Source organism: Athene noctua, chromosome 21 (genome assembly GCF_965140245.1).
Source record: "Athene noctua chromosome 21, bAthNoc1.hap1.1, whole genome shotgun sequence".
Lineage (NCBI taxonomy): Eukaryota > Metazoa > Chordata > Aves > Strigiformes > Strigidae > Athene > Athene noctua.
Window position 1 is genome coordinate 9298449 of NC_134057.1, and position 144179 is coordinate 9442627.

Below are 144179 nucleotides of genomic sequence, written 5' to 3' on the forward strand. Positions count from 1 at the left end.
CCTTAAACCTTCTAAAGCAAAACGACAAGTGTTACAATGAAATGGATGATGAGGTAATGCAGGAATTTGATTTTAAAAGGGTTTTGATGGAACATCATATAATCAAATTATTGTTAGGACTGGTTAAAATTATTGGCAGTCCCAGCAGAGGGGATAACACTGAATTTGCCTTGATTCAAACCGGTGTGCTTCAGCTGTCTCGTCAGTTCAACGTACAGGCTTCTCAGTGGGGGCATGAATGAACAACAACTGCACTCTGTATTGCGTTTATTTGTGTGCTAACAGCACGTAGAAATCACCACACAATCCAGGTGTCTTGTCATTTTTTGAACAAGGCTCAAAAGGATCACGTTTAGTTCTTTGTTTCTAACTGCTGAGTGATGCCGACAGTCTTCCCTGTGGATGAATGTTAACATGAATGCCACACGTTGAGCACTCAAAATGAAAACAAACACATAAATGTGAGATGCTCTTCCTGTGTGCATTCTTTTCCTAGATGCTTTCTTTCCTTTTACATTTTATTTCTTAATACGTGTAGCTCTGATGCTACATTACCCACTGCATTCTTTGCTGACTATAAATAGATTACTACTTCTGCAAAGTTTGGGATTAAAAACTGTCATGATATTGTAAAATGGAGGACACTAGCAACACAAACAAAAAAAGTTTCGTATCATCTTTGTGAAACATTTTAAGGATCGAAGTATTTGAAATTTTATTAAAAAATGAAATTATCAAAAAATACAAATTATCCACATCAGTCAGTTTAGGATTAGCATTCATTTAAAACAGGATCCTCTGTAACAATGTTTACATAAAGATAAGACATATGATGCCAAATATATTTTAATGTTTTTACTTAATTCTACTGAGATTTCATTGAATTCCAGTCAATTTTTTCTAATTCTGTTAAATTTGGAGGCCATTTGGAGGCCATTATTAGAAACGTAAATTTGTTAATTTTTCTGTTGTGTAACTGATCACAGATTACATTAAAAAAATCCCAAACACACTAGATAAATTGCTGTAACAATGTCAGGAGCAGAAGGCTATTTTTTGAGTTCTGAGATTATCAGTCAACCATTCAGTCATAAACACAATAAAAATGTTTATCTGGCCTGATTTAGAATAATTTATAATGATACAAAAGGAAGTCATTTCCATACCTGTAAATCAAGGTGAAATAAGAGGATTTATTTATGTTTCAGAATCCTCAAAAATCCCACTGACTTACTGGAAATGTTAGGCATTTGTACTCCTTTGGATATCCAACCTCTGTGAATACAAATTAAGTTGCAGTGAAAAATAAAGAAACTGTATCATACTCACATGAAATATAGTATACGCTAACTCACTTTAATGGTTAGATACTGAGGAGCACATGTTTAAAAAGAAATGAAAGAGCATTTCAATTTTAGAAATGCGTAATATGATTTTAATCACTGTCTGGAAATGCTCTTCTGTGTAAAAATGCTACGTATTGTAGGAACATGGCTACTGAAAACAGAAAAAAAATGACAGTATTTTACAAAGTAGCTTTAACTAGACTGCTTAAATAGTTTAACTAGTTTGTTTAAATAATTTAGACCTGGGTGGATCTAAATTATTTAGGCTAATGTAGTGTTTTGAAGCATCACCCGTGGTCAGCCCTTAGAAGAAAGGGCAACAGCAGCAGCAAGGTGTAAAGATTGCCCGAGGCGGGTTTTAATGGCAGATTTTACTGAACTGGTCTAGAGTAAAGACAGGATAACATCAAGCATGTGATCTGCATCTATGGGAGTTTAACTTACATTTGGTACACCTGCCTTGAGAGAGAGGGACAGAGACGAAAGCTTTCTGCCCACTGGTTCATTCACATGAGAAATACTAAAAATAAGAGAGCTGTTTAGGCCTGTGTAACTTCACTGTTTTTTCACAGCACGAATAGACAGCTCTAATGCATTCTGAGCATCTCTGAACATCGGCAGTGCTAGCCACAGAGTAACACATTATCGAATTTTAAAAACAGACATCCCAGACTGATATTTAAATATACTTAAAGCAATGTTCAGAAGAAAAAATTGACTTAAGACCAAAAAAAACCTTTGCTGAAAGGAGAAGGGTGAGAAGGGCCAGTTCATTTGTCAAAACCATAAATATAGCAACATTGTCTTTGCATGTCCAAGCTAGACATCTGAAGCAATTACATAAATAAGGAAGCAGCTGCCAACGGGTAATGAACATTCTGCGCTCCCAGTCTGCAGAAATACATGAAACGGAAACCAATGCAAAGTTAAAAGAATGAACAGGGTTTCCCTTCAAGCCAGCCTATGATATGGATACTGACTGGAAAAGATTTTTATTTACCATAATCCACAAGGTTCATGCTGTATGGCCAGGTGTTTACACCTGTCTTAGTAACTATCACCAAGTCAGCTGAAACTAAAGAAGCCAGCAAGGTTACGGCTGGAGACTCTCAAAATACCTGTTCAACAATTACTAGGAAAACTAGGCCTCCCTAACGCTCCCTGCAGTCAGCCTGCTCATACTTAGCAAATCTGTGGGAAAGTGTGTCCTTGACTCATAAAGTCCCTGGCCTGCAAACTGCTGAGGGCCGGGAGAGTATTTGTGTGAATATCACTATCTGTTCCTCCAGCTCTTCAACTCAACTCTGGGTGGCTGGTGATACCTACTGCTGTGTCCCTGCTTTTTGGAGGCAGCACAATGGCAGGTCAGTGAGTGAAGTGGATAAAACAACCTTCTAGTCCATCTCCTAGGGTAATATAAAGTCCATTTAAATCAATTTAGTATAAAATCAATGGAATGTAAAGTCCTCAAGCTGAAGATGTATCAAACATTAAACTGATGAGATATTGCACTTAATCATAGCTGGAGCTTAGCTAGATCTTACTCTGTCAGCACACGTATCAAGTCTGTCTTTTGAGTTAGAGAGTCAGAAGCTGGAGTTGTGTATGTAATGATTCCCTTTTTTTGAAGTGATTTTTCAAAACCTGTGAATTCTGCTTAAATACTGGATCTTAATCTTAAGGCTATATAAGCACTGTGGAAATCTGTTCAATATCTAACAGGTAGTGGAGGCTCTCAAATCTGTCCTAAAATATCGCCAGGTTGTTTTTTTTTTTTTCTTTTACATATACATTCTTCTTTTAGAGTTTTGTTTCATAATAATTTTCAGATAATAAATGTACAAGCTGGAGTTAAAAAAGGCACCACTTCCAGGTCAGTACGTAGAGGTTCTGTGCCTCCTTTGTGTTGGTTACGAGTCCTCCTAGTCTTCTGATCTAGCTGAAAAGTATGATGACAGGGTACGATTTGTTCCTTGATCTCGTTCACCGTGCATTTGGGTACCTGCCTAAGAACTGCACCATGGAAGCTCCACAACTGCTTTGTGAGCCGATGCTCAAACCGTTGGGGTTGAGTGAATACCTGCCGGTGCCCACAGAAAGGCAGTGGAAAACTTAAGACTCTCCCAGTGAGTCTGTAATACCATTTCACTCTCCCAGTGAGTCTGCAATATAATTTATTTTACTTTTGGGAATGAAGTGGAGAAGGTAGCTGGAGGAAATTTCAGTGGGAGCAGCGAAGTTGTTCTGATTAACAAAGTAGCAAAAAATCCAATCTATGCTAATGCAATTGATGTTTAATGCTCAGAAGCTGAGGATGACTGAAAGGAGGATTGTGTGGTTAAAGCAATGACGCCTGACTCAGGAAATCTGAGTTCATTTCCTGGCTTTGCTATCTCTTTAGCTTTGCGCAAGAGATTTAATCTCTCTGCTTGTTTTGTTTTGGTTTTTTTTTTTTTTTTTTTCCTTCTTCCTGTACCTCAGGGAATTATGCTTCAGATTGTTCTAAGAATAAATGCATTAATGTGGCTGGTACATTTTAAGTTCGGGCAAAGAGACATTCAAAAGCTTCAGTTCTTGTTCCTTGCTTTTTAAAAAAGGACCTTGTGCTTTCTGTGGGGCAGATGTCCTGGAGCCTTCACACCCTGTGTCTAGAAAGGATGAGGAGGCACTTGCAGTGCCTGGGCTGACATCTGTAAGCAGGTTTTACACCCTGGCAGCAAGCCCAACTGTTAGTGAAGAGGCTACGGCAAACGATGCTTATCAGTTACAGGTGGTTGTTCTTCTTCTACAGGAGCATATCTTGAAGCTACTGCAGAGTTTTGTTCCTCTAGGAGGCCTGGTGAAGCAGGCAGACAACAAATTTCTAAGTATTGGCAGTCAAAACTTTTGAAAAAGATGAAAGGTTGAACATGTGAAGTTGAAGCACAGCCACGGAGATGCTGAAATGGTACAACACATACACGAGGATCCCAAATCACGGGACATGCAGAAACACAAAGCCCAAAAAGCACACAGGCAGCTAGGAAAAGCCTTGGGGTATAAACGCTGAGTCAGTGAAAATGACCCTGAACCATCTCACATAACCACAGGCAAAGAGCTTCCTGACCTGGCAGGAATTTTTGATACTGTCAGTGCCTTGATTCCTGGTACAGGCAGGAAGTTTGAAGAAATCAAACTCGCCCATCCTCCCGCCAGCAGCGGCCCGGAGAAAGCCCCGTCTCCTCTGGGTCTGCACCTCACTGTGGACTCCAAGAGTCCTTCCAGGCTTTTCACGGGAGACCTGCGAGGCCTCTTTCCCGTTCTGACAACTTAATTTGTCATTTGATTCGCCCAACGCGCTCGCCAATTGTCAGGGCAGGCGGGAAAACGTGGCCAGCGGGCCCGCAGGCCTCACGACCTCGAGCGCGGGGGGACACCGCAGGGCGTACCCGCAGGCCTCACGGCAGCCCCGCCGTTACCGGAGAGCCGCGGGGGCTCGCTGGGGGCCGGGGGGTGTGTGTGAAGGGGCCGGGGGGGGTATGAAGGGGCCGGGGGGTGGGGGGTGAAGCGGCCGGGGGTGTGTGTGAAGGGGCCGGGGGGGGTGAAGCGGCCGGGCCGCCGCCCTGAGGAGCCGCCGCGCGCCAGCGGCGATGCCGGGCGGAGCGCGGGAGGGGCGGGTCCCGCCGAGGGGCCGCGCGCGCCCGGCGCGCTGACGTCACGGGGCATGCGCGGAGGGGCTGCCCGCGCCGGCCCCTCCCACCGCGGGCCGGGCCCGGGCCGGGCGGGGCGAGGCGGGGCCGGGCGCGGCGGCCGGTACCTGGGAGCGCAGAGCGCCGCGGCCCTGCCCGAGGAGGGGACAGCGCCGGCCTGCGCCCGGCCCGGCGGTGAGTGCGGGGCGGCGGCGGCGGGGGGGGAGCGCCGCCGCCATCCCCTCCCTTCCCGCCTTCTCCTCACGGTGTGGGCCCGCTGCTGGGTGGGGGTGTCTCCTTGGCGGCGGTGAGGGGGGAGCGGCCGGTGCCCCCTCCCTGTGCCGCTCCCGCCGCGGCTCGGGGGATGCTGCGGCGTTGCAGGCCGCGGGAGGCCGGGGCAGGGCGGGGCGGCCGCCTCCTGCGGGTCCCTCACCTCTGGGGCGGCCTGAATGTCAGCGGCGGGTCCCGCAGCGCCGCTGGCTGCCGGCCGGGCCGCCGGGCTGGCCCCGCGGCCGGCGCGGCGTTTGCGGCCGTGCCGGCTGGGCTGGCGGCGGCCGGGGCTTGCCCTCGGCTTAGTCAGCTGCGCGGCGCCCGGGGGTTAAAGGCAGTCTGGCACGGCAGGCCTGGCGCTCTCTGCCTCCTCAGCACCGGTTTATGCGTCTTTTAATGCTGCGTTTGTTGAGATGTACCTGCAGGTGTGTTAGGAAACAGCTCCTGAAGGCCCCGGTCGCAAAAAAGGGAAGAAGTACCCAGTATGTGATTGTTCAAAGACAACAGCTTTGAAAAAAAAAAAGATGTATGGTGGAATATCTACTTTAGCTATAATCAGCTTGTTTGTTTACAACAAGGGAATGTGGTGCAGGTTATGGCGATTTTGCTTTAATGACACTAGGACTTTGCTTTCCTCGTCCAGAGCCCGCTGTTCTGTCAAATGTACTTTGACACACAATGAAACGTAGGCAGCTTCAGGCTTTACCTTTGAGTTGGAGCAAGTCGAGGTGTTTATCTTTGGTTAAAGAAAGCAAATCTGAACGGGGACTTTATGCCGTAGCAGAGCATTAGTGTCTAGGCCAGACAACAAATTAAGGTAAGGATTGTAGATCTTGTAGCTGTCTGGTACGTCATATAAAGATATTTACCACTTTTCAGGGGAATTAGTTCACCTTGTGGGGTCTGATGCTTCCTATTTGTAGCAGGTTTGTGCCTGGTGTTTGTGGGCTTTGAGCCTTGACTTAATGCAGAATGGAATTTTTCCTTATGAAGATATTAAAAGCGAAATGAAGTTGGGTCTAAGGTCTTGTTATGCTCTTATAATTTGAGAACCACTTTACATATTCTCTAAAACTTTAAAAATATCTCTTCTGGAGTAGTCAGAAATACAGCTCTCTTTATCATATTAGTGTGAGGCAGTAAATATTTGCATCGCTTGATGATACTGAGTGAAATTGGGCAGATACTTTCTCATTTATATAATGATCACATAACTCCGAATTCTTTGGGCCCGCTTTGAATTTAATGCCTCCAAACTGAAGAGGTGAATAACTAACAAACAGAATATTAGTAATAAGCAGTTACCCAACTGTTAACCAAGGATCTACATAAATATCCAACTTGCAGTAGAAAAAATGTTTTTAAAGTCAAAGTTTAATCTTTTCTTGCAGTAAGTACTTTGATAAAAATGTCAATGTTTGGGCTCCAAAAACTGCTGAGTATTGTCTTCTAATTGTCAAGCTATTTAAACAGTAGAAATGTTTAGAAAGGTTTAGAAGATTTCTGTATTTGATATTTTTGACCACTCAAAACCTTGTGTTTGAACTGAAGTAATAATATGTATGAAATATAGAAAAAATTATTAGTAATGATCTCAACTAACAGTGATCTTATTTAATGAATTGTTACACTAATGAGTTAGCCCATTTAATGGAACTGTTCATTTAAAAGCTCGCTGGAGTAAAACCTATTACTTTTTGGATCTTACCTTTTAAGAGGGATTGGTTATTTGGAATAAACCACTTACAAAGAAGTGTTGGCACCCGCACCCCCTCTCTACATAAACCATCATGTCATCAGTCTTCAGATGAACATTGCTTGCCTGAAATTGTTAGAAAGTGCAGATCTCTGAAATTGGAAAAGATATGAAGAAATAAAAGGTAGCCACTTGCGGCAGTGGTTGTGGTTTTCCCTTCTAGCCACTCTTTGGAAGTGTAAACAGCAGCACCATCTTAATTAGAAGCTTCTAGGCAGGGTTAAATTCTCTGCCAACAGGGATGCTAAGAAGATCAAAATACTAATGGTGGTTTTGATAATTAGGTTTAAAATCCTATATTATATTTCAATTGAAGCAATTAAAAAAGCTTATGTAAATCTCTGGATACCTGAACACATGTATGTTAGAGTAAATTCCCAACAGCATTAAAATAATTACTCCGAAGTTGAAGTTTAGCTAGTCGGCGTAGGTCTTTGCATTTCTTTGTACCTCAGGGACACATAGTCCAGCTCACTTTGCAACTTCTATCAAATAGGTGCTTTTTGGAAGGCGTTCTGAGAATATTGTTTCCTCCCTGATCACAAGTAGATTGATTTGTAGAGATCTGGACTTTGCCCGCTAGCTATTCTGTATTCTAAAGGGAGGATTCAGCTGGAGCAAGTTCTGTGGGTAATACCCTACTGTAAGTGGAGCAAGAGAAGACTTTCTCAGGGTAGGGGATGCTTATCCCTGGTCACATGGGGAACTGGTGTCACAAGTTCTGAGTAAAATGTTTTTTTCACTGCAGATTGTTGGGATTTTCATGTGCACTCAGTCTGTGATAAGCTGAGGTAGTTTTCTGCAGAGTGCAGTCTAATGGCTTTGATTGAAGCAGAAGTGTGGTTAATGTTGGCAAGATTCTCACTGCAAGGAAGCTTGGCTTCTTAGCCAGAGGAAAATGGCTGATAAGATTTTGCTTTTATGCGGTGGTTGAATAAGTTATAGGTCTGGAATAACCCTTAAATTGCAACCGACTTCTGAATTTATTCCCTGAAGCAAAAGAACTCCTATGCTTTTAGCCTAATTAGCTCAGATGGCTTGTGACACACACAGCACAAGTTACGGGAAGTGCCAAGGAAGAACCAAATATCCTGGGTTCTCCTGACTCAGTAACATGATGTGTACTTTGAGCTGGAGATTCAAGAATCTCTTCTGGATGGATATAGAGATTCACTACAATGTGAATTTGCGTGATACTTCAACGCACGTTCTTTTTGTGAATCATATTCAAGATGGGTTTTATTTACGTGCATTTTTTCTCCTATCCTGAAATTATTATACAGACATGTTGATCAGTATTTGTGATGATTTGGGGGAAGCTATGGCTTTTAACTAACCCTAACAATAAGGCAAACTTGCATAGATGGAAACTTGGCAAGCCAAAGATACTGCTGTTAGTAGCAGGAGACTTGAGGATAGGACCAGAATCTTTCATCCTGCGTAGCCTTGTCCATCAGTAGAGAGTTTAAAAAAAAAAAAACCAAAACCAAAAAACCAATTCCTCTCTGTAATCTTTCAGTCTTTAAAGGTCTCTGAAATGCTAGTTTATAAAAATAACACTTTACCGTGACTAAATTTGAGATCTTGATTAAACAGAACAAATGATATCTATCAGCTTCCTTTATATTCAAGTAAAATACCAGCATAGATGACTGCCTCTGTGTAACTCTGTAAATAATGTGGGAGAAACTGCCCCTGTGGATAAACTGTCACTAGTAACTGAAGTGACACATTTCAGTTTCTTTGAGAATCTTTTTTTTTATTTTCCCCAGTTTCAAATATGTGAGATATAACAGATATCTGTGGAAAACTGACCTTGGTAGGTACATTCAGAGATAACTGTATTAGTGTATCACATCGGGACAAGTGGTATGGTAGCAAGGAGAGCAGAAATCAGCGGCTGGTTCTTGCAGTTCAGGGAGCTTACAAGTAGTTTTCCTCAGGAGTCTGTACAAGGTGATGAATTAACCTTTAAAACAGTTATTAGTAGGTCTCTGGAACTCCTTGCTTAAGGCAGTCATGGGTGGAAAAAGTTTGAAGGCTCAAGGACAGGTTGGACAAAATACTGGAGGAGTGATCTGTGGAGGGTTCCTGAACAAACTACATCAAATTCAAGAAATCCTATGGATTGAAAGTAGTTGAAAGTTGAGGAAGTCCCATTCTATGCTTGCCGTGTTCATCCTGTTCCTGGTGCATTTCTTTAAGGCTGTCACAGGAGAGAATGTGACTTTTTATTCTTCACATTTAAAATAGGATTGACTGCTGGAAATGTATGGCTGAGCTGGAGAATTGAATCTGGACGTTGAATGGCCGTGATCCAAACCCAGAGAAACATTATGATTTCCATAATATTTCAAGCTTACCTGGGGTTCGCTTGCTGTCTTTCATGAGATAAGTTTTAAAGATTTTCTTTGTCAGTCCTTTTCCTAGTCTGTTTTTTTAATCTGTCAGTGGCTGACTTAACAATATGTTTTTTTAAAACTCTAGCAATGGTTTGACATGTTCTTGTCTCAGGATTGTGATTTTTGTGGAAAAAAAACCCATGTTGAAACAGCATTGGCAACATGTAAAAAAGAAATTCCCAGAATTATTTTCTTCTATCTTCCTTCTGCTTCATCTTGTCTAGTCTTGCTCAGTTATCACCTGTGAACCTCTTCATGCTTACTGAAGATATCTCAGTACCTGTGAGTCGATGCATTATATGCAGTCTCCTTCGGTTATCTCTGCTTGTCATTCAGCTTAACCTATAACTAGAATTCTTAGGCAGCAGTTGGAAGAATGAGCATGTGTGGCTGGAAGGGAAAAAAAGATCTTAGGTATTGGTGGTAAGCACAGTCTTGTCGCAGATTTAAATTAATGGGAATTCTTAAGGTACCTATGTAGATAAACTGTTCAGCAGTGGTTTGGATGGGTAGTATTGTTCCTGTCATTAGTCATCATATAATGGATACAAAAATATACTGAGCAGTATCTGTTTCTATCACCATAAGAGGATTTTAGCTCAAGACCGCTCAGTGTTCTTGTATGGAGAAGATGCACCAGTTGAGTAAACAAACTAGAGGAGTAGGATGGACAAGGTGGCAGTCTAAAAAGGGGCATTTCCATTTATAATTAGTTGTATTCAAAGTTTCACTTAGCTTCCAGCCTGCCTGTTCTTATCAGCAAGAAAATCCTGCTCCAGGTAGCATGCATTACTGAATAAGTAGCAGAAGAAAGGAACTGGAAGCTGACTCCTTAGGTTGTTACTGGTAGAGGTTAGGTTGTTAATGGTAAATCTGTCCTAGTAGAGTTAGAGACGGGAGTGGTGGTATCAGTGGGTAGTTCTGAGGGCAAAGGGAGGCTCCTCTGTTTTTAAGTGAAATATGTGCCAAGCAACAGCAGGTAATTCCAACTGATTTGCAGAATGACATTGCTTTTGTGTCTGTTAAAATAAAATCCTGTTTTATTTTAACTTTTTAATAAGGTTTGAGGTAAAAATTCTGGGTTTAAAATGTGTAGTCTCTATTTTATTAATATGCAAAGCACAAGTGGGTCAAACTATTACACCCATTTCTGGGCAGATAGCACTTAGCCCTCTTTTTCCCCTTCCTTGAGGTGTCTGATACTCAATGTAAATAGCATTAATGGCAGAGTGGATTCAGAGTGTGGCCCTGAGGGATGTGAATAGAGGTTTTGATTCTGGAAGCATTCTGGTAGCTACAAAATAGAGCTGCATTTCTCTGTTTCTCTTTCTTTGGTAAGGGCTTGTGTCCACTCGCCTTAAAAAGCATTAAGAAACAGTTTTCTGGTGACTAACAAGAATGCTTTCAAAGCTTGCAAGGAATGTCGTATCTTTTTGCTGTATTGACTAAATATACTCTTCAGTGTTAGAGATACAGAAGCCCTGATCTCTTTGTGATATCCTTCTTCTGCTCTCCCTTTATTCGTTATCATGCTCTGCTTATATTCCTTGACCTAGTGCATTCTGACCAACAGTAAATAAAACTAATCACAACAGCAGCTTGGCTGATTTGCTTGGTGTTTGATAGATCAGACTTTTCAAGTGGGTAGAACATCAGCACACCTGACCATGAGGGAGGAAGACTACAAGAGGACTTAACTCTAAGCTGTCTGAGATCTGGGAACAGATTCTTACAACTTTGAACACAGAAGAACAAACTGATTTCAGAGAAATGGAACAACAAGCCTTAATTGTCTTGGAATTTCTTACCATACTTCATGACTCTGGTACCTTCAAAAGGCAGACTGTGAAGGATGCTTAGTATGAATCACTGTGCAGTTTGGACACAGGAAAGGGAGAGACAGTAAAATTCATGGGTGCCTTCATAAAGCATTGGGAACTGATTCAAGGACAGACGTTTTAGAAACACTGAAGATAAGGAAGGAAGGCTTGGAGGATTTTACTGCAGAGCTGATAAACCTTACTGGATCTTGGAGTTGAGAGAAGGTGGCTTTTTTGACTGAACTGGAGCCAGTCTGTGCAGGGTAAATAACACAAAAGAATATGCGACAGTTGTAAATAAATACTCAGAAGTTTCATCTTGCAGCCATCAGAATTTCTAGTTATGATTCAGTTCAATTTATACAACATGAATCCTTAGGATTCACCGCTGACTCCTCAGTCTTGTCCTGCCCAAAGCAGGTGTTTGCTAGCTACATCTCCTGCCTGTTTCTTTCATTCTGTTAAGCTCCCATGGTCCTCTTAAATCTGAAAATTGACTTGCAGCCGTGCTACCCATCATGGAGTGTTCTAAAGTACTTGCTGAAGAAGCCTTTTGCTGCATCTGTTGCAGGGGCCTCATGATTTTTTTCCCTTATGTCATTCAATACCTCCCTCCGCTGATGGAAATAAGATATTTTCACATAACTGCCCTAATGCATTTTTAATTACATTCTTAAGAAAAATGGTTCTTAAGTTATGCTCAAGTTTCACCACAGATCAGTGGTGAAAAGATCTGCGTACTGGGTGTCCTGAATAGAAAAATAACTGAACAGAAGTTGTAGTGTTAAAACAGAGATGTACAGAGGTTGTTTTTATAAGCTGTGGACAGAGTTGAAATACACATGCGCTTCACAAAGGCCATGCGGTGTATCTAGATTCAGCAGATAATTACAAGTAAACCACAATCTTGTTTCAAGTTGGCACGTTTTCTTTGTGTGGAGGGTTATCGTGAAAACCAGTGGGAAGTTAGGGGCAGCAACCTTGAGGCGTGTCCGTAGCACCTTGAAGAGCTGGTCTCGTGTCTCAGATTTCAGCGGGGCTCTCCTGTTAGAAGTGGGGTGCAGAAAACGGGATATAATTGTTGCTTAAGGTAGTAATTGTGCTTGCCTCAAACCATCTGCTCATTGCCTGCTGTTTGCTCTTCAGTTCCCTGGGGTGGGCTTCACTCATTTTCTGCGTTGCTTGGGCAGCGGTTAACAGTTCTTTTCTCTGCCCTAATGTAATGCTGCAGCCAAGTAAGCTTTTTGCTAGAGGAGATAATTTAGGTTACTATTGAAGAAATCTGCTCACCTTCCTATCCAAGCTGTTTGTATACTAGAAATGTGCTTCTGTTATCCAGGAAAAAGAATGAAGATCTCTAGAAATTCTAGCACCGTGGAGTTGCCAAGACAAATATACGTGAATATTGGTAAACTGCTGCTTCAGATCACCTGTCACTGAGATAAACAAGTAGATTAAACAGATTCTGAAGAAGGCAAATAATAGGAGTATAAGGTCTGGCTTGACAAACATCATCATTAAACTTCATTGGCTTCAGTAACATCCAGCACATGATGGCAGAAATACGATTAAGTCATTTATTCAGAGCTTCATAGCAGTTCTGTCAGTCTGCTCACACTAATTACCAAAAAAACCTGGCAGATTAATAATTGGTGTTTGTTGATATATGGACACTGAGGGACATAATGTTCTGGGTAGGTAAGGAAGCTTGTGTACCCCTATAGCTGCCAGCTTGTCACAGGCCCGCAGGAAAGTACCATTTTTGTTAGTCAGCACCTCCTGCTGCTTCTGGATGTTTTGGTTTTCTGCACAATCCCATTACACAAACTTGTGTGTGTTTCTGCCTCAAGAAAAAAGTTCTTCACGCTGGGAACGAAGTTGCTCTAAGAAAAGCATCTTAAGTTAGCTACTCAGTATTTCTGTTGAGGTGGTCTTCAAATTGAGAAGAATGAAACTTGGCATAACAATAGTTCTGCAGAATTGCTCTTGGCTGTGACCGGTCTGTCAGACATGTTTCATCCAGCAGCTGTTTATTCCACGCTGCTATGACAGTGGGAGGGGAACCTGGTCCCCTCATAGTAATCTGTTTGGAACTTGAAAATACTCTTAGCTCGATGATGGCATGGATCATAGGGCTTGCAGTATTTTAAGGTGCCCAGATGCTGATACGTATGAAGCTTAAACTGTCTTCCGCTGTAATAATCATTCCACAAGATGTAATGCAGAGTCTCAGATGCAAAACTGAACTTTTCTGAGAATCTAATATGTAGGAAACTGCCTTCTTGGTGCTGTTGAAACAGACTGGATGAAGTAAAAGTGGATGTTGTGTTTGCTAGTTGAAACTAACACTGGAGGATCTTGTTGAGGTGTAGATAATCCTATACAGAAAGCACAAAGGAGAGTGAGAATGAATACCCGTTTGCTTATCACCAGGATCTTGAATATCCTTGAAAGTAAGGATGTAGCAGTTTCTCGGTTAATTCAGATTATACTTCAGAGAGGGTCTGTATGTTTTAATTCCTTTTCCCTGGATCATTATGTATGACTAGGCTCTTTATAATGAGCTTAATTCACAATTAGGCTCGTGTGCAGTAGATAATGTATTTCCCAAGGCAAAGCATAGAAGACTTGTTTGCCCAAATGTCTGTGTTAAAAAAAAAGAAAAAATCCATAAATTGCCAAAGTCTAAAAATACTTTGACTCTCTTTATAATCCAGCAGAATACGACTTAAATTGTATTGAACCTGAGTTTTGTGGGATGCAGAAATCATACTATAGCTTGCAGGTACTGTTCTTCTTGATAAGGGAATTTAATTGTTAGGCTAATGTAATTTCTAGTAGTAAATATATGTCAGAATTTAAGGATGTTTAAGAAAACTAACAAGATTTTCTGGGAAAGTAACATCTGCCAGACAGGATACTGTTAAGTTTTGGGTGTTTTTTAGATGGCTTTGTTTTTCAGCTAAACAAATGCAACCTAGAACTGAAAAGGTGACACGGTAGTTAGTTATGTGGCTAATAAAACACAGGCAGGTATTGCTTGTCTTTTAATTATCTGAAGTGTTTTAAGCAATCAGTACAATTTTCTTGAAGATAATGTTTTGTCTTTCCCTAACTAAGGACAAATGAGCAAGCACCCTTCCTAGAGAACTGAAAGGTCTTCCTTTCAAGTTTAATTTGCAGCACTTGATGGAGGATTAAAGTAATCTAATTAAATGGCTTCATTTAAATTTTGCAGTCACCTAAGAGATGGAGGACAGATGTGAAAAGGGAATTATCCATAAAGCATGAAAGTTAAATTAGCAGGTTTCTAATTTAACTTATACTTTGTGAGATTTCTTTGAGATTTAAACCTTTTTTGTTATACTTGGGATATCTTTTGATGGATCTGCAGTATGATGCTTGCTGTGAATGAATTCATCACGATGTTAAAGGCTATTTTTTATGCGTGGAGTTATTTTTTAAGAAAAAGTGTACTTTATTGCCTTTATATATGTGACCTAAAGTAAATATCTTTGATGTTAACATTTGATATTAAAGCATAACGATCTTTTCTTTTGCAAGGTATACAGGTACACTGTAGGCAAGTTCCTTGTTTATGTGTACAGATACATGAATGACATGCTGTGGATGTTTTTCTTCATGATGTTGCTCAGTGTTTTGGAGAAGTCTAACGTTAGACACCCGAATCCACATACAGGCACATATTATATACATAATGAGTTAAATGTTTTGCTGTTGCTGGAGGGAAATACTTATGTGCTTCTTTACATGCCTAGGTGAGGGTTATGCCTCTGGTGTGCAGGAATTCACTTAGTGTTTGAAAACTCTGGATTTGTGTGTTTCTAAATGGCAATGCACCCTACCCGTTGTAGGATGTGGATTCTGATACTTTCACTATGTTGAGAGCCCCTAAAAAACCCATGTCTCTGAGTATATTTCTCTTTGTATCTTCTTAATGTTGATCTACTTCCAGAAGTACAGCTCTGGGGCGTCCTATTCATTTACAAAATCCTAAGGGTATTTTGGTTTGCATGTATTCAATGCTACTTTGATTTTTATCTTAAGTGTTTCTTAGTGAGGTCTTGTATCTTGGGGAGTGACTCACTTTAATGCTTGCTGTGGCTACACAAAATATTTTCTGTACCTTGGATAGGTATAATGTTACTGGCTGTGTGTTGATTCTCATGATTGCCATGGTTTAAAATTTTTCATGGGTTTTTCAGTCCTGCCAGCTGTGTGTAGGTCTGTGAAAAGAGAAAGGCAGGTAATAGTTTCAGGGAATAGCGTATGAGCGACTGCAATTCTGTGTCGTTACACCATTGTAAGGCCATTGGGTGGAACTGATGAAAACATAAAATCCAGGCTAGCAAAAGCAAGATAGCCTTTTACTACTGTCTTGGAAAAAAAGAGAAACCTACTACAGACTTTAACACAAGAGTAAAACTTGTCTTAAGGTGCAGCACTGAAAATCAGAGACTTCTCAAGGCTTACTGTCTGTATTGCAAGTCTTTAATAATAGCATTTAGATAAATTGTTCATATTGTATAGCCAGGCAAAACAACAAAGTGTGTACAAAAGGGTGATACAGATATAGTTAGTTGTCCAAATAGTAGGATGGATATGTAGATGAGTGTGGAAGAAACAGAAGGCAGTATATAAAAGCAAGAAGATTGGAATTCTCAAGGCAAAAACTTTTGAAGCAAAGATACATCTCTAATGCAGATACACCTTTATAAAATAAATGTGCTATAAAATAGACCAAAATGACCTGACTGTAAGTTGGAATCCAACAGGTCTTCATTAAAGACTGTAGTAGAGTGCCTGTATTCCAAATCGGGTGGATGGGAGCGAAATTCAATATACAAGGGAATGCATGAATGCTGTAATTATCTTTCTATCTCCTGCTTTTGTAGCTAGAGTGATGTGTTCGTGTATCGCTGCACAGAAGTAAAACTTCTGAATTCACTTACTAATACTAGCCTGTACCTCGAGTCTTGAACGTGAGTAAGAAGATGACAAAAATAGACTACAGTTTCCATAAAAAGAGGAAAAAGTGCCTCGGAATGTTCATCTTTAATTGGGGATATCAATAAGATCTGGAAAAAATGCAATGGTGAAGGTGGATGATGAGTGATTATTTTGTATGTCATAGCAGACATTGGGGAAACTGCAAAAATGTTTTTTGAAAAGTTAGCTTTTAGTCAGATTTTACGTTATGGTTTTTGCAGTTTTACATTGCTGACCAGAGGTGTGTGCTGTGTCCTATGTGTGGGATTTCTTAAATATAAGGTTTTAAGTATGTAATGTAATAATTGTAACACAGTTGAAAAATTAAGTTTGCTGCTTAAAATAGGTAAATGGAAAAAAAAACCCAACCCCTTTTTGAGCTTATTTTATAGATTTTGAAAGGAGGTTAAAAAAGGCAGTTTATCTAGAGAACAAAAATTGGTGGAGGGAGATATGACATGGATGACATATTACTGCCAAATAACTGCTGGTAACGGGTGTTCTGCGGAGTTCACAAAACTTGCACGGGTTACTTCCTATCACCACGCTATATTTAGGCACAGGAATGTAGTAAACATAGAGATTCAAATGTATATAAATTTGTTGTTTAAGGTGTGGTTGATCCAGGTCTAATTGTTTTTTCTTTTCCTTAGATTCAAGCACCATTTAAGGACCAATGTACCCAACAGCTCATGGAAGAAAAAAATCAAATCAGGACATCCTTGGTTTCCAGGCTACCGAAATATGGAACGAAAACTTTAGGAAGTGTTTTGCAACCTATGCCAAACGGGACAGCTGTTAGTTTAGCAGGGAATAACGGCGGCAAAAACTTCGGCAAGCACAATGGCACTGTTCGCATGTCTTCCTTTTCTTTCAACTGGAAAAAATCAAATCAGTATCAACTTCATGATCAAAATGGGAAAGAGACCAACTCTAAACATAACTCGAATGAAAAATTAATTGATTCGGAGAAGTATTCTCAAGGAGCATTGGGTAATGATGTGCTCAGGGTGGGTTTGAACAGTACTGCTTCAGTTGCATCAAAAGCAGCAAAGCAAACCAATATGTTTGTATCTTCTACTGAGGAATTAAACCCAAAGTCTTTGCCTGGACTTTCTAGTTCAGCAAAATTCGCCAAAGGTACCCTGTCAGGAAGGACCTCATACTCTGGACTCAGTGCTCCAAAATCACATTTAAATGGATTTTATGGAAATAGGCCAGTGGTAGGTTTGCAGAGACCTAGAGCTAATTCCAGTGCCACAAGGACAAGTTCAGGAGAAAGCCTGGCACAATCTACAGACAATAGCAAGGCTTTTTCCTGTGAAAAAATGGTAAGATCACAAAGTTTTTCACATTCCATTCAGAATTCTTTCCTTCCCACTGCATCTTTAACCAGGTCACATTCCTTTAATAAAGCTGTGGATCTTACAAGGCCTTACCATAGTCAAAACCTAGCTGCCAGGACATCTCAGAGGTCGACTTTGTTGTCAAGAAATGCTCGTCAGTTGGATGTACCCAATGGAAATGAACCTATGAAGTACGGATTTACCAGGCCCTACGCTGGTATGTCAGCTCCTTGTTCAAAGAAGCCCCCGCTGTCAAATGGATCTGGGTCAGCCCCTTCTTTTGGATACAGATTAAGTCGCCCGTCTCTGCTGAAGCCTGCCAGGCAGCGATTTGCTGGAAACATCATTGTGGATGGCAGCAAAAGTACAACTTCTGACACGTGCGTTGTGGAGAACTCTGAAATTTCAACAAATATTAATAGAGCAATTGAGAAAAACAGTATTATAGAGAGCAATGCTCAAAGAACAGAATCTGATGAGAGCCTACATGAAAGTGTGGGAAAACACGGGTCAAAAGTGATGTGTATGAGTGATGATGGAGATGAAATATCGATATCTTCTTTGTCATCCTCTGAAAAAAATGATTTGAGTGAAGACTTCAGTGATGATTTCATAGATATAGAAGACCCAAACAGAACTATACAAATACAGCAAAAGGAGAGCTGCCTTCAAGAATTAGAGCATGGGAGTATAACATCCATTGAGCCGTTCAGTTCTCTCAAGGGAAGCGAAGGATCTTGCTGTAATACTGACGACTGGCTTGATATAAATGTGTCTGGTAAATACTTTCTGTTTAAAATTTTAGCTACTAAATCAAGATTCTGTAACTGTAATTGAGTTGGTTTATATAATTGCCCATTACTTGTGAATTGTTTCATAATGGAACTTGGCTCTATGCTGGACCATTTGTTGTCTTACAGTGCTTTTGTTGCATGGTAGCTATCTTTCCTAAGCATGACTTTGAAGAGCTCTTTTTCTTTGGGATAAGAATAAATGATAGCTCATTTAACCATGCTTGCGGTATGGTTGTAGGTTTCCTCATATCCTTGCTTTTCCATGCATTTCTCTGAACTAGTCATCTTACAAAATTTTTTTTCCTACCCCCTTCCACCTCTGCAGGCAGAGAACAGCTTCTAAGCAGTGGGAATAGGTGTGGGGTGTCTAAATCAACTAAATTATAAATAGGAATACCATTGTTCTTTTTGCTTCTTGTTTCTCCTGATGCATGACACAAGTTCTTCTAAAATTATTTGATGGTACAGAAGGTGCTTTTAAAAGCCACGTTTTCAGGTCTCTGATGGGCTTCTCATATTACTTGTTTTGAGAGAAGATGCAGTTGAAAGATTGGATCCAAAGGATATACTTTTGGACTCACCTTCTAATAATGCGTGAAAAAAACCACAGAATTCTAGAAAGTAGCTTCATGCTGGGTGAATTAGTGCAGTATAAAAGTCTAGCAAAGATGAAGGTTGGAAGGGTACTTCAGTTGTAGCTACCAAACAAGCTTGAGCTTTTTTTCCCCTCTAGGATGAGTGAACAATACTGTAGAAGGCTTTCAGGTATTTCTGTTACAGTACGCTTTCAGAAAAGTTAACACACCGATAATACACATCTTAATATTTATTTTTGGAATATTGGATTGCTTTTGGAATCTTAACTATTCCTGTTTTCTTTAAGCAGTGGATGACAACAGTGAAAGCACAAAGCATACTGCCGAGAACGTGATTTCTCCGGAGATGAATTACAGAGCTGGGTCCTCTTTTGAGCTTTCCCCATCTGACAGCTCTGATGGCACATATATGTGGGATGAAGAAGGGTTGGAACCTATTGGAAGCGTCCATCCATGTGGAAGCTATGAATCTTCAGAAATGAACAGCATAGTATGTATTTATGTACATAACGTGCGTAATTTTAGTGTTTTGCATTTATTGCTTAATAAGTATATTTTTAAAAGAATTAATGTATTTTTTTTACTTGATAATTGTTTCTTTTTTCCTCTGTAGTTCATAGCTTTTTGAAACTTCATGTTTAGCAACTCCTGTTTCTGGACAGATGACCTTGATTAGACTGCTTACATACTTTTTTTAAAAATTATTATCAAGTTGGGACAGAACAGGTCTTTTCCTTATGCAGTCTCATGGTAGAGCTCACAAAGAATAAAGGAATGAATTTCTGCAAATGATAGGTTAAATATCTCCTACCAGTCTCTAAACCTGGGATCGCAAATAGCTGTCGCCTACCTGACATCTTCCATCATTTTGTTTCTCTAGTGTACACTTATAAGATCCTTTTGAACTGCAGTTTATTTTGATTTTTCAGTTTGTTCAAGCATAGAATCTTTAAGGGTAGATGCCTGACTGTAGCTCACTGTAGCAGGACTCTTTGTATGTCTCAAATCTGATACACAAGATGCATAACTACCTTTTTCTTGTTGCTAAACTTGTAACTGACGTGCAAGAAACATCGTGCAGTCTGAAGAGCGGGTGGAGAGTTGTTGCAGTGTGGTGACCCTCCCCTGAGGTCAGGGAGCCAACCTTGGGATTGTCCGTTCTTCATTGCTTTTCACTGTTCAGATTCTTTTATCCAAACAAACTTTTGAATTAAGCAACTGAGATTTAATTAATATGATGGTAGCAATCAGAACTTCTAACAAAAAGAATGTGGTCTAGTTGATGTGTCACGCTTCAGGTGTTTCAGGCGTATTGGGTATTGTCACCACTGACAATTTAGTAAGGTAGATAGCAGTTTTGGACTTGGGCAGGGTTTGTGGCACCTACTCAGACTTTGATTTGTAATTTTAGTAGGGTTGCGTGCTGAACCAAGAGAAGAACAGCAGAGATTTCTCCTGAAAATTAGGTATAGCTGCGTAATTAAACTTTTATATGTAACTCCACACAAATTCCTGATGTATTTTTCAGCTGCTTGCGGTGGTGTTTGCTTTCTGTCTTAAAACTATGATGTTGGGATGTAGTGTTCAAAAGTTTAGAAATGGTTATTAACTTTTCATGGTAATTGTGGCCAGCTCGGGAAAGCAGTTTGAGACTTTTCTGGTATTAACTTTGTAGCTTTATTGCTGTTTATAGGGGACAAAAAAGTTTAACAGAGGCCACTGCAAAAACAAACACTCTTTTCCCCAGGTACCTGCCAGGAAAAAAAAAGAAGTTACAGAACTTTGTCCCTGATCAATTTTACATACAGATATTTTTGATACATATACTATAATTAATCAAACAAATGAAAAACTACTTTCTCATGCTTTTGGGCTGTATATCTAGGTTTTCTCTAAGTGCGACTTCCATGCATGAATTAGTGCACGTGTATGAATTGATAGTCCCATCAGTGTTCTGACCGACAAGAAGCTGTTGTAAGCCTTGTGGAGCAGAGGTACATTAGAAGCTTTTGATATTTTTCTTCACTCTTTTGGTTTATTCCTTTATTGAAAGCAAATAGCTTTTAGAGAGGGCTTGAAAATGGCAGAATGTACTTCCTAGGTTTTGAGGATGTGGAGAAAGAGGAGATTGTAAGTAATACTTACTGCTGAATCTAGAAAATTGTATGTTTTTTCCACCATTTTGATTTTTATCCTGTTAGTGTTCTGAATTACAGTGCTTACTGTACTGTGGATTTTTCTCTTAAATGAGAGAAACTTCAATAATACATCTTATTTATACAAGGCAGAAATGTATTTTCAGTCAGCTTTGGTTTTGAAGGGAAATTGTAGCTCTCAAATGTTTGTTGAATTGCCTTTTAGTGGTGTTTTTTTCTCCCTGTGCTCGTTGGTTTTTTGTAGAAAACATGATATATTTGATTTCTTTAGCCTAAAGATTAAACACCAATTGTTTTTAATCCGAAGGTGCAGAAGAATTACTGATACAGTTTTTCATTATTTCTAAAGAATTATGTTCTTGGGTAGGTTAATGTAAGCTTTTGTTCCGTGTTATTCCTTTTCTCTGCAGGCAATGAGTATAAAGACAAGTTTAAGAAAAATAGAACTGAAGGCGTTGAGAATAATCATTGTGATTAGTCAGCACATCAGATGTTTTGATTGCTGGGAGATAGGTGATCAAATGATGTGGTTTCTATCCTCCAGTGTGGTGAGGGTAAAAGCAGTTAATATCTGTGTGTCAAAATCCAGTTGATAAAGAGTCAGATTTAAGAATTTTGAGTGCTTGAGCCAATGCCAGCATGAACAGCCCCTTGGAATTAATCTTTCCAGGGAAATCTCCAAAGCAGATAATCGGGTCTGGAGTTTCTGTGGCAGCAGGCTGGGGTGAGTAGAAGCAATGTAGCCAAATAACAATTCACATAATTAGATGGTGAGTAATTGGTAGTGTTTAGTGAAATTCATCTTTTTTTTTTAATTTCCATCCTGCTGTTGTACCGTTGATCTTTTAAGCTGTATCACCCTCAGCAAATTATTAAACGTTTTTCCTGAGTTTTTCTATAGATGGCAGCATAGCTCTTAATGGGTAATCTTAGATTAGAAGTGTTTTGACCATCTTTGAAAAGGTAATTTTTGCAGAGGGGATTTTAACTAGGCTTCTGAAATAGCGACCAGAATAGGAAGATAACGAAAGGTGATTGCTGGCTGCTCAATCTTACTGTTTCTTTTTTTTGGGAGAAGAAAAACAGATATCTTTGCTGCTCTTGGTAGAGTTTAGTTTTAAGCATATAGTGGGGAAAAAAAAAATAAATTTGGCCTCCTTCAGGACAGTCCTTCTGTTCCTCACTGAGCCAACAGCTATGGAAACAAATGTGCGATCCAGCATCCATCTCTCATAAGATGGTGCCGTGGGAGCTTACAGCTAAGTAGGACATGCATGGGGTTTTTGAGACGACGTCAGGATGAAAATGGGTTTATTCTTTAATTGTGTAACAGAAGATAACTGATTCCACTATCCCTGCTTTTGTTTCATTTCCAGTTTTGAAGGCAACAAATCAATTGGTTAACATTCTAAGAAAATTCTTTTAAAGCAATTTCATTTGGGCAAATAGGAAACTTTCATGAGCATTCTCTGTATTATCAGGTTGTATCAAGACTCTATTTTAAAGAGATGGAGTCCTCTGACCCCTTGTTACTGGAGGCTCTAGTAACAATATGAATGTTTGTGCTATGTTTAATTTTTACTGAAATAAATAAAGCCAGTATTTTGGGTGTATATATATAGGGTAGATATCAATGTAATTATAAGGATAAAGGATTATGGAATAATAATTGAGATCTGGCTTGAAGAGACAGATGGGTTTTAGCTGCTTTGCTGAAAATTTAATTGCTCTTGGGATGAGATCTGGTTCTCATTGTATGAATCCGTTTTGTCATTTATTGACATGTGGCCAGAATTTTAGTCAGAGTGTGAAATAGTTAAATTTTTCTCTTCTTCCTAGGCAATTAAAAAAACCTCATAATTTATTTTTTTCTTCTGTTTTTTTTTTCCCTTCATGATTGAAATTCGGGAAAAGGCAATTCTGAATTTGGCTTTGAGACTGGGCAGAATGCTTTCTGGTTTGAAAGGCATAGGTACTCACAGTGAAATATGCTCTCCTTAAAGAAAATAAGCTTGCTAAAATGCCATTGTTTAGTTAAATCACTATTTTCTTCCAGTAATTTAGGTATTTACAAGTAATTTAGTGTTAATTACATTATAATAATTCACTTCTCAAAATAACTTTATAATAAGTAAGCTTTAAATTGCCAGTTTGATTTCTCAGATGAGTAATTTATTACGTGAATTGTGACTTGTGTGTACTTCTAACACATTTCCTTCTCTAGAGTGAAGTGTTCTGGGTATTGTCTTCTACCCATCTTTCTTTAGCTGTACATTCTCTTCAGGAAGTTAATGCCAAAGCCGTAGCTCTTGTTCTGTGAGAGACTGGGCTTTTTAAATTTCAGGCTGTTTTGTTACAAGCTATAATAAAATTACAAGTGCAGATAAGTTTATGATAATGTGAAAGTAAAACGTGAAAATAAAACAGCTATTCCGAAATACAATAATTGTTTCTATAGTATTTTGAAGACTTCTGAAGTGTGAATCCCTTGGAGGTTACCATTTGAGATAAGCTGTCTCTTGCCCAGTGGGGTTTTTTGATGGAACTATGTTATACTATGATAGAAGCGTTGAAATGATTTTGGAAACAGTGTAGTGCTAATTCCAAACGGGTGAGTATTGAGTCTCCATACTGTGCTAGCAGTGCTTATATAACAGCCGTTGGAAGCATTTTCGGCACAAAATTTTTCTGAATTAAAAGCAGTGTTTACAGACTTGAACACTGTTTTAGTGTACTGAAAATGAGTTGTATACTCATGAAGTTTTTCGTAAGAAACTGGTTGATTTATTGAGGCATTCTGTACACAATATTCAGAAGGTCTTGTGCTTTGTTTTCATCCGTTTAACGGGATGTATTGAAACTATCACTTCTTGACATAGACATTTCCTTTTTTTTTCCTAAAAAGAGCAGCCTTGAAATGAGCCCTTGGTGCGAGCTAGGTACAAGAAACAGAAAAAAAAACAGTTTCCATCTAATGAGCTACTTGAAATTTTATTCCTTTTTCTGCTCTTCATGTGGCAAGTAAAGTGTCATAAGGCTTTAGGATGCTGAAGGTAAAGGTAAAAGAAAAGTTATAAATAACTGTTTTGATGTAAAATCTGCATTTTCATATGAAAAAAAATATACATATAATTTATTAATGAAAGAAAATCTCTTAAATTTATTTAGATTTTCATGGTATCTCTAAGCCATTACGGAAACCCTTAGATTTCCAACATCTAAGGCTTTTTTTCCTCCCCATTCTTGTGCTTGCTTATCTGCCTGCAAGTTAATATTAAAATCTTCCATTAGCGAAGATGTTCCAGTCAGGAAAGATTTTCACGCCATTCAGCGCTCTATTTTTTTTTTTTTTTTTTTTCCCAGTAAGAGAATCAACAGAATGTTTTTGGTTAGTAACTTTTAGTAACTGTATATCCAGAGTTACATTTTAATAGCTATTATTTTTTTTCTTTTCTTTATTCTACCAAGTAGCATAACTTTTTTCTTAGCATAGTTATGCTTTCTACCAAGTAGCATAATTTTTTTCTTTATTCTACCAAGTAGCATAACTTTTCAATAACAGAAGGACTGCAGTGTACTTCATCTAACTGTATTGCTGAATTTGTCTTGTTTTGCTTACTCCTCGGAATTTAAGTGTTTTCCTTACTCGTAGGAAATCTTCAAACCATAGTGAGCAGATAAACATGTGCCCAAAGAGATCAGAAGTCTTAAAGTTGGAGTATTTTTTCAAAGTTATCAGTATAAACAAGAAAAGAATTTTTTTAAAAAAATACAAACCAAATTGAGACAGATGTTGAACCCATCTAACTGGGTTTCTGAACGTTTTACAGGTATTTTGATTAAAAACACCTAGATTGGTGCATTTTCATTGTCCTTTTTACCTAAAATTGTGTCCTAATAAATTACAGGAACACTGGTGTTGCATCTTCTTCCAAATTACTTTCTGTTGTGAGGCATCAGAAATGTAGGGGAGAGGCAATTTCTTATACGTGTCGGGGTCAGTTGTTTTTGTAGTACATGGTGTGAAATGTGTACACCCAATTTCCAGTTTACTGTCCCCATAGTTCTAAATACGAGATGCACTTTAACTTCAAGAACACTTAATGTTGCATTCGGGCCATATTGATACCAACTGCAATCTGTTATCCTTCTTGAGACTGGAAATTTAACAACGTGTCGTATGAGGTGGTCCTGAGTAAACAGCATTTCAGTGGTTTTTGTGGTTTTGGTTCACACTGAAACGTATCAGGATCATGTAGTGAGAATACGCTTCTGTAGCAGCGCAAGTAAGTGACAGGATAATTCCTGTGTTAGCAGTTCATTTAGAGATTGGTCAAAATTACTTTAAAATAGTTAGGAGGTATTTGAGGGTTGTTTTGTTTTTAATTAGAAGCAAGCACATTAAGCTTACTATAAGAATAGAACGCATTAGTGCTGCATAACAAGTCATATTCAGATTACCCCCAAAATCTAGCTAGGGTATAATTAAAATTTGCTAAATAGAGGAAATTTAATTGATCTTCTGGTAGAAACCCTGCCCATGGTGTTCGTCTGAATTTTGAGGTTATGCTTTGGGTCCTTTCTCAGCTGGGAGTTAGTCGAAGCCTCCGTTTTCCTTCAAGATGAACCTTACACTAATGCAAGTGCAAGTCAGTGGAGTGAGAATCATTTACTATTATTTTTGCTAGTTAAGCAAAATTAATTTGTAATAATTAGATATTGCTTTATAGTGTAATATGCTCCATTATTTGTAGGTAAACTGTAAAATTTGTAATGCTGAACTGATATCGGTAGTCTTCTGAGAACAGACTGGAAGCAATGAGTGGAAAGGATTGCTTTTCCTCAACCTCTGCTACTTATATGTTACTATTTACACTTACTGCTGAGGGCTTTCCATTATTACGCTCAATAGTAAAATGGCAACTTTATACTTAAAAGCATCTGCCTATTTAAAAAAAAAAAATAAATTAGAGAACGTTCTTAATTTTTGCTGGAATTCTGCAGAAAGATGGTCAAAACGCTTCCCCCTTGTTCAGTTTTTTTTGTAGGTTCACTCCCGAAGGCTAGATGGCAGTCGAGGAGTGGGGTTTGTGGTTGTGGGATTGAACTTGTGCCACGCGTTTGGAAAGTGCTGTTGCCTGGGAATTGATGAAGCCTCAACGGAGTGGTTAATACTGCTGGTTTTCTTGTTTGGCTCCCTTCGTCATGCTATTGAATCTCAGATTCCTTGCAGTCCGACATGTGACTTTAGAATTAAAAAAGTAGCCAGCACAGCTGCTTCTTGAGGTATAGGGGGTAATAACCTAATCATTACTTCCTATCTACTTTTAGTAAACCTAGGTAGAACGTCGCCTCTGTAAAAATGTGTTCAAGAACAGTAACTCTTTAACTATTAGATACAACAGATATAAACATAAAATGTCTTGGTTTTTCTAAACAAAGTGCTTGTTGCATTTGTTGTCACGGCAGCCTTCCATTACAGAGCATGAACCAAATGATGGAATGCTAGTTTGGATGTTGGACTTAATTATTTTTAATGTGACTTGCAATGTTTAAATTTAAAATTAATTAATTTTTATTATTAAATTAATTTATATTATTAATAATTATAATTAAATAAATTATTTTTATTATTAATTTTTTTTAAAAAAATTTACAAATTAAACTAAGTCTCTTCCTCTCCCTGCTTTTTGGTATCCAGCAGAATTCTGTCTTTTCCCTGTGTGGTTTCTCTGTTCTTACAACTTTGTTTATGATGTTTTTTTCTCCTCAGTGCTATAGCACGGTATGTGCCTCCCCATGTCTGTACCTTCTGTCTCTGTTTTCTGCCTTCACTTAACAGTTCAGTTCTTATTTAACATTGCCTTTTTGGAGACTTGTATTGAAATCCTGTTTCTTTACTTTTTCTCTATCTGGGGTGTCGTCGCATGCTGAAAACAGCATTGAAAAAGACGCTGGAAGTCTCTCTCTGCTGTCAGCCTTAAGTTGTATTTGACTTTAGCAGTTATCCTTTAGCTGCCCTCCAGTTGACAGATTTACACAGTCTGTTTAGTGTTTGTTTTTAAAAGCTGCCTCCTTTTTTCCATTCTTCAAGTACCTCAAATGATATTTTGTTAGTTTCTGTACTACTACTCTTAAACTCTTAACTTCCTTGGAGTAATTTGGACAGATTCCTCAATAGTTATCTTGTTTTTCCAATGCTTACCTTCTGCTTGTTGAACTTCTTTCTGTGGTCTTTTTTCAGCCTTTTTTTTCTCCTTGATATATCTTTTTTTTTTTTTAATAGAAAATTCCAAATCTTTAATTTTTTATCTCACCAAAAGATGAGTGTGAAAATGTCTGTGGAATTTCATGCATCTAAAGCTGCTGGTTCAAAAGAATGAAAGAGAAAACAGTGCCTGTCTCTTAGTGTAGCATAAGACTTGCAATACACTTTGACACTATAGACACATGAATCACTTTCAGATGCAAAATAGTACAATTTCTTCTCATTTCAAATATTAAATGCAGATACATTGTCAGTAACCTGGGGAAGTATTAGGTGAATGCTAACATCAAAACTAGGCATGCCAGAAAGTTATTTATATACTGATCTTTTGCTGCCACATTTTGAGCTTGTTAACATGCTTTCAATAATTACATTTTTCTCCTCAAAGCAGTGATATCTATCCTTTAGTAGTTTTCTTGTTTGAAGTTTTTAAGGAGTTGTAATATTTTGAACTAAATGATCTATATGCTCTGCTCTTACAGTCTTTTTTGAGCAAGAATGCAAAAGATCAAAGAAATTGTGCATATAGGCTTAAAATCAGGATGTAAAGCAAGTCAAACTGAAGAAATTTGTACATGTATTCGATTTAAGTATAATCACTGTGGAATACTTACTTCCATTTTCTGCAGACTTCAGAAGTACGCGATATTGGAAGCAAGTCGTAACACGTTAAATCAGTAACAAAAATAAGTATTTTCCTTTAACAGCCTACTTTCTAAAGGCAGAACAAATAAATGAGGTCTGAGACTTCGAATTGTGGAAAAAGGTATGACATCGGTCCTAATATTCACCAACACTTTGGCTACCTCAGTGCAATTGCTTTTCAAAGAAGGTAACATACCTTGGCATGAAGAGAAGGGCACTGAATTTGTATTGTGACCTCAGGCTTTTCTCAATCCTGTGTGTGCTCTCTAAAATGATTTGTTTGAGGGTTGCTTCTCTGGAGTTGCTTTGTTTTTTCTGCACTAAGCCCACTAGTTCCTTTTTTCTTTTTTTTTGTTTCCATTGTATTATACATTCTGTCATAAACATTCACTGGTCCACATCTTTTATATTCAATAGGGAGAAAATGTAGACATCGATCCTTCTAATCTGGGCACATTGTAATTTATTTTTAGTTGCATACTTAGCTCAAGAAATGAGAAAGCTGAGAGTCAGGCCTCTTGCCTAGGTCTAATGGTTAAGCTAAACTGAACTTAAGTTGGTGGACTGGAAAATACTACTGTTCAGTGGAAGAGAGCTTATGTAGCATGAAGAATTTTTAGAAACTGAACTTTGTAAAAAGAGTATTTTGCTACTCCAGATCAGTATAAATTCACATCCATTATAATGAACTTTAAACTTGTTCACCATCAGCAAAAGTAGTTGCTCTACAGTACCCCAGTCTTCACAGCGTTGGTCTCAAGAACTTAATATTGTTACGCCTCTTGAAATTCTGAACTTTGCACATCCAAGAAATTAAGAAAAAAAAAAAACCCTGAGCTGTTGGTGTATGCTTGATGAACCTTTGGTAAGCCACAGCACCCCCGAGGGCAATCACTACGGAAAGAATTTGCAGCACATTGAGGTAACCCTGCTAGATGTGGTGCAAGTTGTTCTCTAGCCTTACCCTTGTCTCTCTCTTTGGTCTTTTCCCATCTCCTTGTGCAATGCGAGTGTTCCCTGCTGCTGGGGTTTCTCATCTTCCTCGGTTCTTATACCAGTAGTCATAGATTATCTGTGTCTCACCTAATGCTTTTCCTGTTTTATTGCAGCAAGAAAACAAAGCACTACTGCCTGTGTTCAGTCAAAAGCCTTTCTGGAGGGAGAGCATGGGGACAGCATTGTAGTTTGATTTGGGATTTTCTAGTCCCAAACTTAATCTCCTTCTAGGTTGTACCGTATTGAAAAATGTAGTGCTAAATCAGCCTTGTGAAGTTACATGCCCCTTTTAAAATGCATTATTCTTTTCAACTACACAAATAAAATAGGCTTCTTATCTTACTGTAACTTTTAATAATTGTTGAAACACATGCTGTGTTTCTTTTTGTGGTGGGATTTTTGGTAGCAGGGGAGGGGGCTACAGCAGCGGCCCCCTGTGAGAAGCTTCTCGAAGCTCCCCCATCTCCTAGTTGGATCTGCCTCTGGCCGTGGCTGAAACAATTAGCGACTGTGCCTCTGTGATAACATATTTAAGAAGAGGAATCTGAGAGGAGGAGTTGGAGTTGGGAGGAAGACACCTATGCAAACAGCGAGGTGGGTGGAAGAAAGGAGGAGAGGGGTAGATGTGCTGGAGCAGAGACCTCTGCAGCCCGTGATGAGAGAGTAGGGCCACCCACCTGCTCCCCACGGAGGTCGCTGGTGAAGCAGATGCCCAGCTGTGGCCCGTGGAGGACCCACACCAGAGGAGGTGACTGCCCGACGAGGACCAGGACTCTGTGGGGAGAAGCCCCAGCTGTTGGAGTTGGTGCTGGGAGGATTGCAGCATGCAGGAGGGGCCTGGACTGGAGCAGCTCAGGAAACACTGCGGCCCGTGGGAAGGACTCACGCTGGAGAAGGTTCCTGGAATACTGTCTCCTGTGAGAGGGGCACCACGCTGGAACAGGGGAGGAGTGTGAGGAGTCCTCTCCCTGAGGAGGAAGGGAAGTGGCAGGACTGACTGTCATCCCCCCCCATTCCCTGCCCACTGCACTGCCGGTGGGGAGGAGGTAGAGAAATCAGGGGCAAAGCTGAGTCTGGGAAGAAGGGAGGGGTGGGGGGAGAAGGTGTTTTTAAGATGTGGTGATACTTCTCACTGTCCAACTGTCCAGTGTTGCTGCTGTTAGTGTCTGATGTTCTTTTTCTTCTCCTAAGGAGTCTGTCTTTAGCCCCTGACTGTAATGGGTGAATCATCCCCCCATGTCCTTATCTCGATTTATTTTCTCCTTCCCATTCCTGAGAGGGAAGGGGTGAGTGAGCAGCTACATGGTGCTCAGTTGCCCTCTGAGCAAACCATGACAACATGTAATATCTGGAGCTGATCCACTTTCGAAGAATTTTATTTCCTGTTTTGTTGGAGCTGGTTGCCCAGAATCACTTTGGTAATTGCTGTTAAGCACACATTATTAACAGTAATAGCACCATGGAGTTAACTTCATTATACAGCAGTAAGAATAACAATGGAAGTCTGTAAATACAGGTTTTCTATGTACTAATGTGTTGATGAAACCTGCACTTTATCTTATAGCTATTTCAAGATGATGATGCTGACGTTTATATTACGTTTACCAAGTAGATGGCATTGGTAAATACTCAAAGTGAATTCACATATAGCCCTGCTATTACAAAACCTTCACATTCACACTTTTGTTTCCTAGCCTGGAGTTACCTCAGTGTGGTACAGGAATGTATAATTAGGGAACAGCAATGAAATGTGCTGTTGGTGGAAAAGTATGTTTGGCATCTCAAATGCTGGCCTTCTCCGACATCGTTAGACTTGTGCAGTTCTGATGCAAAGATAGTAAAATGGTTTATCTAGGTTTATTAGGTAGCATTGACATACTGTGTTTTTGTACCGTGCTTTTTTAAAATGTTTTTGCACAGCGATGGCAGATATCTTCAACTTTTTTATGTGTTTGTGACCACTCTTTGTAGTGTATTTGTCATCATCATTAAAGTTCCTGCAGCAGAGGAAAATAATGCTTGTCCGTACTAATTTGGAAGATCAAAGCATGGCATAGAAACAAATTATCAACTAACAAACCAACGCTACCTCTCTCACACACCTATGTTTTGCAGAATTGTTTAAAAAATACATGTTAATAATCTTCTAGTTCCTGGAAAAATGTAAATTAATGGAAACAAGAAGTAAACAGGCAGCTTGTTCTCCCAAATGTTAAATCCACATTTTATTTAAATGTCTTTCCTTTCTCTGTGAAGCTTTTCCATAGTTGGTTTTATTATTCTCAATGCCTTGATATGTATGTTTTTCTATTTTTTTTTTAACCTGCAAATACTTAGAATACTATATATAAACAAAATAATTCAGGCGGGACTTTGAAATATAACAAAATCAGACGCTGCTTCTGTCTCAAATATTCCATCTTTCCTTTATATTGCTCACATTTTACAAAGTGCATATTAACTATTTTCATCTTACATCCTCTCTCCTAAGTCAATAAATAACTTTCCCTGCAGAAATGTTGAATGTTTAATCTATGGGTCACAAAAAAACCCCCCCTTAAAATATATTTGGCTTTTTCTACCATTTGTAATAAAATTCAGTAGTCCTTTTGGAACACTATAGGAAGATTGCCGAAGGGCAGTTGGAACAGCAGTTTAGACAAATGCTTATTAATGTTCTTCCTTCTCACCTATGTATCTCTGACAAAGCAAATCTATGAAATGCTAGCCAGCAGAGGGATAGCTTTCCAAGTAAATATTGTTTTGCAGTATATAATGGTATTGATAGTCTGCATGCAAGTATTTCATGAAGTGTTTAGTGATAACTTTATTATCTAGTGAGAAATAATTAGTAAAACATTTAATATTTGGTAATTTTTTTAATATTGGCCCTATGAATCGTCATTAGGTGTAGCTGTTAGACCTAAGAAAAATCTGTATTTCTGCTCTTAGAAAAGAGCCAGATGTGAAGTGCCTGAGTCTGATCTTGGAGCTACGGCTTTTATTTGTGGGATATGGGAAAAGAGAGCTTGAAACTTAAACCTGTATAACCATTAACAGTTTCCTTAGACCTACTTCGTGTTACAGTCACTTGGTATTAATAAGTTTAGCTTTCTTTGAATAATGAAATAAAATTGAGCCTGGATTCTCTGATCAAGTACTGCACTGTGTTGCCTGATGTGGCTTTTCACCTGATGCTGAACATGCTATAGCCTTCATCTCTTGAGTTTTTCCTGCTGTGGGTATTCTTAAAGGAGGAGGGGTCAGTTTGTCTTTTTAATACTGAATACCTGAATACTTTTTAATACTGAATACTTGACTTGCCCATACTACAGTCCTTTTTCTTTAATATACCTGACTAACTATACAGAATATGTATAGTTCCATTTAGTACTAACTCTTTACTACGTTTTTTTTGTGCCGTTAGCACACCCATGCAACAGGACAGTGTTAGTCCCTTTAGAAACAGGTTCATATGAACCACAGTCTTAAAGACAAAAGGCAGCAGAGCTTAGTGCTGATATTAGCATAGTTTAAGTTTCATTGGCCTAAAAAGTCAAGATATGATAGATTTCCCCCCTGTTCCTTTTCAATGATATACAGTAGTATGATAGAGCTAAAATGAAGTGTTCCAACCTCTTCACAAAGTTGGTTTTGAATTCTAAGCAAGCAAAGTAATTTAGTTTTAAAAGGCTTCCAATTGTGTAGAAGGCAGGAGATTAATTGGTAGAAAAATCTTTGGAGTAGTTCATAGGCATCAGGGAGAAAATGTTTTAATCCATCTTTGTTTAATCTAGCACTGTTACTCTATCATCTTACTAGAGGTGTGATGATTGTTGTTTGTGATGGTCTCAAGTACGGTTGATCTTGGCCTCTGGGGAGGAGACTGCTGAGAACATGTATACAATACAGATGTAACAGAGCTTTGAAATAAGACTTTTTATGATGGTAAACGAAATATCATGAAAGCAGCTGTATCTGACATTGTCTTTCTTACAGGATATCTTGAATAACCTTGATTCATGTGATCTTGAAGATGATGATCTCATGCTTGATGTGGACCTGCCTGAGGACTCACCTCGTGACAAAGGTTGGTAAATCAGCCAACCAATCTTACTGTGAAACTGCATTATGAGCCTAAGAGATTTTTGAGTTGCTTTGTTTTGACTTCTGCTTTAATAAGCCGATGCGTTCCTCAAATTTGTTTTTTCAAGTAATAACTCTCTCTTTTTCCGAAATGCAGGAAATGGGATATTTATGTTTGCCCAAATAAAACCCTTGCGTTTGAAGAATTCTAAAGTTAGAAATTTACTGCCTCTTATAAAAATGCAACCTTGTTGCACGCTATTTCTTGAAATGATTTTAGTAGAATAAATTTCAACCTTTTAAATTAAGTCTTTCAGTCTCATGCTTCAGCTGTATTTGAAAACGTTGGAACAGCATTTTTTTTCAGCTTTGGTGAATGGCAGTGTAATTCTTTCTGAGAGGATGGTTTTTCTTCTATAAAATGACAGTATCTCCTAATATATTTTACACAATTCGGGGTAACAGAAGCCTTAAGATTTAAGATGTGTTTTTTCAAGATGTCTTTTATGCGCTCTTGTTGGTGAGGATGCTGGCACACCTTTCACAGGGAGGGTGGTGGTACCTAGATGTGACTAAAATAATACAAATCCAGACTAGAGTGAACTGGCTAAACAGATTATTGCCACACTTTCTCACATCCTGGCCTGGAAAAGTTTGAGGCATTGCTTTTGGCCGTAAGGATTGTTGCTGTCATTTGAATGTGAGTACTAGCTTTACCTCCAGGTTCAGTGGGGGCCAATAGATCTTCAAATGAACAGAAACTTTGAATGTGGAGCACTGTAATGCCCTAACCTGTACAAACAGGCACTGAAAGGAAAAAAGGCTTCCCTTATTTTGTGTATTCTTCACCTGCCTACTGAAGTGTGGGGAGATTCACTTTCTTTGAGTACCTTTGGGTTTAGACTCCGGTGTGGGTGTTTACATACGAAGCCATGTTAGCAGTAAATAAATGCATAGACTTCCATCTACTGCAGTGGGTGCACGTCATGTTGGAGCAGTGTGCATATGTGAAGTGCAGTACTTAATCTTGTATAAATGTCAGAATAAGTTTTCCACGGTACTTCTGTGAACAGGGTTTATTCACAGTAGTACTAGTATTCACATTTTCAGTCCAGTTAGGTGTACAATTTTTATTTTTTGCTTTTTCAGAATGGGTAACAATCCAAGCTTAGGGGATGTCCTTTCAATAAGGGTGATTCTAATTCTGGGAAAACCTAAGAAACATTTTTAAAGGGTAGATCAATTTCTCAAAAGCTTCCTTGTTTATAAAACATACACCACATCTGCATCAGTAATTCCATTTCAAATTATGAATTTAAAAACTGTTAAAAATACATTTTAAAGGTGAATGTTTGCCATAAAACCATAAAATAATGTTTGCCATTCAATCTAGACATGAAATACAATTTTTAATTCACTACTTTAATTGCATCAGTATAATAAACTTAAATCTACTTCCACTTCTACAGTTAATATCAGTAATGTTTGTGTAGCTGGAATGTGTTTTGTGACTGATAATCTGCTGCGTAAGCTGCTGATTCAGGAGGAGGAACTTACTGTTTGAGACAAATATTAATTAATTACTATTTATTGTTGGCATTCTGTAGAAGCTGGGTTTCCATACAAAATTAATGTGACATAAACTGGATATCTCTGTTTTATAATCACTTATCTGAAATCACTGAAAGAGGATCTGAAAAGAATTCAAAAGCTACTTCCAGACTTTCCCTTAAGTAAACATGAAAAAGCAAAATCTGTTCCTCAGCCTTCATGTGTCTTCACTCGGTGTCTCAAGTTCATTTTCCAGAGCTGAAAATCATAATGAAATTACTTATAAACTTTATTGAGAGCTTATTTTGAATAGACACACTTGAATTTTCCCGTGTTATGAGCTGTAGAAGGATGCTTCTAAAGAAAAGTCTTCTGTTACTTTAGGTGAACAAGTTTATTTTCTTACGGGTTTTTTTTGGTAACTGAACTGCAGATCTGAGGGTTTGTTATAGTAATATTTAACAGCACATTTGCCAACACATTTTTTCCTAATTATGTGTGACTCCACCGACGTCAGTCTCTTAAAGACTTTTCAGGTCCTCAGAAACTCTCCTTGTTTCACTTTGGAGACTGGGATGCCGCTCGGACGCTATTTATAGAAACAGTTCTTGCTCAACAAGTATGCAGGGAGTGAGGATGGCAGTTTTAAATCACAGGGTAAAACTGGGCTCACTTCCCAACAAGACGCAGGCTGGGAACTAAGCAGGAAGGAAGGCCTGTTTATGAGAGTCTTACGCTCAACTATGTCTGAGTAGGCAGCTGAATAAAGCAATGTTCTCTTGTGTAGAGTTACTCTCCTAGCAAAGGACTGAGAATGTGAGGAAAAACTCTTTTGGGTAAGTGAAGGATAAAGTGTAATGGCAGAAGAGCAGTTTACGACTTGTTTTTTTTTCTGTGTCTGCATGGGTAGCAGTTGTTTTGGCTTTGTTTCTAGTGGTTTACAAGCTGTTGCCAAATGCAGCTTTTGTTCCCTTAAGAAGTTTGTGGAATCTGCTTTGCTTTGCAGAACTTAGTGTTTTAAAAAGATTATTTTGTTTGCTTGTTTTAAATCATGCTGTTCTTCCAGGTAAATAAACATTAAACGTGTCTCAAATTGAAAAACAAACAAGATATGACTAGGATGAGATGTATCTGTATTTTAAATAATGAAACTGTTCTGGTTTGGAATTAAGTACTGGCCTTTTTCTAAAATGTCATCTTTCTGTGTTTGCGTGTTTGAACTTTTTAAAGGCCTGAGGATACTGTTGGTAAGAAAGACAGGAAAATGTTACTTTTGGATTTTTTTTTTTTTTCCCCCTCATAGCTCTACCCCCTTCAAAAGATTTTATACTTAAACCAGAAATACTATTAAGGCTGAATCCTGTAGTTTCTGATACAGGTTACTCTTATTCTTGTAATAAGTTTATATGCTAGTAACATCTGTTTAACAGTTCTAAAATGCATACTTTTTTGGATCTGTTCAAAAAGAAATAAAACCCCACAGATTTTACACTGCATCTGTTACCAGCACATAGTAAATATTTTATTTACAAGGTTTTAGGAATGAATTTTATAATTTTTTTTTTTTTTTACTTTATGCTCTCTGTAGAGGAATGTGAAAATATGAGCCGTTATGATAGACAAGACAGAAATGCTAGGCAACATCAGGAAGGATTCTGGAAAAGAGCACCACAGCAGCGATGGAATACACAGGATCACTATCATCTTGGCCATACTGATCACTATATCCATGGTAAAAATGATTTGAACAGGTAAAGAACTTGTCTTTTCTTTCCCAAACAATTATAACAGGGTGATAAGAAATCAGTTTTGGCACTAAAGGGTCTCGAGTGATACTGAGTGCAAGACATTTTCAGAATAGTTTTATGTCTGTAGTGTGTATGAGTGGAAGCATCCCTAAAATCTGTGACAATTTGTTTTCAAAACCTTTTTTTCTGTCAGGGTCTTTAATCCACGTATTTGTTACATTATAAATGCTTGACTACTGTATGTATTCTGTGGAAAAAACAGTACACCGTTGTCTTACTTGCATTTTGTAAGTTTGGACAGCTTTTTCCTTATTTGTTTTTAAATAAAATATAATCCTGTAGTTTTTATGGGCTAGCCTGAATTAGAGAGTTTATAGAAGTCCTGATGAGCAAACTGGTGTTAGGGTACTGTGCTGGTTAGCCTGAGAGATGCAAGTTGGAAGGAAAGCCTAGTATTTCAGTGAAGTAGCACTGAGGTTTTCTGATTTATTTATTTTCTGCTGTATGCCACAGTGTGTGACTATAGCCCATGTTACATGACACTTTCCTTCTTACTAAATGCTCTCTAGCTCTAGTTTGTCATGAATGTGTTTTTCTTAATTTTTTTTTTTTTTTTTTTTTTTAGGGGATCCAACTACCTAGAATCTCCTATTGGTCACTTTGAAAGCTATGGAGCACCAAATTTTTACCAGGCTCCTAGACAACTGGTGGGCTTACCAGAGAATACTGTGATGCTTGATGAAATGACACTTCGGCACATGGTCCAAGACTGCACGGCTGTAAAAACTCAGTTATTGAAACTGAAGAGATTACTGCACCAGGTGAGCTGTTTAAATGGAACAAGAACAGTAAAATATCTTGGAGAGTGAGCCTAGATGAGCTAATGTTCTGTTTGGCCTTATTAGACTATTGCCATTTCCTTTATACATTGAATTATGGTGTTCAAGAAACACTTTTTATTGCCATTTAAAATGATACCTTTTCTGCTTTTTCAGCACTTCAGTGACTGCAAAAAATCCTAAATATTGTTCTGCTTCTCTAAGACAGTAATGCTAAATTTAAAAAAAAAAAAAGACTGGATGTTAAGTTTTTATTTAATAACATCCTAAAAAACTGGAGTAAAAAAAACCCATACTAAAATCAATGTCATGGATTAAACTTGCATTCAGCAAGTCAATGCTAATAGCTTTTTCTTAAGTCTTTGTTTTCCTCATTCTTCTCTTTTTCGTATTTTGACAAAAAGCTGAAATCCTACAGGGTCATCTCTGTTGGAAGTGCTCAAATTTGACCTTTCTAGTGGATGAAATCATTGAATTGTCATAAGCTTTTAAGGAGTTTTTTCATTTTCACCTCAAAACTTGGCAAACTGTGGAAGTTGGTAAACTGCTGGATGACTCAGCAGAAGTATGGCATTCCAGGTACAAAAACTCCTTTGCTACCTTAAAAAAAAGTCCATGAGACTTTCTTTGGAGGCATGTACAAATCGGCATTGAAAAGTACCCATACGATGTTCTCTTTTTAATACTTGATTTACTGCTTTTCTAACAGATAATGTCATGGAAATAAGTTTGTGCACTAAGACACTAAAAAGCAGGAAAACAAAAAGCAAATCAACCCTGAGGCTAATTCAGGGCTATGACACTGCCTTTTAGAAATGTGAGCATTTGCTTCCTGTGGTAACTGAGAATACTGAAGATGTTTTTCCGCTGACAGAATTGGAAATACAATTATAACAAAAAGAACATAGTGTCAGAGAGGGAAGGTGTGTTCTGAGAACCTCATGTCTGAGTAGTGGAGTGCATAAACTGCCCCTCAACAGCCTCACGCCTGCAGTTAGTACATGAACTGGCACGGGATATTTTTTTATCCAGAGCTTTTAATCTGTTTAATACAAGGACAAATAAGGAACTAGATGGGTGATCTGTGTATGTGTAGTTCATTGTGTATAAAGCTGCGCATGTTATAGCCAGAGAGTGTGTGGCCTTGCAGAGTATTATTATATTTTAAATCTGGATCTAGTTTATAACAGCCAAACTTTCCTCAAGGTTACAGAACACAAACCTTGCCTCAAGTATTGCCAATTAACTTTTGATAAAAGAATTGAACTCACAGAAGAAACAACTCCTCCTAATATGTACATTCTTCAAAACTTGGCTGCTTCTCTTGCCAAAAGCTTGATCTTCTCCCCCTCCCTCCTGGTAATAGTGAGTTTTGTAATAACAAGTGTTACTCTTCCCTTCAAACACTGTCAGGTATGCTTCTCCATATTTCCCTGACTTAACCACCTTCTCTTTGGACTTGCTGCTTCCAAAACTCACTGGACTTTGAAATGTTTGTTCTATTCTCCTGTGTATTATCCAGCCTTTTAATCAAACTTGCTACAGAGGGGAAAACTTTAGACCTTTACTACCCTTATTTACTACATGATTAGAATAAAATCTGTATGAAATATTTTGTTGTTATTTTTAACTGTTAAACTTTCACTTCATATACTGAGCTTTATTTGTGGTTGAAACCTGGCTGGCTGGCTGCCAAGCATCATGCAGCTGCTCACGCATCCTCCCTCACCTTGGGGAGTGAGGGATAGGATTGGAGGGGTAAAGGTAAGGAGACTTGTAGGTGGAGAGAAAAACAATTTAATTGAAATAAAATAATATAATAAAGATAATAATAGAAAATACAAATGACTAACGCACAGTGCAGTTGTTGACCACCTGCTGACTGATGTCCAGCCTGCTCCCAACTAGTGATCCCAGAGCAGTGAGAATCCTGGAAGTGAGAGTGAGCTTCCCAATCAACCCTCCTCTATATACTGAGCATGGCATTGCATGGTTTGGAATATTCCATCGGCCAGTCTGAGTCCCAGGCTCTCTCCCAGTTTCTTGTGTACCTGTGCACTAGCAAGACGTGGGAAATTGAAACGTCTTTGATTTCTTAGCAACAGCTGAAAACAGCAGTGCATTGTCAGCATTCTTCTCATACCAAATCCCACACTGAATCCAAAACACAGCATTATTCTAGCTACTAAGAACAGGAAAAAAAAAATGTAGCTCTATCCCTGCCAAAAACCAGGACAATACTAGCAGAAATGAGTAAAAACATTGCTGTTCTTTTTACTTACTGTAAAGAACAGAAATATAATTTTGAAAACGAGTACATGAACTTCAGCACTCTGAACACTGAGTTAGAACTTGATCTCAGTCTGGGTCATATGAGAAGAAGCCTCTCATTGCAAAACACGAAAAAGTGAGATTCAAAATCAGCTCCTCTAGAAGATTAGCTTTAGTAATTCTCTAGATTAGTAATCTAGATTAGTAATCTTCTAGATACTTGAGGAAGCAGAAGTTCTTATATTTGCTTCACCTATATGATACATTTAAATGTGTGTTACCTTTTTCCAGTTTTGACTTTTAACAATATTATTGAATTTGGTTAGGTAGAAATAGAGCTGTATTAAGTCTTAGGCACGAGGTCTCCCAGGAACGGTTATAGGAAGATAGTAAGATACAGTAATTAAGTTCAATTTCATACGATGATCTAATCACCTGTGGTGTGCCTTACTGCAGAGCATAGCATGTAATGAATGGATACCTAGGGAGACCTGGTGTGCTCTCCTGGATTCATTGCTGTGATTGTAGCTCATATATGGTATATAAATTATCTTGAATATTGCTAGCAGCATAGCTGCAACAGCATGGGGTTGGCGCTGTGTTCCCAGTTCTGCTTGGAAAAATAAGTAGCTATTTGAGTAGCGTAGCCTTTTCTGACCTCTGTGTGACCAGGATAACAATGCCAGCAGGACACATGCTCTCTGCTTACTCCTCACATCCTGCCATCTTTCTGTATCCTCAAACAGTGAAATCAGGAATCCATCTCATGCAGTGTTTTTTAAAAGTTTCACTGTACAACCCTCTCTGATTTTGCAATAATGTGTACCTGTGACAGCCGTGATGCAGCAGTATTCCCATAACCTTTAGCTCATGGTTTTTCAGACGGATTAAAAATGACAGATGCAGATTTGAGAATATAATCAACTGCTTCAGTTATGGTGTAACATTTAGTAGTGCGTATGTAAAGATCTTTGACACGTGGAAAATTAATTGTCCAGCAAAATAAGGTGCATGATGGTGTTAACACTTGGGGAAGAAAGGCTTGTTACATATTGTACCTACATGTACACTTAGAAATTGTATCTGTGACTCTGAGCTTGTCCTAAAACAATAAAATCAGCTAGTTTGTGGAAAACTGAAAGGATATTCATCTTCTCAGCATATACCCTTTGCAAAGGAATATGAAGTTGAAATAATATTCAGCGTAAAATCAGGCTACTTAGTCACAGTTGTAAAGCTTTAGGCATTCTTCTGGATTTATTGTATAGGCACTGTGCTGATAATACTAAAATGTTGTTAGAGAGGTGGTGAATTATATCTCTTTACCACTTCAGAGTTTTTTTCAGAGCAACCTTTTAGTCTTTGAGTATTCTCAAAGTGTTTGACAGGAATTTGTGTGGATTTTTTTTTTCCCCACCACGGCCACCTTTATGTATTCAGTAAATTTATTATTTACTATTAGTAAATTCAGGATGATTTTCTAAGTCTTACTTGGGGTATTTTGTAATGATTTCTGACTCCAGGTTTGCTGTAATTTTATAAACCACTTTAAAACATATCTTAAGGCATGTGATTATCTCAGTTCATTAGGTAGGGATCACCCAAAACTGGCCAGAAGCTGCAGTGTACGCTGTTGACCAGCAAAAACTTTCCAGTAAATGTGATTGAGTTGGAAATCCCTGTAGACAGGTCGTGATTCAGATGGGTTGCTGATACTCAGAGCAACAAGGACTGGCATATTACTTGACTGTTTCTTAAATGAGCATATTCTTGATAAAACGTTGCATGCAAATATAGGGATATGAATTTATATCATGTTAATCTCTAGGTGAAAACGGTCCCTAATTAAATGTAAATGTGTGCAACATTAGTCCTCTGTCAGTTTACATACTGCAGGTTATTTTCATGCCTAAGCCGCCAGTAATGTTAAAAACAGGATTGCCAGAATGTAGGAAAGTTGTTTGTTGCAATGTTTTAAATTTAGGAAATAGTTACAAGTATTAACTATTTTTTTTTTTCTTTCTAATGCGGCTGTTTTTCAAAAGCAGTCTTCTAAGGACATCAGATTGCACTGTTTTGCTGCTGCTGTGTTTATAAGTAAAATTTATGTTTCAATGTATTTGTTTTTATATGGCTAACAAACTGCCCTGAGTTCTTGTTTTTGCAGACGTCTTTTATATTTGGCACAAATGAGGCTAGTGCATTGTGCTATGTGATTATACTAAAATAAATAATGTATTGTACTATTGTAAAAATATTAGATAAAAACCAAGAGGTAGTAGCTTTTTATATAGCCTATTGCAATGTGATGATATTTTTATGAAGTTTACCTAAAAGTTCAAAGTATATGTTCTTTCCAAGTTTCTGAAATCTATATGCTAAAATGGTATTTTAGCATATAATTTCTAGGATACCAAAAATAGCATGTGCATTTGTTTTGCTAATTCTTTTTTGCTTTTTTTTGTACATGAATAGCCTTATTCTGCTGGTTTTTCCCTTCTCTAATCTCAATCTAGCAATAGGATGAGCAAGAAAGCAAAAGCAAAACAAGTTTGATAGATTAATCCTAGCTTATGTTAACAACAGGATGCTTAAATTCCCACTGATAATGTTAGAACTCTTTAATTTTTTTTTTCCAGTTGCCCTGTGTTCATTATATGTATCAAGATAACTAAGGCACTGAACAGGGAATTGATGCAAATTAACTTAGTTCTTGCTTTGCTAGTGAATATTATTCAGGTATAACATAGTGCTAGAGTACTTGATTAAATCACCAGAGAGCGTGGACATAACTTTCTTTGCAATTAGGTTGTAATCTGCTGTTGTAGAATGTTTTATTGCTCCACTTATGTGCCTTTTAATGGGAATAAAAGGTATACCAGAGGTATCTGTGATATTTTCAAAGCCATGCAAGATATTTTTGCTTGGAATGGTTTATCTCCTGTTTCCCATCCCCATGATTAATCCTTCACAATTCTAACAGTGACTGTAGCTTTTCTTCTGAGCACACATATTTGAATAGTTAAAATAACAAATGTTGACAAAATGTTAATTGTAGACTATAAGACACATATAATATAAAATACACAAAATATAATCTGTAAATGACTATGATTCTAATTCATTTCCTCTAGTATTTTAGAGATGCTTTGGGTGAAGTAATGTTTGTTTCTTTAAGATATTATTGTGCAAATTCTTTCAAAACACTATTAGAACTTGTTCATGACAGACTCTAAACTGCTGCTTCATCAGCCTGTTGCTCACTGGCGATCTGCCCAGAAGGGACAAGCAGTGCCTTGTGAATTGGATACAACTGTGTTGGACAGTGTAAGTTGAAATATTTGCTAAGTTAAGGAGTCAGAAACCATGAAATTTGACTGTTCTCACAATTAATAATCACCTCTAAAAAAAAAAAAAAAAGCCAAGAAGTTTATGAAAAAGACCCCAACAAAACAACACCAAAAAAGTGCAAGACATGAAATTACATTTAAGTAATAGAAATGAAATGTAACTCTCTAGTATGATAAAATTTGGAATTGTATGGTAGTTGTTAGTGTTTCTGTCTGTTAAATCTGGTGATGGTTGTGCATGTTTTAGCTGCAAGTAGTTGGCGAGTATAGGAAAAATAAAAAAATAATTAAAAATTCATCAGTTTAAGTTTTTTGCTTTTTTGCATCTGGAGAATCTCCTGGATGTTTCTCTGCAGTTTAGTTAAAAACAACAAATATTTCTTATGGATTAAAAAGATACCTCATGGCCATAAAGAGCATAAATAGATCTATTGTGGGTTTTTCTCTTAATTGATCTTTATAGCATTTGAGCTGCAGTTTTACTCTTGTGCTTTTGGGGAGTTGCTGGCCTCAGGTTTTGAGACATGCTACTCTTATATTCTACTAATGCAATTTTAGGCAGTGAGGCCATTGGGTAAAGAAACTCCCCTCTAAGAACCCTAAAATATAAAGAAGGATACTGTAGAGTAGAAGATTTTTTATTTTTTTTTTAAATTTAAGAAAGTAGCAGATGGAAGAGATGAACAAAAAACCATGGAGGGAGTGGAGAATAAATCTTTTCACACCAAGGAGATGGGGGTTATGATCTTCCATGACCATAAAGTCACTGTGATTGTACTGCAGTCTTTTGTCACACTAAGATTGGATGCAACATCACTGCACAAACCTGGGAACATAGAACAAGACTAAACCATCAGTTCAGTCCCTGATTTTTTTAACCTAACTGAACTTTTTTGGGGTTGAGCACCAGGGGTTTAGAGTACTGCTCAAAATGGCTGCCTGTGGTTTTGTCACAAGAATGTGAGTGCTTCAGGACATGTCTAGGGCAATCATCTTTTGGCATCTTTGGTTATTTCCTTTTCTACCTGCTGTGCTTAATTTCAGAATTTGTGGCTGTTGTGGTGGGGGCAAAAATATTCTTGTGTGGTTCCGGTTTTTATAATTGATATTTAGTTCTGTGAATTATTTTTTTTATTAATCTACCCAGTAGAAAATGTTGGATTTTCAGTTAAGAATTCCTAGCTGAAATACTTTGGCTGTATATTTTGGTATTTCTCAGATACGTTTTTTTTTTTAATAGATATTGAAGGAAATGAAGTTTTTGAGATCATATAGCATCACCATTCCTTCCTGATACAACACCTTTGAACACAACAGCCAGTTTTTAACAGGTTTTTGTGCACTTTGACATAGCTGCAGCCGTTCTTACAGCTTTGAAGAGAGGGAGGCTGTTCATGGCCCTTATTTGGGTGCTGTACACGTGCTGCAGCAAGGGAGGCATCTCTATCAGGGAAAAAGGGAAGAATCACACTGAGATTGTAAGAGGTTCCACAGAGGGGTGATGTGTCTCCATCCTTGAAAGCGAGTTTGCAAGGGAGATGTTTCAGCAAATAATCTGAGCTTTTGTTCTTGTTCTCTGATAGAATGATGAAAATGTGTCGCTCCAGGACATCCCACTCTCGGTTCCATCAAGTCCAGAACCACAAGAACCTGAGTCAACTTTTAAGGTAAATGACACTGATTTACTCTACCTGTTGTTAAACTTGTTTGTGTTTTTTGAACACAAACCAAAAGCTTCTGTGTTGGTATGAAGTAGTTCTGCTTGCTCCTTCTATTTAAATGCAAACCTAGCAAATGTTTATATACTTTATTGTTTCAATTTTGGTAAAATAGAAGGGTTTATTTGACTTTTTAAAATACATACTTACAACTGCTACCACAGTTTAAATAATTAAAATAACTTTGCCTTTTTGGTACTCGTAGCAGTCGTATGGGAATTAACAGCTGTAGAGTAACTTCTTCCAAGAATTTTCTGCCTGCTTGATAAGTGTTAGAATTTGAAAAGACAATTTTTGCTTCGAAATGTAATCATACCATGCTTATTCAATTACTTGCTCTGTTTCATTACCTTTAGTGTTGACTTCAGTTTAAAATATCTTTCACCTAAAGTAAGCTTTCCTGAGATAATGCAGGTATTGCAGATGTAACTTAAAAACCAACGTGAACCCCACAAAGTCAAAGATGAGTTTGGTTTAGAATGGGTGTTAAAGGAAGAAGCAATCACAATGGATATTCCAAAAAGGATCATCTTTATGGTTTCAGACTTCTAACGTTGTACTTTCTACAGGGGTGAGGTTTTATAGCATTACTTGAGGCTTTTACTGTAAAACCAGTATAGAAAGATCACTAATTCTGCACTTACAGGAGGGGAAGAATACTTGCTGTTGATATATTGAAATTAGAAATACTTTGAAAGGGAAGAACACTTACAGTCGTATTTCTGTTTGAAGGTCATCTCTCCAAATCCTGGTTTAAGACGTTTGCCAAAGCTATACATCATCCTTTAGCAACCCTGTTTTCCACACTGTTAACTTCTAGCCTTTTTCTCTTTAATTGTTGTCTGATGTATTTGTTGTGCTTGTCCTTCTACGCTCTTCTCCCTTAGAATCTTAGTGTTAATTCCTAGAGGAAAAATGATTGCTTTTTCACTTAAAAAATTGCTAGGTTTAACTTACACTATGAATTGCCAATTCTTTAATGGATACTTTTGTATGGTTTGAAAAATTTCACAACAGATCTGTCTGGGTGTTGTCCTAAAGCAATAACTAAGAAAATCTTCAGTGAAACTGAAATAGTAGATGTCTGCTACTAAATGGAAGTATGGCCCCTAATTTATGGTCTAGCTATAATGACACATTTATAAAATACATTAAAATAACTTAGTGATGAAAAAGGATTTTAGAAAAAATTTACTCTTGCCCACTTACCATTTTTTTTTTTAGTCTGTGAACTTTGCATAATTATTTTGTCTTCAGTTTTGAATAGGATGTATTCAAATTGGTCATGCTGTTTGCATTCAGTATATGTAGTTATGTTTGTTTCTAAATTCTTTTTGTTTCTATCACTTTGTTAATGATTTTTAAATAGCAGTTTGCTTAACCTCAAGGCTTCAGTATTTTCTGATGTTGGTTAAGGAGAAGTATAGGTAGTGTTTGAATAAGGATGTTCATCTACATGATGTCAGTTGTTTGTATCACAGATGAATTGCTGCATCAAAAATAGAGCTGATTTACTTAGTTATTCTGAAAATTTAGTGAGTCACCTCAACTCAGCCTCTTAAAGAGACTTCTGGTCAAGTTTCTTCACTCTTCAGGTTATATGCCTACAGCCCATCTCACCATGTGAATAAGAGGAGGAAAGCATGTTGCAATGTTACTGCCAGCCCTCCGTGACCATCTGATGTCATACGTCCCATAGATGCATTGATTTAGATCGTGTTACCCTTACAAAAAACCTTGTATTGCTCACTGTTCTGTTGCAGATGGACGATCTCCTGAATGAGATCCAGCAGCTTAAAGATGAACTGAAGAAAAAGGATGAAACAATCAACCAATTAGAGCATCAACTTGTAAGTATAATGCTAAATGTTTAACAAAATCCAAAGTGTGCACTGCGGAGTGTAACTTCAATAGGTAGTTCTTAGGAAGGCTTTAAGAGGGTTAGACATCTGATTTTTCCCTAGACTTTCTTTCTAACAAGGGTAGATTTGGGTTCTGGTTTAGACCTATTGGACTCATGGGGCTGTAAAGATTCCATTAGCAGACTGATTCTACATGTTCCAGTGGGCTTGTAGCTGTACACCTGGGATCTTTTAATTCTGTAGGACAGTCATGGTTTGTATGTGACACACTAAGCAAGGATGTTTATATGACTGAAATATATTTCATTTCCAAAACAAATGTAAAATTCTAAACGCTGTTCAGAAATAACACTGAGCAAAGACAAGGCACTTAAAGCATAAAGTATTTTAAAAATTCTATCATTCTGCTTGAAGTTTGTTGTTTTTTTCCTCCTTTTCGTTTTCCCTACTGTCTTTGATAAAGAATTCCACCATAGAATTTAAAGATGAGCAAGGTAATATTCAAAGTTGATTTTTTTTTTTAAGGAAACAAAACAAAGCATGCTGAATAGTAAGATTAGATTAAATAAAAGTTATGGGAGCACTTCCATCATAAGTCAGGTTCAGGCAGACAAGAGTCCTTAAGCAAAAGTAACGTGTAACTTTTTGCTTTTTCCTCTTGTTCTAACTTAACTTTGGATTTTGCCGTGCATAGCTCTGCATTTAGTTCTGGGGAACATGCCTGCTGTGTCAGTTCTTGTAAAATAGTGCCATGTTTTCAAGCCATGGCAAGATCTTAAAGGTGGGGGAGATGAGATGCCAAGAGGTGCGCACCGTATGTATTTATTACGGCTGGAGACAGTCTTGTGTGACTAATCTCTAATTAAATGTTTAACGTGTGCTTTTGTACATACATGCACTGAAAACAGATCTGTGGTCTTCAGTCTCTCCCTTGTCTAGCATGTGATCGTTCCCTCTGAAACAAAAATGAAAGGTTAAGATTTGACTTTCTGTTCTGCTGCTTGAACAGAATTCCAGATCACGGGATGTCTTGTCTGTCAGTACTCTGCAATACGTGTTGATTATTTCAGTATGCTTAGTCTCACTCTTACCATCAGCCTTCAAAGATTTCATCAAGAAAATCTCCTTTCCTGCTAGTTTTGTATACCTAATTACTACAGTAACTGAAAACTTCGGTGCAGCTAAGGAACTCTGCCATAAAGATGGGTAAAACTTAGATCTGTAATTCCTGAAAGGTGACTTAAATAATGTGGTGCTTCAGAAATGTAAGTGAATCAAAAATCCTTTCCAGAAGTCAACGTTTATTCTAGATTTATAAATATACATTGGGAAAAAGATGTGGTTGCACAGCACTGCAAACACTGGTTTCTACAGTTTATTCATATTGTGCTTGTGCTGTGAAGTGATGGATAATATTTGAACACTGGACCTTGACTGTGCTTTTCAAGAGGCTTAGTTAGTCCTTTTCTAACAAATTCTCCTTTCTTTCTCTCTTTTTGGTGGTGATCAAGGCCACTAGATGTAACTGCCAGAAAGACAGTCAAAAACCTACAGGGGCAACGTGCGCATATGCTGATAAATTTACACAAACCTCCTGGAGGAGGAGTTCTGTGAGTAAAATGTGCCATGCCTTCTCAAGTTATGGCTTCCTGCATTTCATTTCCCAGTTCTATTACTTTTGCTGTCACACAAGTTAGCCTTGTTCAAGAGATTCTGTGCTGTGAGTGGTATGCTTCCTGCTGTGCATCATTGCATTCTTTTGCAACCCTTTTATTTAAACATGTATGACAAACATTTCTTTTAAAATAAGTAATTAAACTTTATAAGTCTCCTCTTAAAATAATCACCCTTCGCACTATTTAAGTGACAGTCACTCCAAGCTGTATATCTAACACATGAAATATCTTCCTATATCCTGACTTTAAAGACACAGGTATCTGGACTTGGTTATTTTCCTATTTGTTGAGGAAAAGCAACAGTGTATTTTAAGTTTCAGTCCATAAATGTAAAACAGAAGTTAATATTTATTTATTTTTAAAAATTAATTTTATCCTTGATTTGAGTAACTTGTCATTCAGACACTTACTGAGTGAAAATCACTTTGACAAAGGACATCTTCATTCACATATATTATTGCGTGGATCACATTGTCCATTATATAAACTTACATTCTTCATAGAACACTAATAGAATACTTAAGATGGAGGGAGAACAACGTATTTGATGTTATATAATAATAAGGAATTACATTTGAATGATAAACAAGATTTTTGTCAGTCACCAGGAAATAGTCTTTTGATCCTGAAGCTACTGCTTTAGCTAGAGAATAAAAGATTTCTTTGAAAAGTTAAAAATGGATTAGATTTTTTTGTTTCTATTTTTACTCTGCCTTGAGTTATTTGATGTAAGATTGTAGTAAAGATAGATCAACTGTCCTTCTCAAGGATAAATCCTGCTATCCTTCTCAAATTCCTGTTTTCATTCAAATTCCTCTTTTCACAGAATTATAGCATGGTTTGGGTTGGAAGGGACCTTAAAGATCATCTGGTTCCAACCCCCCTGCCCTGGGCAGGGACACCTTCCACTAGTCCAGGTTGCTCAAAGCCCCGTCCAGCTCGGTTTTATCTTCTAAATATATAGTGCTAGGGTAGTAATCCCACCATGCTGTATGTTCACCAGCTGCTACCTTCATCTTGTAGAGACCGTGCTTTCCAACTGTCTTCTGTCTGGTAAGAACCCAGTGGAAAAAGTTCATAACCTTAAGTAGCTTTCAGTTTCCTCCAGTACCTCTGTTCCAGAATGTACGTGTAATGTCTTTGTTTACCCAGTACACTTTTATTTTCCTGTTACTTTGGAGCTTTTGATCTCTTGTGTATGGTTTCTTTTTCCCACGTTTTAATTTCATATGTGATGTTCATTTGATGTTTTTCTGTGTCGATACTATTACTAGGTTAGTGGCTATTGTTGCTTCCATGTTCCTTTTTTTCCTATCTCATTTTCTACATAAATTCAGAAACAGATTAGTAACTGTTGAAAGTTAGTTGCTAATGACAGAAGCTTTAGTTCGAGCAACTGTGGCATTAATTGATAAGGCAAAGATGTTGGAGAAGATGGGAAATGTGAGTTGATATCTCCAGTGGACGGAGTCATTTAGCTCAACTGTCTGTTTGCATCAGGTCAGTCGGTATATTTCTTTTAAGAAGAAATTTTAATATTCAGTATCGGTGAATACTTAAAAGAATATACAATCGGTATATTTCTTTTAAGAAGAAATTTTAATATGCAGTATTATTACTGAATACTTTTATTCAGTAAAAGACACTTTTATCACAAAGGAGTTCAGGTTAAGGGAGTTTATCTTTTTTAAAAACAAAACAACAACAACAAAACAAGAAAAAAAGACAGAAAAAAGACCTCTACTGTATTCATGGTTGGGTGTGTGTATGTGTGGATAAATGTATACATATGTGTATGATACACAGGCGTATCATACTTAGATGCACGTTGATAAACATCTCAGTATTTTTATCTACATGTAAAATGTCTTATGAAAGTTGATAAAGAAATTAAGAAAATTCATCAAGTATTGACAAATTTTTGATATACTGCTTTTCAGGTGCTTTTTTCTTTTGGTAAATGATGGCTGAAAAGTTTTTAGTGGAATGTGTGAGGTTTGGGGTTTTTTATGTCTTCTCACTTGCATATTTGTAAGCTATAGACTTTCTGTAAGCAAACACAAATTGATAGGAACTCCTTAACGTGGCATTTCTTAAAGGAAAACGATAGTGTTGCTGTTGTAGCCAAGTTTCAGTTCTAATGATCAGACCTCAACTTTCTGCTTTAATAGTTCCACTGCTAACGTGCATTTGTATGCTTCCTTGCATGGCTTAATAGAAATAAAAATGTAGAAAAACCTTGGCATGAAATCATTGTTGGATTGGAACCCAGTGACACAAAATGTCTCTTCCAATAGAGAGACAATTACTATTTTCTTGAGGTAGGAATACAATAAATGGAAGCAGCAAGAGCGAAATGTATTCTCACTAAAAAAAAAAAAGTCTTAAAGTAATTGTTTTGTTTTATTACCATTCCTGTTTAGTTTAATATAATGGTCTTGAACTGAGTGTGCAGACTGGGAGAAATCAGGTTTATTGGTTCTAAACGTGGTGTGAACCATGAAATGTAGTTAATGTTTATGAAATTATGAAGTTTTTATATAGACTACATTTTTAAAAAAATATAATTAAAGTCTTGGCAATGAGAGAATAGTTCCTTTGAGGCATATAAGCTTTTTCTTCAAGCTTGGTAATAGTTATCAAACTTGATGACTACTTAACTATTTTTTTCCTATAAGTGTTGACCTGCCAGTCACATTAAATGATGGTGAATATCAGGAAGTTACTTTAGTTTGGTTATCATAACTTTCAAGATTATTCTGAGAGTTGACAAGTTCTAGCAGAACGGATAATTTCTGTTGATTCCTGAAGTATAAACAATGGTCTAAGAACACACAGTAATTTACTGTTCACGAAATACTTTCAAAGATCCCAGAAATGTGCTTAACAAACATTGTTCATGTAGTGTTTCGTAAAGAATAGGTGTTAGAATAAACTAGAAAACCGTGAAAGTGAAAATCAGCTATTAAAAGATTTCAGTTAGGAATTTAAGACCATACGAATTGCAGCAATTTATTGCAGTTCTACTGTCTGAAATAGCAAATATTTCTGATCACTTCATGGTTCTCCCAGTAAACAGACAAGTGAGTATCATCAAACGTAGTCTTTTTAAGAAGGCATATTCTAATCTTTATTACCAGGTATTTGTAGAAAATGGCCCATACTGATGTGATACACTTGTCTGAGGTTATTCTCTTTAGGGACTGCAGTTTTTGAAAGTACTTTTAGGGTTTTTTCCTATTTAAAGGTAAATATGTACATAAATGGAAGATATATAACTTCAGGTTAATCCTCAGAACTTCACGTAATAAAACATAGTGGCTGAAATGTTTTGAAAATTGGACCTATTAAGTATGAGTAGGTAGCTACCTACTGCCTAGCTACTGTCTGTTACATGGCATTTCTTGTAAGCAGTGTTCTGACAGTATGCTCAAAACTCTGGTGGTTTCTGCCTGTTTGTATAGACTTAGAGATACGCTATTTTTGGTTAGTCATCCTCAGGATAAAAGCTTGTATCACTGTTCACCTACAGGCTAGACCATGGTGTCTCTAGAAGGATTGCTTATAGATCTCTTACACGGAACTTGCTTCCAGGTAATTTATAACTTAACTATCATGGAAAAAAAAAAAAAACAACCTACAAAGCCCAAACCTGGAACATATTGAACATAAACATGGAAGAAATTAATGTCGATGGACAGAATTTACAAAGAAGAAAAAAATGTGAGCATCCATTGCCACAGTTGTTCTGCAGGCTTTGCAGCGTTGCTTCTGCACTACTACATATTGATATTATTTTTAAGATTTTGAGGGTAGAGGGGTTAGATGTCAAGTTTATGTTGACAAATTATTTGGCTTCTTGAAGTGGGAAAGGTTCTTTGCAGATGCTGAGAAGTAAAAGACAAAACAAGCAAGCCGCAAAGCCCTGAATTTGTTCGAAGCTGTCTGTAAAAGCTTCTGACCCCTGAGGTCTGCTTCCTTAGGATCACACACCTCCTCTTAGTTCCCATCCGCTCTCCCATGCCATGCAGCAATAGGTAGTGTACAGTAAAACCTGATTTTTCTCCTTGGGATCGGAGCAGTACGCAGTGAGGAGAATAAGCTTTGCTTCCTGAATGTGTATACAAGCTCACGCTTGTCCCTGGTGAAAGGACAACAAAGCCCCCCTCAGTTTGCATGGGAGCTTGTATGGTTTTGTTCTTCGCTACATCTCTTTTCTACTTCTGCACTGACATATTCTTTGCCTTGCATTTCAGTCTTGTTCCAGTTTGTCATTCCAAAGCCTCTCACGTCAACCGTTTTGATGAACCTTTGTAATACTTAGGCTGTCTCTGTGTACTGTTGTCTGTCTCGGTTTTAGTATTTCCTTCCACCTTAACCTTTGAACTTCCTAGATGCTTTGACTCTGCAACCATGAATTTAAAGTTGCAGGTGTTGAAGCCTAGTCACTATGTCAGTGTTCGTCTTCACCTTCAGCCTAGGTTTCTGTTGTTGCCCAGTGCTCTGCTGTTGGCTTGCTGATCCGTTACAACATACATTCTTGGTGAGACAGAACCATCTGAACTAACTAACTAAATAAATAGTCACGCTGTGCACGTTTCTTGAACTTTTACAGTGCAAGACAGTGTCTAGCATGTAGGCACATACACAGAAGAAAGGTCCTTTAAACTTTTCACACGCAATTTTTGTTGGTTTAGTGTAAACCAGCACATCAGACTGTTTTGACTTGGGTTGTTTTTTTGACAAGAATACTTCCAAAAGGACTGTTGCATGTCAGAACTGCGCATTCATCATCTCTCAGGGTGCTAGGCCAGCAAGAGGAGATTGCTGCAAAGACGTTTTGTTTGCATTGATACCTGAAGTATGTCGTTCTAGGTTTGCTCATGACGTTGAGCTCTGAGTTTGTATGAGACAACTGGCAAATGCTAGGTGAGATGCAGCAAAAATCGTCTTTTCCTGTAAGTGTTCAAAGTCTCCAGCTGTATGGATAAAAGTGGATTTTTCCTCTATTTGTGTTTCTGCAGCAGAAAAGAATTTTTAAACCAGTAGCAGCTTTGGTTATCTGTATATCCTTGGGAAAATAGCCAAAATACTTGGCTGTTGACCCAAAATTACTGTGCAGCAATAGCTTAAAAATATTTCTCATGTCCTTTTCTGGCAGAAGCAATTGCTTTTGTTCATGTGATTGCTTGTTCTAAGGTTGAGGTCTCTTCATAGCAATGGGAAACTCTGGCCTTGATATCTTCATAGTAGCCTTTAAAAAAACTCAACCAACCAACCAACCAGGTTTTCCAGTGCAGTTAGGGTCAGAACTTCATAAAGCCTTTAGCAGCGGTTGTGCGGTTCATCAGGATCTCCAAAGAACATTCATCATTTTCTTCTAGTTTGTAGGCTGCTTTATTTCAGCTGCTGTTATTTTTCCACTCCTGAGCCTCCTGTTTTGCCTGACGTTTAAAATTTTGAATCGCTTCTCTTTTGGGATCCTTTTGCTATTTCATAATTCCGGTATCAGGGAAACGAGAGAAATAGGATTTAAGTTTAGTGGCTGGATGCACAATAACGGCTGGGGGGAGGAGCTGTTCTGACTGCTGTCGAACGTTAAAGTGCAAGTGGAAAGACTTGCATCAGACTAGGCTTCAGACCCCAGAAGAACCCCGTCAAATGTATTTTGTTTATTTATAGAAGCTGAGGTAAGTCACGTTCTCATCTTTCAATTCTAGAATTGTTTGCCTATGTGTTTAATAGACTTTTTAATAAACATAAAAGAAATTGTGGTTCAGGTTTTACTTCTTCCCTATATTTAGTAGGAAACTACCACATTTTTCTTTGTGTTTTGAAGAGGTACCATCATCTGAGGAGGTGTGCTTATTAGTGTGTGTTTCTTTTTTCCTGTTTTTTGGATTTCTTGGGAACCTGAGCACACATGTGACTAATAGGAGGGGGTGGATGTGAGTTGTTTAAAGGAGAAAGCTTTGTAAATTTGCTGGAATTTTGTAAAATACTATTAAAAGAAGAGTCATCTTTTCATGAGCTGGGCTTATTTTCAATACTTATCTCTTAAATTCTATATCTACGGGATTGCTACAACCATTATAATCTGTAAAATCAGTGTAAGTCATAACACCCATCTTCATAAATTCCCAGGGCTGTATTTCCTGGTCCTTGGTTCAATTCATGTTGATTTTAATTACCTTACTTGATGTACAGCTAAACAATGCTTGTTACAATTTTTTTTTTTTTACAAATAAGAAATCTGGCATTTATTTGACGTTTGCCTCTATGGAGCAGTGTAAACTCTGAAGACTGCTGCCAGCGGAAGAGCTATTTCTTCTGCTTCTCAGACGATAGGATGTTCTCCAGCGTTTGGGAGGATTGAGCCATGCCTGGAGAGCAGTTCCACTTAGCAGGCAAAACACTGAAGGAAGTTACTGGCGCTTTCAGAGTAATGATTAAATACCATGAAGAATTATTGAGAAGACTCTGCTTAGTGCTGTGCTTTGAAGTGCTAATATGGATGCCTAAAAATTACTGGAATGTATCAAGGACATCTAAATATTTCTTTGCTTTTACAAAAGTATCATAAGTGTTATTTAGCTCAGCTGGTTTGTACTTAATCTTTTTAGAGAGAGGAAATAAAATTTTCACCTCCTTTCTTAATGCATTGATTTCAAAGAAGTCTGGAAAAAGCCCATTGCCAACTCAAAAGTCTCTGCAAGATGAGACTTATGCCTGACAATACTGTGCTATTTCCTAACTGGAGATTCAGTTACGTTTAGAGAATGGAAATAATTTGTTGCTGTTGTTCCACCACCCTGATGCAATCTAGTATAAAATGTGAACAAGCCTGAAAAATGAAGTGTTCTCATGTACAGCGCTGTGAAAATCCAAAGCTTTTGTTAATGTCTCATCAAGCATTGATTGATTCATCTTGTTCCCAGGAATATTTCTGTATTTAATGCCTACTCGGCTGATGCAACATATATTAATTTGTCATATTGTTTGACTGAAGCTAGTACTCTTGTTCTTTCATGCAGCAGTCTAAAAATTATGTTGATGTAAATGGCTACTGATGGAGGACTGTAAGAACGCGTTAGGTAATCAATATCTCTATCTAGAGATAATCAGATTAAAGAATTTGTTTCCATTTTTCTTTGGGTTTTTCTCCAGTAATTGTTTTATCTCCACTTCTGAAGAAGAATAAAGAAGTCTTGTCAGATTTTTTTTTTTTTATTTCCTTCTCTAGTTTAAGAGTGTTCTGGCTAGCAAATTCTAAGGCTTGTTTAAATAAATATTAAGTTACGTCTTGGCATGTAGATTAGGCTATCTGGAAGGTCAGGGAAGTTTTAAAATGCTGTTAGTATAAATAAAAGCAGAACATATTTTTCTAGGAATAATACCGTGTTTAACATTCTTTTATAAGGAGCATGGAAATAAAATGCTACTTTATTGTTTCTCCATCCGTGGCAGGATGATCTGTAGCAGCCAGCAGAGAAGTTAGAGTGAGTGGCAATCTGTGTTCATGTTTTCTTTGATGCAGATATTCATTCAGATATTTTATGCCTGCTGTCTGACAAAGTAGCTACAACTGGTTGCTGTTGATACCTGCTGGTTACTGGTAGCCAGGAGGCAATGGCAGACTTTGTTGTCAGCACCAGTATTCCAGAACTCAGGAAAACAGAAGTTTTCATTGCTAAATAGTGGCAGGGTTGTAAAGACATAAACCTGTCTTGCTGGAATAGGAAATCAAGATGATGTGATTTAAGGGGTTGGGCAGTTCCAGCTTGGATAGTTTTCTTTTAAAGGTAAGGGTATGGAGAAAATGATAGAACGCATAAAATTGTTTTGAACATGCAGCAACCGCAGTGTGTCGGTTCCGTGGTGATCTGAAACATTTGACATGGCATCAATGTGTGCAGGTCTCTGGTCCTGTAATGAAAGGATAATAAATAAGTAAATAATAAATAAATAAAGCTTTATTTATAATAATAAATAAAGCTCCAAGAGCAAAGTGCAAGGAAAAGAGTTTTATGTCACCTCTCCTGTTTCACATTCAGTAACACTATCAAAAAATGAGTGACGTGGACTCTAAAGCACCAGGATTTACTACAAAATCTTGTTGGTTTTTTTTTTCCTCCGCATTAGAAATTTTTTGTTGTAAACTCAAGCTGACTGGTTTTCCAGTAGGTTAGTGTTAAGCAACTTACTGCTTGGTGAGGCATTTTAAAAACATTTTTGGAATCTGTAAAAATACAACTTTTAGCATGTATTTTTAACGTGAAAAGCTCAGCTCCTATACTTTTCCCTTAGAAACATCTTTAACAGAAATGTGTGCATATGTATTGAATAAAAATAGAGGTATTTTGAAAGATTGCTGACTAGTTTAGGGCACCGTAATGTTGTTTTTCCTCTGTGCTTTATAGCAGCATGTAGCATTTGCTTTTTACTAAGTAGAACAACTGGGAAATATAATACCTTTCTGGGGAAAAAAAGAAAAAAGAATGGTGTGGCTTTTTTGGTGTCTTGTTGTTTTTTTTTTTTCTTTTTTTTTTCCCTGTTCTCTTTTTTTATTATACTTCTCCCCCTCTCTCTTTCTGCACAGGGTGGGTATTCTGCTCCCTCCTTCTCTCCCTGGCAGGGCTCATTCCAGGGCATCCCTCGGACTGTTCCACCGCACCGCAGACAGAGTGAGTCTGTACCTCTCACTCATCTCCCTCACCGTGTTCCAGTAGAAGCTTCCCCTTTGCACGCACTGTTCATCTCGTAGTATCCTCCTTTCTCAGGCAGATTTACAGGCATACACAATAGTCTGTGGCTAACCAAAATGCTTCCTTCAGCCAGCGTATAAGCAGCTACAACTTACAGCTTTATAACAGTTATTAAACGCTGATTTACTTCAGCAGTTCTTCAGGCAAACCTGAGCAGGCCCTTGTTTCCAGTCTTGTCTTAACATAAATCTTGCTTGCTGCATTTTCCCTTTCTTTTTCATGGCTGTGATATACTATCCTGTTCATGTGTGTGTTCTGTTTGCTCCTAAGTCTGCACGTGTTCATATGTGGGTGCATTTACATCAATATGTTTTGGATGTACATAAAAGTCTTGGTGAGGAAGTGTCGTTTTCATTGCCTCTCATGAGAAGTTTTCTTAACTTTTCAGAATGGCTTCCCTGAAACTAATATTATTTTTTTTTTTTCTCCTCTTGGTATTTGTTGTAAAAAGGCTTCTAATGCATTGAAGTGGCTGTTGCAAAACTTGCATGATTTATTAACATTCCTTATGTGCTAGCTACAATGTGGGCTGATATCAGATGCATTTGTTCTCTTGGCTTGGATCTGCAAAACAAAAGACAATTGATTTTAAAACTGTTTGCTTACGTAGACATAGAGAAATGGTAAGTCTTATTTTGTGCTTTGGTATTGCATTATAAACAGATAATTGTTCGAAGAAATATAACTGGTTCATAATGCTAAAGTTATATTTTTTAAAAAAAAAAAAGTACTGTAATTTGAGAATTACAGTGTGTTTGACTGCCTAGCAAAGCCCAAGAGTGTATTTGGACAGGAAAAAAAAAGGAAAAAATAAAATTATGGAAACAAAGATTTCCAGGGCTGGTGGAGATCTGAAGAGTAAGCTGCACCTTGAAAAACTAAGCTTACATGTATTTTAGGTTGCAATAATCCGAATTTATTTCCATTACAAGAAAGAAGTATCTTGTCGAATATTTTGTAAATTGTGTTTCAAATACTCTCTTGACGTTTCTGTGACAATGTTCATTTAAACAACTCATTGGGAATGCACAGCCTGTTCCATAGGCTTGTCTCTATGCACTGGAGGGATGTGCTTCACTCTCCTGTGGTGTTTGATGTGGGGCTCTGTGTGTGCGTGTGTGTGATGCACATAGAACCCCTAAAACTGATCATCACATCTTCTGTCTCTGGGTAGAGGGCCAGCAGGAGCACAGTCTGTTTTTGCTGTCCTGTCAGCAGAGAGTCTGAGTTCAGCAGGATCAGGTTTAGCCCTGAGGAAGAGAGAAATGTCATGAGTTTGGGGCTTAGAGATTGGAGAGTCAGAGTGGGAGGGGGGTGTCCGAGCTGCCAGCTCTGCCTCTGGTGTCACGTTGTTCATGTTGACTGTTTAACTGAAGAAGAAAACTTTGTAAGCTCTTACCAGCTCTCTGAGCCCTCACCTCATTCCTCCACTAACGGCAGCAACTTCTTATTCAGGGATTCTGTAGCATAAACTGCCGTTACTAAAGCAGGTTGGATTTTTTTAGTATACATCTTATATTAAATTCTATCAACTACTAGTAAAGGAGATAGATGAAAACTTACCCTTGACTAATTAACTTCAACTGTAATTAACCTATTGCTTAGGAAAATAAAGGCTCCCTATAACTGAGTGTTCCTAGCCTTTTTTTTTTTTTTTTTAAGTCTTAGCTTTAATCAAAAGATACCGAGAATAAAAATACAGTGTAAAATAGGAGGTGTCTTGGACATTTTTACTGACACTTGCAAAATTAATGATTTATTGCTGTGTGAAGAGTCCCATAAAGCAGAGCATTACTGGAATTATCAGTAGCATCCTTCTTTCCTCACGTGACCTCTTCCCTTGGTTCTGTTGGTTTTTGAGCCAGTACAGAATGCCAGATGTGGGGCTTTCAGACAAGGGACGAGCTGGGTGTCACCCCTGAGAACAAGAGAACAGCCTTAACGTCAGTGTTGGTGTTCTTTTGCAATACTACAGAGAAGGTGATGGGAACATGAAGTAGTTTCCATTTTTGTTTGGCTATGTTTTCCCTCTGGAGATCTCGGAATTCAAGCATTTATTTTCTGACGTCCAGATCCTGAACCCAAAATATCATCCGCGCTTGTGAATGCTGCAGGTTTCTTCACTGTGTCGTTGATAGCTGATGGATGTGTAGATCACTTAGATTGAGGGTATAAATCTGTAAACTGTTCGTATTTAGTTGCTTATATACTGTAATATAACTTTACTGCTCCTGTACAGGACAGGTAATATATCCTGGCTACGTAATGTTACAGTACTCTCCAGTGCTTCCAGTTCTTCTCTGTTAGCACCAGCTCCAGTGCTCGTCACCTCCTGCCGAACTTGCCCTGTGAACTAACGTTGCACTTTAACACACTTTAGGGTTGGATGTATGTTCTGCTCTTCTAACAATTAATTTTTAATACTTTCACATTTCTTAACGTCATATTGTTTCAACAGCCTTGGAAACAGTTTAGCATTTTGTATTTCATAAACACTTCCATAACAGTACACGATTTTGGTCATTTTTATGAACAAAATTACCTGGTTTTTATTCCTATAACTGCCATATGTGTCTTGAACTCAACTCTTACGTGGTCCTTTATTTTTCTCTCTCGGCTATGGGATAAAACTCGATGACATAGCAAACTTTTTGATATAATTTAAAACTTCTGCATTTGTGTTCCTGGAGCTTTAATGATGCAGCTCTAGAAACACAGCATTTAGAATACACATTGTCAACGAACCAGTTACCAACTCTTGTGTAATACAAGAATATTATACAACCTTCTCAAGGCTCCTAGCCCCAAGTTGTTCTCTACACAGAAACACTGATGAAAACTGGTTTGTTACTCAAGCGTTGCAGTTGTTCACATCTCTGCTTACTGTGCACTTCATGGAAAAAGTATTTAGACTTTTTGTGTGTAGGCATTACAGATAAAGATAATGTAAGCAATTCTAGCACTTGACGCATAGTTCTTTATCATCAGCAAGAAAGCTGCTGTATGCACATTGACTATAAATCAGGTCCAGGCTTTGATTTTTTTTTTTTCATACATTTTTTTTTAAACAAAGGTATGTTGCTTAACCCTATGAAATGTTTCCAAGCCTTTATTGACCAATTCAGGTTCTTTGTAGGGTGTACAAAGGGTTGGTGTTAGCAGAGCAAAGTTGCTTCAGAATATTATCTTGGAAGTTCTATGGCTCATGGTGAGGGTGACAAATTATTTAAAATGTCCTGGAATCATTACATTACTATCCTTTATATATATTTTTTTGCTTGAGAGTGTTCAGCTATATGAAAAATTCTGTTCTCCCAAGTTGGATAGTTGCTGATTGGACTACAGGAGAAATGTCTCTTGTACACAACAAATGAAGTATTTGTAGACGATGCTTAATTTTGCGTGTGGTCATTTTTGTCTGTTGCACATACCTGTATTTATGGATGAAATACCTGCCTTGATACAGTTATATATTACTTTCAGTAATTTTTAAGACAGTTTTTTTTGGGTTTCTATACAGACTACACAGAAAAAAAAATGTTATACCGTATTACCAATTATTTTACTACCCTCATGCTGTGGTGAATGTGTTTAAAAAAAAAAAAAAAGGATGTTTTTGGGATGTTTTTGATTCATTATTTTAAGTCATACTTCATACTATGGAATCCTATTTTACAGTGTTGAAATATGGGTATAATATAGCTAACTAAGGAAAAAAAAAAAAAAGAAAAAATCCAAAATGAAGGTGTTGGCTAATGCTACAGGTATAAGTTGTGAAATCTTGATGTTCTCCAGAGGTAGAAAATGAAAGGCTACACTGGAAAGCTCTCAGCAAGGCTGTGTCTTCAAATGAAGACCTGTGAAATGACCGCTTATCCTGTGCCAAGACAGTGAGATAAGAGATGTCAAACCTGATCAGAAAATGAAAAACTTACGTGGCAGGGTTTGTGTCCTTCACCTCCACTCCTCCTCTGAAAAGAAACCATGGGAGTTTGGAGTTACTTCAAGCTCAAGTGAGCTGTGCTAGAGAGATGGGTCATTCAACAGTGTGGGCAATATGGTCCAAATATGTAATGCAGTGTATTTTCTGACCTTCTTCATTGTTAGATATCTAACGTATGTGCATGGATGCAAATATTTTTGGTATATACAGTTTGAATCGTACGCAAATTCTAGTTACAGCTTTAAACAATGTTTGAAGTGTAAGAGATTTTCTGTTAAGGCTTTGTTGTAAGAGCAAAGGTATTCTGTGCAGGTCTTGTTATAAACCCTTGTTTCTGGAAGGTGGATTTAACATGGTAATTGCAATTTAAATGGTGAAAAGTTGCAGTTCTGTCATGGCAATTGCTCATTGTTTTGTCTTGGTCCTCTGACATCATTGTCCTTGTCTTTTTCTTGTCTCTGCTTTCCCATTATGCCATTGGCAAGGAGTTGAGAAGTTAGTCCATTACTTCTGTGATAAAGCGTGGTACAGTACAACTTCAGATTTCTTCCCATCTCCTCCTCATGCATTTTCACTGTTTTGTTTGGGTTTTTTTTTTTCCAATGCATGATGCATGTCTATCGGAGATGTGCATGTAGTGGTCGGATTTCTCATTGCTTCACTTCCCTCGTTCCTCAAAATACTGCAGGGAGAAAATGCCTTTATTTCATTCTGCAGAGGTGTTATATAAATAATGGAGATGGGGACTGAGGTTAGAGATGCAGAATAACCAAAACAAAACTGAAGGGAATTTTACAATAGTGATAGTGCAATGAGTATTGCTGTCATGACCACATTGATTTAACTTCTTGATCAATAGAACATACTTGTCTCAGTTTTCCAATACAAAGCTAAGAATGTCTCAGGGGTTTGATAGCCATGTAGTCCTGGTAATCCTCTTTGTGGATATGTTGTCATTTTTCTCTGGATGATGTAACAGCCAGTTTTACCTGAGAGAAATACGAGAAAAATCTCTTAAGCTAACGTGGCAGGGTAACTTTGATTGGTGCATCAACACGTGCAAGTCTCTGATGCTGTTGCTGGTACAGAAAAGTCCGTTTCTTTGTTGTGCAAAAAGGAGCATACGCACAAAGCGTTTTGTCTAACATGCTTTCAATTTGGGGAGAACCAATTTTCTTCAGTTACACTGTGCTCAAAATGCTTTAGAGTCCATCTTAAAGTTTCTTCTATCCCAAAAGAATGCAGGTGTTTGGCCACCTGAATATTTTCCTTGAGACGAACCCAGAAGTCTGTTTTTAGCATGATGACAGTCTACACCAAGTTATGGTCTGTCTCACCCTGAAATACTATCAGAAGTGCACTCAAAGCGATGCAGATGGCAAACTTTTTTTTTAAAAAAAAAGATTTCCGTTAAATAAAATACTATGCCTAGAGGGTGGAATGCTTCTTTATCTTTCTATTCCCCCTTCCTTCTTGTGATGGAATTCACCAAGTACTAGTCCTTCTGCTGGTTGTGGGGGTTTTTTTGACTAATAACATGGTCATAATTTATTAAGCCTTTCCTAACACAAGCAAAACTTGTGTCTAAGACAAAGATGTAGGCTGTGGGTGAAGATAATCCAGTTTTCAGTGTTAGATACCTTGTGAACTGCTACGTTGATATTTTGGAAGTGGTCAGCTTTCAGTGTCATCTTGAATGTTAATGCATATAGCAGTTTGAATAGATTAAAATCGATAATCGTGATAATTGGACAAACGTTGACTAAGTAGAAACACAAAATTAGAAAATAGTACAGTATTTAAAACAACTTAGCAAAGATCATAACAGCTTTAGTGTCCTCATAATTCTGAGCATGTAGCTGTCTCCCACCTTTGAATTGTTAACTTTCTGGATATTAACCTGCGTAGACATTTTTAGGTCATGAAGGATAATGAGGGAGATACATATTTGGCTCCTTTTATATGTAAAAATACAAAATTGTCCAAATGGAAAAGCTCAAATATTGCCTAGTTTTTGTCAAAAGAACTCCAGATAGCGTTATCTAAAAAGCTTGCTGCTTTGCTATATTGCAGGTGGTTTTGTGTTTAACTCAACTTTCCATACAAATGTAGTTTCTTCTGTAATTTACAGATTTTTTTGTTTTGTTTTGTTTTGCTGATCAGCACGATGAGGACTTTTTGATTTAGAGTTAGGATTTGTAGTGCTCGGATATCTATCTGCATTCCTGAAGGCTGGCATTTAGAAACCCTTTCTAAGTGAGGGGAAGTTCTCTGACAATGATTTTTACATACTAGAATTTGATACAGTTCTGTTTGCTATAAATGTACTAATTTTTGACTTCAAGTAGGATTAGGAAATTTGAATTATTTGTTGGAAGCATTTGGGAATTGGGTATGTATTGCTTTGGATTCTGCACTCGTTTTTAGCAGTTTTGTTTTTGCAGGTGAGGTCTCAAATCAATTTTGGCTAACATCTGTCTGTTAGCTCCTAAGCTGGAAGGATAGTAACTTCTGTAACCCATTACATAAACACTGAAAAATGACAAAAATATCTGGAGGATTGATTTTTTTTTTTTTAAAGCTGTAACTCTTACCATATTATTAATTGTGTTTAATACTTCATGTAAGATTACTCAGCTAAGAAGGATTCACAAAGTTAAGCTAGTTTTGGTCACGTAATGAATAACGTTTTGATACTTATTTGACTCCATTTCGAAGGCTTTTTTTTTTCTTTTTTTCCTCCTTCTCCCTTTTTCTAAAATAATCGTATTCAGACTGCTCAACATATTTGCACTTACCTGTCTATCACTTTCTGATGTCACTGGTCCAGCTTAGTTTGCTTTTGTTTACCGGTAGAACTGGTATATTCTAAAGGGAAGAACTGCTAGGAAGTTCTCAATTAGATTGAGAAATCTTGATATTTCTCTCAGTCTTAAATTTTTTTCTTGAGGAGGAATTCTGAGGAATCAGTTTTCAGTAGTAATCCTACCAGGGAAAAGATGAATACCTTAAAGAATCCCTAGATGTGCTGCTGTCCTAGAAATGTTAGAGGACTATGGCATGCACAGCTATCAATACTTTCTTCCTGATGATTCTAAGAGCTAAAAAGACCAGACAAATAATTAGCTTCAATTTGAATTCACAACTTCAACTTAGAGGTTGTCAATAATAAAAGAGTGACCTGAAGTGACATTTTTAGTCAAATCTCTTAAAGAAAAATATTAGTACTTTTTTACTATGACTATTTCATTAGTAAACAAATATTGTAAGCCTGTTTACTATGTACGTGCAATCTATCAGTTGGCAAGAACTCAAGTAGTTTAGGGATGAGACTAGCTTGTAGTAGTTCAGTTCCTCTCCTTTATAAAGAAAATGAGAAAATCATCCAAACCTGAACCTTGCGAAAACTATAGTTTAAGTTTAAATAGGCTTTGCGTTTTGTCGTGACTTGCAGAATTTTTAATATTTCTTCCAAGATCTGTATGCAAGTTGCAGGTCTAGGATGTGTTTGTAAAGCTAGTGTACAGATTCATCTTTAAAGAATTTTACAGGGAAGAGCAAAGAGGAAAATAGAAATGACCCAGATGATGTACTGGCAGTTCTCTCGTATGATACGTGTCTGATTAGAGTGTATTTTCTGTTAAAATGAAAAATCTTCATTAAGTTAATTTTATCCCTTGGTTATCAGTGTAGTGATCTCTAGCTTGATATGTGCTCTGTTCTGCTGCTTCGCTGAAGATTTTCTTTGTCAGTCCATTTGAAATCCATTCAAGATAAAACAATTACTTAAGTCTAGTCAGTAGGATTACAACCTGCCTGCATCACCTTTTCTAACCTCAGTAGGGCGAGGAAAATGCACTGTAGATTCACGTGGTCCATTAAACTCCTTTCCTGCCTGTACAGTATAGAACATTGGTAAGAGGGTTGGGATAGTTAACTTGAGTATGAAGTGATAAAAATTAAAAGATGGATACAGTCGGATAGCTGTTGCATTTGTTTATTAAGCACTTGAATCAGAATTGATCAGTACTTCTGTGCCATTTTTATGCCGTCCTGCAGATTTAGGTGAAACCATCAACCATGCCTTTCTCATGGTTTTTTTTAAGGTAATTGGTTTCTTTTTTTGTCTTTGTGTTGTTGTGTATTTCAGTGCTGGTATAATTTTTTCCACCTAAGTTACAAGTCACATTTGTACACGTCCCATGACCCATCCTGTTTTGCCGAAGTCAAAGTTTTGATTTTTAACAACCAGATATACAGCCGTTATCAAGCATCCAGTCAGCACACCTTGGATTCAGAATGCTACCTGGCCTTTTCTTTGCCTAATATATTATTGTATTCTTCTCTCTTCAACAGCCTCAAGTACTACAGCCTTCCAGCAGCCTTCCCAGTTCCACAGACCTCGCCCAGGGAAAACTAATAAAAATGCCACATATCGAGGCCCACAGTGAATATCCTAAACATGGTCTGCATGAATATAGCAATCATCAAAATCAAAATGCTGCAAATGTCTCTCTCACAAATAGCCTGAATGATGTAAACTCTTTAAGGAGCATACGATTAAACATAAAAGATGAGAATACATCATATTTGGAAAATGTGAAAAATAAAAATACTGAAGGCCCTGCAGAGGTGGCTAGTATTAAAGAAGGTACGTTACCATCTCGATCCTGTGTTCAGATCTCTACACGAGCTGATGCTAGAGAGGTGCAGACTGAATTAGCTGTGAAAAGTCAACCCTCATTCACAAACCAGGCTTCTCGGCCAAAGACTCTCAGAATTGCAAAGCCCCCAAATGCTTTAGTGCCTCCTACAACGGCCGTTCTCGCACGATCTGCAAATCATTCCGCTGCTTCCAAGGAAGGTGAGCTGCTGCCATTAAGTAGTTCAACTCAACTACAGCCAACATCTGGTCAGGATAACCTAAAGGCTAAACAGAATCAGAAAGTGTCTAAACTTCGCCCACCAACTATGTCCTTTGTTAAATCTAAGCAAACGAGCAGTCAGAAAGCCACAGCAGTATCTCCAGAGCCTCAAAACACCTGTCTGAAGACTAACATCCCAAAGCCACTGGTACAGAGAAAAGAAAACGTGCAGACACAGAATGCTGCTGTGCATTCTGCGGATAGTTTGCCCTCTAATCGGTATTCCCGCCTCCCGAAGCCAAAGACACACTGAGAACCTACCTACATCTCGCTGAATGATGCCATACATCAATCTTCTTCCTATGTTTTGACTGCCTTTGAGGCTGCTTTATCTACAGCCTGCAAATCCTGAATAAATATTAAAAATAGCATCTTTCTGTAGTGTTCACATACTCCATCCCGTTATGTTCCGAGCTGTGCAGCTTCTCTTGAGAGTGTTTTATTACAGCGTAGGTTTGTATTTAAAAATCGTGTTGCCCAGTGATCTTAGTAATTAAGCAAATACTGAAGTCTCTGGTGACCAGGAATCCCAGAGTGCTGCACTGTGCATTTCAGGATGGCAGAAATAATTTCTTGCCTCTATTTGAGTTATTAGACAATGAAATTATTATTCATTTTAACTTCTTGGTTCTGAATACCCAGTAGGTTAGAGTGGTGGAAAATTAGGCTTACTAGCAAATGTTTTATTTGCCATAATCCTGACTCTGTATTCCAGAGGCCTATGCAAAATTCCTTGTATTTATCATTCTCTCAAGACTGACATATTTAATGTTATTTAATCTGACGGGTTGGGTGGGTTGTGTTGTTTTGTTTTGCTGTAATCTGAGGTTGCCCTGTTCTTTATTTATCCCGTTTTCACTGTTCACAGACAACAGGCAGATTTCACAGGGTGAAACAAACCTTTTCTCTTAAACATCATCATTTGTTAAAAGATTGTGGTATGTTTTTATTGTGTTGAATAGACACGTTACTGGGTAGAATCTTGAAACGCGAAGGATACTTGTGCAAAACTTTCCAATGCAGGCTTTTATGAATTGGTAAGTAGGGAGCCTGTGGGCATAAGGGGTCCGTAACACCGATGTCGAGGTTGCACAACATGCATTTTAATTCATATTTTTTTTAACTTTTATTGTACTATTTGTATTTATTGATTTGTTTAATATTGAAAGACTCTGAAGTACCCGACTTGAAATTTTGCACAAACTTTTGACCTATGTGTAAGGATTTGAAACTATTTTACAGAATAAAACTTGTATTAAAAAAGGAACTATTTAAAAAAAAAAATAAATTAACCCCACTTATTTGCTTTGAGCAATCCTGTTATCTCCTAATTCAGAGCTGGTACTCTTTAAGAGTTTTTCAGAGATGTTTATTGGTTTTGGGTTTTTTGTAATTTTTTTTTTTTTTTTTTGTAATTTCTGAAGTAGTGCATGATAACTGGGAAGGAGCTTTTTGGGGAAATAAACCAAAAATAATAAATAATTCCTGCTCTCTAGGAGAAGTATTTTTTTCTGAAAGTAGTCTGGAAATATATGCCCATCATGGTGCAACTATGGGACCATGACACATGTGCTGGGAGTTAATTATATGCACATACAGTGAAGCTTTCCAGAAACTTAATGTTATGTCCCATCTCCTGTTCTTCCCTTCTTTCCCATCACTGTCTCTTGGATATTTCCCGTTGGGGTTTTTTTTTTCTGTTCTTGAGGTGGTTTTAAAAATCAGCAGCAGAAGGCTGTTACAGTACCTCTGCTCAAAATCTGTTCCTGAACAGCATTAAAACGGAGCACAGTAGTGGTTTGTTCTAGGCTTTGGCTGTAGGAACTTGGCATATTACAGTATTTTCTTTGAGAGAATTAAAGTGAATAAATATAGACATTTCATAAATAAGTTCAGTAATTAACTTCTCTAATATAAGCCCCTTGACTAGGGGTATCCTGATGGATACCTTAGTTGGATGGGAGAAGGGAAAAAGCGTCACCTGCATTTCTCAGTACGTAATTCATATCCAAGAAAGTTTTTGTCACACTAAATTCTTTTAACTGACAATGAAGTGGAAAAATGAAAAGCTTGGGGGGAAAATGGGCAGGGGCGAGGTTCTATTTCAGAATTGCTTCTCAGTCTGAAATAAGAGACCTGCAGGAATTCCTCTTAACTGGGGTGAAGACAGCCTAAGCAAGAAGTAACAGGGGTGACATTAATTGTTGCAGTTGATGTAGGATCAAAATAACCACAAGATTGCTGTAACAATTATTCTCCAGGAAAAACTCCTCCTTTCCTTGAAAAGCATTGAATTAGATGGCCTTCAGTGTAAGTGTTTACTTTCGAAAATAAAACTGACTTTGTATTCCCCAAAACTAGCTCCTGGCAGCTAACTGTGTTTCTCAGGAGTTTAAAAACTGCTGAGGGAACGATCAGATTCCTGGTTTGTTTTCCGGTCCGTATAGATTTCTATGGAAGGTGGGTTTTTTAAGTTCACCTTCCATGAATAGAAGCTGGTTTTGTTCATGGTTGTATATGATTTTATGTAAAAAGATGACTTTCACTTAATGCTATTGACGGATATTTCACCACGAGTTCTTTTGCTTCATATTCTGGAGGTATCACCAGCTTGATTTAGTGATGTTAAAATTTTTATGTTTACATTTAAAAGTATAGATTATCTATCTGTCTGCACCTTTACTGAAAACTAAGGAATGAAGCAAAGAGATAATCAGGGTTTTCATTAAAAAAAAAAAAAATCATTATTTTTTTTCTAGAAGAACAAAAATATATTTATTGTGGGGTGTTTTTCTGTGTTAATGGAGCAGAAGTAAATTATATTCTTTGTTATAGCATTTCCCCATTTTGTGCTGACGGATTAGTGAGACACTGACCTGGGAACAGCAGGATTCGATCATGGATGAGACAGATGCTAGCCTGAATTTTATTTGTATTCAGCTGCGGACCTCGCATCTCTCTCAAGACAACTACATGTTTTGGCTTTTCAGACTTTACCAGGAAAGGCTCTGTTGCAAGTATAGTAAGTCCAGAGTATGAGCAAAGCCTGTCAGCAGATGGGCAACTGGAAGGAAAGTAGAGAAGTTTGAAGCTTCACTTTAGCGAAGGACAGGGGTCAGGGTGTGATGGACAAGAGGGTGCTGGGTCGGGTTTGTCAGGTGGGGTTAAGTAAGTATTTTCAGGTAACATATCTAATTTATGGAAGGTGCTGATTATATCATTGGTATTGGTGCAGATTATCCTATATATGTAAATTTAAGGATTTGATATCTTCAGGGTTTTGTTTTTTGTTTTTTTTTTTTTAGGTTTCTAAAACTGGTTTATTGCAATTTTTTTGGTTTTGATTTCTCATTCTTTTGTGCAATATTCACAAAAGTATTAAACTACTGTTCAGTATGTGTGTACAGAGGCAATTACGCATTTTAACGAGTGAATAAACACAAAAGAAAAAAACAAAAACCACGCAGAATTGCACTTTAAATGAGCTTTATTGCTTGGAGTTGTGCCTAAAATAATCTAGATGCCTCCTGCTGTGTGTGGCTTTTGTTTGAAACAAATTTCCCTGCTAGTGTTGCTGTTTCCAAGGTATCTTCACATCACTTTCACAGAATCAATATGCACTCTAGCATGTTTAAAAATATTCTTATAGCGTACTGACTTTTTGTTGTGCAATGACTTTTTAATTTAAGCGTGGAATTTTAACACTGAACGATGCAGCCAGATTATTGCCTTCCCCTTCCTACTGCCAGTCAAGGCCAATGGCAGAACGTCCCTAGGACTAGCGTAGCCCTTGAAGAATAACGTGCCCAGCGTATGTTTTTGTTTGAGAAAAGAAGTGCAATATTATCTCTGACACTTTCTCAAAATAATTACAAAGGCCCTGAAAAATCCAAAACAGCACTGAATTTTTCATACAGTTCCAAAAAAAAAAAAAAAAGTGGGTTCCTCAACTTGACATTTCATAGCAGTGAGACTAGACGTAGCAACTAGACTGCATCATAGGTCAGTAAAATCCATTTCATCCTTGATCTGAATGCTGCTTTGTTGTAACAACGCTAGAAACCCGAGAACCATTTGCGTGATTTACTTTGTTTGCATGTCATGACCACATGCACATTCTGAAGCGTCATACTCGTGTAGGTGGCATGTTGGGGGGGGAAGTATTTCTGGGTTTGCACAGCGCATAATCCTCTCGATACGGACGTGGTTCTTGCCGTACAAATAGAAATCTGTTCATGGATTGGGCTTCCGTAGCTATTCCTTATCTCGTTATAGTGGCTTTTTCCGAGCAGAGTGGATTTAATACATGATCCTGGTGGTAGGACTCTGTGCAGTCATCTTACAGCTGTGCTGTCGAGGAGATTGACTGTCGTGGTAAAGCTGCTCACTGCCTACTTAATTGTAAAAGCACCACAATAAAACCAATATAATTCCAGTGTCGGTGAAATCTTAAATTCAATACTAGCTGAAACAAGAGGTACCCTTACTATCTGCTTTATCGTTTTTGTTTTTTAACCCAGGCCGGAGTAAATACTGTATATTGGAATTTGCTTGTAAAGTTGATTAAAAAAAAAAAAATAAACAAACAACCTGTATGTAAAAATTCTTTCCTTAATGTTGCTCTAGTGAATAAAAGTCATAATTCTAATAAGTATCTATTTCTCCTGACTGTTCACTCGTATGTTTACGTCATGGTGCAGTATTATAGGACTGTAGATAGGACATTTTGGGGAAGGGGGTGACTATGCTCATGCTTACAGTGTTTTCTCTTGGAATTGTCTTTCTCCAACAGACCTACAGGTTTTTAGCAAGAGGCTTTTTTATTAAAGAAAAAAAGACATAGAGCTAAACACTTCAATGTATTGTTTCCAGAGGAACGAGTACTTATGTGGCTAGTCTTCAAATGTATATTATTTCACTTACAGTGCCCAGCTGAGAATAGTATTTCATAGCATTTTCTTATATAATTAACTAGTTAGAATTATTATCAGAAGAGATTATGTTGAGAAAGCTATTTCCCCACAGGAGTCCACGTTAATACAATCTGTACATACATGTAAACTTTCATAAATGGCTCTGAATTGTATAACTCTATTTTGCCTGATTTGAATGGTTTATTAGTCTTGAGAGAAAAGGAACTCGGCTCCACTACTTGCATCTGGCTGGTTTCAGTGGATGGAAGTTCAAGTTTGACATTTCAGTCAAAATTTGAGGATTAGTAAAGGGAGAATCCTGTAGTTTGAAGGAAGAACATTTTTTAAATGCTGCAGGCAGACTTGTCATCCTTAAGGTTTTATTTTGAGCTTCAATATGATCTTTAAAGACTTTCATGGGTGAGGGGCAACTCCTGTGTAGGGTTTCGGAGTCCAAACACATTTTTTTAGGTCCCTTCCTCAACTGAGGCCCGAAAATGTAGTTACATACCGTGGATCCTCCTGCCTTGTCCTTCTGCTGGGTGAGTTGCTCTTTGTTACTTGGTGGACATGGGTTACAGGGGGGTCTGATCCTGTCAGTGTGATCAGCTGATGCGATGGCTGTGTAAATAACGTTTCTAAAAGCTGTAATTCACTGCTTTACCTTCCCTGCTGGTCCTATCCAGAGGCCTTGTGGCAGTGCTGAGTTCTGACTGCACTGAGGGCAATGGTCTGACACTGCTTTATTGTCACCGAGCAGAACATGACACGTGAGGGGAAAGTGTTAGGTGATGAGAAACTCTTGCGACCCAGAATCAACACCCTTGGCACCTTTCCTTGCACAGAAATGGTTTATTTTTATGTTTGAATGCAACTGAACTACAAGACTAATATCAAAGCATACGTAACATCACCAGATCTATGCAGTTGCTGTTGTCCCTAGGTTATGAATACTAGCTGCTGCCCCAAATAAGAATTGGCTTTTAGCAGGAGGACACTGAATACAAATGCCACGGTTCTAAAACTGAGTTAAAGTATCTAGTGCTAATCAGTCAATCTGAGGATTTTGTGTTGGGACTTCTAGTGGTTTTCTGTGAAACCACAGGCAGTAGGAGTGCAGGTCTAGTGCAACACGTGGGGTAATTCTGCATGATTGCTCCAAATCCTCACTGAATATAGTGGGAATATATTCTTGGTATGAAGCTAAAGGCAGATGTAATTGTCTTAACCTAACAGACCAGAAACTCGTTTAAGAACGATTTTGAATTTCTTTATTCCAAAGCAGAGCCAAATCTGAAAACTTCAAAGTTGTTTTAAATGTTCCCCTCCACCACAGCCTCTGGCAATCAACTGTTGGAAAGTCTTTCATGGCAGAGGTTGGCTTCTGAAGGCCTGTTAAAATGCTCTGAAATAGCCCAAACTGGCAGGTGTTCAAAACCAGTTGTAGAGATGGGACAGTCCAGCAGTTACTTGGTTTGAGTTGGGGTTTTTTTTTCAGAAAATTCCATAGAAATGCAGCAACTTGGGAGAAACATCAGATTTCAATGGAGCTTCACATTCTGTCAGAATGTGGTTTTCTTAATGCCTCTCCGATCAAAACAATTGTTGAGATTTTACTCAGAAGAGACTTGATACGTCATTATCTTGGGTGCTAGTTAGAAAGAGGCACCCTTGGAAATCAGCCTGTGAAAATTTCCCTGATTTCTTGTGAGATCATCAGTATAAAATAGCATTTGTGTACACCCAGTGGTAAGTCTAGGGATGGTAAATGCCACTAGTTTAGCTACATCCGAAGTGCGTGCATGTAAAATCTATGAGCTTTTAAAGACTCGGGTCACTTGGTTTGATAGATTTCAGTGCTTAATGATACAAAAGTCCAGTGATTCCTACACTTCTTTATTTCGGTTCCTATTCAGTTTGGCAAACCATGCTAATTATCCCATGGTTTCCTCATACATAAAATGAGAATTTTATATATGTTAGCAAAGTCAAGACTTGCAAGATTCTATGCTGACAGCATGATAAAAATTCCCTGAGTAGACACATCCTTCCTTATTTTCTTGAACATTATATTAATCTCCCTGTATTTGCCTGCTTAGGAGTCTTCAAAAGCCTGAGCTGTATACAAAGCTTAGTTTTAAATAAAATTTTTAAAAATTCTTAAAGTAATTCCTCACAAGGCAAGTTTTACGTACATTATCAGAATTATTTTATTACTACCCGATCCAGTAAATTTCTATCTTCTTAGGGTTCCACAGCAGTTATCTGTAGGAATTTATTATATGTAAATGAGAGGGAATAATTTCTCTCTTAAAGTTACATACAGCACATCAAGACAAGTTTTCTGAAGTCCCGTAAGGATGTTCCCATGGGAACACGTATCCCAAACAGCACACTGACAGTATCGTGGGGTGGTAGGAACCTGCACCCCCGTCTTCCCGGAGGATCCCAAAGCTGTGCGTTACGTTCAGACAAAAAGTGAGTTTGTGGAATACCTTTTTTTTTTTTTTTTTTTAAAATTCCACTCACCTTTGGCAAAGTGATTTGAGCATCCACGTTCTGTGTTATTCAGGCTACTACAGGTAACTCTCAGAGTTCAGTCCTGGTTTATAAACGCTCTCAAGTTCTGCTCTGTAATTTCCGTACGTTGCTGCTGTGTTAATTTTTTTTTTTTTTTGTACTATGGTATGAACCTAGAAGCCCCTAATCGCAGGTGAGAGCCCGTGTGTGAGATTTTTGTATCAAACAGTAGCAGCGAAGCAGTTATTGCTGCAAGATACACAGCAGAAGGTTGTCAAGCTGAGTTGATCCTGCCAGGATCTGAACTTATGTTTCTAGAAAGTCTATGATGTTCAAACCATATGCTTATAAACTGTCACAGATTTGCTATTAGCATGCAGGGAAGCTCAGTGATACACAAGCTCTCTGCTAATAATACTCCTGTGCATTTTATACTGTGCATTTGATTTCTTCAAAAGAGTTAAGATCTCTGTGTGTGCATTATATTAATGGCTGCTGAAAGCTCTCTGTGTGGCATTTCTGGGACATGCAGCATGCTGAAAAAATACTGGGTGCTTGTAGTTTGTGTTTATACACGCAAAATACGTATTTCCTTTAAAATAGGCTTCTATTGCCTAATTCTCTTGTCTAATGACACTTACTTTTAGGCTACTTTGAGGGTGTTAGTTTTCAAGGGATTAGCTTTGACAGTTATTATTCTGTTATGTAATATTGCCTGATTTCCTACAAATGTTTGTCTTTTAAAGGAGGAAAAGGGTCCTGGAGGTTGTTTTCACACGGCGGTGTTACGTCTTTTGTACTGCTGACACAGAACACTGCATCACCTCTGCTTTGTGTGTTTTATAGAGTCTTATCCTGCGATGTGACTAGTGTAGGTACAAAGTAAGGCTAAGAAATTTGAGGAGGGGCATTAAAAATATACCAGGGGTCACAGGATCAGTGTTACAGAAGGGCTTCTCAACTCTTACTGTAAGGGCAGTGGGTCTCTACATCGTGCTCTCTGCTCTGAGTACCAGTTGGACGTGCCTTAGCAAATGTGTTTTAGCCAACATCTGCAGACTAAACGGCAGGGCTGAATAGCAGTGCATTTTCATGGCAAAGCACTTGGAGCTCTGCTGACAAAAAAGGAGAAAAATTACGTGTTATTATTTTAATTGTAAATGGATAGAAAGCAGGTGGGTAAGAGCAAGAAAGATGGCATGCTTTTGGAAAAATCCAGTGACAAAATACTTCCATCTGTTCACTTTCTCTCTTCAGATCAGCTTAAAAAAGAAATCATATTTTCATCTGTTTCGATAGGAAAAACCTCTTGCCCTTCCTCCACCCTATTTTAATACAGACAGAAGGCTGGACTTTTCTCCTGTAAGCAGCAGAGGGCAGTGCAATGCAAGCAGCCGAACTACTGCACGTTTCCAACCATCTCATTCCTCCATGCGGCAGAACACCTCCCTGGGCACAGGTGGGTTCTGTCTTTTTGACTAACACACCGACTGTGCGGCTCCTCGCCCTGTCCTGGTTGCTTTGATGGGCCAGCCCCAAGCTGAGCAATACTGATTTACTGTTTTCAGTGAGCAGGAGCAGCATAGCTCAGTGGAAAGAAGCGAGCATCTATTTGGAGGTGGAGGAAGCAAACCAAACGTTGATAACCCCAACTGAAGAATCTATATAACTTGAAGTGGAATAATTTCGTTTTCCCCGCTTGGTCTCCGTGACAGCCTTGCCTTGTTTCAGCTGGCTGTATTTAACATTCAGCTCACTGACTGCTCAGGTTGGAAATCCGTAAGGGATGTGGGAGATAAAGACGAAACGCACAAATGTGTTTGCAACTCCAAGGCCTTGTAGAAATCTTTAACTGCTCTTTCAGTGCACAACCATACCCTGCGGAGAAAATCCTCCCTCCCTGGGAAGAGGCGTTCTCTTCACTGTGCTGCAACAATTGCTGGTGCTCGCTTCTGGAAAATTACTCAAGGAGATCATCTCTGTGTGTGTGTGTGTGTGTTCGAGATCATCTGTGTGTGCTCTTTCCTGTCTAATTGTGCATAAACTTGACTGTATATAGCATAGATTAAAGAACCAGAAATCACTATTGCCATTGGGTCAGTCCTCCGTTTCAGTGTGCTTTAAATAAGCCTGATTTCTTTGCATACTTTTGTTATAAATAATTACTCCTAAGGTTCCTTGAATTTAGTATCCAGTAGGAAACACCTCCTTCTCAGACCTTCAGCAATGGAAGTTCTCACTTGTGTTGCCTGCTTACATTACCATATTTAATTTCTCAGCAGTCTTGGTCGTCTGTTGATTCGTTAGGATTTGCACTTCGATACGCAGAGGTCACGGCAGCGAGCAGCCCTGCTGCAGTAAGCCTGCCACTCTGCAGAGGAGGAGGTTTTTACATCTGAACATGTTTGAGAACTTGTTTTAATTTGCTTACTACTGAGAACGCGCTGAAATCCTCTAAGAATATTTAATGTGGAACAAACTCAGGGACAAAACTTAATGATTTGAATTCCATTTTGATGAAACATGGGGCCTATTGTAGTCATATTAATTTAATAATAATATTTCTACAAGTAGAGCGAGTATGAATTAAGGTTAGATGAATTTATGAATTACATGTTACTGCCCTGAATTAGTATAGATACAAGCAAGCAGTTTTTCAGGGAATTAAATTAGTGATGTATTAGACCTGGGGATTTACATTGTGATTCGCTTCTTTGTTTGATTTGTAGCTCAGGGAAACCTTGGACTCAACTGTTTTTTCTAGCAGTTCTGTTCCCGTACGCAATGAAAAGATTATTAATGACCCCTAAAATACAACTGTTTGAAAATTTCCCTTTGAACCTTCAAGTAAATTGAGTCTGTGTTAGCCTGTCACCACATTCTCATACAAGTTTTGCTTTTCAGTGCTTATTCAGAAAATTTTTCCTGGTCTCTCTTTGACAAACTGGTATTCTTATTTTGACCGATAGCAAACAAATCACTCTTAAATGACACTTTATGTTGATTTTAACAGTAAATAATCAGGGCTTTATACCTGGGGTGTAAGCTCTCTAGAAATACAAGATGATGCTCAGCAAACATGGCTTCTATTGCTAGATCTGTGTGATTTTCTCAGGATAGTCGTGCTTTACACCGTCACTGAAGAATAATTCATTTTTTTCAGACTGAATCCAGCAGAGGGAGTGGTTTTGTCTTTTTTTAAAAAAAAGTAATGATGTCTTTCTCGCCTGTGTTCCACAGATGCTATAATATGAGTTATTGTGGGTACGTACTGTTTAAGCACGAAGGGCAGGAAGGTAGTGCTGATTTACACCTTTATAAGAGGTTTGCCAGTAGCTGGTGCAGGCTGGGAGGAAGCTGCATGACTATGAGAAAGCTGTACCATCAAATCTGGTAAGATCTCTTGGAGAAAGGACTGTCTGTGCAATCCCTGTGTTTGCTGTGCGGCAGAATACAGCGCAGACTTCCCTGAGACTGCAGGAACTTCAAGAGCAGAAGCAGAACAACTGAGTTAATAACTACGCCTGTCCCATCTAAATGACAATGCGTGGGAGCTGAAAAAATAAATCACCTCAGTGCTAGTTTAGGCACCTGTTCGCCACATCATGTTCTGGCATATGTGTGCGTCTTGATTCCGTTTCCCTTTTCTGCCCTTGCCAAACAAATTGCAAACAATAGGGCAGAGCTTGCAAAGACAATTCTTTTTGAACTTCTGAAAGAATCATATGGATGCAGAAGGTACGTAGCCAAGCTGGAACATCTCTGTGTGTGTGTCTTTTCTAACAAAAAAGAAAACGGGGCAGTGGAAGATTCATTTTAATATCTTCTGTCTTGCCGGCTGTAACATACTCAAAGTGATACTGGTGCAGGGTCTGGGAGAAAAGATTCAGTTCTACCCTACTGAAGTATTTTGACTCCATTTCTAAAAGGCTGACACTTCTCCTTTGACATCTTCATTTCCACTACAGACCTGATGTGCCCTGTCCAAGTTGGGAGAACAGAGGAGTGAAACAGCTGGGATTCTGCAGCTCTGCAGACACGGCTGTACCAGTTTTATCCTCTTTCCCCTAGAATGTTATCATCCGTGTGCTCTCGCCTGCCATGCATGTCCACAGTCCCCCTAGCTATTTACATATGGGGATTCCTTTTATTTGTAATTATATATAAGTCTGTCAGCCCCGTAACTTAAAGCATTCTGAATCTTTTCCCTTCCTTTCTTTTTTAAAGCTATCTGCAGACAATTTACTTAGTCTAACTTTTGATCTCCACATCATTTTACCTACCTTTCCTCTCAGCCCCAGATTACATCTGGTCTTGGCACTTATATATTTGATTATCGGTAACTACTTCCTCATAACTTTCTTCCATAGTGACCTGTGGACACCAATGAGTTTCTTTTCACCACGACAAAAGCCTTTCAACAGCAGAGTGCAGACTGAGAATGCATTCATCTCTTACTGCTCTTACTTATGAGGAAATAACTTTTCAGTCCTGAGCCTGCTCCTCAAAGATACTTTTTTGCTGTCTAAAGCCATCTTGTCAGCCTCTGTGCTATCAAAGGTATGGGAATCATTAATTATCCTTAGCTTTGGGGTTTGGGTCATTTTGCGGAGAAACAAAACAAACGCTGTCTGATTTAATTTTAAGTCAGCTATTTACAAGTCTCTTCAATGCTGCAGCTTTGATAAGGATTCCACCTTTGTTTTCTTCCTTTAATTTGCTCTATTAAAGCATACATGATCTCTCATCACACCTTTGGCACTTGCCTGTGTTCTGCCTGGCTGCAGCTGAGCCTGCTGCCATGGAGGGGAGCCTGAGTGAGCTCTGCTGGAAATGCCCAGCCCTCAGTCCAAGAGCAGCTGGACCAGCTTCTGATAGTGATGTGCAGAGCTGTGGCTTTTTGGGTTTCTTGTTTGAAAACTAACAGCCATGGCTCAAACAGACCATTTCCCAGAACGGACCATTTATTCAGACATGTTTTGTTTGGTTTGTTGGGCTCCTTGGGTTCTTTTTTGTTGTTTCGGGGTTTTTTTGTTTGTTTTGTTTTTTTTTTCCTGTACAAAGATAAGGAGCCTTCCTACCATGATGGAAGGTATGTGGAAATCCCTGGCCGTTTGCCCAGGTGTTGAATGTCCTGAAGACTTTCTTATTTGCCTGTTCAGCAGTTGTTAAGCTGAGGTTGGATACACACCAGCGCTTGGGCTTTTCTGTTGGTTGCAGCGACCAACTGTCATGACTGACCTGCCAAATCTTGTGATGATGAACATGACCGGTAGAGCCAGGGATTACAGGAAACCTGCTCCCACAACCCAGAGGTCTCACTTAATTTTACGCTTCTGCGACTCTTTTTGTGGGCTGTGGGCTGATGCTTTGCAGAGGCTGTGGCTTTGCCTAAGGCAATCCTGAGACTCCTGCGATCCTTCGGAGCGTGCGAGGCCTTGTCAGACCAGGAGGGAACTGAGCATCACAGTGAGGTCAAGGCAGCACCGTGCTGGTGCAAATTTCTATGTCTCTGGAGGCTTCTGAAGGGGATTGTCATTCGGTAGGGTCCAACCACCTCTAGACGTGCTCTGTACCCCGTCGAGGGGTTTTACCTCCTGGCTGGCAGGATGGCTGCTCCTGGGCAAGCAGATCTTGTGCTTCTCCCACTGGGCCAGGAGACTGGGAGCGGGATCCACCACAGGGCAGGGCAGGATGGGGGGAGCTGGCTGGGCCCCTCAGATCCCCCCAGGGCAGGATGGGGGGAGCTGGCTGGGCCCCTCAGATCCCCTCCAGGACCTGGGAGCTGGCTGGGCCCCTGGCGTGCCCTCACCGTGCAGTGGTCAGGAGCAGCCGCTGCCCCCGCGGCCATTTTGTGCGTGCGGCCATCAGCCGTTTGAGACAGCTGGGCCGTACGCTGGGACACATCTCAGGGTGAGAGTCAGAAGTCTCGGGCATCTCGAGAAAAGGTGAGGAAACCCACCTGCACTGTGGAAAGGGCTCTAAATAAATGGCCGATGGTTGTCCTGGGGGTTCCTGAAAAAGGTGCTGCAGGCCCGTGGCCTCAAGGTGGCTGGTGCTTTGTGCAGTTTTAAAGTTTAAAAGTACAGCTGAAGCACCTGGTGTTAAACCCATCTCGGACAATCAGATTCTTGATAAGGATTAGCAGTGTGTGTTACTGTACGTGGGTGTAATTCTTGCAGGGTTTGAAAGGTACAAAAGGTTTCTTGGCACTTTTTAATGGCTGTTATTTTCCCCTTCTAAATAATGGGAAAAAAAAAAAAAAAAAAAAGAGTAGCTAGGTTCTGAAAAAGAAAATTGTTTTCATTTTCTTGTCCTGGTGCTTCAGATGCTCCATGGAAGACAGTTCAGCTTCCTTTTACTTTTAACAGCATCGATCATTCAGGTGACATTTGTATTTATTTCACCAGCAGCTAAATAGGACCTTATGGACTCTTGAAGATCTTACCAACACGAGTGCCCTGATCGAAAGATGCTACTTTTCCCCATTTGGGTGCCATCGCTTTGTTTGAGCCAAGCAGACTGCTAAATGGCAGCCTTGGTGGCAGACTTGGAGGTTTTGTTGGTGTATCGCTGGTGATGGAGCTGGAGACAAACATCTGACCCCTCCTCAGCCACCTGTGCTTTAGTGGATGTAATTCTGCAAACAAGTGATCCGGTGTATGCAATATTGCTCATGTTGGGTGTCCTAAACCAGAAAGCAGAATGATTCCTGCCTGATGTGAGCATTCAGTGGACCTTCACTCTGTATTTGTGGGTAAATGTTTTTGTGCGTAAATGTGCTATGCATGTTATTTGCTCATGCAATGGCCTCTTTTTTTTTTTTTTTTTTTCCCCCTCCTTTCCACAAGATTCTGTCACAGAAACACAAATGCATTTTATTTCTCAGCTACAATGAACTTGCCCACTACTGTCTGATAGCTTATTACCAAGTTGTGGCTGTTAAACTTACGAATGCAATCACTTTGAAGTAGTTTCATGGGCTGTGGTAGCAAGTGCTTTGCTAAAACCCAAAAAAGGTGGTTTTTTTGACAATGCTGGTGATATTATTGATGAACATCAAAGACAATTAATGCATCTTTTGTAAACACTATCAGTTATTAATCTCTTTGTGCTTCCGTTTCTGGCTGAAAAGTTGCCCACTGAGATTCCTGCTTCAGCTGGTGCTCCTTCAGGGTCTGATAAGTGTGAGGATCCTGAGCTATTGCTCATTATTATTAATTAAGGACCAGCTCTATTCTTGGCTACCTGAGGGACAGCATCATGAATCAAATGCTAACTGTGCCGAGATGATCAATGACGAGAGGGGTCTGTTGTTTTGTAAAACCAAAACCAATGGTTTATAATATAGTGACTTTTGGGTTATTTTATTCGTCAGTTAATTCTTGTATGATCAGCCATAAAAGGTGGTCAGGGAAGATCTGCTTTCTGTTGATAACTTTTGCCCTATGATTGTCCTTCACTTCCCATTTGAATGATTGGGAGACAGATGCATGGTTTTTTAATTGTTTTTTAATTCCCCTCAGCTCTGGGGGGTAGTGACTGAAGAGATCTCAAATGTATTTATTTATTGATCTCTGTTCACAGCTCCAAATTATTCTTTTAGCAGCCTTTATTGCTGGTTCATCTCCTCTCTTATGCAGGTGGCTAACGTTTTTTATTTTTGTTAAAGAATCAATAGAGAACAGCAAGTAAAACAGCAGCCAAGAGTTTTCAGCTGAGTTCCCTTCTGTATCTTCCAAAAGCTACATTCAGGAATGAGCACAACTTGTATGAAGAAGCTAGTCACTTCTGGAGGAGAGAACTGAAGGATCAGATCGTAAATTCAGACTGACTAAGCGTTTATTGAAGTTCCTCTACCAGAAGATCTTAATATTCCTTCTGATAGCCTGTGGTGGCTTCTGTACACGCTGTTTATCAGTGTTGCAGTTTGAGACACATAAAGCTCCTACCTGAAGCTCATTTTGAATGTTTGCAGCGCAGTATTTTGTCAACCGAGCTGCAGCTGGCCTGGATGCACTGTTCAGAGGGGCTGAGCAGTGTTGGTTTCCTTTTTCAATCCATTATTATTCTCTGCCTTTTGTTTAGGGGTTGTTACTGTTGGCTGGTCTTGTAGCATGCAGGCTGTGCAAGAAGAGCATGCTGCAGAGATGAAAATGAAATTATTTGCACTGTTTCTGATTTCTGGAAGCATTGCTATGTTTGACGTGGACTGAGCTGGTCCCCTGCCTCCGTGTCTCTGTTTTTGCCCACGTCCACTTTAGACAGCAGCCGTGGGTGTATTTCAGGAGGGGAAAAAATACATGCTGTTGGAAGTCAAGCTTGTATACGAGTCATTTGAGAGTCTTTTGGGCCTTGTACCCACCTTTTGGGGGAGTTACGAGGAGAGAATCAGTATGGATATTGCCAATCCAGAAGGTTGTAAAGATTTTCCTTGCCCTCAACAGCGCTCTAGTTGTGTGGGTGATCAGGTGTGCCTGCTTGCTGCTTGAATGGGAAGAGGAGAAGGCAGATCTCCCCAATTCCACCAGTAATTGATTTCTTGGTTGAGTGCAGCAGGAATATGCTGCTGTGTTAGAGACTGGCTGGGTTAGTGACCAGAATTCTGTGAGAGCGAGCAGCCCCTGCTGCACTGGGCCAAGCTGGGTCACTGATGGTGTGAGCTTGGTAATTAAATCTTGGAGGAGCAGCTAAGTTGTTTCCACCCCTCATGTGCATGTAGTAATTAAAAGACCTTATAATTAATGGAGACTAGGGAGGCAAATCAACTGGAACCTGTCAATTTGAGCTCTGTGTTGATGGTGAAGATTTACACAGCAAAGCAGCTAGTTTCCTTTTACAGCTTCCGTAGATCAGAGCTTTACATGACCCCGTGAATAGCCAGTGAGGCTTTGCAGCTGTGCTAGACATACTCTCCCTGCCTAGCCAGGGGGAAAAAACCTGAGCTTATTAAGTATGTTGAATGATCCTAGATCTTTTCTTTTACCTGTAAGCATCTGAGATTGCCACTCTAGTGATATAAGAACCTACATGTTTGTGGAGGGGAGGGAATCCTTGACTTAAATATATGTATATATTTCCCTGGCCGTGATAAAAGCCTACCAAAATATTAATTAAAATAAACGCAGTAACTTCCTCCCCTCTTTGTTAAGACTGCAATGCAGAGCACTCAGAATAGGAAGCTGCTGCGGTTGGTTGCCTGTGTAGCCTGAGTGATCTCACACGTTTTTTCCTCTGGTGTGGAGATTCTGCAAAGCTCGTCTCACTGAACAGATTTCAGCACTTTAACACTGAGAGTTCAGGTCTTGCTTACCTCACACTTCCCCACCCCTGTGCAGAATATGAAATTATTGACGGCCTCCTGGGCTTTATATGGAGCTTGTTGCCAGGGTCTCATCTTGGAACTTTTTGGGGGACCTTCAGAATCCAGTATGAGGGGAGTTGCAGAATCAGTGGTACAGTTATTTTTCTGTACAGTCTGGCCAGTGCCAACAGCGGTATTATGTTATCCTTCCGATTATTGATTGTGTTAAGTGTACCTGCTCTGAGAGAACTACATCTGAAGCGAAGCCAAAGTCCCCTTTTTTCACTGTTAGACTGCAGCGAGTGAGGAAATTGGAAGGAGTTCAGAGAATGGAAACAAAGTTGAGCAGGCCTTGAAGTACAGAACCATAGCAGAGACTGGGAGCCAGGATCCTGCAAGCACTTCTGGGAAGCTACTTTACATCTGTGGGAGAATTTACAGCTGAAACAGATTTAAGGGGACAAGAGTCTGAAGTTTGTGCACTTGTATGCATGTGCACACTCACATATACATGTGTGACACTGAAAGGAGCCAAGAGTGAACTCGTGCAAATAGGTGGTAAGTGTGGTCATCGAAGAGAAAAGGTTTTTGGAGTGACATAAGGATGTTGAAATTAAGAAAAACTGTCAGGATCATCAACCAAGATATTGATTTGACTGTGAATTGGAATGATGCACAAAGCGGAATTCTCTTACAAATACTTGTTTCTACCTGTATCTTCAGCAACAGCTCAATTGCCAGGTGACCAGGTAGCTTTTGGTTGACCTTTACTAGTTGTCATTAGAAGCTGTATGCTGAGGACTGATAATGTGCTAACAAGCACGTAGATCTACTTCTAGTCCTCTGGCCAAGACTCCTGGTCAGTATTGGTGTGTGTGCATTGAGCAAAAGCTGAAGATGGTGAAGAACATGGTGTTGTGTGAGCTGGGAGGAGCAGCTCCTGTGGCTAGTCATCACTTGGGACAGAAATTCCAGATCCTCCTCCTTGGTGACTTCTGCAACAGTAAACTTGGAGAGAGATCAAGTGTAGCTTACAAGTGCCCTATACCTTCCATTTCTTTGTGAGTAGTCCGCTGCACTGCAAAGGATAATTGTCATCTGATACCTGGGGAAGTGATGGGGGGGATCATCCCTTACCTACAGCCCATCAGCCCACGCCGAGCCAGGCTCGCTTACTGAGATACATCAGCAAATCCTCCGACTGCCTCGTAAACCGGCTTGGTCTAGTCACCGTGTGTATCGTGCTGGCTGGTAATTCTGTGGGAGCAGGGGTGATTTATCTTTATTACTGTTCAAACAGAGATTTGCTTTTAGTTGCACAGTTTGTGTTTAACAAAAACATGTACAAATGGGTTCTGATCAGTGACATCTGCACTGGTAGTATTAGGGCAAAATGAGTGCTTTGTATATTTATTGAGGCAGGTCTTAGATCTCTAATTCTTCCCTTTTTGACTGGATTTCCTTTATCTGTACTCTAATACTGTACATCCTTTGGCTTGCATAGCCATTATGTCAACAGCTATGAGTTTGTTTCCTGTACTTCAGGTAAATCTGGTCTTTCCCAGGGACAGTAATTGCATTAACCAGAGATCCTCTTCTTTTTATAGAGCACATAAATGTTTTCTATTTTTGTGATAAAAGCATTGAAGTGAAAAATGCTTTTTGAGGTCACTAATCACAGTCTATGTATGTCTTTTGCAGACGTGTTCTCTGTTGCATGGTTGGGAGAATGTGTTCTGTCTGTGGTTTGGATAGGCTCTTCCTGCTCAGCCCTCCTCAACCAGAGTGAAATAGTGTGAACTAGTTTTTCAGAGGAGGCCAGACTTCACACCATTAGCTGTTTGTGTTGATTACTGTCCCCTTGACATTAGGTTAGACAGAAATTGCCATTTAATTCAGAAATGCAGATGTATTTTAAACTGTTGCTGCCCTGATTAAATTGCTTCTACATCTCCATAGTGTCTGTCAGACTTGAGTGATTCTTTGCTTTCAAACACCTGTTACAATCCTGCTGATAAAGTTGGCAGAGAAGCTGTGGAGTCCTTATTCCACAAATTCTCTTTCTTCAAAGAGACGTCCGTCGTCTTCCACTTGTGTTTGAACTAGATTAGAAATGACTGTAAAAAAACTCTAAGAATTTTTTTTTTTTCTATGAAATGACTGTGAAACTTGCATCACATGTTGCATATTTTGGTGGGTTTCGTTCCTTCTTGCGACAGAGGCAAACAAATTCGCTATGTCTGTAGGACCTGTAGCTTTTTACTTCAGGTTGCTACTGTATTGTGAGGAATTCTTATTGGCCTTCTCAGCAGGTGCTTGAACAACTGAGAGAATAACGGACCACCTTTGCAGGAGTGGCCATGGGAGGATCTCTGTTACGGTATTTCTGGGAACCTGCTTCTATAATAATGAACCTGAATTCATCCTTCAATGCAAACTTTTAAAGTTTGTTCCCAGCATCCAGAAGTCTACGTCGATCAGGAGAACTGAGCTACAAACAGGTTAAGAAAATAATTGAGCTGTACTGACCAGAGACAAATGAGGCTCCAAGGCAGTGAGGGGAAGAATACAGGCATTGCTCAAGACTGTGTAGATGTGTCTGTATTTGCAATAAAAACCTTGTTAAAATGGCATGTCACCTCTCTGGGATTTAAAAAGTGTTGTATTGGAAGACATTCCTCCCTGCTCTTAACTGACACTGTGAAGCAAGATCCCAGACTGGTTTTAGTCGAGATAAATGTTGCAGGACTCCCAGCTGCTGATTTGCTGCCAAGATATTTGGAGGATCCACCCTGCTTTGGCAGCTGCTTAGACAGTCTCCCAGGCCAAGTGTAAAAATGCATGATGCAGTGGGCAAAAAGCTGGCAAAAAAACCCCAAATCAGCCTGTCATTGAAGAACAGAATAATCTGCTGCTTTGGAAGTTTCAGTACCTTTCCCCCAATTCTGGGAAGTTTAGCAGAAGAATTAGGGCCCTGTGTAAATGAAGCATGAAGGGGAGATGTCACTCTTCCTCAAGTTTTTTTTTTTTGAGCTGCTGATTGATTCTGTAACAGTCAAACTTTGCTCTTGTATTCCTCCTGTCCTGCTCTAGCTGCTCCCCCATTCCTCAGCCTCCCCTCCCTCCTGCCAGTTGCTGAACTGCAGAGAGGCACTGGAACATTTCACAAGTAGCTTTCAAAGCCTTTTTAGGGATTTTAACTGCTTATTTCCTGCTGTTCCTAACGGAGCCAAGCAGCTAAATCCTGAACCTGAAAACCTGAAAAGGTCAAGGGAAGTTAAATTCCAGGTATGTGGTGTTCCAGGATTGTCCCTGTGCACGGTAGGAGCAACTGTGACGGTGTGTTTAACGCACAAAGTGTCTGTCTACTGAGCCTTTAAGTGCCTCTGTGGTGCTAATGGGCTGGCGTGGCCATCATTCATCGTGCTACTGAAAATCCGCTGGGCCGGCACTGGTGCATTGACTGTGGAAAGAGAGTGCAAGGTTATCCAGGTAGACACAGTCCTAACAACTACTTGTTGGGCAATCTTTGATCTCCACTTTTGAAAACAACGGAATATGGATTTGCTTTCTGTTTGGTTTTCAAACTGAAAAGCGTCTTAGCCAAATGCAAAGCGAACTGGAGAGACCTCAGCTACTGGATGAACAGCAGAGAGACTGTTTCTTGGTATAAGCTGGACGAGAAGTTTTCTAGAGGAAGAAGAATGTTTATAGGCAAAATCCGTGCCCCGTTAGAACGGAGTAACTTGATTGCAGCAGCGCTTGACTAGATCCACTAGGATATTATGTGAAAGAGTCAAGACAGAGAATTTCACTGAATAATTTGTATCTCTAAATATTTTAATTTTCTAAGTGTTTTTAAAAAAATACCATAAAATTCCAGGTTGAAATGCTTCCTATGGGATTTTTCTCCAAGTTGTTTAAAAAAAAGTAATGCCATCTGTTTCAGCCAGCTCCTGCCTTTAGCTGACTGAGATTTATGTTACATCGTGATGTAGGTCTTGTTTTGCAATCCTGTAATTAGGCCATTGAAAGAGTTAACAGTTGTCCATTTCAGAGGCTGCTTTCAGCATCTTAAATGCAATATAATTATGTACTTATCAACATAAGGTAACAAAAGCAGTCTGCAAAGTATTAGTATGCGTTCATAGGATTTTTCCTTGTGCTTGATATTATGAATCTTTTGATGTTTGTGATTCGTCAGTGCTAAGTTCTGTTTTGAGAGTTTGAATCTTGTGATCGACACTGTATGATCTCCATTTCCAAAAGCTACTCACTGATTTCCTTTTGGATTTTGAATACTCGTGTGCTTCTAGTGATGTCTGCGTTGGAGTTTGTTATTGTTCTCAGCCCTAGAGTGAAAACAGGAGCTAGAAGCTTGTTCATCTTACTTGATGGTGTATTTTTATGTGTATACAGTTCTGTTCATGGACTTCACAGAACTTAATGGAAGTAAGATATTATATCTTCTCAAGGATGGGGACAATTAGAGGAGGAGGATGTTGAGGCTGGTTGAGGTTACTACCAGATAAAAAGTGAGCAGTATTTCTGGGCTACAACTCAGACCTTTTCAGATATATTTCCAGTGGAGTACATCGAATATTTGTTGCCATTCTGAAATAATGAAGAGGACTTTTTATAAAGAATGATGAGACAGGAGATTGTAGCTTTTTTTTTTTTGGTCTTTCTTAAAAGAAAAAAAATGGTTGTTGCTGTTCTTGGGTTTTACATCGCTTGATTGTCATTACAAACAAGATAGAGATTTAATAATGTGTCAAAGTAATATGCCTGAACAAGGTTAAAGTGTCAGAACAGGAAACATTCATTTCTAGCGTTCAACTAATCACTCCCTAACAGCAAGCTACTGATGACATGCTCTTCCCTTCACAAGAAGAAATTGTTATTCAGTCTTCATGGGAGGGAGCTGAGAGACTTAGAGCTGAGCATCCAACCAAACTGGAGGCCAGGGCTTTACAACTTGGCCATTATCACCGCATCACCCCGTGGAACAATTAGACCTCACGTTCCATCTGAGCTGCGTACATATGCTTCTCATTTGCCTCTGCTAGTTAGTCCTGGATGACTATGGCACTTTAGCCCTAAACTGACTATGGCACAAAGTGGCTGTTCTCCAGTAGGGGAATTATCTGTTCCCGTTGTCACGGCTGACAGCACATATGGGCATTGCCAGACACATCTCTGAAATGGCTTCAGATGCGTGGGTCTTCTTTCCCTTTACCAGAGGTTATTTTACTAGTCCTCAACCAGTAGTCTCTATTTTCCCTGAGAATTTGTTTCTGTAAACTCACCTGACCAAATTATGATCAGGGACTTCCTGATTAGTTTTAGGTTGTGAAAAGCCTTAACAACATTTTGGACCATTTCCTTGAACTTAAATCGTAACTGTGAAGTGGCTGCCTTTAGAGAGAGGATTATGATTGTGATACACCAAATTTATCACCTTTAGATTACTATCTTAAGTGATTAAAACCTGAGCCTGGGTTAGTAATGAAGCTGCTTTGTGTATGAGACTCTGGTCCATCTGCTGCTTTGACCTCTGACCTGTGCTGATCCTTTCATGGACGGTTGTTTGCAGCTTAAACCTCTCTTTCTGATCAGTGCAAAATGTTGCCTAATGCACAATTTATCCTGTTCTCTAGCATTTATGCTGCTGTGATGAACAGTGTCCTTAGTACCAAGTTAATGAATCGATGTTAACGAGTACTCATTGTCCACAGATGCCCACACTCCTATGGCAGGTGGAGAGAACAGTCACTTAACATCCCAGTGGCCCCAGGAGGCGTGAGGGAGCTTTGCTTGTCTACAGCTTTTTGTTGGAAGCTTCCCAAAATACTCTTTTCTTGCCTTGAGTTGACTCTTCAGCATTTCTTTATGGTGTCTGTCTTGAAACAGCTTTCAGCTCACGTGTGCTGTTAAAGCACGTGGGCATCTATTAATAACACGCATTCACAACAGCCCCTGTTTGCTTTCTGAGTTTCTTTTCTCTATGAAACTGCTCTGTGCCTGAGGTTGGCTTTCTGTCTCTTACCGTAGTCTGATGATCATGGTGGGGAACTGCTGCAAGGGAATTCTGGGTCTGCCGGAGTGTGAGAGCTTGAGGCTATTTTCATAGCTTTGGGAATGGGGCTGTGTGGGACATACTGCCAAGAAAGATGAGAAATCTGTACCTAGCTGCGTCTAAAGTGCCCCAGCAAGACATGGGCTTGTGGGACTGGAGGTTTAGGTGCAATATGAGACAGTGTGGCAGGGAGAGAACCTTAGTGTGTTTGAAACAAACTTTTACAGCCTAATAGGTTATACAGGAAGGCACTTTGGAGAAAATAGAGTCTATAAAACTGTAGGTGCGTATGCCGGGTCGCGAACCGTCTGCGTCACTGACAATGTAAAAGTGTCATCAGCATTCAAGTTAGAAGATTAACGATGTCTAAATTAATGACGCACTTGTGTTAGAAGACTAACGGCATCTAGATTAACAACGGCTAAAAGCGAAAGTATTTTTGCTCATTAGGGAAGAAACAGATAAGAAGGGAATCTTTAGAATAACAAAGCAGAAATTTATCTACCGGCTGTGCACGCTTAGTAGCGCTTGTTGAAAGTGCTGAGAGGAACGAGTTTTTGAAGTGAGCATGCGCCAGAGCAACACACGGATTTGCTGTCACAAAGAATATACAAGGACTTGTTTTTCTAATAAACGTTTGAGCTTGACTGTTAACCATATGGGTGTGTGTCATGCCTCTCATTCACATCCTGCAAAAATAAGGCCTCCGGCTACATAAAACCAGTGCATTCTATTTCTGGGTAGGATGAAACATCGTTCACAATCCTTGTCTCACGCTTTGCATGAAGGTTTGGCACACATGTGGCTTAGTCTGTGGTGCTAGGACTAATAGTGCTAAGTGTACTAAACACTTCCCTCTCCTTGCTTTAGCAGTGACCACTTTCTGGAGGACGGGGGTATTTCCCTCTACAGAAACAACACTTTTTCCAGCAACGCTAAACAATACTTTGGTGTTTTTCTGGGTGCCTGTTTAAAAAAGGTAAATCTCTCTGGGTTTTATTTTGAGAGCTTTCAGTTTGTGTGCTTTTCTGTCCTAACATCCTGGTCTAGGCTTGAAGAGTGGATGTTCATGATCCAGTCCCACTGACTTGCAGAGAAAGAACTGCTACCTGGGCCAATTTACCAGGTTTTAAAAACAGAGCTGTGAAGATTTTGCTCTCTTTACTGAGCTGCATTAGCAATTATCTGAGTAATTCTGCAGGTTTTTCCTCATCCTCTGTGCCACCGGATCTTCTCAAATCAGCTTAGAGGAGACTTCAGAGAGGCAATGTTAAGAACTGCCTTGTAAATGGAAGTGTGTAGTCAACACCTCAGTCTTTTCACCCTTCCCTTCTGGGGACAGAGGATGGAGCGGAGCAGCAGCAGTGATGGAAGTGAATGCTTCTAAATGAAGAGCAGTTTTAAACATCAGTGTTTAAAGGAAGATGGGCAGTGGGACTTGGCTGACTCCCTCTTATACACCACAGTTTTACAGGTCATTCAGAATGTATTGATTGCCAAAAACTAGTCTCTGAGCTGAGTGGATTTTTCTTTCCCTTTCTCATTTTCGTCTTCATATTTATTACTGCAGAAACAAAGATTGTGGGAACAGCTTATACACGTGTCACTCCATCAGAGTGAAGCCAGAAGGGGTCTTTCTTCCTCTGTTTTTCTATGTATTAACGTGGCAGGGAGATTGTTTCAGGTTCTTGAGGGCTCCCTGCAGTTGTGCAGCAACTGGGACTAGACCCAGTGTCCTCGGCTTCTCAATCAGCCATAGGGCAGGAGAACTGGAGGAACTGCCCCGTCAGCACTGCCTACCTCTCATCGCGCAGAGGACTGACAGCAGGGTCGGAGCAGCCGAAAGCACTGGGCCCTGCGCTGTCATTCTTGTTTGCATAGAAACACAGTCTAGTCGCAATGGTCTCTTCCTAAATGCTGCCCCTCAAGTGTTTTTTAGGGTGGTTATTTACATATTTTGACCTACAGTGCATAAGAAACAGTATTGTCTTGAGAGAGAAATGCATCACAGAAAGCTCTATTGGCTGGTAGATCAGCAACCTTTCTCTACTGGTTGCTTTAAATTTGGTTTTTTTTTTTTTTTTTTTTTACTGGCAGTGTTAGGAAGAGTTATTTGGAAATAATTTGGCGCTTTCAAAGTGGAATGAGATAATTCCTGTGTGGTTAGGAGTTGTAAAAACTCTCTGGGCTTTTCTGCTCTAATGTAACTTTGAGATTTTTACATTTTTTACATTTTTAAATTTTACTTTTTTTTTTTTAGTAGCGCTCTTTTTCCATGTGATGTATCTTTGAAATGTATAAGCAATACTAGTGGCATTGTGTATTGGTGGTGTGTTGGGATGCTGTGAAGAGACTCTGGCTGTTAGATATCCTGAAAATACCTTTACTTGTGATTTGAACTAAAGTTGATACTAAGAAGAATGGATTCAAATCTTTCACTTCTGCATATTTATTTACATTTTCATGATGGGGAAGCTCACTGTAATAACATTTGCTTCCCGTTCTCCCTAAGCTTTTCTTGTCCAAATATGTGGATGACAACTTGTATTTTAGACTATATCAAACTATAATTTTTTTATTTGCTGTGGGAAGTGAAATGAGAATCAAACGTAATTTTAAACTTTACTTGATACATCTTAACCACACTTGCGGTTTATCTTCAGGCAATGGCAAATAAATAAAAATTTGTCTTTGTATGGGCCAACGGGGGTGTAGTGCAGTATTTTTCATCCGTTCTCAGCACTCAGTCACGCTGATTTGGAATGCTGCTCAGTATTGTGTTGTGGTTTTTGTTTTTGTTTTTTTTTCCCCCCATAATTTTCATAATGACACCTAACATTGTTTGACAACAGCATTTATCTTCCAGCATCCTGCTTTTGTCCTATCATTGTGCCGATAGGCTCAACCCATGTTTAAGTTCCCTCTGCTAATATTATTGACAGGTTTCAGTTCTGTGGAACTGCTCTGGATGCTGGAAGAAATAAGAATGGAATATGGCAAAACTGATGTTCCCAGCTATGTTTTGCTGGGATGTGCTCAAATTGCTTCTGTAGCACTTGGAACCAGTAGAGGAGAAAAAGAAGGAAAAGGTGTGTATGTAGCTATGAGGGTGGGCCAGAGTCTGAGGACAGGAGGACTTAAACATATTTGCAGAGTGCGGTTGGGCTTTGCTTCCAGATGTTGCCTATTTTGATAAGTTTTTTTGGCCTTTGCCTCAGGGAGTGGTGAGAGACAGATTTCTTGTTACTTGAGAGGAATTATTTTTGTCCTAATTTTACCACTTAGCATAAGACTAGCATCCAGCTAGAGACAGCGTGTGTGATACAGCCTCTCTGTGAATGAATAAATAATTAGCAGAAGTATGTGGGCTGTGCCCTTACAAAGCTCATTTGAATTTCAGACTAGGATAGGAGCAAGTTCACAATTGTTCTTGCACCGCAGCTGTCTTGTCTCCCTGTCAACAAAATTTTTGTGTCTTATTTTGGCCCTTCCCCTGTTGTGTCTCTACAAATGTTCCTCTGTTGGGGAAGAAAGAAACCTTGGACTTGTGTTTACACTGAATGTTTTGTTTTACGTTCGCACCAGCCTTTCTGTATGGAATTCTTTACCCTGTCTGCTCTAAAATGCCAGCGTTTTCCTTTTCTTGAAATTGTCTCTTCTGAAGAGCATTTTGCTACATAAATGCTGCATGAAATTAAATGGTATTGTATTTTCTCAGCCTATTGTTTGTCTTGCAGCTCAGGCCAGGTTATATTCTGACTGGGAACAAGGCAATTACATGAGAATCTAGTGCTGACTGTACGGTGTTATTTCTTATTATAGGCCAAATAATAGGCTCAACCTTCTGCCAAATGCCCTTTCATTACCACACCCTTCTTACCTTCTTCTGTTTGTATAAGATTAGTGAAGTATAGAGAATATTTAATTAAGTTTAATTGCGTGACAGCTTAAAAGTGGGAAGGTAATTACTCATTTAATTATTGTGCTGCTTCGTGCTCAAAGTGTGTGTATAATTGCTCTTTTTATAAGGACACTCAACTTTGCAAGCTTGCATGAAAATATAACAGCCTTATACCTTTTTGTTCCTGTTTAAAGTGAAACTAAGCAAGTAACACCTGTAAAACAAGAGAAGTGCATTGTGTTATCCCAGGCATTCTCCCTTCTCTGATCAGTTTTGATGGTGTCATCCTCCCTCCGTGACGTTTCTGTACTGGGAAGGACATTAATCATGCATAAACACATAATCCATTGTCTTTTGTGTATTTTTCATTGACTGTTGCAGAACACATTGAGAACTTGGGATTGCAGACATGCCGGTGTAAATTATTATTTCCTATGCTGTATTCCTTAATTATTTCGATAGTGGCAACCAAACAAATCATGGAATTTGATTGTGTGAAACAGTCAAAGGTTAAGTGACTCCTAGTTATGAGTGCTGATAAAGGAGGCTTTTCCAGTGTGCATAAGGGCTCTCCAAGTCATCTATACAACTGCCCTTCTTTGCAGCAGCCCATTTCTTTTCTGCCCTTAACTAGTACTAGCTGTAAGGCTGAGATACTGCGTTTTTGACAATACAATAACTCCTGGAGCAGCTAACCGTGATGTCCAAAAGATGATTTCCCTGTAGAAGTCACTAGAGTCGAGAGAAGCAGAGCAGTGAAGGAGAAAGTCAGCTATTCAAACACAATCACTTTTGTAATTGCAAAGGGACTCAGCCTGAGGTAGTTGCAGGCTCTATAAGATTATGTTTTGTTTAAATAGCAAACAGATTATGAGAAATCCCAATGTAAAAAGTCCCTCTGTAGTCATTAGGCAAGCAAAAGAATTTCCCTATTTCTCTCAAGGTTGCTGCCAAATTAATTTCTGTTTTGATGAGTCCCCTTACGTTTCCTGAGTGAGAGAGAATAGGTTTGTGTGGCAGGGGGTCGTTATGGTAAATTAGTGCTTTTCTTTGGTAACCTGGGCTAGTGGAAGGGGTTGGGACTAGATGATCTTTAAGATCCTTTCCAACCCAAACCATTCTATGGCTCTATGAATAGACTGAAGCAGAACAGAGAGACTCAGCTGAGGAAAAAATGAATTTCTTTTATTTTTAATCACCTGGGAAAAAGCATAGCCACAGGGCTTGCGGGTGTGGGAGCAAGAGAAGTTGTGATTAACTTATGTCAAGGGAATGATATATATCAGGAAGTCTTGACCAAAATGAGTGAAATATGAATGTGTTGACATTAATGTTGAATTAACCCTATATAAAGACTGTTTTGGGAACAACAGAGTCTTCATTTGATGAGTTCCAAATGAGCTTGATTTTCTTCTACTGGCTGCCACCTGAACATCGTCTGCTGATTTGGTTGTTGATTTTAAAAAGCAGATGGTGCAGTGCTGATTTCATTAGCTGCGTGACCTGTGGATTCATAGTCTCTAGAAACTTCCGCTGACTCTCCAGAGGCTGTAGTTCTCCAAATTTGGATGTTTTATTGGTATGTAGCTGCTCTCTGCTGTATTTAAAAGGAGCTTCTCTCTTGGGGTACAGCCGTGTATTGTAAAAGTAGCTGTGGGAAATAGGCATTCCGTGATATGAGCTAATACAGTGTTACTGCAGAAACAATTACAGGTAAAGAGCGGTAGCTGGAAATATGCTTGAATGCTTTGCTAAATAAAGGCCTGAACCTCAGTTTGACTTGTTTGAACAAATGGATTTTTTAAATTTTTTTTATTTTTTTACAGAGGAAAAACAATTAAAATCTTTCTTAATTGGTGTTTTGCAGATAATAATGTCGCAGTGTCAATAAAGCTAATAAGGGTGTTATCCTCCTGAGGTGCTTTTTGATCAGATGTTCTGTTGGCAATTGTGTTTTTTTGATAAAATGTGCTAATCTTAGGAGCTTTTTCTCCCCATTCAGTTTTTTCATGCTTAGTGCGAGGAACAGCTGCTGACTGCAGTCTAAGTAGCAACAGGGCAATAATGATTTTTATTTCTTTTTCCCAGGAAATTAAAATCTTCTCTTAGGCTTCATGTTGAAAGTACAAAAAGAAGTTGATAAATCCAATGCCAGTGACTTTCTTCCTTGAAAATGTCGCATAGTCTTACTAAAAATATCAAGCTGAAATAGGTATTAACAGATGTTTTTGTCAAGATTATACATGGTTTCTTCAAAAATGTAGAAATAGTGTGTTGGAAAAGGAGAGGTCAATGGAAAACGGTTTCATGCAATTTTGGTCTTGGAAAGCCTGAGCGTAACTGAAACTTCTAGCACTCTTCTGGAGGTAGGTCCACTTATCTGTGGGTCTGAAAGAGCAGAAGAGATATAGGATGTATTTGATGACAGGTTTACTTTCCTTGAGAAAAGGGATTAAACTTGAATAAGTAGCCAAGACTTTTATTTCTGAGACATGAATTATAATTTATAATTTCCGTTTTTATTTTCCTTTTTATTCTGAAAGATTTCGGGGGCACCTGATGATCTGAAGTTTTCTTTGAACAACTCTCTTACACTTCTATGATTCTCCCATACATTAGAAGCTGAAAACAAATCAATTTATCCTAAAATTTATTGGATACAGTAGCTTGGCAAAATTGAATGTAAAGAGGTATTAGCCTTCTCTGGTGTTGCTAGCCCAAAGGATAAACATAGTTCCATTGTGGTCACTGGTGCTTGCCATGTGATTAATTGTAAGTTTATTAAAGTGTGGTGGTGCTAATTTTGCCTTTCTCTAGGAACAAAGTAGCTCTAGATCTCCTGAAGTGGCTTGTGTGCTTCTAGGCTGGTGCACGTCGTGTTTTGATCTCAACAGCTCTTTGGGCACTTTACTTTGTCTTTAATGATAGTTACACAATTCTACTGGGCAAATTCTCGTTGTTTTTCCAGTCGTGGTGGCCACCACTTGCAGTGTGGCCATGACTGCCCTGGGCTCCCAGGCTTCTCATTTGTCAGGATAAAGCTGATATCTCTAACGCTAGTGGGGGACCCTAGGAAGCAAAAACTAGAAAGTGAGGAGAGGGATTAAGAAAGGGAGCTACCCAGCTCTAGTCAGGGACTACTCAGGGAGAGGCTGGCAGAAACTGCTGTGCAGTATGAGCAGAGGAGGCAATTTGTTGAAAGAAAGATGAGTGAAAGCAAGGTTTTCAAAGGGCAAGTACTTACAGAGATTAAATGTTACAGAGCTTGATCTGCAGCTGGTAAACAGGCAAATGCCAGGGTGATATTTCTGGTGTGAATGTCTCTGCAGATTAGCAGTAATTAAAGCTGGGCATAGTCTGCTTGAGGCTTTCTTTTCCCTCAGTGTCCACATGCTTACCCATTAGTGTTAAGAATCAAGTATGTTAATACCATTTTAAAATGTCTGGGTTTTTTTCATATAAAGCTCTAGTAGATTATGGGCAAAGTATGTACTGTGTAATCCCAGTTGCTCCAGAGTGACTCTGCGGTTTCCTCTGTGTTATGGTACTCCTTTTTAACTGTATCTCTCATTTATAATCACATATTTATGATATAGCATGTTTAACACACACACACACCCCCCCCCGCCCCAAGCCACTCCAAAGTCACTAACATTGGTTAGAGTAGTAACATGAGTTGCAAACAAGTTGGGTACCTGCTGACAAAATTCTCTTTTGCTGTAGACCTGCTTTGGAGCAGATTTTTTTTTTTTCTGTTTCGTTTTGCTGTTTGTTTGGGTTTTTTCCCCTTCTCTTGTTTCTTCTTCTGTTTTTCTTTTTCCAAGAATGTTTGCCTTGAGAAAGAACCCAGCGGTGTCTGGAAGATGCTCTTTTTATGCAAGATGTCTTGCACTTGGCAATCTAGAACTCGTATAGTTGCGTGCTTGCTTTATGTGTGTGTGGAGTTGTGACCTGCACGCTCTCACTGGGTAGCATACGGGTCAGTTCATCTCCTTGCCCTGGGGCCTGATGGGATTACAGCTGAGTCTGTGCACTTTTCCCCTCCCTGCCAGACTCCGCTATCTTGGACACAGATTTCTGGCTTATGTACAACGAGCAATCACAAGACGATTGCATCAGAAGACTGAATCTAAGGATGAGGATTGTAGCCTAAATCACTGTATTACCATGGTATTGCATATGCATATATTCTAGCACCATCTAGCAGTTTTCCAAGGTAACATCCATAATAATAAAATATAAAATGTGATTTTTCATGTAACAAATAGTAAAGCAATGAGTTAGAAGGAAAAAGAGGAGAAAAGAGAAATACAGAAGGAAGAAAATTATCCTGCTAGTAGCCTGGCTTTATTCAGAAGAGTAAACCATTCTGGAATGGTTTCCTGAAGTGGCAGCCAGTCCGTGATTCATGAGAGCGGGGTATAACCACTATTTAGTGCTTTCACTGTGCAAATGGCTTTCAGAAATGCTTTATGATGACACCCTCAATCACTGGTGCTTTGTCAGCTAGTGCATTAGCAACAGTGACTCCATTGGTGTCTCCTTATGTCAACCCTTTCCCAGTTTGCTCTTAGAGAAGCTTAGACTTAAGATTTTAATTTGCTTAAGCAAAGCTCATATCTAGCTTATAAAGAACTCCCCACTGTGTTTTCTCTCATGCCAAGCCTTCTGGGCAAAAGTGATCTGATGAGACTTTTATATCCCATTTATTTCCCATTCCTGCTAGTGCAAGTGGCCTTTGGAATCGGGCAGTTACAGTCTGTCTGTTAAGTTCCACTGATAAGCAAGGTCATACCACCAAAGTACTTGTACTTCTCAGAGCATCTCTTTGGCCACTTTGCCATCTTCCACTTGATGGCTGTGACACATCAAACAAGGAAGGTGACATTCTGAACCGCAACACTGCAAAGCTAAAGTTTCGGTGCCCAGATCCCTTCAGGAGGTGCAGTGGAGTCTTTCTGAAACCTTGTGCCTCTAGTAAAGCTGTTGAGAGATGCAGATTGATGACACACTTGGTCTAATGAATAGCTACCTGCTTCTTCCCCTCTTCCCCCAGGTGATATCCTGTCCTACATGAGCAGTGGTGCTCGGTTCAAAGAGCTAAACTGGCAGAAAACTAACCTCATAGAAACCATTTTTCCCCGTGTAAGAACATCAGCGTGCTCAGCAGGTATGCTCTGTCTATTAGACCCTTTAATTATCTGGTAGTGGGGAGGAACGTCAGTGGATTGACTTTAGACAGTTTCAAACAAAAAAATAAGAAATGTACAAACCATTGCACGTGACGTGAGATGACAAAATGAGACCCGTGACAAATAAAAAGGCTGTGATTTTTACTTTTTTGACTGAACATATAACACCTCTGGGATCCACCCGATTCTCACTGCATGTAATACAGTCAGGTAAAGGGTAGAGAGGTATCTCGACAGTTGTTGCTATAAAAGGTCAGGATATAAATGCTATAAATATTAAGTTGCAGGACAAAGCTGCGTAATGTATAAGGTATGGCTGTCATTTTGGAGGCAAGGAATAATCACAAAGAAATAAACAACAAAAAACCCACACCCAGTCATATAGTATTAGATTTTTAAAAAAGCTCAAAACATTATTTTATCATAACTAATAAAACTAAAATCCAACAAGCTTTAAAAAACAAACAAAAGGAAGCCCCAGCCCCAAATAGCAAACCACCAAAACAAAAAAACCCAAACAGGCAAGTTTGGGGATCTCTGTAAATCACAGCTTCCTTAACTTATTTCTAACCAGGCAATTCAAGACCTCAGTGGTTGTCCTTCTGATGAGCGTTTAAATCACTAAGCCCTATCAGCGCAGAGTAGAATAACTTTTATTTCAGCAGATTTATCCTGCCATTTCATTTGGATTCAGCAAAACCCATTAGCACGGTGTCATTTTCCCCAGAGTTAGTGTAGCTGCAGTATATTCTCTGTCTCTCTTCCTGGGGTGGGAAAGGCTTCGCTCTGGGGCAGTCCTTCATAAAATTTAACCTAATTGTTTTCAAGTAGACCGTAGCCTATCACTCAGTTGTGCTGTTGGCCAGAGTGCCTAGCACTCTGCTTTTGATGATCTTGTCTGTCATGGTGCCCTCATTCTTACCCGCTTATCCAAGAGAGCACATGATATAGCTGCTGTGCTCTGATTTTGTTGTCTATTGGCTGTTTTATATGAGTGATAATAGGATTTGGGGGTTTTGAAGGAAACTATTATTTTAGGTGTTTTCCTGTATTATCCCTGTCAGTGTTTTGGATGAGGCTGCAAGCTCAGAAAAAACCACGGTAACGTGTGTTTTGACAGAAGGTGGGTGTTAGTTACAGGGCATTAGGTTTTACTTATCCATGCATCTATGTTCCTTGGATGTTTGGGGCATCTTGTCATTGTTATCTGTAATGCTTTCTGTTAGTTCTGTAACTGAACACAGATGGGGCACGTTCTTTTCTTGCAAAGTGCTAGAAATGGTAGCAGCAGACAAAGGAACCGCACTGGTCTGCTTTGTCTTTTAGGCCAGGGTAGGAGCACCCAAGTGATGTCTGAACTCTCTTAGGTGGTAACTTTTGGGACACGGACTTTAGAACCTTGAGCCTATCCCAAAACAAGGGCTTGCAATCCCATTCATCACTCTAGAAAGGGAGAGAACTTCTCAAACTTGACCTGATTATTCTGCTCTCTGTGTCCCTGTCGTTCCTACAGGTATCTGAGTTGCCTTTTCTAACGCATTGTCGGCCATAAAGCGGTATTTTACCAACAGTAGCGAATGAAACTCAAACCCTTTTGCTTCAAAAACATGATCATTGCTTGTGCTTCTACAATCTCATGTCTGACCAAAGTCCAAAGATCTCCTTACCTACTTCCAAAATTGCTCAAACATGCTAGATGTTATCTTGCTGTTACTTCTCTTAGTGCAAATGAAAATGTGGCAGACTTCCAATTCCTAAATTTAAATAGTGTGTGTGAGAGACTTTATTTTTTCCTGTGGCATCTTACTCTGCATGGGAAAATAAAAAAATGTGTGTGTTAAAACTGAACAGGAATTGGAAACAGATTGTCATAAAGTGTTCTTGCCTTTGTGACTAGCTGTTTTTGTCGCACCTGTGGTTAAATTCTGACATCAAGTATAAATTGGATGTTTGGACCTTACAAGATTACAAGAGAAGGAAAATACATTTCTTTCCATGAATTGTGAAATGATATTACGAAGCCTTTCTAGATATTCTTGACTGGAAAGGGAGTAGATTCAAAGGCCTTCAGGTATACAGGAGAACCAAAGTGACTTGACCAATAAACCTGCACCCAGGCATCGAATTAACCCGGGGTCTACAATCAGCCATAAATATTCCTCCACTATCTTAGTCTGAGGAAAACAGATTCAGTTTACTTGGCACTTTCTGATTCACTGTACACATTTGTGCTCTCTCTCTTGTGGAAAAGATTGATTAGGTGAAGGGAAATTATCAGAGTCTGCATTGTTTATATAGTCTTGAGTTCTGTTTCAAGCGACTTCCAAAAACCTAACGACTCTTCCCAATACATCAGTTCCACATATTCTCCCCCTTGTGTGGAATTGCAGTGACTTGCTGTAATCCACAGGCCAAAGCTTGTTGTGAGGCAAAAGAGGTCCCGTGCTGTGGGGCGCTGGATTGGGGCCCCCAGAAGTCTGAAATCAGTTTCCACATGTCTGGTGGACTCTGTATGATGTGATGGTGACAGATTACATCCCCTTGCCTGGCCCTCATTGCCATAGTGAAGAGAACAGTTTTTTTGGTCTTGACTACTGAATTTATCAAAAAGTTTGGAACATGAAAGAAGTATTGGAGTAAACAGCTCCAACATTAAGCAATTTCATGCTGGTGAATGGCTACTTGTTATATGGAGTGACTTTCTGGCCTGCAAGTGCATAAAGACAAGAGTCTCCTGGGCTGCACCCAGAGCAGGGTGGGCAGCAGGGAGAGGGAGGGGATTCTCCCCTTCCACTCCACTCTTGTGAGACTCCCCCTGCAGTGCTGGGTCCAGCTCTGGGGCCCCCAACATAAGGAGGACATGGACATGCTTGAGTTGGGTCCAGAGGAGGCCACAAAAATGATCAGAGGGGTGGAACACCTCCCCTGTGAGGACAGGCTGAGAGAGTTGGGGGGTTCAGCTGGAGGAGAGAAGGCTGCGGGGAGACCTTAGAGCGGCCCCCCAGGGCTGAAAGGGGCTGCGGGAAAGGGGGGGGGGGGGGAACTCTTGATCAGGGATGTGGGGATGGGATGAGGGATAATGGTTTTAAACTGAAAGAGAGTCTAGTTTAGATGTGAGGAATAAATTCTTCCCTGTGAGGGGGTGAGGCCCTGGCACAGGTTGCACAGAGACCCTGTGGCTGCCCCCTCCCTGGAAGGGCTTAAGGCAGGTTGGACGGGGCTTTGGGCAACCTGGGCTAGTGGAAGGTGGCCCTGCCCATGGCAGGGGGGCTGGACTAGATGGTCTTTAAAGGTCCCTTTCAACCCAAACTGATTATGATTCTATATGGCCTGAGCCATTAAAGGTGACCAGACATGAAGGGCAATGACTTTGCTCCCTTGCATACCACCTGGCTTGAGTAGCTGGCATACTTTAACCTCTCTGATCAAGTGAGCCATTCCTGTCGAGGGGTATTGTGCTTGGCTGGCACCACTTTCTAGGTATTTTCACATTATCAAGCACAAATAGGCTCTGGTTTTAGCTGGGACCTTAAGACCTGATAAAAAACAAGTTCTGATTATTAGTTAAACAGGCCGTCTGAATGGAAAGTGAGGGTTGATGGAGCATACTGTCAGTCTTAGAGCTCCTTTTGCAACTCTGATGTGGTTACCAGAAATGGATCCGTGTATAGATTTTTAGCCTTTCACAGGTTTTTACTCTCCAGATGGAAAAGTGGATTGTGAGGGTCTGGGAAGGTGTTTGGAACTGCCTTGCTGAGGAAGAATGTTATTTATTTCTTCTGATGGTGTGACTTCTTGTATCCACAAGAGAACAGAGAGGTTTAAGACTAGTGTTTGGAGATTTTAATTGCAAATTCATGTTTGTAATGCTGTTCTATTTTATCTCTTGTCCTCTTTGAGCTTTTGAGTGCAAGACAGTTCTGTGTCTATCTTCAGTGCAAGTCAAGGAATTGATTGATTTTTGTCAGAAAGCACTGGGTTTTATTTACAGATGGAATTCCTTGGACTCCTTTGAAAGAAACTCCTGAGATGCTCAAGGGAAGGGAAAAAAAACCCACAACCAAACTCTAAGGCTCTGTCTCAGCTCTCTTCACCCCTCCCTGCAGGGGAGTGCAGGAAGGTCTAAAAAGGTTGGTTGCAAAAAGATATTTTTTTAACCAGCTGGATGGGTTGTTTTTACCTGGAACAGGCACCTGGCATTAAGCTGTTGACAGATGAGTACTAGACTGTAGGTGGAGTTCTCCATGGCCGCCAGTACTCAGTTTGAGCTCTTACCTTATGTATTTACTTTCACTCTGTGCACTGACACGTGGTCGTTCCTCTCCGCACTGAAAATCGCCTCTGTTGTTGGAGTCATGACACTGGCTGTTTCTAGGCTCCACGAGGTATTGGTAAACATCATGTAAATGAGGTAAATGATCCCTGGGGGTTTTTCCACATGCTGTTGAACTCTACTGACTTGCTCTTCCTCACCCCTCTGAAGTCCAATTTTCTTGATTTTACTGTCCAACTCCTGCAAAACACTCCCCTAGAGCCTCTACTGCCTTTCTAGATAAAGAAGGAAGTCTAAAACTAGACATAGCATCCTTTTGTTGATGCCTAAACTGAAAATTCCTAGTGTTCAGGTAGATAACCCATTTCTGTCTAGTTGCACAATGTACTACTGCTTTTTCACCTTCTGCTCCACAATTAAAAGGAAAAGCAAAGAAGCAGACCAAACTGAGGTTTAGAGGAAGTAGAAAGAGTAAGTGGGGTGAAAATGAATGAATAAAATATTTCATAAAATAGAGTCTCACTGTGCAAACTAATCACCTGCTTGTGATGACGTTGTGATGCTTTGCCATCTTTCCCAGCTCTTTTTGCTCTCCATAGTTTCTGGTTTAGCTGCTGCCTGGTTTCCCTTTGCTCTCCTCCAGCTTAACAGTCTCTAGGGTGAGTTTATAACAATCAGCTCAGCGAAGAAGAGGAATGGGAGAACCACTGACCTGTATCACTGGAATAACAGCCTGGAAATTGGCATCGTTACACTTGCATTAACCACTTAGATAGACACACAATTACACGCAATAGGAAGATAAGTATGTACATGAGAATAAAATTGTCCAGGCAATTCTGTTTTCAGGAGAGAACAGAAATGTCAGTGAGTGAAACAGTGACTTCCTGTGAAAGCTTTCTTTTTTTTTCTCCAGATAGCACATTAACAAGATCAGCTTTGGAAGGTGAAAGGACAGAGGGAAAGAGGGAAGAGGAGGTGGCAGGTAACAGTACAGGCATTTTCCAATGCAGACAGAAAATTCACTCTTAAAATAAGCTAAATGACCTGTGGCCTGAAGATTCCTTGGAGATTTATGAATGACCTTGTAGTAGCTTAGTGTTAGGGAGTGAGTAGAAGGAGCCACACAGCAAATGCCATGGCAGCTAACAGATGGGTGAGCTGATCCGTTGCAAAGCGTAGTTTTTATTAATTCTCACTCTAAAATCAAAATAAAAGTAATGTATTTAGTGTCCAATACATCTGGGCCACAGCCTGGGGTAAAATGCTCTTTTTTCACCTACTGAGCAGAAGTGAAAAGACTCATCAGTGTTGCATTCTGAAGACGTTAGATGAGCAGTTGCTGTGAGGCTGCACAGATGGTTTCACAGTATACTGGTGTTACAGCTGCAACTTCAGCCCGTGCCTTCAGACACTCGGGCTTCAGGGGAGTCCAAGAGCTGTCAGTGGAGGATGAACACCAATCCCATCAGAGGGACTGATGATTCAAAGCTTAGGAAGTCAGGTTGATTTGGCATGTGGACAACTGGAAGATCCATTAGAGTACTACCCTTGGCACAGAACTGTTAAAAACAGTGCTATCCAGTTTGGGCATACTGATTTCTCGTTCATTAAAAAACTGATCTTCGGCATTTAGAGGTGTTTTTTTTTTCGGGTTCACGTTCCTCATTGAGTTAGATATGTTTTATAGGTATGAATATTTGACAGACTTTGCTCTTGAGCTTTGCAAAGTCAAAGGGAGCTGAAGATATTTTGGTGCTTTCTATGTTGCTTAAAATACACTTGCTTGCTTCCTCTGGTTTCTAACAGATCTTTATTAATGGAAGAGTTTAAGGAAGGCTGTATTCTTACTGGAGGGCAGCTGCCATCAGTTTGGCTGGTTATTTAAATCAAAATCGAAATTAAAACAATAACTGCTTTTCAGCAGTTTCCTGGAGATTTGAGGCTGGAAGGGAAGGATGCAAGGGTCTAAAATATGGACCAAAGGATATCAACTACTAGTCTCTGCATGAAACCATAATTTCTGTTTTGACTAGAGCATTTTTCTTACAAGGACGGGTTTTTGAGTATATTGGTAATAATATAAGATGTGAATAGTGTTCCCTAGGCTGGAAGGCTTAAATACACAGCTACTTTACTCTAGTTTCTCTGAATACCAATGTAGAAGTTCCTGTTGCCAAGGGGAGGAGAAAGGTATGCAAAATAAGCATAAGGCCTAATTTTGCTCATTTAGAGGTGAACACCTTTAAGAATGTAATTGGGGTTATTTGACTTGATGGAAGTATTTGTGTTTCAAAAGCACCTATTCCTAAAAGTCTGGCTGAGTGGGGATAGGGTGGTTTGTTTATAAATGGCTTTTTCATGTGGGTAGGACACAAACAAAAGGGAATAATCTTGAATTACCTGCTGGAGTGGAAGAGTTAACTCGACAACAATCCTTTTATGGAGGTTCTCACACATAATTAATTGAACTTTAATTCAGTTTGTCTCTATTCACTTCCAAAGCTAGTTAAGCTAAGCTAGAGATATACTTTTACTAATGACTGTAGCTCAGACGTACGTTTGTTTAGCAAATGCCAGTGCTGCCAAAGGCTACACTTCCAATCCTGGTGCAGAGAAGATAAGTGCCTTGCAGCTCTATCAGTCCAGCAGCCCAGACTGTAAGATGGGGTGGTTTGACCAACCTGGGAAGATATGCTGAAACCTCAGCTGAAACTCCAAGCCATTGAGATAAGACCATTATCAGAGGCTCACTTTCTCTCCAGCATCTGCTTTACAAAAACTCATCTGCAAGAGTTTATATGAATCTTTCTGTGGGTGCTATTAAAAAGATGAGTCATGCATTTTAAACATTGAGGGAATTACTCAGAAGTGGGGAAAAAAACTAAGACACACTTTTAAAGGATATTGGAAAACTTTCCTGGGACTTCAGATGTCTCTCTGGTATTTGGGGGAAAGAAGAACAATTAGTTTTTCGGAGTTCCTTATCTGGCTGCTATTGTACCCCTGAAAAAAAAACAAAACCCATGTATCTTCTTTGAGAGTTTCTAATTATCTATATTTTGATATGCAGGCATGGATATTTTGAGTTATGTATTGAGTTTAAAATCTAAGCACTAATTAAATGGAGACACAAACAATCTTCTCTGTGCATTCACTGTTGCATCTTGAAGTAGACACTTCCTCTTTTATGTTATCTTTAACCGGGGCTGTATTACTTGGGTGAAATAATAAGATGCATCATCCTTAACCAGTTAAATAATTTAAAAGTAACAGCAAAATAAATAAAATTAACTACTTATGCAGTTCCACTTCCATACCACTACAACAGTTGAGAAAAATAGCCTCTTTAAACGTTCTTTGAACAGCTGTTCATCAAAGATTTGTGAGCAAGTACTAGCAAACTGAGGCGGCTTAATCATGTCATAAAAATGTAGCGATAGTTTCTAGACGTATTTGAGGCACGTGGTTTTGCAGACAAATACGTAATTTTGTCTGTGCTCATTATAGTATCAATCTTGGAAGAGTAAATTTCTTCAATCTCTTGTTCCTGTGACATCATCCAGCATGATGGTCATTGTCAGATATTTTGCAAATACTGGTTGTTGATACCATGCAGTCTATTTGGGTGAGATATTATTTCCAGGTACTATTATTGTCAACTCAGTTTCTATGGTAATAGAGGGACAAATGTCATCACCACTACTACAGGGATGCCAACTGGCTCCTTTAAGTACTCTGCTAGTCTATGCCTTTGTCTATTAGTTAAGATCAAAGACTTGTCATGACTAATGAATGTGTAGTACACAAAAGTGGAGCTGGGTTTAAGCTATAGTAGAAAGGAAAAACATTATTGATTTACCTTTCCCCCCACCCCCTTGTATCTTATTTGGAACACTCTGATGTTTGGTTTTTTTTCTCTTTAAGAGCTTGCAGTGTTTTCTCTTTCATAGTTTTGTGGCTCTTTACTTGGGGTCTCATGAGCAAACTGAAACTATCAGTGAACATCAACCATTGACCCTGTGACCAGGAGATGCACTGACAATGCTCTATAGGCGATCACTCTGTAGAAATGGGTCCAAAAGGAGGAAGAATTAGCATAATTTTTGTGAAGAAGTTCTGACTCACAAATTTATCAAATAGTTTTTGAGTAACTGACAAGCAAGTGAGTAAGGGCAATCTCAATGATGCAGATACCTTAATATTGAAAAGATGCTTGAGAGTTAACCTTCACTAAAGGGGCTTCACATAGTGAAGTTGCTCAATGAGTTGCCATAAGTTGCATGTCCTTGTCCTTGCATGGATAAATAATTGGTTAAAAAGTGGAAAGAGCATAGAAACGCATGATCGGTTGTCGAAGTGGAGTAGTACTGGTGGTGTGAGAAGTTTGTGTTTGAGTCAGCGCTGATCAACATATCTTGAAAAGGATCATGGTCAAAATAATCTTGAAAATGGAGTAAATAGGTGATAGTTTATTGACAGTCCAAAGAATGGCAAGATATTAATGACAAAGGACAACTTCAAATAATTGCAGAGAAATCTTATAAACTGAAGTCACTGATTGAAAGAAATGGCAGATGAAACCGTGTAGATACATGTAAAATGATGCACGTAAGAGGAAGAAAAACCCCTATTTGTACATATAAAATGATGGTTTCTGAGCTCTTTGTTACCGAGTAGGAATTGGAGGCACTGAGGACCTGTAAATATCAAGACACTGCTTCTGGCTTTAGAAATCTCTGAGCTGCAATTTCTGGACACTGAAAGAATATTTTGGGGAAATAATACTACATTTGTCCTGCCCATGCAGTTCTTCTGTGACATACTCCGCTATCAGGCAGGTGGGGTTGGGCTACAGGACATGGTAGGTCTTTGATCTGATCTATGGTTCTATCTGGATGTTTATTTAAAACAAAACAGTAAAGTGCTCTTTGTCCCTTCTACTTTCTTTGTCCCTTCTACTTTGTCCCTTCCCCTTGAAAAAGGTCCCTATATATCAAAGAATAGGAAAAAAAGCAAAATTTCTGGCTGATTTAAGGAGAACAGATTGTACAATTTCTTATGCCAGTTCATTTTTGGAGTGTTGCCAAATGGAGAACTATGGAACAATGGAAAAGCTGACTCCAACGTGTTTTTTTTCTCCTTTAAAAAATATACTTCCGAAAGCTTGTAAGCATTCTTGATTTGCTGGCTATGCTGGCAAATACTATCTTTAACGGAGCATGGATTAGTGTTTCATAAATCTAAGTTTAAAATTAAAAGGTAATTTCTCCTGTCTAACCCACAAGGGAATGGTGTTTTGTTCAGCATGCTGGAGCAGTCTTTTTGTAAAAAAAAAAAGCTAATCTGAAATACAGTGAGCTGTATCATTTCCCATTCCCTCTGCTAACCATTTTGTTAGGTTGTCCATACTTTCACATTAGCACGCTAAGAAAAAAAAAAAAAAAAGTTTAATTGTACAATTGTGCACTTACGCATGCTTGCTTCCGCCAAGAAAAGAAATTATTTCTATTCTGACTGGTGCTCATTTCAAGCCCACTTCTTCTTTGTAAAAAAAGCCTTGTGTATGTGTTGGATTTGAACTTGCCAGTGACTTCAGAGGTAATAGTCTGCTTGACCTTGTATATGAGAAAAGGATGTTTGACCCTCACTGCCATCTGATCCTGTTGGGACCAAGGAGCAATTTCTTCTTGCGTATAATTATTAAGCAGGCCACTTTTTGCCACCATGGCAGAATGGTTGCTCTTCATTCTCAGCAAAGGTGGTCGTCTGAGGGAAAAGTAGGGAAAACGTTCGTCAGAGAGAGGCATTGACTGAACAGAAGATTTGCGGTGGTAGAAGCAGCCTGTTTTTCCATAAAATTTCAGTAGTACATACCGAGTTCTCTCTGCTGAGCTCATAGCTCTGTGCTGTTGGCATTTCTATGGGAGATAACTATATTCTCCATCTCCTCGGTTTATATTGTTTAACGGTTGGACTGGATGGTCTTCAAGGTCCTTTCCAACCTAGTTGATTCTGTGATTCTATTCTGTGATTTGGCTGGAATTCATTTGACTGTAAATGAATTAATGAAAAGCTAAACATTTGTTTTCTCCAACATTTCTAAGTTTGCCAAGCAAGAGAATAAAACCGAGAAAACCTCAGATTTATTATTATTTAATACTATTATTCTTACCATTGCTTTCCAGACCGTGCAAACATTTGTCCTACCGCAGGGACAGCCTGTCCCTGTCTTCTCTGAACTGCTCAGTGGGATTTGTGAATTTCCTTAGAATCAATCCCACCTTTAAGGGGGTTTCTTGTTTCTGTGAACGAGCAGGAATGCTTTCCAAGCCACCCAGCAATGAACAAGTTTTATAGAAAGTGCTGCAGAGAAGCTTATTTCAGGAGATTTCACTCTAAGTTTTCCTCTACTTTTTCTGTTTTTCTGCCTTCTTTTTGTGTTTTTCTTTACCTTTCACCGACTCAGAATATATGGAGAGATAGCTTTTAAAATGCCTGTATGTACTTAAGGTCTTGCTTTTTCATAGAAATTTCAGCTATATTTTATCAAAGAATAAATAAAGTGAAAGAGAGAGGAAGCAAGAGAAAGGATTGCCAAGTTTTGCTCCCAAAGTTGACTACACCTTAAGTCTGGGGAATTTGTTACAGCCTTAGAAGGCCGAAATGGACACTTTTCTGGTTGTTTTTTCCATCGTGCACAGATCGTTGATTCCAATGACTGCAAGGGTAATTATTTCTTTGTTTGCCAGGAACATTAAAATTGCTACTGTTTCTAAAGAAAATGTGCTCAGACTTCTTGAAAGTAAATACACAATAGGCTATTACAGCTGCCTTTTCTACTGGAATTATTTTAAGTAATAGTGGTACACAGTAATTAACCCTTTGTGCTTGAGGATGCACATTATAGTCTCAATCAATGGGCATTTAAAGAATAAAGGGGTAGGGGATGAACGGTTTCAAGATTCATTTCTGAAAAGTGTCGAGTTGAACTGCCGGATCTTCAATAATAGTCATCTTTCAATAGCGTATTGGATTTCTCAGGCCATTATCTCATGTATTACGTCAATAAAAGACTTGATTTTACTCACTTTGAAAAATGTGTGGGTGAAGTTATAAGTGGGAAGAGTGAGATGCCGCATCTGTTGCTGGAGATAACTCTGTTATAAGGGGCAGGTGCTGTGTAGACTTTCCTGACTTAACAGCCTTACCTCAAACCTGACCAAATCACAGGCCTCCACGTAACTCTGCTAACATCCCCCCTTCTTCATTTGCCACAGATAATTCCCCATTTCTGTTCCCTTGAACAAAGGTAGCCGCTTGTGAAAATACCTTTCATTTATTACTTTTTAGCTGAAAAAAATGAGACCAAGATATTTCAACCTGAAACTGTCAATGGCTTTGAAAATTTCCAAGTGAGTATATTGACTGACTTCAGCAGTCCTGAATTGGAAAGCAAAACTGATGGTGAAACGCAGCTCTTCAGGGCTTCAATACAGACAGGGAATTCTCTGCTCTACACAGCAATGTATTCAAGTCCAAGTTAACTGAAGTCAGTGGAGAGATATTCATGATTGGTTTCATGGAGATGTACGCATCTCAGCTTCTGGTACTGCTAAATAAGTAATTACCTAAAAGGCAACACTGGCTTCCAGAAAATTCACCTATCTTTAGTGCAGAAATATGGGATCCCAATTTTTTTTTTTTTTTAAAAAAAAAGGTATTGAAAAAGATGCTTGCCATTAGATTTTAATCAAACTCCCAAACCCAAGTACGTTTCTGTGGGGTTTTTTATCATTTTATGATGCAGAAACCTGTAAGGAGACCTCTCTGTGATTGCACCTGATCTGTTAGGTGCATCATGGATTTCTTATGTGGTTAAGTCTGCTGGATGCAAATGTGGAGAGAACCTTTCGTTTTGTTTTTTACTCTAAACCGTTGGTAGTTGCATAGTCCGTATTTACACTTCAGATTTTTTTTGAGCACATTTTTGACAGAGGAAAATGAGTAATGAAATATAAAGCCTGGTGGCTTGGCTGAAGTTTCTTAATGCATTGTGTACACACACGTTTAATATATTGACAATACACATTTTCATGTCTGGCAACTGTAGACTTCAGGACTGTGTTTGCAGTGACAGAATTTCTATTTTAATAAAATGAGAGTAATAAGCTTAATAAACAGGGGGAAACAATGGATAGGAAATGCACTTGCTTTTGACAAGCATTTATCCTTTTACCTGAGGGTGTTGGTCAACAACTGACTGAATATGAGTGCCCAGGTGGCCAAGAAGGCCAATGGCATCCTGGCTTGTATCAGCAATAGTGTGGCCAGCAGGGACAGGGATGTGATTGTCCCCCTGTACTCGGCACTGGTGAGGCTGCACCTAGAATACTGTGTTCAGGTTTGGGCCCCTCGTTACAAGACGTTGAGGTGCTGGAGTGGGTCCAGAGAAGGGCAATGAAACTGGTGAAGGGTCTAGAGCTCAAGTCTTATGAGGAGCAGCTGAGGGAACTGGGGTGTATAGCCTGGAGAAAAGGAGGTTCAGGGGAGACCTTATCACTCCCTACAGCTACCTGAAAGGGGGTTGTAGGGAGCCACCCCGGTCTCTTCTCCCAAGTAACATGCTATAGGACAAGAGGAAATGGCCTCAAGTTGCACCAGGGGAGGTTTAGTTTGGATATTAGGAAAAAATTCTTCACTGAAAGGGTTGTCAAGCACTGGAACAGGCTGCCCAGGGTAGTGGTTGAATCACCATCCCTGGAGGGGTTTAAAAGACATGTAGATGTGGTGCTTAGGGACATGGTTTAGTGGTGGACTTGGCGTGGCTAGGGTAACGATTGGACTTTATGATCTTAAAGGTCTTTTCCAGCCTGAATGATTCTGTGATTCTTATGATTCTGTATTTTCCTCTGTGTATCTCAGTGCTTCGCAAAGCTCTCCAGTGAAATCTGGCATTCAAAGGAATGGCAAAGGAGACAATAGGAACTGTACATTCACGAGAGTCACATTTATGGGGCTGGTCAATATTGATTTATTAAATTACTTGATTAAATTTAGTGCGATGAAAAAACTCTTTGAAAAGTCTTCTGTTAAAGAGACAGAAAAATGGTCAGAGTTCTATGCATTAAATATTCCTGCTTCTTCACGTTTAACTAATTGTTGACACCATGTTTTCTTGGGAACCGAGATTATTCTGTGTTGGGATTTAAACTGAGACACCCTTTCTGCCGATGCTGTTTTCTTAAAGATTTGAAATCCTGCTGGATAAACACATTCCTTTTACAGATCTGATGCATCTTGCACTTGACTGCATCAGTGGTTCAGATAATGACTTTGATAGGGATTTTATTGTGTTTTAATGTAATCTGCAATTGGAAATTCTTTTCCCTTCCCTGGGTCATTTATACCGTGTAGTTATGGTAAATAATCAAACGTTGATTATCTATTAGTCAGGATCTGAGGTGACGTTGATTAGAATGGGTTGGGAGAGCTTCCATAAGAATGTGTTGGGTTTTAGGGACCTGTGAGTGTGTTCCTTGTGTTTGGTGTGCTTTGTGAGAAAGTGTGGGTTTCTGTTGGGGGAAAAGATCAGGCAGAACAATCAGGACTCCTGTGGTCAGGGCTGTCACCTGGACAGTAAGAAATCCCAAAGATCAAAAGTCTGTGGTTAAGGACTGTAAAAACTTGAACCTGGATTCTAAATAATACTGTCAATTCTTATCAAATCTTCTAGAGTGCATATGCTTCTCTGATTATGAAACTCTACAAAAGGGCCTGGTTTTTACACGGAAAATTCCATTTGTACAGAAATCCTCAAAAATATTAAACCTTTTCCTGTCAGGTCTAATACTCAGCACTCTGAAAATTGAATTTTAAAGAGTAATAATAACCTCCAGCAGCTTGGCAGGAAAGGCCCTGGCTGTCCTGGTGGACCAAGCTCAACATGAACCAGGAATGTGTCTTCGTGGCAAAGAAGGCTAACAAAAAATCCCATGGCATCTCACTGAGATAATGTGTTACAGTAAGAATTTTGAGAAAGGGGATCGGAAGGAATGTTCCTGATAAAGCAGGCCTTATAGTTCTCTGCCTCAGCCTTTTACACTTGCACATAAAGAAGGAAGTATGAGAGAGGATTGTGGGAGACTGTGGTTTATTACATTAAATAAATATTCTTCCCCTCCTCAGAGATTTTGCTAGGCAGAAGCCTTGTTGTTGCTGAAGTGGGATAGTTCTGCTCTGGCACTGCACTTGATCTAAAGCCAGAATAAATTTGAAATTAAGATTTGAATGTGAATGTTATGGAAATCCCCCCAAAGGCTCATATTTCACTGATAAAATAGTCAGACAGGATAATTTATTTGTTTGTAGCAGGTTTCCACCTGGGATGCAGCAGATCAAAATATAATGGATTGGTTTAACATACAGGCGGGTTAGTTCATATGCTTGATGAACAAGAGCTAGATTACTCTTAGCTTTTGCTGTGTAACATGGTACGTGTTTTACCAGTCAGTATTTTGCATGTGTATTTAGCTTCATTTCTGCATTTTGTCTCATTTGCATTTTCTCATAATTTATTGATGACAAAAAAGAACCTTTTCTGAGTATTTTACTAAACTTGCCCATCTCTTTGCTTACTTTCCTTTGCTATATTCCTCCTTTCCTTCCTCTTTAGATTCTTAGCTAGTTCAGCTATTAGATTTATAATTTGTCTTCTAATTTCTATTTCTAGTTCTCATATTAGATTCTCTCTAGTTTTGTCTGTTATGAATTTTGCTCTTCTGATATTACTTTTCCACTTTAGACACTTAAAACCAATTCTGTGTAACAGAGAGCATCTCAAAGTACAGCACTATTCACTCAGTGCTTTCACAGGTGTCCTTGCTCTTCTCAAAGGCAAAAGACTACTCTAAACAGCACTTAAATAACACTTGTAAATGTTGGTGGGTGTTTCCACCCACCCCACCCCCCTTTTTTTTTTTTTTTCCCCTTCCCAACTTTTATCAGGTTTGGGTCTTACTGGTCGTCAATGCTAGATGGGAGAAAGACAGCTAGAGCAGTGCAGCTGAACATTGCCATTTTCCAGAAAAGAATTATTGTCATACAGTAGTAACATAACAATTAAAACAAGCTCATGAGACCCGAATGTTCTGAACCAGCTCTGTGAGCACTATGTTGTGGGTCGTATAAATTGTAAAGCCCTAGGACGAGGTAAAAGATTAAGCTACTGATTCATTCTGTCTGTGACTGACATTTGCCATTGGGAGAATCTGAATAATCTCTGACATTAGGCTTTGAAGAATCTAGCTGATGGTTGCTGTAGCCTTGATAATCTGAAGATATAAGAGAAGCAGCATAGGGTGAGTGTCTTTTATTAATAACCAAACTGGCAGAGTGGTAGTGGTTGTGTTGGCTATGTCTAGGCTGGTTATTTCAGCAGGAGTTCAGAGTACGTTACGTAGCGTTTGGATGTGGTTTTGGGCCTTGTGCTGGCATTTCCCTTGAATTCTGTAAGTATATTAAGGATAGGGACTCTCAGCTTTTCTGAAATTCTCCTACAACACTGCATAATGCCTTTGAAGTTTTGTGAGATAGTCAAAGGGTAAGAGACACGCAGTGTCCTGGGGGCTACGGTGTTTCATGCATATGGAGTAGATGTTACAGTTTGGCCTTTTTTTCTTATTTTTGCATTATGCAATCTCCAAACAACAAATTTAGCTTGTATTTTCTGCAAAAGCAGCCATGGTGGGCAAAGGATAAAATGATGGCAAATCTGTAGAGAAAGTTATGTGTACATATATCTCTCTACATATGTGTATATACATGTATATTTTTTAAGACTGTCTGGCAAAGGTTGTATAAATCTTCCCTGCAAAGACTTCTGATATTTGGAAAAATATTTGGAATTCTTACTTACAGAAAGTAGTAGTTTGGAGTCTGTAGTTATCTCCACGATTGCTTTTTGAGACTGTATACCAGGGGCATATTTTTATCTCTCTTTATTCATCATCTTTGCATTTCTCTGCAAAGTCCATTGTTCTTTGTGCTGTAGAGGTGAGGGAAGTAGAACGAGTCTTCTTTTACCCCCACAAAACATTTGGCTACGTATGAAAACCATTCAGATAGCCTGACAAGTACAGTTTGTTTCCACAGTATGAAGAGAGGTGCTAGGTCTTGCTGTTACGGAGAAATGGTGGATACTGATGACAAGGAGCTTTTATGCAAACGAAGTTATGTTGGGAAGCCTGTGGGAGGACAGTAAACCAGCCAGAGAGTGGTTATGAACTTTGGTGGTTACAAAAATAAAGCATCTGAAACTACCCGTGTTTGAATTTTAATGGTAACGAATTAATGCAGAGTTCAGAAGAAACAATGATTTTCAGGGCCCTCTGGTTATAACAGAAATACCGTTGCATTTTCACAGGGACATTGTGGCCATGGATTAATCCTTTAAATACTCTCTGTGATTTAAAGTGAGGTGAGGGCTGAGAATACCCTGTCACTGCACTTTTCAGAAGTGTTGAGAAGATGCTATTTGTACATGTTCAAAAGCATAACCATGGAGGAACTCCCCTCTACCTCCCCTAAAAAAAAAAAATAGTGGTTAGCTTTGAATAGTTTTTCTTGCCAGTTTGAAAGAGAAAAATCAGAATGCTGTGCCAAAAGTGATGATAAAAGACATGTGGCCAAGTTACAGTCTCAGTAGTTGACAGCAGCACTCTTTTAAGGAGCTACCTCAAATATATATCCCTGGGGTGGAAGCAAGTCTTCTGGATCATTATTTTTCTCCTGTATGTGGTTTTCACAGCTCTGTGGTAGTTTGTCCTTACTGTGCTATTATTTTGCCCTCTTTCCTTCTATAAGCTTTGATTCAGCATGAGGCACTTTTTGTTTTAATTACTTCAGCTGTGCTTGTCTATTTGTACTAACTAATCTCTCCTCGTTTTTGCCAGTTAATGAAGAAAAGGCACCGAACTTCATAGCCCATTGAATTTGGTTATACAAGAACAATCATCTACAGCCCTGTAAACCTTCCTAATATTAGTGTCTCTGTTTTGCGGGGATATATTGTAGGATAAAAAGCTGTGTAGAGATATAGGAAAAAAAAAAAAAAAAAAAGGCAGTGCTTTGATCCCCCGAATCAGCATTACCATGCAAGAGCAGCCTTGCAGACAATGAACAGTGAATGAGTATAACCAACAAAATCAGACAAGCCACTTACGGTTGCATTTCATCTTTGATTCTGCAAATATGGCTCCAGTTAATGTCAATGGAAACTCTTTATATATGCAAAACCAGATTGTATGCCTGTTTAGAGACCGAAGGCTGCAGTAAGTTGCCAAAGAAAGTGAAAACATTCACTAGAAAGACACCCAGAAAAGACAGGCTAAACTTTGTGATTTGTTTAGGGCTGGATAAACCAACTTAAACGAGATTTTAAACCAAACAAAACAACAACCACCCAAATAAAACAACTTCAAGGACAACAAAAAAATAAACAAAACCCCAGCAACAAACACCACACAAAAAACTCCAACAAAATGTGAATCAAATGACTCCCCCTATGCCAAAAATGGAGAGAAACTGACCCTGAATTACTTCTGCACTTTGCAAAAAGTTCAGTTACTCATTCATCATTTATTTAGCTGTCTGTCCTGAATGGAATGGAAGTGATGAAACAGGCTAACCCACTTGAGAGAAGGAAATAGTTGTACTTGTGTTTGAGAGCCAGAAAGCAAAAGGCTTTTCTGACAAATGAAATTCAGGAAAGTATCTGAAGGTATTGAAAGACCAGATAGATGCCCTGATAATGTCATCTTAATGCTGCTGCTCATCAGAGACCTATTTTGTTACTGTGATCGATGCCTTTTGCTAGGAGGATCATTGCATTTAGAGACCTTTCTCTCTATGCGTGGCTTTTCCCTCTACAAAGCAGCCACTTAACCATCTTAGGGAGAGAAGATAGGTAGGGAGAAATAAGTCTCTTTAAATGAGCTGCTCTGCACCCAAGATATTCAGGTAACTCACAGCATTGCACAAGCGGCTGCATTTAGTTTGTAGATAGTATGAAACTACTGGCAGGAAGGCTAACTCTCATTTTCCCCTCTCTACGAATTCATCTCTGTGTAAAGATTTGCCAGCTTTTACACATAGTTTTTTAGGTATTTGGAACTTCCTATGCAAAGAGCTCTAATTGTATTTTATTCAATAATAAGTTATCACCTCAAAACCAACAAATGCAGAAAAAAAGCAGCCCGAATTTATGTTTTGAGCTGACAAGGTAGCTGATTGTTTAATCTCCCAAGAGTCCGTGTGCTATTACAGAGCTTGTGTCTTGCTGTTCTTCTTTCAATTACAGAAATAATTCTCTCTCCCAGACACAGAGTTTGAATCATTTCCAAAGGTTTTAAATGACATTTGAAGACTGGCAGAAATTATTGAACGTTTTAAAGGCTCTTTCCCAAAAGCCAAGTGGATTTTTTTAGGAGCCTGTGATAATTTTTATGGTCATGCTATATTGCCTCTTAATTGAAAAAGACTCTGGAAATGGAAGATGTAGCAAAGGAGTAGATGTAGGTAGCAAAGGAGACATAATTTGTCATATTTCCCTTGATTCTAGAAGGGGTTTTGTACTTTGATGCTTGGCTAATTGAAAGACGGTGGAGCTGTGGGAAAGAGGAAAATCAGGACAAAACCTACTGCAGCAGCCTGAATGTCAGCGAATAGAATACTGTTCTTTTCTCACTTACCAGGTGTTCTTGCTTTCTATATTTATATTGACACGTAAGCTGGAACTCTGTGCTTACAAAATATATTTTGATACGTGTATCTTCCTATTCTTTTTGCAGGTACTTGGGGGCTTTCTTTGGCACCATCTCTGTGCGGAGGTTTTACAATCGGAAGGAATTCATACATGTAAATCCTGATTATTATGAAACACCAAGGAAATATGATACAAAGCACTAATGTAAGGTGAAGTCTCTGTCCTGTTCCATAGGAAGACAGGATTGTATCAAGTAAAGGAGCCTTTTCTCTAGAGATCTGGTGGTCTGATCTCATCTTTCTTTGGTATCTCTGACGACTGGGCTTGTTGGCACTCAGCCTCAATCTTAGCTAGTTGATCTATCTTGATGTGATGAAACACTGGGGGCTTCGGATGTCACCAGATTCTTGTGACTTTGATACTGCCTTTCTTCTAGAGATCCCAGTTCCTGGCGCCAGGTTGGCTGGGATGGGACTTGCACTTGTAACCTTTTCTGGTCCACTTCACAGTCTGGGCATTGAATGGAAAGCTGCCCTCCTTGGTGATTTTGGGTAACAGTTTGCATCTCGAGTGGAACAGCCAGGGCTGGTGTCGATGTTTCCTACACAGGAGCCTCTCTGATCACACTATTATCCCAGAAGAGGGTGTGAGGACAGGTCCGGTTAGAGAGAAGATGGACCGCCTTAAGCCACTGCTACATTTGCCAGAGCTCATCTTGCAGAGAATTCAACACAGTAGATGAATAATTACTGGAAAAATAGGTCCTTTTAATGGAGAAATCTTACCCTTCTTGAGTAGTGCTTACAGAGAAGATTTCAATCTCTCTGTAACTACAGACGCTTCAGCTTGATGGGACTGGTGTTTAGCAAGTGTCATCACTACTAGCCTAGGTGGCATTTTTGTACCTCCAGAGCTTTCTGCAGAAAGGAGCAGATTATTTTTTTGCGTCTTGAACATTTCTGTGCCTTGTAAAATTTTACAATCTCACTAAAAGCGAGGAGAAATAACTGGGTGGTAACCTCTGCCGAATGATATTTAAATACGTAGATACTTTACTGATACTGAAATTATTCCATAAAACATCGTTTCGTGTGGATTTTTTGCTGATGATATGAGTGGCAGGATACTGAGTGCTTAATTTGCTTTTGTAACTAGAATTTCAGTTTTATTCTGAGATACATTTTAGGAGTAAAACTCCTTGGTAAAATTCTGGATGTGGTGTTTGCAATATTGGGATTTTTTCCATGAATGATTGTGTGCTTAAGAAAATGCTGGAAACAAAAAAATCTTGCTGTGAGACAAAACCATCAGTGGCTGTTTGTATAGTTACAAAATTAGGTATTTTTCCTCTTTGCCTACTTAACTTTAAGGGATGAAGTTTTTTGGTTTTTTTTTTTTAGTTTTTATACTTACATCAAACCTTTAGGTAGCTACCCAAAGGAAAGAAAAAGTGAGCTATAACAGTTAAAAAGTGTTGCCATAGGAATGGTTTTATTTTGTTACCTCAGTGAATATCATAGTGTTTTGCTTTTCCTTTATAATCTCTGTGATGCTTAGAATAATAAATAATAATTATACTTTGCTCTTACACAATGCTTTTTTTTTTTTTTTTTTTTTTTTTTTCTATAGATCTGAGAGGGTTACAAGGAAAAGGTTAGTATTATTACTCTGTTTCAAGAGGTGAACTGAGTTGCTGAAGGTTATCCAATGTGAGAGCTGGCAAAGAAATTTCTGTCAGTGTCATGTTTCATTAGAAAAAAGCTGATCCACTGAAACGAAAACCTTTCATGGAAATTCATTAGTGTCCAGAAAATTACATGGAACAAGAAACAAATGAAAATGACAAACACTGTAGCAAAAGAGTAGCTAGAGGTGTGGTGGCAAGGATACCCGGTGTGGACAGGGAAGACCTAGGTTTCGCTTTTAGGACTGAAGGGAAAAGGAATTTGAAGTTCTCTCTCTCTCGGAAATATCCCTGTCCATAGACATAGGGTGTTGCTGGACATACCCACCTGTCAGACATAGCATGGCCTTTCTCAGATGGACAGCTCCCTGAACACTGGGTCTAATAAAGTGTTTTAGTCTTCTAAAATCAGGTCTTGTGGTCAGTCCTTGGTGTGGATTGGATTTTCTGTGTGTTATGGAGTGAGGGCATTTTACAGCTTGCATAGCTTTTGTATGTAGGGAAGAAAAAAACATCTTTGGTGTCCAAGAAGACTGTCTTCTATGGGACTGCCTTTTCCATACAACTTTTTGGAACTGTTTGTATTTCAAACTTGGTAATAGATTAAAAATACACTTTGAGGAGAGGAAAGGAAGGAATGAGAGCAGACAAAAACATCCTGTAAAGATGTGTGTGATACATTTCTTCAAGAACCCCAGGCAGAGTCGTCAGATGGTTTTGGTTTTATTATGACCTATATAGGAAACTTTGGTAACAATGACCAACCAAGTGTTCCACTTTTCAGTCCACCATCTCCAGATGATGGTTTTGGACAAGGGATCATGTTTACATGGAGAGAGGGTGGTGGCTTTTTTGCCAAAGAAAAGCTGAAAATAAAAATCTAGACCAAACCCCTCTGGTTGAGTATTTCATATGGCAAATTCACTCAGACTTGAAAACACAAAGTGCAGAATAACTGTGAAGTTTCTATTGCATTTCATGTACATAAGCACGAAGAAAATCTGTTTTGCTCAAAGGATGCTGGAGCATGCGTTGAACTTTGGGATAGACAGCTGGAGGCATCTTGACTCAGCAGAGAACAAGATAAATAAGAAACAGCAACTTATTTTCAATATTTCAGATTGAAACTCTGAAGAATGGCTTTGTTTTTGTGCTCGTCCTTTGAAAAAGTGTTGGCAGTCTCACATAAGAGAGCTGGGAGATTGTGCAAGGGATCAGTCAAGGAGGCAGCCTTTGTACACCTTTTTATGCTGAGCCCAAGTCAGACAGGGAAAAGAAAAAGAGAGAAAAGGACTTCAGCAGGGAGGGAAAGGATCCAGAAACCTGATCGTGTTGTGAGTTGTAGCATGCCTGCAGTGAGCAGGGCAGTTGTTTGCCTCCCACTTTGCCATGGGACGGGCAGCAGTAGGGATGTGAATATATAGCTCATAAAGACATGGTTTGTGTGGCAGCGTCCTAAGGGCTGATGTGAAGTTTTGTTTAGAGCTGTGGTTATTTCTGAAGACCTGGTTTAACTATCAGAACAAGAGCAATCTCTGATTTTACAGGACCCTAGCTTTTAGTAGGGGTGCGGGAGGCAAAGATGGGAGAAAAGAGACAGGATGGTACACGGGAGAGAAGAGGGAGTAACGATGGATTAGTGAATACCGGGTTGTAAGCTGGAGGCATTTCTGTGCACCACTGCCTGCTGCTTTCTGGCCGTCTGAGTTCCCACAGCGGATCTGCCATACCAGTTACCGTTTTCTTCTAGTCCAGTTGGCTGCGTGTGCTCTGCCACCAGTGAAACGCTTCTCCTGTGCTCTGAGCATTTTTAACAACAGGCCCCCGTCACAGGAAAATGCTGCTGACCCCTCTCTGCCTCCTAAGAGATCCCTGCTCTTACCTTAGTCAGTAATGAACTGTCCCAAGATTCACAGCCAGTGTAACAGCCTCCCTGACTGTGACTGTGAACCTCGTTATAGCTTTTTTTTCCATACTTAAAGTCCACCTCTTCTTAATCTTATATTTATAAATCAGTTCCTGTCACAGGACAGTATTATACAAATTTTGAAAAAAATAATTGTGCAGCTGCATTAATCAGAGGAATACTGTGAAGAAAGAAATGTCAGGTCTAATAGCTTATCAGTGATCAGTGGCTGAAGAGCTACTTTCAGATAGTTTGTATGGTTTTTTTCAACACTAATTAACAGACCTAGTACCTTTTAAAATATGTTGAAAAAAGGGGAGGGGGAAATCCCCAAGATGTGTGTTGCTGAAGCAGGAGTGGAACAAGAGGTCTGGCTCATGTGAGGAGCTTTAATTCTAGACACCCTTGTCTTTTTTGTTAGCGCTATGTGTCATTCCTAGTGACTCAGAATCCACAGGTATTTTATCAGGCAGTTGTCACTTTTCTGTCAGAGGAGCTTTCAGTTGCCTGGACAGATAGGGAAGGCAGCAAGGGTCGTGAACTTGCTATGCCCACCTGCAAGATCACGCCACCACTGTAGCATCTGACTGTGACACTCTAGACTTGATTTATGACTCATTAGATTCTGCACAAATCTGATTTTTAGTTTGCTATTTGCTATTATAAATAACATTTCTGAATAATGACAAAGTTATCCTTTGTTTCAGACTGCTGGTGGTGCCAACCCTGTTCACTACTGTCACTGGGTTACAGACAGCAGCACTGCCTGCCCAGATGCCCCAGGGAGGAGTCTTGTGATGTAAAGTAGGTGGCGTGTGTTTTGCAAGGACGTAGATGTTGTCACTAGGCCATCAGACTGGACATTGTGCTATAGGCTTGACCTCAGCTGTTTAAGCAACAGGCAGAAGAATGATCTTTGTTTCTTTCAGTTCTCACCAAACCTTCCTGAATGACCTGTTCAGTGCATAAAAAATGCTGACTGTAATCATCTCCTATAACCCAGACTAGAAACCTTTTTGTAATCCTGGATATTCTCTTATTTTTATCAGAAAACTCCTATAAGAGAAATGTCAGCTTACCACCTTCTATCATCCCCCCAGTGGTTCATTCTCAAAGCAACTGCGAGACAGAGTTATGCATGGTTTTCTGAGCTCTGTCAGGAAAAAAAATCACGAGCTGTTTGGGTTTAGTGAGTTATTAGGGAAGCTGGTCCACTGAGTACCTCATCCATCATGGGGATCTTCCCTCATCCATTATTTAAATAAGATGTCCACACACTATGTACCCAGTTCTTCATCCAGTACTTCTGTCACAGAAAAGCAGACGACCTGCTTGGTATTTATCTTGGCTATGCTATGAGAAAAGGCAGTGGTTGTACCAAACCACAGCGGAACAGCATAACATGCAAGAAAAGAGCCGTTTCTCAGAGGAGTTGATGTCTGCAGAAAAGCCAAGAGTGTCAGTGGGTGGACTCTAAGATGACCTAGAATCAAAATTAGGAATGTACTTGAGAAAGAGGATTGCAAAATACTTACCACTAATTTTGCTGTCATTCAGAGGTCTCTTGTAAACCAAGCTTTACTTTCCAGAAACTCTGTGGTTTTCACCATGTGAGCAAATGAAAGCAAGATATTTTCTGTCCTCTTTACATGCACGCTTCACATAAACTAATAGTTCAAAGATTAGGCGAATAATTTCAACAGTGAAGAATTCACAATGAAATTCTTCTTTTGCCTCATTTAGGACATTCAGTTATAGAAATATGCTTTCAGAATGAGGAGTAACATTTTACTTTGTGATTACGGCTTACTTTTTATCTGTAGTAGATTACAGGGGGATTACTTAAAGTTAAGCATGTGTCATTGTGTTCGCTGGATGAGGATATTCTCAAGTCTGAAACTGCACATGAGCTATTCTTAAATACATAATGGCTGTTATATTTTCCCATTAAGTTACTGCATTTATTCACTCTGACAATCCAAAAACCAACCATGAGTTTCAAAAAGTATCTCCCGTAAGTTCCCTCTTTTTCTGCTACATTTTAGGGTGGTAACAGAAGTTACATTACATACCTTGCGGTCTCTGTGAAGCTAATTACCAGTTAAAATTCTATGGGAAAATAATCAAAATATTATATTTTTTTTTTAGTTCCTAATAAAGGATAGTTCATGCTAATACATATTTACACCTGTCTTACATTTTTAGTGGAGATGATACCATTCTGAAGAGCACTGAAATGAGTCCTTCTCTCCCATCACTTCAGGTGGTCTTTACGTGCCAGGCATCTATGCAGTGTGCTGAAAGGGTGACTGCACTGACAGTTTTCTGTTGCCTTTGCTCGTGAGAACTCTACTGCTCGTAAAAAAAATGCTTCACCTCCAGGGCCAGCAATTTGGCACTTCTAGCTAGTTATTTTCAAATGGGCTTTTTATGCAAATAGATTGGTTTTGATTGAATTCAAGGATAAAAAAAAAAAAAAAATCAGGAAAAGCTTCAAAACTCAAAATGTTCTATTTCAGCCATAAGAAGATACTGAAACTGCCTAATTTAAGGGACATAATTTGAGAAGTTAGCCTTTTTTCTCTTCCTGATTACTCAGTGGGGAAAAAGAGCTTTATCAGAAGCGGTACTCTGAGGGCCTAGTTACAGGCTCTGCTCTGAACCGCCCTCCAGGAGAACTTCTTTCTTTCTGTTATCTGTATGGAAATTAATCTGTTCACAGAAGCTACCTTTTGGTGTCCTAAAACTGTGGCAGCAGGAATACTTCTCAAGGCTAGTGAATAAAGTTAGGCAGATAAGCCTGGTTGCCTGAAAATAAAGAGAAAATTAATGTCCAGATCAGCTTCTGACTTGCACCTGGGCTTAAGAGGATGCCATGAGAAAGTAATCAGTAGTGTTATAGTTAATTCATTTTGTTAGCCTTCTCTAAAGTTGAGCAGATTGTTAGTTAAATAAAATAAAAATAAAAAAATCTGGGGGGTTGTGTGTGTGAATTTTGTTTACTAAAATGGAAAAATAAAGCTGACATACCTTATTTTGCTCCACATGGTGCATTCAATGTGATATTTCATTTTAGACATTGTCAACAAAAGCAAAAGGCTATATTTCTTTTGTTGGAAATGCTTTTTTCCACCTATGCAGCACATGGAAATGTAGTGTATTCCCTCTTGAGTAGTCTGGGTTAAAGACAACCAGTCTCAAAATACAGCACAGCCTGCTGATGCAAGCACTGATTTGGCAGCAGGCTGGGGTTGTATTTGAATGTGGAAGAGTATGTGCATGAGCAAGAAACAGGCGTCTTGTTAGGAGTACCTAAATGAGTGTTGTGTAAAAAAAAAAAAAAAAAAAAAAAAGATGGAATAAGCATTTTTATATTTATCTCTTAAAATGAACATATTTTTCCTAGTTTAATGGCCACTACATTTTTAATTTCCAGTCAGCAGCACACTTTTCCAGTGACTATCTTTAAAGTATGAAGAGAGGTTTGTCTCCTGCTGCTAGGAGCAGTGTAGAACAAAGATAGATAAGTGATGCTATGGAAAAGATACCCCTGTGACTTTTGATGTGAGATAGAAAATGGCTGTAATTTAGAGTTGTTTTATTCCGGACAATGGCAGCTACCATTGTCCAGCAAGTGCTGAGTCCCCAGGGACTGCCAGCATCATTTGGGAGTGCAATCCAATCAATGCTGCCCTTTCAACTTTGCAGTTTCACCCAAGTTGTCTTAGGGCCAGTTTTGTGATGGGCAAAGCATTTAACCTCAAAGCTAGGAGGCGGGTTTGACAACTACTACTTCTGCTCCTGTCTCAGCAGGAGATAAACTAGGGACTCAGTGGCCTATTCCTCCAGCTCTGTTTTCTTGGTAATCTTTTGTGAGCTGTTTCTTGGTAATCTTTCGTGAGCCTGCTGGGAATGCAGGTTAGTCTTTTGCTCTGGAGGGGAATTTAAGATTTTCCCAAGTGTAGGGAGCCAATTGCACTGGCCAGGACTGAAGCCTACTGTTAGGGATCACACTGAACTCCATTAAAATAAAACCAATTGGCCTCACATCCCAGGGAGGATGTCTTGAACTGTTGCTCATGCTAACATATATCTCCTATAATGGGTGCTGTTTCAGGAAAAAGGCAGAGAAAACCTTTGGTTTATTGCTGTATGAAATTAAACTGCGATTAAGTCACTTGCTTGCAGAGTAGCTCTGAAGTATGTGGGTGTCGTGAATTATGGCTGATAGTTTTGGTGACAAAAATAAGCTTTTACTGCTTTTTATTTGTCAGCCTTGCAGGTTCAGTGCAGCTGTGGAGTCTATTCTGCTTGCAGATAGCTCCCACAGCCATTAACTATTTGCTCTCTTCATTGAGAATCATTAACTGTTTCTCTATCTTTATTGTTCTTGCGGATGCACAAGCCTGAAAGGCTCAGTTGGAGTCTCAGAAAACTGAGTTTTCAGGGCTGAAGATTAGGAAAGCCGTTTTTTCTTCTAAATTGAGCAAGGTTGATTTGGAAGACAAAGTAAACACGTTACTGTTATTTCCCAAGGTCACTTTAAAGCTTCTAATAATCTTTTAATTTGGAGCAACGCCTTTGGGGAGTGACAAGCAGCACTTTCTAGTACAACAAAGTGTGATACCCTTTAGCTGGTGGCTTTGACTTTAAAAATTCAATAAACTAATGCTTTTGTGAAGTCAAGAAATGAAATAAAATTAAATAGTCAAAATTCTCTGTAGCAATAATCTGTGTTCCTTTCCCTTTCAGGGTGAGGAAGAAAGCCTGTAAAAGTAGCTTTTACTTTCGCTTACAGGTGTGTTGCTGAATGGAACGATAACTTCTTGAAAGTCATGTTTTGTTCCAGACAGCTTAACTGGTTGGCAAAGGAGAAATCAATAACAAGTTCTTGTATACAATTTACATAAAGGTACTTTAAGCAGTTTATCTACAATTCTAATGCGTTGCATTACTGATTAATTACTCCACTTTAAAGCTTGGCCTCTGCCAAGATTTCAGTGGTGACTTTGGCTCTCTGAGTACCAAGAAAGCCAGTGGAAGCTGGAAATCAAATTTAGGTATGGTCTGTTATTGAGAACACTGCAAAGCAGAAGAGGAACAAGGAACAGATAGACACTAGCACTCCTAACTATTATGAACAGCGTTTTTTAGAGATCTCCTACTAGTTAGACATTATAGGAATATACACAGGTCTCATGTCTCCTTCAGATAAAGCATGGGTTAAGTAGTTATTTTGAAAATCTTAAAATGCTTAAGAGTTGTAAAGAAGGTAAGAGATTTATTAATACACTTCAGCAGACTGTGTGGTAATTTTTTAGGCTAAAGCACGTAAGTTTTAGTTCTTCAGAGCAGACTAATCATTTGAGTTTCCCTTAGCTCAGAGTGCCAATTCTGAGTGCTCTCATGGAGCCTGTACTCAAGGCATTCTAAACACGGTTGCCTTTCCAACCTGCCTTATATCCCACTTCTGCTAACAAGGAAAATAAACTGCTTATCATCCTTATCCCCAAAGTTCTTAGCAGATCTGTGAGGCGAGTAGTGATTTGAGATTGTCTTTTTGCTTACACTGAAAAAGCGTTTTCAGGAAGTTTTCTTGAAGTCTTAATCCAAGAGAAGCAGGAGAAGTTCTGTTGCTCTAGTTCTTTCAATGGCAGTAGACATATTACTTGGAATAGTTGTTTAGATAATCTCCAGGTAGGGTTGGCTACTCAGTGTGCTTAACTTTGTAAGCCTGAACCATCCATCATAACAAACAACCTGCACTTCACGGTCAGTGCCGGCTGACGTACTAAGAAAGACTTCTCAACCACCATGTGTGTACACAGACAGGAGCACTTTCTGTTCTCAGCTGCTCAGCAGTAAATCTCTATGTTGCCATTAATAAAATCTCTGTTGGTTTGCTGTCACACACGCACGTGATCCTCTGTGTCCTCAAACAAGCTTTTTCTCCTCTGGTATGTTGCCAAGCTCATGCGTTGGTCAATCTCTTCTGGCAGTGAAAAGATTACAAAAGTCTTTTCATCATCAACTTCTGACAAAGTAGGGAAGTGCAGATCAGAGTACTGTATGTGTGCAAATCCCTGTGAACCACTGGGAGGAAAGTAGTATTGGGAAATTAGGAGTCTTTGGGAAGGATAACAATTGGCCTAGAGTGTAATATTGCAAAGAAATGTGTTCTTCAAGAAATTTAAGGACTACTACTGTGGTGCAGAGCATTCCATCTGTTCCAAACTGCACCAGTGGTGCCCCATTCCCCCCTGCTTCTCACTTGGGCGTAACACTGAACTTGTACTGACATTTTCCTTATCATCAGGGAACGCTGGGAGTTTTCCTTCAAAACCAGATGGCAGTTGTAGGTCTTTCCAGCAAAGCGTTTTGATTCAGAGGAAGTAAAAGTAATACCTCTTTACTGGAGATACAAGACTTTTTTTGTTTGTTTTCATTTGTGATTTTCTTGGGTTTTGTCCCAATTTTATTACTCTGCAACTTCATTTTGGTAAGTAGAGACAGTTAGCAAATAACATTAAAAACTGTTAACACATATACTCAGTTTTAATATATTTGCCAGATTTCTTTCACAGTCAGACAGAAGGGCCATCTGTGGAAAGGAAAGAAACGGCTAGAGTTAAACCTTGGGATCACAATTTTTGACTGTTTTTGCAAATGAGTCAAGTCCTTTTAGATTTTTGCAGACATTTTCTATGGTGGACATCCTCAGTGAGTGTATTCTTTCTGAAGTTATCAAGCATTCTAGTTGTCACATGTCTTTTCTTGAGATACCTAGTAAGTATTTCTGAAAATCCATGGATTTTTTAACAGTGTCCTAGACCTTGAATGCCTTTCCTTATGTAAACTGACGCACTGATCCTGAAGGAACAATCTATATAGATTAATGGATTTCCTGAGTACCTACATAGTGTTCAATTATAGATTAGCATTAGCTGATGGACACATTGAAGTGTTACGTTGTGATTTTGGCAGTTTTACATGGTTCTGTATTTTTCCTCATCAGTAGAAATGTCAATAACAGTAATTTAAAAAAAAATAAAGTGCCTTTCTTTGCTAGAGAGCACATAAACATTTCTGTAGGTAATGAGCTCCCCCAACATAAATTAAGTATTAATTTAGCCACCTGTCACATCTACGAGTACAGTCTTTGGTCTTATAATTTATTCATTTCTCAGCTCACAGTTTGAGTCACTTAAAGTATCATTGATGAACTTTCTGTTAGAATTTATGCCTTTTGCCCTTCTTCCTGTTTGCTCTGAGCTCCTGTCTGGGATGATACCACCAGGGATGTTCCTCTGGCACAGGTGCAAAGGTTTTTCAAGAACGCTCTCGATCAGTTTTTATCTTGCTCCTTTACAATGCAGTAATTTTATTTTCAACACAGGATAATAATACAGTCTTCCAAGCACACTGGTAAGTGCATCTTGTACTGCATGATCCTTTGTTTAGCCCACTATCACAATATAACCCTGTTCCTCCTAAATTACAGAGAGTGTTCTGGTCTTTTAGACACACTGGAAAATCCCAGTGACATTAAACCATTTTTCCTCTGATGTCTAATTTGAGAATTACGTGGAAGTCTTTGACTGATCTTTTCATTAGCTGTAATTTTCTTTCCATTACATTAGTCAAGAGAATTGATCTTCGTTCAAGAAATGTCTCCATAATATCGTTGTTTTGTGTGAATATACAGTAGTTCATGTTCATGCAGTGCTATAAATATCTACATTCTATATACAGATTACAAATAATTGTACTGTTGTTGTTCTGTGCACTCCCAAGGGTTTAAATAGCTAGAATTATGAATTGCATATTTTTAAAATGTGTATTTAAAAAATAGTGAAGAAAACTATCTGACATATAGCTGTAGGAAAAATCTACCTTTTGTCCATTATTTTTGAAAGGACAGTAGGGGTCATATTATAAAGCACAGGTAACATCCATTGACTTCATGTGGAACTGCAGACACTCAGCACTTTGTAGTAATCAGCCCTGTGTCTCCTGATAATTATGCCCTTGAGGCTTTCTCATCTCAATTTTTCCATAACTAATATAATCCAAACTCTATTATCCTATTAGGAGACTCATTTTTTCCTCCAACAAGCAGCATGCACCTGTCTGCTTACCATGAAGAAAGCAGTGACAGTGTTCTCCCTCTATTGTTTCAGTGTTAAAGGAGATAATTCAGGCTATAAATAGGGAAGATCAAGCTTGTTGAGTTAAAATGAGCACATTAATTCTTGAATGGAGCTCCGCTTTATGCTTTTTTCCTTCGTTATTCATTTTCCGTATCTTGGCTACCACTGTAGTGGATGGGGAGAGAGGCTAATTCAGAGTGGAGTTTAGAGCGCATACCTCACGTCCCTCTTTGGAATAAATGTGCTGTTGCTTTTCACCAGGTAGGGGACACAACCCTGGAGCTCAGTAGTGGGCACATCTCCACTTAGGCGTGTAAGTTAGTTGGCATGTTCAGGGTAGAGGGGAAAGATAACATTAAAGAGGAACTGCTATGATTTAAAAAGTGCTTCTACATTATAATAAGTAATGTATTACCAGTCAGGCATAATGCCAGGTTTGAGGGGATGGGAACTCTCTTCACAAGTAGATATAAATGCAGCTGTGTTGTCAAAACTTTAAGCTGTCACACGTCTTTTGAACAAGGAGAAGTGTGTTACAACAAAGCATTTCTTTTTCCCTCCTTTCCCACCTCCAAGATTAAGTTCTTTTTGTTCCCTCAGAGCCAAGCAGATTGAAGCATTCTGCACTATTTCCATCTACATTATACCAAGTTAAACTTGCGAAGAGAAGTGATGCTTGGGAAGTCAGAATTCAGCCAATTGAGAAATCTGAAAGGCAAAAGTGTTATTTTTAGCTGTAGAAGCTCTCTAATGGGATGTGCAGCACAGAGCAAATGGTGTTCAGGTTTTCACAGGACTGTGAAAACAGGCCTTTCGCAGGTGTCTGAATAGCCAGAGAAGCTATTGGAAGTACTTCCCCTTCCCTTCCTACAGGGAAGTACTCCTCAGATGAAACCTTTTTTTTTTTTTTTTTTTTTTTCCCCTTAAATATCTCTCTGTTTATGGAGCTGAAGCTTTTGGCATATTTTTCTGTGCCACCCACAAAATGGCATGTCCATTCTGCTTGTGTGTTGTGTTCACAGAGACGTTCAGTATTCTGTATGGAGATTGGTATTTGGGGGAAAATGGCTCAGGCTTCAACCTCAAAATTTCCCCTTCCCTTCTTTTATTATCCTTTTCCCCCATCCTTACTGTTTAAGTTTAGAAGAAATGCAAACTGATGGACAGGAAGAAAAGGTGAGTGTAACATTCGTTAATGTCTTTGAAAAACAGTATAGCTACGAACCCATGGTGGATGGCAGATACCCCTGAGCTGAGGACAGTTCATATTTATTTATTCTGCCCGGTATTCTTCAGTGCAAGGGGTAACAGGTTGCAGCTGAGGTCTCTTGTGTTCCCGTCTATCGCCGTAACAGTGATGGCAGCCAACCCACGACAAACTGCATCTTGCATAATGGAACATCTGTGGTGAGAGTCCCTTCATTATGGCCTTGCCTAGACTGGCAGCTGTCTGAAATTCTTCCCCTGTTCAGTTACCCCTGGTGCAACAGCACAGGGGTGAATGCTGGAAGTTACCATGGAAAGGGCTTCCTCTTCATCTATCCCTCTCTCACCGTCTGCGCTGATGCAGCCTTGGCTAGAGCAACTGCATAACTCTAGATAAAGAGGGAAACCACTGTGCTGGTTTAAAGAGGGAGAGCCCGTGGTGGGAGTAACCTTTTGGTGATGAAACATTTCCCAAAATATACGATTGCTGTCACACAGTCTCTGCTGTGAAGGGAAGGGGCCAGCGAGTTGTTTGGAAGCACGTGCTGAAAGTTTAAATACTTTGGGTTATTCCATTGAGAACTAAAGCCAAACCACCTCCTGCTGTCATTTAGATCCAGCAGCTGCCGTGAAGATTTTGCATTTCTCTTCAGCAGGCATCCCAGTGTGAGGTTGACAGATGACTTTTGCCGAGTAACAGCATCATTCAATGAACTCCTGTATTGTCTGTGTCTCTTCCTCGTCGTTTGTGTGAAATAGTTAAGCAGTCGTGATCTTTGGGCTTAAGATGTTTCTGTAAAATAGGGAATGGCACACTCTGCTCAGATAAACCTATGACAGAGGCTGAGACACCCCTACTGAAAACCCTCTGCTTGAACGGGCCATCTGCTCTCTATCTCTGTATGGAGGTACGAAAACTTAATGTAGAGATAGAGCTGGTACCTGAGTCAGAGAACTTTTGAAACAAATTTGGATTTTTTTTTGCTTTGCAAATTATTCACAGAAATCTTTAAATACCTTATTGGAAACCCTTTGAAGAATGGATGGCATCTGAGTTTGTTCTGAATGTAATTTAGGCACACATATCACCTGCAGATTATAGCTGACATTACACAGTTTGTTTAGTCAGCAAGGATCAGGTTTTTCACATATTTCGGCATTCGCATGCAGGACTAAGACTTAAAAGAATACAAACACTGTTTTTCCTGATTGCTGAGGTGCCCAAGTCACAACCAGGCTGTTACCTTGTGAATTGGGTACCTGGTGTTGAGGTTTAACACCTGAAAATCTGTTTCTCTGCACACTCTTAAGAGTGGTCTTGGATTCCCCTTTTCCTTTTCCTTTTCCTTTTCCTTTTCCTTTTCCTTTTCCTTTTCCTCTTCCTTTTCCTTTTCCTTTTCCTTTTCCTTTTCCTTTTCCTTTTCCTTTTCCTTTTCCTTTTCCTTTTCCTTTTCCTTTTCCTTTTCCTTTTCCTTTTCCTTTCCTCTCCCTTTCTCTCATAGGTCAGTGCCCCAACACTGTGGAAATTTTCCCTGGATTTTGCTTGTTGGCCAAGTCTGTTATCTAGACTTGATTTTACAAACCAGAGTTGTGTGTGTCTGCAGCATACTTCACATGACTTTCTAGGTGAGGGTTCCTTTGTGAGTCATTTGTGAGTTGTCAGTTCAGATAAACTCCTGAGTGGATGAGTTGGTTTTGTAGTTGCTTGTTGTTGTTTTTTAATAAACTTCATCTGCCTCAAATTTACCTCTACCACAGTGTCTAGCAAAAGCACGTGTGCCACTGAAAGTTTCAAGCTAAGGCTAATGACAGCCTCATAAAAACTTATGCATCAGCTCCTGAACAGCAAATTTCACCTTCCGTGTCCAGGATCAAAAGTGCCATAGAAATCATTGCTCTGATGTCTCTATTGGAAAGACAGTATCATTAGTACATTTTTCTAAGTGCTATTTCTCTCTAGTGTGCATTACCATTAAAACTTGCAGTACTAAAATCTATATTACTTTCCTTTTGAAATGAGGTTTCATTCAACGCCTTCCCTGGTTGCTTGAACTGTGAATGATTGGCTCTGCATGAAGCACTTTGTAACCCTCCTCATGGAGGAAGCCATATAAAAATAAACGTTACCATCAAGTATATTTTGCATACTGTAACTCTGTGTAATTACTGAGCCTGGGATTCACTGTTCTGGTGACCCTGATTTCCCCAGTGTGCTTTGGGCAGGTTTTGTGACAGTTTAAACAAATGTGCTTTCAAAGGATTATGGATATTGCAGTTGTTTTTTCTGTTATGAAAGATAGAAGAATAGGCAACTGGTATATAATATATCCAATGTTATTAAAGTATGTCCTTCTGTGAAGGGCAACCACTTAAGGGTCTGTCCTCACAAGGTTATTAACTCATCATTTTCAGATTATGCTTATGGATCCCTGGAGGTCTATTAAGTGTTTCTAAGAGATCTGAGAAAGGTAATTAAGAAAGGCAAGGATATTAGTAGTATGCTGACACTGGGGGATCCAAAGGGGAATGCTTAAAGGTCTGCGAATCAGCAGAGAGAGGGAAAAAAAAAAAAAGCTGAAACCCACTGTACAAGAATTTTTAGGGAATACATGGGACATACCCTGTATTTTTCAGGTATTTTAAATGCAATGTTTAATCTGCCTTGGCAGATTTCAAATTCTGTAATCCCATCGTAGTTTGGAGGCGTTTTAAGGGTAGATGCTGTCAAAGGTCATATTAACTTGTATGTTCTTTGCAGAAAATAACACTGGATAACTGAAAGACTAGCCTAGTAACTTATATAGGTTTCTGTGAATAGTGAAGAATTGCTTTTTTAGTAGCGTCCTTCATAACTGTTATGCAAAACACAAGTTTCTCAAAAAGGTGCTTGGGATGTTTGTGGTAAGTATTCTTAAGGGGAAGAAAGAAAGAGTGCTCATGTAACATAAATCTACTTAGCTTTGGTGGAGCTTTTCAGTGAAGTATGAAGATGTACACTAGCAGGATTTAATCTCGACTTAAACAACAACTGGAAATTTTTGATTTCTGGTTGTGTTTTAAGAATGTCTGGAAAGGACAGGTCTTAGAGAAACTTTGGTTACTTCTCTGTGCTGGAGTAAGAAGGAGGAAGGTCTCATAACACTGCTGACCTTGGTTGTGATCCATGGTGTTGCCTGGGCCCAAAGCAGTTTTCACGGTGAAGGTGTGTCATGCTGGCTGTGGTTCCTAGTGAGAATGACCTTGTTATTTCTATAGATTTATAGAAACATCTGCATTCGGTGTGTTCTGTGCGCATTCCCTGTGTACAGAGGTGTAAACAGCACGGCTGTGGTTTCTCCCCTCTTCAGCACTGTTCATGTTCATGAATGGCAGAAATGGTCTGGACTTCAAGTCAGCATCTGTCTGGACTCCTTTGTGTCCTTGGGAAAATCACACATGAAAGTACAGTACACACAGAAACCATCTGTTCCCAGGTTTAGAAAAGACTCTCCCCCCCTACGTTGAAACTCTTTTGTGTTCAAGGGAGGCTGAGGAGTTTGTGTAGCCCCAGAGTGTGCTTTACTGTTGCAGCCGAACACTTCTCAGCTTTGTCCTCTTTGTGTTTGCTGTTCTGCATAGGGCAAATTTACCAAGAAGCTCAGCCGAGGCTGAGTATCTCCTCTGACTTGGAAAATGTTTCTGAATAAATTATCCACTGTGAAAGAATGATACATATTCTAACTAAGAGCCAGAAAAGTGAAACAATAAAAGATGTTATTAGAATGGTTCCAAAGAACCTGAGTTCCCCGGAGGAAGAAAAAACTTCTTGGAAGGACATACAGAGAATACGTCTCTTCGGTAACCGTGTATGGCAGTGAGGTATCGAACTGGGAATGCCTGAAGTTAAATGGTGTGAATGCCCAGCAGCAGCTTTCAGGGGGTTTGAGCAGCACTGGTTCAGCGTGGCAGCTGTGGCTGCGCTGAGGCTGCGGCCAGGAGTTGCACTGGGGCAGAGAGGAGCTGAACACGTAGATCTTGCTGCATGCAAACCCAGCCATTAGCTAGCGTTTCCCATTGTAGGCTTCCTAGCCAGCACATAAAAGGATAGGATAGTTATTTACGTTCTTTAAATATTAATAATTTTTGGATGATTATCATCTCTTCTTGTTCTATTCTGAGAATAAAAGCACTCCCATAAACTCAACACTTTTTCTACTGCGTGAGCAATGTGAAAGGGCTCTCACTCATTCATCTCCCTCTGTTGTTACAGCGTTATGTGTAGCTGGATGCAAACTTGTTTCCATGCTGAGCATGTGTTTGTATTTCTGTTCAGAAATCAATAGATGTTCTGAGGAACACAAGCACTTATGGGCATTCGGTGAAATTCGTGACATTTTTGTACAGGAAACAAGATTTAATGTTCACAGGAGCATCTTTAGGCCCTTCAGCCCACAGATTCCTAGGATTCTCAACATATCCCTGTAAATGAACAGTTAATTTTTTGAGACAAAGCAAAACCCATTGATACTGAAAACCATAAATAAAGATGCTGAAAACAAGGTCTTTATTTTGAGCTGATTAGAAGCCTGCCTCACAGAAAGCTGTCTCCTGCCAAATGTCATGGGAATGAGGGGCTTAAACATGTCACTGAAATATGTACTGCAAGTTCCTTGGTGATCAAGTCTCAGATAAATTGGAAACACCTCAAATTTACATCTTGGGAAAGCCAAACAAATTTCAGATGGAAATGAATGGAAATTAATTCAGGGTGTAGACTTAAACCCAGCCTCTAGGGACACAGTAATTGTGCCTTTTAGAAAATGGTCTCCTGCTCTTTGCATTTTAACTGTCTGTAATTACTTTTGTGGTTTGTTGGTTGTTGAAGAGCTTGACAAGCTGGGAATTGGCAGATTCAGAGTTGCCTTTATTTACAGTGCTTTTGCCAAGCCGTTAAGTCGGCAATAGGAGGTTTTGTTCTGACAAAACTAATCCCTCAGTGTGGCCAGACACCACACTTCCCTTTTAACTTTGTGCTACCATTGAAAATTATTTTGGCCAAAATTTAGGTTGACATGAATTGTCAGAGCACCACCAAAATCAGTATAGATAAGCCAAGCTTTCTTTCCTCCATCCCTGCCATGTTTTGTGGTTTTTCTCACAATGAGCTGCGCGAGGCTGATGATGGCTAGGCCATTCTGCAGACCTAGCTGACTTCTGTTGCTCCAGCGAGGCTATTCTTGTACTGCCAAAGGGACAAGGGATAGGAAGTCGCTTCTGCAGGAAGCATGGAGAATGCCAGGCAGCCCCAGGACCTCTCAGAGACTGTTGGATTCGCTTCATAAACAAGCCAGCACTGCTTGCTGCTCGCTTAGTCCGACTCCCTTGGCTCTGCCAGTGCTGCGCAGCTCTGCCCGGAGCTGCCTTTGAAGGAGGATGAAGGGCTGGTGCATAAAGCAGTTGGGCTGCTATCCTCAAGGATGGCTGAATAACCATCACAGGGCAGAGTCCAGAGATGTGCTTTGTCGAGCGCTCAGGCATACTTTGACACTAAGTGTGATAAAAATGCTAATCGTTGTTGTTATTCTTAAGAAATCAGGGCATATTTTTATCATTATTCTGCACATCTCAGCGTCCTTGTACAATTAGGCCCTGACCTCATCAGAATAACATTTGAATTGGAAACGAGCAAATATCTTAACTTTACGCTGAAATGTCCTCAATTCTATTAACCCTGGATGCATTAAAAACTGACATTAATGGTGGCTCTCTGGCACAAGCAGAGTCTTGAAGTGCTTTATACTTTCTGAAAAGAGACTTGTAAACTCCGGGATAAAACCTGCACTGCCTGCTGCAGCTCTGCCCCTTGTCCTTTCTGCCATGGACTGTAGAATCATTTAGACTAGGAAAGACCCTTAAGATCAAGTCCAAGATGAGTTGGGGAGAGGAAGAACTTGCTAATGAACCTTCCCGTCTTTAGGAATAAGGAATCCTCTCTGGTACTTACTTCAGGACCCCTAAACAAGCTCAAAACCTGTCAGCAATGCTGACTGAGCCCTTTGGAGTATCCAGCACTGTTACAGCCCCATTTGTTCGTGCTCACTGTTAACGGGAGAACTCTGCCTTGCGGTTGCTGCAGCGGTGGGAGGTGGAGATGCTTACTCCTGTCGGTGTACTAACAAAATTCTTGTCAGTGTTTTAGAATTCATCTGAAACCGAAGAGGATTGTTGTAGACAGAATCGAAGGAAGGTGTTCAAGAAACTGCAAGAAGATGCGAATTGCTGAATTTGGAAGTGTTGGCTTGTATAGGCTTGTATCCTCAGATATATTCTGCTTATCTCCCTTAACGTTTGGATTTTCCTGTTGGATTCTCTTTTGTACATACAGTTCTGAGGCATTAGTAACCTTTTCTTTCTCTGTTTTCCTTTTCTGGCCTAGAAGAACCCTCTCAGAGATTTAGATGTCTTTCTACTTCAAACATCTCAGCTAGTCCTGTTCAGTAGGAACCTTCTGCCTGCACGATGACTGGACTATTGCTTAGAATGTCTGACATTCGCTAGTATTGCTGAAAGGAGATGATGCTTGTTGAAGGAAGCAGAACACAAATGCATAGCAAAAGGAAAAAAAAAAAAAAAAAAGCATGTAGCAAAAAAGTTGTCCTGTTAAAATTAATGCTGTAACATCAGTCAATTTATAAGTTACCATAGAGTACAAATTCTTCAGACTTTACCATTTCACCGAGAAAATTAACAACTGATAAATGTAATTTCAGGCTTAAGTCTTCCAAAGTGAGTTGAATTCTGTATGGAATATGTTTGATGCAGATTGTCGTGACTGTTGATCTTCAGTCATTTGTTCACTCCAGGAATGAGCCAGGCTTAATCTGGAGGTGGCGCACAGGGAAAGCTAAATGTTGTGAGAGAAAGTGTGAAGTTCCAATAGCAGCTTTCATGGGGTGAAAGGGAAGCTGATTTCCTTTTTAAAAAAAGAGAGGACAAGGGTAAGCGATCAGGTCCTTAAACAGATCATTAACTGATCTGCGAGCTGCTTTTTACCAAAGGAAAACTGGTTTGATAGCTAAAATGCAATAGGAAATTTGTCATTTTTTCTAATCTTATTTTTGCTTATGCTCACTGAGATTTTTCTTTATCAGTTTTAATGGGGAACAGCCTATAAATCACTAAAGATAAAAGAGAAAATTTCTGATGAAAAATATTCACTAAATCTGATGCTTTCCAAGGTATAGAGGTTAGTTAATGCCTTCCAGACATACAGACCTGAAATAAACTCTGAATTCCAAAAACTGACTTTGTAAAGCAAAAAGAGAGGGTTGTTTTTAAAAATATCTTTATTTTTTGATTACGTGAAACAGGATGCTAGCCACTGTATAACACTGCAAAGAAAAATAACAGTGATTAGAAAATTAAAGGTTCAGAGTTTGGTGGGTGTCGGTGGTAAAAGGGTTTTATAACTTTAAAGAAACTGCTCCAATTTTCTTCTCACCTTGCTGCTTTTATTTCTATGAATTATTTTGTTGAATAAGATAAAATCATATTTGTTTGAAGTAAAAACAAACTACAATCTTGATTTGAGGCAAATCCCAGCATTGTCTTTTACATACTTGGCATTATTGCTTATGTAAGATTCTTGTCAATTAATGTCTTTAATTGCAAGATTATGTTGTTAGTATTTTCATGGCTCAGTTTCCTGACATTTAATTTTTCTGTTGGAAAATAGGGACTACTGTGAATGGCAAATGGAAAGTTTTTTGTCTTACTCCTATTAAGCATAGTGCAAAAGAGTAACTAATGTGACAGAGCTACCCGTAATTTAGTGGAAAATAGAACATGTTGGACATCTATGAGAATAGAAAAGAATAGAAAATTATGAGATAATAAATGGGAATAAATGGGTAGGATAAACTGCCAGTTTACAAGGGATCCAGGGCAGAGTGGGTCAGACCAGCGGATGGAAACGGGATGGAAACAAAATATAGTCTCAGAATTGGTATGTGAGACCAGAACCTCGTATACAAACCAAAGGCCTGGAGCTGGGCGTAGAGCCGAATTCAACCATCAGTCTGCTGTAATGTAATTACAGAAAACCACCCCTATGGGCCCAGCTGAAGGGGGCTATAAGGTCTCCCTGGAGCTGGCTGAACCCCCCAACTCTCCCAGCCTGTCCTCACAGGGGGGCTCCAGCCCGCTGAGCATCTCCGTGGCCCCCTCTGGACCTGTCAAGCAGGTCCGTGTCCTTCTGCTGTTGGTGCCCCAGAGCTGGACCCAGCCCTGCAGGGGGGTCTCATGAGAGTGGAGTGGAGGGGGAGAATCCCCTCCCTCACACTGCTGCCCACACTTTGTCGCCAACAAAGCCGTTAAACAGCGCCGGTCCCCACGGCCACCCCTGAGGAACAGCACCCCTCACTGCTCCCCACTGGGACTTTGGGCTGTTGACCCCAACTCTCCAGGTGTGACCATCCAGCCAATTCCTCCTCCACTGAGTGCTCCATCCATCCAGTCCAGGTCTCTCCAATTTAGAGACAAGGATTTCATGTGGGACAGTGTCAGACGCTTTGCACAAGTCCAGGTAGATGATGTCAGTGGCTTTTCCCTTATCCACCAGCTCTGTAGCCCCGTTGTAGAAGGCCACCAACTTTGTCAGGCACAACCTGCTTTTAGCGAAGCCGTGTTGTCAGTCACCTATCTCCTCCTGATTTATCATATGCCTCAGCATAGTTTCCAAGAGGATCCACTCCATGATCTTGCCAGGCACAGAAGTGATAGCAGCCTGTAGTTCCCTGGGTCTTCCTTTTTAAAAACAGGGGTTATGTTTCCCCTTTTCCAGTCAGTGGGAACTTGACTGCCACAACTTCTCAAATATGATGGATAGTGGCTGAGCCACTTCATCTGCCAGTTCTCTCAGGACCTGCAGATGCGTCTCATCAGGTCTCAGAAAAGGTTTCTATGTTACGGCTACCATTAGCCTGGCTTCAATTTCTGTGGAAAACAAGCGTTTCAGAACAAATCTAATTCGATGGGTATTTAAATAACCCACAATTTCATCTGTGACGCAGGGATCTTATGCTGTAGGGTGGATAACTTCTGTGAATATCTGATCTACATTTTCTCAGTGAAATAAATCTTTGTTCGTGCAGCTATGAAACATTATTAGGTGGTAAACACACACAGAGTGGTCTTCATTATAGAGCACTGTTAATTACAAACGCTGTGCAATTTGCAGCCTATTCTGACTGCAATTATGATGTCACTTGCACACCTGTGTCTGAGAATATTTTTCTCTTTGACTAGTGCTCATTCTTTTGAGTCAGCAAGGAACTTCTCTTGGTGGTGGAACTGGCTCATTTGTTGTCTCCATGGCTATAGAATAAGGCAGAAGGGAGTGAAAACTTGGGAAACAGCCAGCAATTGAAGCAGGCAGTAAGCTCTAAGTGACTGTGTGGGCCTACACAACAGAGGGAGCATGTCTTGAATGCAATATGATTTTAAAATAGGCTTGAAACAGGCCTGTTTGCTGGTGTGCTTTTTGCTCAGTGCAATACATACTAATTAGAGCTTTAGCACAGCTTCTCGGCAAACAGCATCTTCCCTCAGAGAGAAACAAGGAGAGGGAGAATTCTGGTGCTGGGAATGAGGTACTATGAAAAAGAATCAGCAACAATGGATTTGGTTTAAGCTGGACTGCAAGTTGTTGCAGCTTTATGTTTTTATAAAGGAAACCTGTGTGTCAGCTTCTAGTAGTGACAGAGATGCTGAGAATTGGCATGCGAGGATAATGTGATAATATAGAGACTCCAGGGAGTATGTGTACACAAAAATGCATCTCAGTCAGCCAGAAGGCCATGCTGTGATTTCGGTAAAAAGCTATGACAGAAAATCAATAGCTTTGAGAAGGGCCTACAGTAAGGCAACAGCATTATCTGCACTTTCTTCCTTCTGCTTCTCCCTTCCCCCGCTTCCCTCCCTTCATAAAGACACGGAGCTGCATGATCTCGTATTTGAGTTTTGTTAACTCTGTGCCTCCGAGTAGCTCAAGCAGCGAGGCAATTCAGGGAATACAAAGTAGCTCCAAGCCAGACCTTAGGGATGGAGAATAGGGATGAGCCACGCAGGGTATTGGGTTTATTGACAGGCTCTGATTACCTCGCAGGCAGCCTGTGTAGACTGCAGCCTCCCACACAGTGCTTCCATCACAACCGTGTTCTGATCTTTAGAAAAACTTCTCATTGCATCTTAGTGCAGCCTTCACTCAGCTGCGTGTTTTCTGATGTGTGGATCAACAGTAAACCCCTCTTCCAGGCTTACGCATAGGGCAGGACGTTCTGGCAGGATGATCTGGCCATACAGTCCCAGATGATGAAGTTTACATTGGGCACCAACTCTGCAGAGCTTTAAAGACTTAGTGAGGTTTTCCAGGAGGTCTTTTTTTTTTTTTTTTTTTTTTTTTTTTTAGTTCTCCAGTTGTCTAAAAAAGGAAATGTTAACGGAAAATAGTGAAGGGTAGACCGCTTAGAATTAGCTGACACCTGGTTTGTAATCGTGTTATTGTCTTTCAATCTGTGATGCTACCTCTCTATTTTATACACAGACATCCAGTAGATTCAGAGGTGATGCTGTACATGCATGGCTGTACATTTTACTATTTCCTGAGATTTGAATGATTAATCATTCCATGCTAATATGCATATTGTCTTACAGACCCTGAAATATGGTGAGGGGGAAAGACGGTAAGACTATTCCTTGAACGCCCTATCCTGTTAAGGAGGATATGGAGTCAACGAGGGCCATGTGGAGCTGCGTTGCGTTACACAAAACACTGTCATTGCAAACTGGACGGTCAAATGGGGAAAAGGGAGAACAGCAAATGGGTTAAACTCCTCCTTCCCCATTAATTCATACTTTGTGTCCATATGCAGGTTTGGGTACATACATGTATATGGTTTGATTCTATGAAAAAGAAGTTAGACCTGTTGGAAAGTAATACAGTTTTGGGTCAGACATACTTTTTAGGCAAAGGTTCAAATAGGGAGACTTCTATTTAAATATATGGAAAACATGATTCAAGGCAAGTCTGAGGGAGAGGAGAGGGTGAGTGAAAGGGGCGAGTCTGTTATCTGGTTGGTGAACAGGGTATTATTTGGATTCTTTTTCTTTTTTTTTTTAATTGAAGATTATTTGCTCTTACCTGCAGATGATGTTATAAAGCCAGGAAATCTCTAGGGTTTCATTGTTCTTAAGTATAGCTGTGTGTTTGGCTGTATAAGCACTTTGGAATTGGGAGACCTTTTCCGTGTTGGCAGAGAGAAGTAATATCAGCAATCCAGTGACATTAAATAATAATCCACTTGGTTTCTTTTGCTAACTGATAGCACCGAGAAATGTATGATTTTCTAGCACAAAATTAGACTGACAGAGCAGCTAGGAGAAAGTGTGTTCTTTCTGCTGACACTTCTGATTGCTTCGCACTTTATCCAAGAACTTGGTTCTTTCTCTGTGGAAAACTATGAGAAACAGCCATAGACTCGGCTTATTAAATAGAGGTGATTCTAATTTGATTTTTTCCATGAAGTCTTCTTTTAGTTAGAGCTCAATATTTCAATACACCAGTGCATAAAAGATTATTCAAAAATTATTCAGTGAAAAACTTAAAGGATTTAGAGGGAACCTTCCATAAAGAAATACAATTCAAAGACTGATTTTTCTATTCTGTGAACTTTTAAGTTCAGGCAGGTATTGGTTAGCAGGAAAGCATGCTCATAAGGGAAATTCTGTTAGGGTTTTGTCCTGAGTGGCAGTTGAGTTGCATAAAATACATGAAGTACATAAAAGTAGGAACATACAATCTATCTAATCATTAAAATTCCAGGGGTGCTGGGGTTACCTGGCATCTTAATTGCCCTCCAATCATAGTTACTCCATACTGTGGGTCACAAATAATTGGAGAATTGTTTGAAATCCAGAAGTGCCTTGACCATGGCAAAGGTGCTTGATCAGCTTTACAGTACCTATAGGGTAGGGTTGGGCCTGGGTAACTATAAATTCGTGATCAGATTTGCTTGTGCTCTAATTTAACAACTATTCCAGCCTTCCAAAGCATCCTAGCTGGAAGACTGGAGCCTACCAGATCAACTGATTATTTCCTTCCTTAGCCTATAGTCACAGGAGGAATGTTGAAACTTGGGAATTATTCTATCAGGAGAGAACCACTGTGTGAAAAGTTTTCCTCAGAGTTCCCATCATCACAGGGCGGATCACAGCTCAGGTCAATTCTAGCCGTGGTGACTTTCCTTTGGGAAATGGAGAGCTGAGGATTGAATGCATGGAGAAGCACCGTACAAATCCTTGACTTAACCGGCATGACAGCCTGAGGGCATCCTACCATGGTGTGCCAGGCAGGATTTTGACGTCAGGAGGTATTGTGACATGACATTGCTCCCTAAGGATGCCCACAGTCCCCTTGAAGATCTCTTGGATTTGTTTCCCTTGCACATACACCCTGTTTAAAATATGTGAAAAGTGTTTCTTCATCTTAAAGAGAAACAGTTGCTGTGTTTGAGAACGGGACCGTTTCATCCTTTCCTCTAAGTATCTGTAATCTGTGCTTGTTTATTCATGTTAACGGCTGAAAGCAGAGACTACTTATACTGCTTGCAATCAATCGCATTTTCTTTAGGCTGTCCTAAACCTTCATCGTTTAGTTCTCTTCTTATTTCTCCCTAATAAATCCTGCAGTTCTTATCATTGTCCCTGGTATCTTGCTTCTTCAGGCTTAAAGTATCCAGCTGTTGATGTATGATGTATGTGTACACTTGGGTTGTGTTATGCTGTTGGGCATGTAAATAACATATATAATATTTCAAGGAAAATAATTTCAAAACAAGCTGAAATCTGACACTGGTACTTTAAAAAAAAACCAAAACAACAAAAACCCAAACATTAGGAGTCAGTGGCAGTTCTGAAACTCTTAGTATTATTATTTTATTTTTTTTTAAATAGAAAATGTATCACAGTGGATTATGCCCTTGGGGGAAAATTATTTTTGGCAATATATTTTTTTTGCCGGCTCACCAGAAAGCTCTCAAATAAATACAATCTATTTTAAAGAAGAATGCTTGAGAGGCAGAAATCAGGGGCATCAGTGAACACTTCCTAGAACAGCACTAAATAATATTGGTAGGAGTTGCAAAATCTTGTATTAATTGTCTTGCCAAGACTCCAGCTAATTCAGTAGAGAAAACTTACTTTCATTAGGTGGGCATAGCACTTCATTAATACTTAAAAGGAAAGTGAGTCTGTTCGTAAACTGTAGGTTGGAACAGAAAGGCTGTCATTTCTGTGGCTGCAGAAACCATGAAACCATCTGTGCATTAGGAGGTAAAGTACACACTGGCTGAATACCAATATATCTTAAGCTGCCAATGTCCTTCATTTGTAACGGTTACATTGACAGAACGCTCTGTTCAAATTCACCGTAGTTTCTATTTTTTTCAACTGTATTATGAATGTGGAGGCAGAGCCAAAACACTGCCATCCTTGCAGATCGCTGATGTTTAAAAATAGAAGTCAAAAGGTGCATGGGTAATTCCAGCACGTTGTCTTGAAATGCCACCGAGTTTGACACGACAGCAAGAGCAAGCCAAACACAACTGGGTGGGTCTGCCCCACGTCTGTTACGTAGCTGAGTTGTGCATGTTAATCACACTTATTGTCTGTAATAAAATAAATAATAAAAAAAAGCAGGCCAAACACAACTGGGTGGGTCTGCCCCACGTCTGTTACGTAGCTGAGTTGTGCATGTTAATCACACTTATTTTATTACAGACTTGGAGGTTTCTTAGGAGATTAAATCTTTAGGCCACTCATGCCAAGTTCATCACTTGCTTAAGTTAACTGCTGAGCCGCAGTTTTCTAGAACTCCACTGTCTTTGCTAATTTGATACTCTGCCTCTTAGAGGAGACAGAGGTTTCCTAAATCAGCCAGTCAGCAGAACTCACTTTTCTTCCGGATGATTCACAAATTCTTCTGTGCAAAACAATCTCTTGAAGGATGTCGTCATTTTATGCTATAACTGGCATGTTTTGGAGGAAATATGGTTTAGGATAAAGAAAAATTACAGGCTATCCCATGCTTTATCAGCTTGAGGAAGCAGAAGATCAGAAATGTACAGCCAACAGAAAATGGGTCTGTGCTGTTTGCCAATTTGCCTGCAAATTTTTGATGGTATGTACAGCCACTCTCTGATCTCAGAAGTACAGACGTGTTGTTCAAGTGGGGGGCTTTTACTCAATCATTTTGCTATGGCTCAAAACCCTGTAACTAAATACATCCTGAAATGTTCAACTTGACGCTGAATTTGAGTTATGACGGCGAAAAAAGTTGCTTAGAAATCTACAATGAAAAGGCAAATCTGTTAACTGTATGTGATTTACCAAAGGTCATTTCTGTGTCTGACTGCAGGAAATATCAGCCACTTCCTCACAAAGAG

At 39.3% G+C, this 144179-nt stretch overlaps 1 protein-coding gene across 7 annotated transcripts; it reads left to right on the forward strand.

The window, feature by feature from the left end:
- The first annotated feature begins 5098 nt into the window (after positions 1-5098).
- Positions 5099-70461, forward strand: CCSER2 (coiled-coil serine rich protein 2). Of its 7 annotated transcripts, none has more exons than XM_074924443.1 (12): positions 5099-5209; positions 16926-18396; positions 19296-19498; positions 33073-33163; positions 36299-36461; positions 37084-37279; positions 44502-44585; positions 46400-46486; positions 48010-48108; positions 56774-56858; positions 61368-61407; positions 65239-65442. In XM_074924443.1, exons 2-12 carry the CDS (start codon positions 16965-16967, stop codon positions 65300-65302), a joined length of 2544 nt encoding a protein of 847 aa, XP_074780544.1. In that variant the 5' UTR covers positions 5099-5209; positions 16926-16964; the 3' UTR covers positions 65303-65442. The 7 variants fall into 7 exon arrangements, with proteins under 7 accessions (XP_074780544.1, XP_074780546.1, XP_074780545.1 ...); XM_074924445.1 differs by having other exon boundaries at positions 19299-19498; XM_074924444.1 differs by lacking the exon at positions 61368-61407 and having other exon boundaries at positions 65239-65454.
- The last annotated feature ends 73718 nt before the right edge of the window (positions 70462-144179 follow it).

Excerpts from the sequence above, each read along its gene's own strand:
- CCSER2 (XM_074924440.1), top strand. The coding sequence starts at position 16,965 with ATGGAAGAAAAAAATCAAATCAGGACATCCTTGGTTTCCAGGCTACCG. Across the intron at positions 37,280-44,501 it reads TGAAGAGATTACTGCACCAG|AATGATGAAAATGTGTCGCT; the intron begins GTGAGCTGTTTA and ends GTTCTCTGATAG. Across the intron at positions 46,487-48,009 it reads ACCAATTAGAGCATCAACTT|GCCACTAGATGTAACTGCCA; the intron begins GTAAGTATAATG and ends GTGGTGATCAAG.